We start from the raw sequence: 126787 nt of genomic DNA, 5'->3' as shown, positions 1-126787 counted from the left end.
TAGGATTTGCCCAGGCACCGAGGACACAGGCTTCATGGGCAGGAAGCCCTGGCAGGGGGAAGCAGTCCCGTAGGCTGCCACTTGTAGAGCTGAGCCCTTTGGCGCAGAATGAGGCCGAATCCCGAGTTCTCACCGACGAAAACACTGGGATACAAGCCAGCCCAGGTGGTGGCAACCAGAAAGCGTTGTCATGGAGACAGGCAATCAGGTCAGCCCAGTCACGTGGGCCCTGCAGCCGCCAGAGCCAGCCGGATCGGCGCTCAGCTAATCCAGAATCGCTGCTTAGACGGGTGACAGACAGGTAGAGATGGCTGAGGCAGGACCGGCCCAAGCTAGGCAGGGGCTTTCAAGGGAGCTGCGGCTTCTCCCATGTTCTTTGGCTAAATGAAGCTTAGCAGAGTGTGGAAAAAACCTTCGGTTTGGATTCGGGAGTCAAATCCTGGACCCAACGCTTGCTAGCTTGGTGAGTGTGGGCAGAGGCCCCCTGAGCTTCCTCAGCCCCACTCTGATTCTCTGTAAATGCTGATAACAGAACAGTAATAATACTGCTCTTTTATAACCAGGGTAATCAGGGATCTTCCCCTCCCCTTCTCCTCAGCTTCAAGAGTGGCCTCCAGCCCAGGGCACTTTCCAGGGAGCTGCTGCTCCTGCTTTGGTTGGAAGGAGGGTCCAGGCAGCAGATGAGGGCCTTCTCCAGATCACCTCGCTATAACTTTTTACCTGCCTTATGGGGATGTTGCCCAAAAAAGAGTTTTCTAGAATGCGAGGCCAGCGATAGCATTGTTATTATTATTTTCTGTTTATTGATCATCCTGGAGCAATTCAGGATGCCCGGCCAGCCCACGAGTGGAACCCACTGCCAATCGGCCTTCATGTGCCAACACCATGGTGTTCTATCTCCCGGGGGTGAAAAACGTGGGAAATCTGCCAGCCCCTGGGCAGATTAGGCAGTCTCTGCCTTCCCAAAGCCAGGGACTGGCAGACCAGGGCCGTCCTAGTCTTTCATAAGGGATCCCTCCTCTTCCCATTTAGCATCCGTGGAAGACCTCATCCTCATTTACCTGTTCACCTGCCGGGACCGGCCTGTACAGTGGAAAGCATGCTGAATTTGGAGCCAAAGGACCTGGATCTGAATCTGGCTCTGCCACGTAATAACAACAATAGTGGTTATGTTATTATTATATTAATAGCTGACACACACATTGTTCCTACTATGTGCCAGCCACTGTGCTAAGTGATTTACAATTATGATCTCATTTGATTCTCACAACCACCCCAGGAGGTGGGTGCTGTTATTTACAGATGAGGAAACTGAGGCAAACAGAGGTCAAATGACTTTTGCAGGGTTACCCAGCTAGGCTGAATTCAGCTGAGGCTGAATCTGAACTCAGGTCTTCCTGACTCCAGAACCATGCACTGGGGCACCATCTAGCTGTCTACTTCTTGGGTGAACATGGTAGTCTCCTTCTACTCTCTGGCCTCAGTTTCTTCATCTGTAAAATGAGGATGTCAGATTGGGTGAGCTGGAAGCTTCCTTCCTAGATCTAAAGCTACAATGCTATAGAAAGTTAACTATCACAAGGACTGTTGAGATCACCGGGCCTCAGCCCCTCATCTTCCAGACCAAGACACTGGGGAGCGAGGGCCATTACTTGGTCTCCCCTCTTCATATTATAGACCGTGGGGGAGATGGTTGGAGGGATGTGGCCAGTGCTGTGCTGGCTGAGACAAAGGACTGCGGCCTGGATGACTGAGCCCACCCAGATGGAAGAAGGAATTCCTGGTAGCCCAGAGGGACAACTCTGTCCACAGCTTCACTGCTCAACACTTTAGCCAATGACTGGAAGGCAAAGAAGGCCTGTAGTAGCTCGGGTTCACCAATGACGCCAGGCTGGGCCCAATGTCGAGGGTTCACAGCCTCGAGATTCAAAGAGATCTCCCCTGGCTGCAGAGGTGAACTGATTCTAATATGGCGAAATGTGACCCGTCAGTGAACCAAGAGACATTGATTAAGGGGCCATGATCTGCCAGCCCTTCTGCTAGGCATGAAAAGTCTGTCCTCCAGAAGCTTGCCTTCTAACAGGGGAGGTGGACACCCATAAAGAGAGATGGAGGAATGAGGATGGTGGGTTAGTGGGGAATGACAGAGGGAACCCCCAAAACATCCATAAAACATTCTTAAATGTAGAGAAGACACAAATAGAGTAGTTTTGTTACAACTTTATTCAATTTTGTTTTTGCTGATTTTCAGTTGTGTCCAACTCTTTGTGACCCTGTTTGGAGTTTTCTTGGCAAAGATACTTGAGTGGTTTGCCATTTCTTCTGTAGCTCATTTGACAGATGAGAAAACTGAAGCAAAGAGAGTGAAGTGACTTGCCCAAGGTCACACAGCTAGGGTCTGAGGCCATATTTGAACTCGGGAAGATGAATCCTTCTGACTCCAGGACCAGAACCCTATTCACTGAGCCACCAAGCTGCCCTTTTATCTAATTAGATCTCTCTATATAAACATGTTTCTTTTTAAATTTTAATTTTTTGAACGAGTCTTTAGTGTCATGCTTTGTTTTTGCACGATAACAATAATAGCTGACATTTATATAGCACCTACTAAGCATTTTCCAATTATTGTCTTATTTGATCCTTACCACAACCCTGGGAGGTGGGTGCTGTTATTACCCCCACTTTACAGATGAGGAAGCTGAAGCAAACAGAGGTTAAGTGATGTGCCCAGGGTCACACAGCTAGGATGTGTCTGAGGCCAACTTTGAACTTGGGATTTCTCCCTGCATCCTCTCCCTTGCCCCCTCTCAGAGAGTCCACTCTTGTTAAAAAGAAATCTTAAAAGAGGAAGAAAGAAAAATAGTGTTCTTCAAAACTGAACCAACGTCTCAAAAATAGGATGATACTACATATAGTACTCCACCCACATAGACACCCACTTCTGTAGAAGAGTTGGGTGAGGGGCTTTTTAGATCTCCTTCAGGGCCAAATTTGGTCACTATAGTCCTACAGCACTCAGGTTCAGTGGCTTTGAGTTGGCTGGTCTTTCCCCTGACATGGTTCTAGATTGCTCTAGACATTGCTTTCCTGGTTGCTCCGTGTATGTCTTTCCTTAACTCTCTATTATTTGTCATTTCTAAGCATTCTGCCCATGTCTCCCAAGTTGTTTAGCCATTCCCCAGTCAATGGGCCTCTACTTTGTTTCCAGTTCTCTGCTACCACAAAAAGGGGCTTCCATAAGTACTTTGGATGACATGGGGGCCTTTCTTTTTGTCACTGACTTCCATTTTCTTTGCATATTTCCACTTATTTTCTAGGATGGTTAGACCAATTCATAGTTCCACCAACAATGCATTAGTGCATCCTTCTCGAATTCGTGAATGAATGAGTGAATAAAGCATCTGTCAAGCGCTGACCATGTACAAAGCATTGTGGTAAATGCTGGAGACACATTAGAGACAGCCTGTGCTCTTGAGGTTTGCTCACCCTCTCGTGGGGTGACACATGTGGAAGGCTGCAGCTGCTGGTCAGATGGAAAGGTCCCATGATTCTTAGGAGGCATCAGCAAAGCAGGCGCTAATCTTTCTTCTTTAGAATCATTGCACTCACCGAACATCAGGTTTTGATGTTGAACCATTCAACAGTGCCAAGAAATTTGGAGAAAAGGATTTTCTGTCCTGGGTCTTCAATATATGTGACTGGAGCATCTGCGCAGAGGCGGCTTCCCAGGATGACGGCTGCCGACGCTAGGCTGGAGGCGCTGCTATTCACAGGCTCTTGGGTTCCAGGTGCGGACTGCCTCTGTCAGCTTCCGAGGCACGGGGGACAGCCAACACAAAGACGCAGAAATGGAAAATGGCGTGCTAAGGGTGAGGAATTTCAGGGAGTCCGGTCTGGCTGGACCGTGGAGTGTGTGTAGAGAGGCAACATGTAATGAGGCAGAAGATGGAGGCTAAGGCTAGGCTGCAAAGCTCTTCAAACGCCAGATGATCCGAGGGAGAACAAGGAAGCTGGCAGTTGATTGAGTAACAGGGTGACGGGGTCTCTCCTCAGAGCCCTGCTCGTGTTGTTGCAGTGACCTTTAATTCTTGGACGCTCCTGTTAGCTGAGCACGAACAGTGGAAGGCTCTACTGTGACGGAAACGTCCTGAGTCTGGTACCAGTGATGGCCCACGCCAGCTAAGAGTGGACAGCGCCAGCAGGCTGGTCGTTGGCTGAGGAACTCTCTGGCCGTGGAGACCTCTAAGGTCGACTCCTCCCTCTCCCTCGTCTCCCGAATCCATCAAAGTCTGACGACATCTCCAAGGTTGGGTCTCTTTCCACAAACTCTCTTGTAGTCCCTCCTCCCTCCTCATACAGCCAACCCCTTATCCCTTCTCTTCTGGACATCTTTTTCTCCTGTTTCCTGTAATGATTTCCCTGCTTCTAATCTCATCCCTCCTCCACATGGCTGACAGATTGACCGTCCTAAAACACAATGACTGAAAAACTTTCTTACTCAAAAATTTTCTGTGACTCCCTTTTGTATCATAAAAAATGGCTATTATGGCTTTTGAAGCCACCACAATCTAAATTCTACCGACTTTTCCAGTTACATGGGCACTCCCTGTACCCAGTGAAAAGGAAAGGGGGGGGGCGGGGATTTCATGCCTTGAATTTGCTTCTGTTACTACGGCTCAACTAAATTTGGATTGTGTGCTTTCTGGGGACTCACTTCTTCTTTGAGCAGAGATGACCGGGATGGGCTTTCTCTCACATGTTGGAACCTAATATCGTGTGGGAACCTCAGGGTGAGGGGAGACGTGTTGCTCTAGTTTGTCCTTTGCTTTCGAAGCAGACCATTGACCACGTGGGTGATGTCTTGACTCCCGTGTGAACTGGATTTAAGTAAGGCAGAGCTGCATGAAGTCGCCAGCCTCAGTCCATCTTCCAGAGCCATCAAAGTCCCGTAGCGAGACAAAAGTCAAGATGACCAGTGATGGCCAGGCGGATGACCTTGGTGTCTTCGACATCTGACTAAGCTCTGAGCGCCCCACAGCGCCTGCTTCGGCCACTCGTCCGCCCATTCCACCGGAGGGAGCCTTCACATGCTTGGGGTAGCCACCCCCCAACTCACCAGTGGGCTTGAAGCCAGTCAGTTACCCTCAGCCAGGTTCAGCCATCTGCCCAGACAGTTTTACCGGGGTGTGGCTGCTGCCCATGCTCCACCTTCTTGGAGCCACAGAGTGGGGTGAGAGATAGACATCAAGATGAGTGGCCCGCTCCCCAGAGGTGCTGGTCCTTTTGAGCTCCCGCACACCCCCCAGCCCTGTTACACACGCCGCTGAGGGACAGCTTGCATGTGCTTTGTTATTTTCCTGCTGTCTCCTCCATTTGACTGACAGCTCCTTGCGGGGCAAGGACCACATTTTCTCCTTTCCTCAGAACTTAGTGCAGAGCTCAGCACATAGTAGGCACTTCACAAATGCTGGTTGACTGACATTGGCTAAAGGGTATCCTCGACACAAATACAAGGAAGGCATCTGGAGGCTTTCACAAAGGATTTTCTGTAGTAGGCCATATCTTCACAAGTACGTGATGGATTTGAAGGCAGAGAAAATGTGAGATCTCATCATGTACCTTGATGTCACGCCTCGCTGATTAAAAAATATGATAATAATTGCCTGCTGGAGCAGAGCCGAGTAGAAAAGCTTTCTTCCCATGTGCATGAATCATGCAAGATTCCAGCCGCAGAAATAATACCCTTGAACAGCCATCTGATTACTGACACCAGCCGCAGCACGACCCACGCAGCTCTGGGTTTTCAGCTCTCGGGAAGGATGCTCTGAGCCACGGCCAAGTGGAAAGAGGGTGCTCTAGGCTTCGAGATGCTCAAGGCCAGAGGTTTCTGGTGGTGAGCAATACTGTGCCCAATGCACCCAGCCCCAGAAGGCTGCCGGGGCCCCTCCAGATCTCTGGCCAGCCCAAGCACCTCAATCCAGGAGAAGCAAGAAGGAAGAAGGCTCGTTGTCCAGACCATGATGTGCTGTTGGTCGGGCGGTCCACTGAACAAGCGTGTCCCTGCATCCAGGGGTGTGCCGGTAACTGTTTCACAGCCGGCTCTCCAAAACACCCCCAAACGCCCAACCTGTGTGTGTGCGCCCACAGTACGCTTTTCAGTGCATTACTTGGTGTTATTAACATTTTCTCCGTCACTTTCTCAAGCGTTATTAATCAACAAGACAATAGGCCAAGCTCAGATTTGTAACATTTGCTGATTTCCAGGCTGTGAATGCTCATGCTGAAAATTTAACAATCAGCTCCCGAGTGCCAGCTGGAGCTGGTCCCATCACACTGTCACGCCCCCTCCTCTGTATCTCAAGGACAAGCCCCTCCAGTGGGCATCGAGATGGCACAGAACTGGACAGGAGGAAGGAAGCAGAGGAGCCTGCCCAGTTCTCAGGCTGATTCCCGACACAAGAGGCCAACTTTTCAGCACAAATGTTCTCCTGGGGATGCCCCATGGGTGTGAAACCTGAAACAATGCAAAGGTGAAGATAATAATAATAATAACAGTCGCCAGCATTTATAGAAGGCTTTAAGGTTGGCAAAGTACTTTTCAAAATATCACGTCATTTGATCCTTATAACAATATTAGTAGCCTCCATTTGCAGATAAGGAAACTAAAGGGACTTGCCCAGGTTCACACAGCTAGGAAGTGTCTGAGGCTGGATTTGAACTCGGGTCTTCCTGATTCCAGACCCAGCGTTCTATCCACTGGTCCACGTATAATATCAGGTCATTTCTCAAGAGGTCTGTGGCCCCAGGAATGCACCTTCTCTGTACAAAGGAGGAAGAAACTGAGCTGGGGATGTCCAGACTGGACTTTTCTCTAAACGGTCCGTGAGTTTCTTTTCTTTAACCCTTGGGGCCCCATTGCCTGCTTCCCCTCCACTGAGAGGCTGCTTTGAGATGTCTGGGTGTGGGGACCAAAGCTGGGAAGAAACTTACTCGCAGCAAGGGAAAAAAGTCAGAACAGGAATAAAGCAGCTGGGTTCTAATCCATGTGTGGAACAAAATCTGCATGACCCTGGACAAGTCACCTCCCCCCGCAGCTACCCATACATTCTCTCACTTCTGTGAGGAGGGCATTGGGCTCAACGTTTCTCTACAACCCTGCCAGATCTATTCTGTAATCCCGTGATTGAGCAGGGAGGGAGGGCCCCATGCCAACAGAAGAAGAGTGAGGACTGAATGAGGGATAAAGACAAGGAACTTAATTCAACATCAGTCCGTCGATAAATGTTTATTAAGTGCCTGCTATGAGCCAGGTACTGTGCAAAGCACTGGGACGCACAAAGGGGCAAAGGCTTGTCCCTGCCCTTGAGGTGCTTATTGTCCGTTTCATTCCTGCTGTGTCCAAGGCCCTATGCCAGGTGTTGGCGTAGAGAAAGAGGCCTGGACCTGGGATTACACTGGGATAACACCGAGCACAGTGCCTGGCACATAGTAGGGACTTAACAAATGTTTATCCATGGATTTCTTGGTCAGTCGATTGGATAGACGCTGGGGTACAAAGACAAAAATGAATCAGTTCCTGCCCCCAAGGAGCTTACGTTCAGGTGAGTCCTCCGGCTGACTAGACTTCCAGACATAGGGGGAAAGAATCAGCTGTTTTCTCTCTTTTCCCAATTTTTTTTTTTTAGGCAATTGGGGTTAAGTGACTTGCCCAGGCTCACACAGCTAGTTAAGTGTCTGAGGCCAGATGTGAACTCAGGTCCACCTGAATCCAGGGCCGGTGCTCTATCCATTGCACCACCTAGCTGCCCCTTCTTTTCCCAATTGCCCCCCCAACTCCCTCTTGCTAAAGAGGCTCTTTTTCTTTCCCTTTCTCTCATCTCCTTCCCCACCATCTGCCTGTTTGCCCCCCGTCTGTCTTCTCTCCTGTCTCTTTCTCCATCTACCCCTATTTCTTACCCCTCATTGGCTTTTCTCTCCCCGCGTCTGCTCCCATCTGCTCAGGCTCTCCAGGCATCTGTACCTTCAGACCGAGTCACAAAAGTGGTATCTAACAGGGTCAGAGATTTTTTAGGTGGAGCCAGAACCCTATCCTGTGTTGCAGACTGAACTCTCTCTGCCACGCATGGCCTCGGTGACTCAGTTAGACGAGATTCTTCCCACTTGTTGTCCAACGGCTAGTGATGTACATATATAATGTCAGGGCTCTTAAGCAACTTTCTCTGGCTATGTCCACAAGCCTTTCCACAGAGGGCTTTCTCAATACCTGCATTCTTGTTGAGGGGTGAGATGTGGTGCTGTGGGAAGAGGCTGTATTTGGAGCCAAGAACCAGGGTTTAGAACCATGACTCAACCCCCTTCTACTGTGTGACCTTTACCTGGCTGAGCCTCCCCTTCTTTATCTGGAAAGAGCTTGGACTCATCTCCAAATTCCTTCTCCCTCTAAATCGAGGGTCCTGGGCATGGCCATAGGCTTTCTTTTCTCTTCCAAAACCCTGGTATTCTCAAAGCTCTGATCAGAGACATTCTGGCTCAACTTGGAATGCTGGGCCATCTGGCATTCCCAGCTCTGCTTAAAAAACAACAGAACTTTCTCCACATTCTCCCAATTTTAGATTATACAAACACACACAGCAAAGTCCAGGTTCAATTTTGTCCTGTGGCTTGGAGTTTTGCATGTTTTTCTGGTTTTGCTGATTATAATTATTTATGACTTTTTTAAACATGCTTCAACTCCAAGTCCTGTGAACAACTGAATAACGCACTGTGCTAATAAAGTGGCTATGAATGCCTGTTGGGGCCACCATGCCCAGATGGCATTTACTAACTGATAAAAGAAAAGGTCACCAGAGAAAGTTCATTTCAGCGGAGATCACCGGCCTCGGTCATGCGGCAGGCAGATGGATCTTCATTTAGAGGGTGGTAGTTACTCTGCTCAGGGTTCTATGGTTCCCCGGGGTTTCCACCCTGCATTGCTTTGGACAAGGCTTCCCACGATGCTTTGTACTCATCATTCTTTACCAGTCAGTTCTGCTGCCTTAGGACGCTGCCCTTGGTATGACCAGCCTGCAGCCTCAATAGCTGCACTTGTCCTTCACCCACACATAGGCTGGCCACTGGGGGCTCCCACCCATTTAGCTCACACCCACCTGATCCTTTTAAGTTTTTGCTTTCTTTATTTTTCTTTTCTATTAGGGACTTAAAACAATTTTAATCATACATGAACATTTCAGAATATGAAGGTTAGATAGGAAATAGGAACCTGTGAACTTATGGTATGTACAATGTTTTTCTTCTTTAAAAAGTAGACATAAATTTAATATAGTAGTAACTAAACTGCCCTGTTTGCGTACAATTTTGCATGCAGAGGCCTTTTCAGGAACTTCCTTACCATTTACACTTCTCTGGGCCCCCCAGAGTTCAGTGATACTCTGTGGCACTCTTAAAACTTAAAAGTTCGTGGGTCCCCACTGATGTGCTCACTTTTACGAGTCAGATAATAGACACAACTAGCTCAAAGTAAAAGTACTTATGAAGTTGGCATAGTAAGCATAGTAGCTACACAAAATTCCTCCCATAAATCTAGAACAGCAAAGATACACATACAGCATCAGTGGGAATAGAGGGCACAAATCTAGAGAACATTGGTAGTGAGGTCCGTACATAGGGAGCACATAGGGCCAAAACAAGGCAAGCCTCTAGAACTGCTGTGCACCAATGTCTTTTCTTTTCTTGTGATGCCTTCATTAAGCTCTCCCCAGGTACAGCTTCTCTACTGGAGGCCTGACTTCCCACTACTAAGGCTAACTCTTAAATCCATAGTTATCTCTCTTCTCTTCTATCAGGGTTTACTCTCCATGGAACTTCCTCCCTCACTTCTCTCTTCCTCTTCCTCTTCTCTTTCTCCTCCTCCTCCTCCTTCTTCTCTCTCTCTCTCTCACTCTCTCTCTCTCTCTGTCTCTCTCTGTCTCTCTCTCTGTCTCTCTCTCTCTCTGTCTCTCCCCCTCCCTCCTCTCTGTCTCTATCTCTGTGTCTGTGTCTGTCTGTCTCTTTCCATCTTTGTCTCTGTCTCTGTGTTTCCCTCCCTCCCTCCTCTCTGTCTCTGTCTCTGTCTCTGTGTCTCTCTATGTCTGTCTATCTGTCTGTCTCTTTCTCACTTCCTCCCGTCCCCCTACTCTGCTCCCATGCAATGCGTCCTGGTGGCAGAGTAGGTATGATGCAAGATACTATGATCAATGGGGGAGAGAAAGACAGAGCAAATCTCTTCCTCCCCTGCTGCCTTCTGCTCCAGAGTGAGCTACGCCCCACAGAGCTGTTTCCTGCCTCTCCAGGTCTCTAGGGATGGCAAGCTTCCCTTTCCAAAGGCCACCAGGGGTGTGGCCAGTCTTCAGCCAGCCAATGCCGAGCTGCCCTTCCCCATCCACCGGAGGAAACCTCCTTACACTGTGCAGAGGGATAATGAGGTACACACACCTTCTCCTGGGACTTCCTTTAACACACTAATGCCTCTCTCTCTTGTTTGCCCCTTTCTGTGATTACATCCGCTGGGATGCAGGCGGGGAACTGCTGCAATCACACCATGAACTTCTTGTTTTCATTTGGGTATTTTAAGATATCCTATCAATGCTTCTTTCTTTCTCTCTCTCTCTCTTTCTCTCTCTCTTTCTTTCTTTCTTTCTTTCTTTCTCTCTTCTCTCTCTCTTTCTTTCTTTCTTTCTTTCTTTCTTTCTCTCTTTCTTTCTTTCTTTCTCTCTCTCTCTTTCTTTCTCTCTTTCTTTCTTTCGCTCTCTCTCTCTCTCTTTCTCTCTCTCTTTCTTTCTCTCTCTCTTTCTTTCTTTCTTTCTTTCTTTCTTTCTTTCTTTCTTTCTTTCTTTCTTTCTTTCTTTCTTTCTTTCTTTCTTTCTTTCTTTCTTCATGTAAAGGAATACCCATAGAAGACCTATCACATTCAAGCAGAACAATTCAACACTTTAGCCACATCTGAAAATGTCCGTCTCATCCTGCTTCCGTCCTCCATCACCTCCTGCCAAGGCACAGATGGCAGGTTTCACCATCGCTCCTCTGCTGTCACGATCAGCTCTTGCATTGATCTGAGCTCTGCAGTCTTTCCAAGCTAGTGTCCTTTATGTAACTTGCTCCCGAGATTTCATGAATTTCACTCTGTATCAATCAATAATAACAGCCGGCATTTACACAGAACTTCAAGGTTTGCAAGATAATATGTTATCTCATTTGATCCTCACAACAAGCCTTGAAGATAGGTGTGATTACTCCCATTTTATTTTATTTTATTATTTATTTTTAGGCAATTGGAGTTAAGTGACTTGCCCAGGGTCACACAGTGTTAAGTGTTTGGGAGTGTGTGTGTATGTGTTTTTTTAGGCTATTACCCCCATTTTAAAGCTGAGGAAACCGAGGCAGAGGTAAAGTGACTTGGCCAGAATCACACAGCTAGGAAGTGTCTGGGACTGGATTTGAACTCCAAACCCAATCCTTTATCCACTATCCTGCCTTGCTGCCTAAATTCATACAAGTTTTTTTCCCAAACCACTATGAATCTGTCACATTTACTATTATTAATAATGATAGCCAACATTTATATAGCACCTACGGTGTGCCAGGCACTGTGCCGAGTGCTTTACATCATTTGATCCTCATAGCTTCCCTGAGAGATGGGTGCTATTTTTATCCCAATTTTTACAGTTGAGGAAACTGAGGCAAACGCAGTCACTTGCTCAAGGTCACAGAGCTAGCAAGTGTCTGAGGCTGGATCTGAATTCAGGGGTTCCTGACTCTATGCCCAGCTCCATCCACTCTGTCCCTCTCCTACAGTAATATAGAAATGTTACGCTCATTTACTGCAATTTGCTCAGCTGTCCCCCAACTGATGGGAACCCACTTTGTTTCCAGTTCGCTGCTATAACTAATTTCCTGCACAAACATCCTCCTCCCTTCTTGTCTTGGGCCTCTCTGGGGATGTGAACCCAGGAATGGGCAGATGCGTGCCTTCTTAATGACTTTGGGGGACAGCTCTATCCCTTCCTATGAGTCACACTTACCTGCCTGTCAGCTCCGTTCTTCTGAAGGGCATGCAGGGGGCTCTTGGCTTGTCCAACGTGCGTTGCTTTCATGAGTGACTTGGAGCAATTTTTCACGTGGTGGTTGATGGTTTGGGTTTCTTTCTGAGAGAATTGCCACTGACCACCTATCTACGATGAAATGACCAATTCCTTAAAATGTCTCTATAGCTCTCTAAGACATGGATCTTAGGTCTCAGCCCTATATCAGAAAAATGTGCTATGAAGTATTTTCCCCAATTAATAGTTTATTTCTAATTCTTTTTTATTTAAAACATTTTCCATTTTCTTACTATGAACTTTACAAATATCAGCAAACATGGCTACCCCCCTGTGAAATTGAGGGCCATGACTTGCTGGTTACGCTCCACGGAAGCCGCCGCGACTGGTGACCTTCCCCCTCCTTGGTGGTCTTTCCTCGGCCCATTACTCTGGGGTTACTTGCCTTCTCAATAGGGGAATGAGGCTCCCCAGGGCTTCAAGTCCATCTGGGCCTCAGATTTCCAAGGAATAATTCTATTTTTGGCTCTAGTCTCAGGGTTCTGCCCAGCCAGGGGGAGTAGCATGTTAAAAGAGGTACCCAGAGTACAGACATGAACGAAGTAGTTTTATTCCTACACATAAAAGGGAGTTCTAAGCAAAAGAGAATCATAGGCTGATTCTTTCTTCTTAGGAAGGCACCCCCCACCCCCACCCCCACCCCTCTCCAGCTCCCTCTTATTTTTGCCTTCTCTGTTAGAAGAATATTAGAAGTATTGCCTTCTCTAGTAGAACGGAAGCTCTTGAGGACAGGTTCTGTCTTTCTGCTTGAATCTGTACGTGCCTGGCACACAGTAAGTGCTTAATAAATGCTTGCTGATGACTTGATTAGAGCAGAATCCAATAACTTAGCCCTAGGAGACCAATCACTTGGGAGTGATGTTCAAGCCTCCCTGGGACATTGTGGGGGCTGCTCCTCTTTTATCTTGCCAGAGCCTCCCCCTCGGCCCTTTCCTGCTCTTGCCTCCAAAGCTGACCTAGTAGCTGTCAGCTTGGTGCCTGGGGGTCCAGGAAAGGTTAGCCTCACAAGGCCCTGTGCTGGAGGAAAGCAGACACGGAGGAGAGGCGGCCCCAGCCCAGATGCAGGCTTCGCCAGGAGGACGTGAAGTCACTGCCTGAAGTATGACTCCCTCGCCACCTTGAACCTGGCTTGCAGAGAGCTCACAGAGCCACCCTTCCGCTTCGAGGCCAGCAGGATGAAGGGAACTGCAGGGTCCAGGATCACCCCTTCAGTATAGCCTCAGAATTCTGGCTTGGCAGCCAGAAGACTTTACATCCCCACACAGTACCCACCTCTGAGTCATTATGACTGCCGAGAAGCGGTCAGAGGATAGCTTCCCTTGCTCTGAAGTGTGTGGGGGGAGGGGACGAGGGCCCCTCCATCACCCATTCTCGGAAACACTCCCACCCCTCCTGCTTCCATTGGATTGCCAGGAATACCCTAAGGGGTGGGGGGAACACTACATGCAGGATTAATAAAAAAGGTGACTTCATATGAAGTCATAAATCGCCACTAAGTATGGCTTGGGCTTTTAAAAATCTTACTTTCTCATTTCAGATTTACCGTGGTAATTCCAGCATTGCTGCCTGCTGATACTCCCTTCTGAGCTTTCTTCTGCTCTTTCCTGTAAGGCAGCATAGGGCAGGAAGACCTAAATTCAAATCCAGATTCAGACCCTTACTAGCTATGTGGCCCTGGCCAAGTCACTCTGCCTGCCTCGGTTTTCCCAACCGTAAAATGCAGATCATAAAAGGACCGATCTCCCAGGGTTAATGAGAAGATTAAAGGAGATAATAATTTTAAATGCTCACACAGTGCCTGGCACATCGCAGACACTTAGCAAATGTTTGTCTCTTTCCCCTTCTATTTTGGATTGCTCATTAATGCTATTTTCTTTCTCTTCTCTATGAAATAAATCACTACCACTGTCCCTGCACCCCACCTCAACTTTCCTGACCTCCCTTGACCCAAAAAGTAAAAGGCCCTTCTTTGTAACAGACAGGATTAGGCGCGCAAAACAAAATCACACATTGACTGGAAGTAAGATAAATGTATTGACTGATTATGGTCCCATCCCTGACTTTCTGGACTTCAGAACCAGGCCTTTTCTAGTGCCGTCCCATCCTGGAACTTCCCTCCTTGCTCACCCTGGCTGGCAACGCCATCTCTGTGGTTCACTCATCCTGGACTATCCCTGTGCGAAGCCAGCCTCTCCGTTTGGTGAAGGAGCCCGGGCTGGTCTGCCTTCCTTCCCCTCCCAGCCCTGTTCCTGACATTGTAGATTTCAAAATCATGCCCTGGGCGGCGGGCACCTTCACTTCTTTCTCCTCTCTCCAACACTTCTGCCATTAGAGCAGAAGCTTCATGCGGAAGGGGCTGTCTTTTTTTTTTTTTTGCTTGTATTTAAATCCCCAGTGCTCAGCACAGGACCTGGCATACAGTAGGTATTTAATAAATACTTGTCTCCTTTCTTTTCTCCTGCAATAAACCTCAAAACTTTATACATCTTTTTTTTTTCTTGTCTTGTCTTTTTTTTGTTAAGTGACTGGCCCAGGGTCACACAGCTAGTAAGTGTCAAGTGCCTGAGGCCTGATTTGAACTCGGGTCCTCCTGACTCCAAGGCCGGTGCTCTATCCACTGCGCCACCTAGCTGCCACTATAAGTCTTTTCTTTTAAAAAATGTTTGACATGTACAGGATGTTGGAGAAGGACCAGCCCCTCTGATGGGAGGGCTGCTGAGGTCTGGTCAGGGCTGCTCACCCACCTTTGGTGTCCACCTTTCACCCATCTCTCACCTATGGCTCCAAGAAGCTGAAGCATGCACGGAAGCCTCACACTGATAAAACTGTCTCGGTTAGAAGGGCTAACCCTGATTGAAAGCAACTGACTGGCCACCAGCCCATCAGTGAGCTAGGGGGATGTCTACTCCAAGCATGTGAAGACTTTGCCCTGTGGAATGGGTGGACGAGGACAGTTTGTTCTGATGGCCATGAAGGCGGCTGAAGCGGGTGCCGCAGAGCGGTTGGAGCTTGGTGAGACATCAAAGACGCCAACGTTGCCCGCTGCATCCCCAGTCATCATTGGTCATCCTGACCCTTGTCTCACCAGTGAACGTTGATGACTCTGGAAGAGACAGTGAGGGTGACGACTTTATGCAGCCCTGCCTCCCTTAAATCCAATTCATGTACAAGCCAAGACATCACCCATGACGTCACCGGTCCTCTTCAAAAATGAAGGACAAACATGCATGTCCTCTATTTTTGGAACCACTCACACAACATAAATATGTGGATGCTTCCACAGAACAGAAAGCAGCCAGCCCTCCTTCGGCACAGATAGGTATGTGATCTGGATCTGGCCCAGCCCATTTCCCAGTATAACCCACGGTTACCAGGTGAGGCTAGCGTCTGATAATGTAGATTTTTAAATGGCCTGAGTTTGTGCTAATTTTGTTCTCAGAACGTGGTTATGAAATAGCTCCTGCTTATGACCCTACTTAGAGAGCAAAACTCTAACGCTGGGCTAGGGAGTGAGACCCCAGAACCACCTGGGACAGCGTGGCTTCCAGGGCTGTCCCATGCTTTTCTGTGGATATGATGGGGCTTTGCCTGTGCCCAGATCACATAAGATGGAGCCTCTCCTGTGGGAGATGCAACATCTGCTTCTACGAGAAGACATTTTGAATTCCCCCCAACAGCCAGCTTAGTACATGGTGCCCGTGACTTGGGTGAACACATCTTGACCCCCTGGATGCCACCAGAAAGACAGACTTGTCCACTGGTACTTTTACAGGTAAAGTCAGTTCTGGTTATGCAGCCGATGCAAAGAGGCTGCTCCCTCCCCCGCACCTCCCCCAGATGCTTCTATCTTAGGTGATCTAGGTATTCACAAAATCTGGCTGCACTGAGGTCAAAGGCACACCAGGAAACACAAGGACAGGGTCAACTCCAGATGTTGATGAAAAACAATATTAAATCCATCATTTTGAAACGGAGACAACTAGAAATGGGGACCAGTGGCATTCAGTTATAGTGAGACAAGAGACAGGGGGAAGAGGTTGTAAGGATTGCCTCCTATCTGGTCTCAGCATTCCATCTATAGGGATCACATACCCACGACTAATTAGGTAGGTAAGTGGCACAGCAAATAGAGTGCCAGGCCTAGAGTCAGGAAGACCTGAGTTTAAATCCAGCCTCAAATACTTACTCGCTCTGTGACCCTGGCCAAGTCACTTAACCCTGTTTGTCTCAGTTTCCTTATCTGTAAAACGAGGTAGAGAAAGAAATGGCAAGGCGCTCCAGTATCTTTGCCAAGAAAATCCCAAATGGGGTCACAAAGAGTCAGACTTGACTGACAACAACACCCATGACCCCACACACACAGAGTTACATACTGCTTCAGTTGTCTGTGGAGAGGTCTTCTCTCCTGCACTTGAAGATGGGAACCCCAGATGGCACTACCACCAGCTGCTGCAGTACCTCCATGGGATGCCTGCCATCCTCTCCCAACTCCTCACCTCATTTTCTCTCTGGACCGTCCCTCAGAACTCCCTCTTTCCCTCCAGCCCTCATCTTACATTAGCTTCCTCTTTTCCTAAACCTCCCTCACTTAAATCTAATTCACTTGCACATTATGGTGTCACCTCCTTGACGTCATGGTCCTCTTTGAGAACGAAGGGCCAACAACAATGACAAAGAAGCAGGAAAGGACTTCCAGCCACCGTGTTTTTGTGGCCAGCCAGAGATTGCCAAAGGCTGTTACCCAAGCTAGCCGGGACTTCCGCCATTGTGGGGAAGGGAGGAGGGGTGTGGCTTCATCCTCTTACCTACAAGAGGGGTGTTAGGGAGAAGCTCCTGGGATTATTTATTAATTCAATGGGTATTGAAATGGAAATTTATTAGATTCTTCTTTGATTTTCCTAATTTCTATGTTTGTGCTTGGTTGAGGTTTTTTGATTTCTTGCTTTTTTTCTTTTTTTAATTGCATGCCCAAGTAGCTCACTGATCTCTCTTTTGTTAATGAAGCTATTTAGAAATATACCTTTCCCCCCTCAGAACTATTTTGCCTAGATTTCAAAATTTGTCTCATTATTGTTTTTTTTTGATGAAATCATCTATTGTTTCCATAATTTGATCATAGAATCTAGTATTAATTTATTTAAGTCTGAATCCTTTCTTCAAAGGCCCTTTAGTCATTATAATTTTTACTGAGTCTATTAACTGTTTGAGGTACACATAACTGAGTACATAAGTGGTCTTTTCTGAGCACAACATTCTTAGGCAGCTCAGTTTTGCCTCACATTGAAGACCCTCCTGGCCTCATATGCAGGTGGCTATTATCGGAGGGAGGAGGAAGTTGATAATGGGCAGTTTCTCATAACTACCCTGAGGATGACACACATTCAGTATCCTCAGAAGGTGGTTCTTATTTCAGAGTGGTCAGTCTGCCCGGCTGAGATACTAATAATTATTCTGAGGATGACTTCTTAAAGAGGTTACTCTTCTCATGGGGGTAGGGGATGGCGAAAAGAGAGAAAAAATGTCGAACATTGTTCATGCAAACTACATGTGCTCACACGGGATTATACTTCAAAGAAAACTATGAGCTCTTAATGTGCCCACAAAAAGGACGTCAAAACCACTATTTAAAAACACAAGTGTCTCTTCTGCTGCTTAAAGGAGTCTCCCCCAAATGCGGGATTCTCTTCCAGTTTCAGCATTCAGGGGCTTGGCTCCTGATTTCTCCTCACTCTGACAAGTAGAAATTCGTATTTTTGCAACACCTTGAGTTTGTTGGCTTCCTAATTGCCAAAGCCAATGGCCTTTTCTTGGTCTCCATGCTTCGTGATAACTGCACTGTTAGCAGAGCCAAGTCATGTCAGCAAGCATTTATTAAGCACCTGCCAGGTATTGTGCTAAGTTCTGGAGATACAAAGAGAGCCAAACACAGTCACTGTCCTCAGGGAGCTCCTATTCTATTGGGGGAGAAAACATGCAAACAACTACGGTACAAATAAGACATATAAAGGACAAACTGGAGATAGTTAACAGAGGGAAGGGACCAGAATGAAAGGAGGCTGGGAAAGGCTTCCTGCAGCTGGAACTGGAAGGAATGAGGATGCTGATGGGAAGAGTCCCAGGCATGGGGGACAGTCAGAGAAAATGTTGGGAGTAGAGCGTCCCAGTGCCGTGCAAAGAACCTGGGTCTTCACAACAACGTTTTCCCTTGGTTTTTCTCCTGCTTGTCTCACATTTTCTGGATTCTCATCTGTGTCTTACTTACCAAACCTGGGTGTCCCCCAAGGATCTGCCTGGACTCTCTTCTCTTGCCACTCTCTATGATCTCATTAGCCCCACTTTAGACGAATGGATCCCAAAGCCATGTGGAGCCTGGGAGCCTGGGAGTGGCACCAGGTCTTCTTTAGTGGCATTCTCCCTTTGGGCTGGCTCCCTCACCCAACCTATATTCATGGGCAGCAAGCCAGAAAAGTTTATTAAACAGAAAAGAAAGTAACAAGAACTCCAACATACCGTTCTACCCAGAAGCCTGGGACCCACTCTCCCACCAATGCCACAGTGTCTGTGGGGGACAGTGGGCAGAGACTTACAAAACCATAGCACAGAGGCGCAGGAGTGGGGCCACACGTGAGTCCGGGCATATCCCAACTCTGGACTGCAGGCATCCGTGACCCTGGTCTCCCTTGGGGACAGTCGTCTGTGCCACAAGCCAAGGAGGGGAGAAGCCGAGCCCAGCTTTGCTTAGGAGGTCTTCTAATGAGTATTTGTCCTCTGCAGGGCTGTTTTTCCAGTCCCAATCAGAAAGAGGCACCACTTCTCATGAATTCTCAGCCCCAAGCCTAAATAACTAATTGCTGCCTAGAAATCTCCACCTGGATGCTATATAGACGTGGCAAATTCAACAAGTCCAAAACAGACCTCATTATTGTCTCCTCCCTCTTCCCAACTTCCTCATTAGACTGGGAGCTCCTTGAGGGCAGGGCTGCCTTTTGCCTTTCTGAACACAGTGCTTGGCACAGAGTAGGCACTTTAATAAATGCTTGTTGACTGATTTGCTGGTTTCTATGGCACCAGCATCCTCCCGGAGGCATCCTTGACTCTCCAATCTTTTGCCAAGTCTTCTGATCCTGCCTCCAGAATCTCCATCTTTCACATCAAGGCCCTTCTTCCTGTCCCCGTCGTCATCCCTCCAGCTCAGGCTCTTATCCGTCACTTTTGTCCCTCCAAAATGGCGGCCTGGACTTGTGCCTCCCCATATGGCTGCCAAAGGGATACTTCAGAAGCACAGGTCACTCCCCTGCTCAGGAAACCGTTGCTGGCTTCCTATCATTCTAGAACCAAACACATTTGCATTTAAAGAAAGACCTTTACAATTTGGCTCCAGCCTCTCTTCTTACTCCGTTATCCCTCATGTCCCCCCTCCCTCAACATTCAAGCCGAATTGATCTACTTGTTGACCCCTCCCACTTCCAAACCTTTGCACAGGCTGTGACCCTCCTCACTTCCACCTCTTGGAAGGGTGGAGGGAGAGGGGAAGAGAAAGAAGAGCTAGGACCACACCTGGAGTGGAAAGGATGGTGATGGGCAAAGGAGGACAGAGAAGGGTCTGAACTGCTCACCTCCAATCTTGCTTCCATTTTCTCTTCCAAGTAGAATGCTCTTTAGCCTGGGAATACCAAGGCATCCTGGAGTTTCAGAGTCTGGGTGATGCCCTGAGGAGCAAGAAGTAACCTCTGGGACCCCCAAACCAGCAGGAAACTGGGGCAAGCACTCAGGTAGCAGCCATAATAGCTGAACTTGAATGTGATGGGACCACTGAGCTAAGTTGAGCCTACTTTCTCCAGAGAACACGGTGGTGCATTCAGGGGAGAGATATGGACAAGGAGGGATGTTGTGTGTTTGCTCTTGCTTGATTTTCGAAGTAAATATCCTTTCATAAGAGCTACCCCATGGTCAGTAGTGAAGTGGAAGTGAGGCGCTAGTCACAGGCCCCCAGTATCGGGCAGAACACAGTCAGGCTGGGTCCAATCCCATGGCAGTGGAGAAGAGAGATTCCCCAGCCCTGGGATTCTAGAGTTCCCAGAGGGATAGATGGAGCCAGCTTAGCTACAGGAAAGGGAGATGGAGCACACACATGCTCTGAAACTATGTACATAGGAGAGACACCCAGTGCACATAGAAGATGATCTCTGTGTACACATACTGTGTGTGTATAAGACATACAGTGTAAGTGAAGACACTGAGGAGGGGAGGGGTGTCAGAAGATGGGATTTGGGCTGAGTCTGGAAGGAAGCAGGAGGCAGAGGGGAGGAGACAGAACGTTCTAGGCACAGGACAGCCGATACAAGGGATGGAGTTTGGAGATAAGTGCCCCACAGCATCACTGGATGGTAGGGGACAGTTAAAGACCCTCAGAAATACGGAAAGGTGTCTCTGCGAGTGGCAAGGAGAGACTTAGATGGATTGTGAAGGGAGAAACAAGATTTGGCACCTGCTTGAGTGGGTGGGGGGAAGTTTGGGCGCAGAGGGGAGGATGCCATTGAGGCTTCTAGCCCAGGTGATGTGCAACCCAGGCTGTTCATGTCCTTGACAGATGGACGAAAATGGAAAAGACAGGAAGGTTCTGCGGCAGGAGGGAGGGAGATAAAGAGTTTTGTTTTGGCTGCATTGAGTTTGAGATGCCAACAGGGACACCCAGTCTGAGATGTCCAAGGGGCAGCTGGTGATCTGAGATGACAGGTGAGGGCTGGACAAATAGATCTGGGAATCTTCAGGAAAAACATGAACCCATGGGAGATGATGAAATCACCAAGGGCAATAGCTTTCAATTGCCTCATTTTGCATCCCTAGCACTTAGCACATTGCCTGGAACACAGCAGGTGCTCAATAAATGTTGACTGATTGATGGATAAACCTACCTAGGACAGAACTTCTAGGATTTCAGATCCACAGTGTCAAAGGTTGCAAAGAGGTGTGGAAGCATATTAGAAACCTGCTTTCTAGTCCAACTGAAGTTGTTGAGAAATTAATAAATATTTTTCTAGTTTCAAGTGCTTTCTGGGCTTTTTCTTCAGGAAAGCATACAAAAGGTTAAGAATAAAAGCTAAGATCTGCCATTATGGGTGGAAACCAAACTTGGAACAAAAAATGTCTCTAGTCTAGTTACTATCACTGCCTTGCCTATCCCCTGAAGAAATGAGAGATTATGGCTCAGATTCCTTAAGAACCTAGCCAACAGCTCACAAATGTTCAGATTCCTTAAGAGTCTGGCTAATATGGCGGATCCTTAATAAATCTTGTCTTTGGCTGGGGTACTGATTAGAGGGTGGAGAACCCCTTGATCCCTTGAGGGGAGCTATTAAGAAGGAACTGAGGGTTTTAGAACACCAAGTGACTGCTTTTCTATTAGGTGGAATAGAATGGTTGGTAGGGTAGAATGCTATTCCCAAATTGTATTTTATCATATTGTGACATTTTCCTTGTTCAAATTTCCTATAAATGTTACTCCAAATTATCTTCATTAGAGAGATGTCCAAGAGCATGGCGGGGGGGGGGAGAGGGGACGGGGGGGATTCATCAGTTTGGATGTTTCTCTCTCCAAGCCAGAAATGCTTCAATTTAGAATAATGTTAAATGAACTATTACTTTAAATCAAATAAGCAAAAACCGTTAAAGAGAAAAGGACAGTGTAGAACTGAACTGGTTCACCCAAAGGGATCAAGATGAGGAAGGGGGAAGAATGTAGACAGTGCAGGGTGATAGCAGGGGAGAATTGAGGGTTGGAGGAATTGGAGGTCATAGTTATGACCCAAAACAGTATTAGGGATCATAAGACAGAGGGAAAGATGAAATGATAAAAGATCATGACCACATAGAGGAATTTCAGAATTTGTGAACATGGGAGTGGAACACTTGTGGGTGGTGGCAAGATCTGTGTGTCTGAGGTGGTCATAGAAAATGAGTCATTTGAGGAACTGGGATGTGATGTATCTGAGGAAATGCCACTAAATATGGGCAGGAGTTGGGGAGGAGAGAAAGACTGTAAGCCAGGCATTAAATTCATGGAGGAAGAGAGGAGAATGTCCTGGGAATTGGTAGATAACAGCCACCAACAACTGGATTGGGTGACAAATGTGAATTGAATGAACCTCACTGGGGGAGTGGTAGCTGAGAGATGGTGGTAGGGGGATAGTATGAAGGGGTGGTGGGAAGCAAGGAGGATTCCAACTCCCCTCCCATGACTCGGGCAAGTCACAGAGTAGGAGTGATGGTGTCATTGGTCCTGGGAAGGGTGGCTGGGGCTCTGTGTCATGAGAAGGGAGCCAGGTCTCAATAAGAGCCAGAAGATGGAAGGAATAAGAAAGGAAAAGATGTTAAGATGAAAGCATGTCTGTTACCCATGGACCAGGAATTCCGGAGAGCACAGAGGAAGGGGTGGGGAGATTTCGAGGGGCATGTTTGGGGCCAGGTTGAGGGGGACAGGAGTGAGGGAGCAGGCAGTGGAGAATGGGAAATGGGATTTGTAGATGGCAGCTGGGGGTTCAGAGTCCTCGGGATGGGGAAGAATATGATGGGATAGGAGGAATGAGTCCAGGAAGAGCAGCAGCAGCTGGAAAGCAGTCTGTTGAGGGAGGCAGGGGATTAGACCATTTAAGGCCCTCCCTCAAGATCCAGCCTCAAGGTAGGTGGCTTTGGCTGTGAGGTCCAGGAGGTGGGAGCTGGTAGAAGTTTGACCTAGCAGCAGTCACCTGAACAAAAGGCAGGAGCTGACAGTTCTAGGTGGGTCTGGTTTGGGAACAACTTCCAGAGCTCTGGAGAAGGCATTGAGTCTGGGAAGCCAGAGAATGGGAGGTGGGTGGCCTGGATCTGGGCTGACTCAGTATCATCAGAAGAGACCTGTGCCTGGAATGTGCCATCCACTCCCAGTGGGCCCAGGGACCCATAGGCTGACCCAGAAGTCTGGTGCTCCTGGGCTCCGGCAGCCTCAGCTCACCGGTGGCTCTGATCTTGCCCAGCCAGGCTGTGAGGTCCTGCATGCCAGGACCTGGGCCTTCCCAAGAGCAGAGGTCAAGAGCACCGGGCTACCGTGGCCTCACTGTCCTCCAGTGGGGGATGTCGCAGAAGAAGCCTGGCTTTGCAGGACACGGGGTGACAGGGAGGAAGCCTGTTTGCACTCTGAGCATCCCACCCTCCAGCTCACTTCCTATTCCCTCTCTGCCGTCTCCTAGCACTCACTCTAATTACAGGCTTTGAAAGCCGATCTTGGGAGGAGCTGCACCGGCTGGGAGCAGCCGTTGCCTTGACACCGCTGTGTGGGGGCACGAGGCAGTTGCTCCAAGCTGGTCCTGGGAGGGGCACCCCCTGCCCTTCCCCCAGTGGGGACAAAGGCCTCCAGAGAGCAGGTGGTTGTCTCTCATGTTCACCTCACCCAGGGACAATGCCGCCTCGGTGTGCCCAGCCCTGTGCTGGCCATGCTTCAGAAGCTCAGAGCTGAGGCCGCAGCAGCCCCGGCAAGACTTCATCCCAAGGAGCCATGCTCCCAGCCCAGTGACCACCCCAAGGGTCCTGCATCCGGCCCCTCAGCCGCTACCCACTGGGGACATTCTCCTTCCAGTTTACGGTCTGATTTCCAGTCCTTTCCACCCCAACTCTCAGCCTCACACTAGGGACCTCCCTCAGCCACTAAACTCCCAGTTCCTCAACTGACTCATTTTCTATGAGCTCCTTCTCCACCCCTCAGCCACACGCAGAGCTGGTCGGAGCCTTGATCTTTCCACCACCCACATGTGTTCCGCTTAGAAGTTCACAAACTCTGAAATTCCTTTATCTGGTCATAATAGTTCATTATTTCATCTTTCCCTCTGCCTTACGACCCCTAATCCTGTTTTCGGCCCTCATTGCAGTCACGTCTGACTCTTTGTGGCCTCATCTGGGGTTTTTCTTGGCAAAGATTTTCTTGGTAAAGATGGAGTGGTTTGTCCTTTCCTTCTCCAGCTCATTTTACAGATGAGGAAATTGAAGTAAACAGGGTGAAGTGACTTGTCCAGGGTCACACAGCTAGCGTCTGAGGCTGGATTTGAACTCAGGAAGATGTCTTCTGCTCTGCCCTACGGTGCCACCTAGCTGCTCACCTGGCACATAGCAGGCACTTAATAAATGCTTGTTGACCAGGGAGACCATGGGTTAGGATGCCTGCTCCGATAGCCCAAGCCCAGCACCGATCACCTCACTCCACCGCTCCCAAGGCTTGCAGAGGGACCCCGACTAGGCACGGGATCCAGTCCAAACTCCTACAATCCTCTTTGTTGAGCTTTGCTACGTGGGTACCTCCAAGGTTTGCCCACACTGCTGGTCACTCCTATTCTCTACTTGCCTCAAGGTCCAACATGAGCACCGCCTCCAGGGAGACCTCCTGGATCACTACCATTCCCTGACTTCGGCACCAGACAAATGCTCCAGGTTTGGGGGACATTCCTAAATATGGCAGCAAAGGACATCTCCTCCACACCTGATTAAGGATTTGCAATTGAATGGAAAAAGAGGAGGCACAGAGCAGATTTCCTATAGAATGCAAGCTCCCAGAGGGTAGGGATCATTTTTGTTTCTGTTTCCCAAGAGCCTGGTGCAGAGTGCTTCAGAAGAGTCACTATGGATTTCTGGCCTCAGACTCCGAACAGCTGGGTTCAAGTCCAGGCTTCATCACTACCACCTCCCCGGGCCTCAGTTTCATTAAGTGTATAATGAAGGAAGAAAACAGCCATTCTGCCTATCTCTCAGCAAAGGGTCGAATAAGACTTGGTTTTTAAAGAGCTTTGTAAACCTTCAAGTCAGCAATCACCTAGAGAAAGGGGGAGGCTGCTCTTTTCTCCAGAAAAGGCCAGAGACATTATTTCTCTCTCTCACACTCACTCTGTCTCCCTGCCAGACTGTCAGTCCTTGGAAGGCCTAGTGTCTTCCTTCTGCCCCTGCCGAGAATTCCCCAGCACCCCCACCCTACATCCTAGCTGAGGCTACCAAGGAATTCAGTGCCTGGCATTCTTTGGGTGGGGCTGGACAGGTCCTCTAGCATGGGAAAGGGGAGTGCTGCACACCCCAGGGCCCAAACGAGGGACCCTCCCTGAGGGATGCCAGCTCCTCTGGCTTGTCACTCTTTCCCAAGGAAGATGTGTTTTCCCTCATTTTGCATCTTACAGAATGAGACATTTGCAAACAGCCTTCCTTCCCCCATAAGCCCTGCTGCCCACCCCTCCCCGCCCCTGGCCAGGAATTTGACATTACTCCTCTGTCCCTTCAAGTGCAGTCCCAACCTCACAACCCTTAGGGACTCCAGACAGGCACCTTGGGCGGGGGTTGGGGGGGGAGGTTGAAGAGTGAGTGAATGTGTCTGTGGCTCCCAGCTGCCTCCTGGATTCTGCTGCCTTTTAAAACAGACGCCCACCCCATCTCCCATTTATGAAACGATTGTAGGTGAGGAGGAAACCGAAGACACCCCAAAAATTCAAGGACCCAAGGTGCTGACACTCCTATTTATTAATACTTCGTGCCAATATAATCCAAACAGCAGAGCCGCCTCCCCCTTCCTTTGCCTCTGACAATTGCACTCCCCAAGAGACACACACTGGAGTTCGCGCGTGTGTGAGTGCGGGTGGTACAGTGGAGTCTGAGTCGCTTCTGCAGCTGCAATGCGAGCCCAGCTCTGAGATCTCTTCTCTGGAAAAGGGGAGAGCGGCCCTCCCACTAGGGACCGGAGCCAACGCCCCGGGTGCAAGAAGAAAAGCTCTTTCTGAACCACAAAGAGCATCCCAGAAATGAGAGCGTCACCATAGTGAATAACCCGATGCTCTGCACCAGGATACATGCAAATGTATGCAAAGAGACATCAGCCAATAAATAGCCTCCACTGGCCGAAGGAGAAAGGGGGATTTATTGGCAAAGAATACTGCCTTATTCCAGAGCCAAGGCATGTCCAAGCCGGGGAAGGCCTGAGGCCAGCAAGACGCCCCCCCCACCAACTTCATTGGTGAGGAAATTGGGGCAGGGGGTGGGGGGGAGAGGAAGCGGCTGCCCAAGAAAAGGCTAGAACAAGAACTTGAGCCTCTGCCCCCACCCCCACCCCAAGCTGTGGCCACCGGCGTCATCTCTGGGAAAGATTTCTGATAGGAATGGAAGGAGGCCTCCGAAGCCTGCTCCTCCTGGGGGAGGGACAAACGGAAAATCAGATTCTCTTAGCACTTCACTACCTGGCTGGGGCCCCTTTGAATACTGACTCAGTGTATGTTGGGGGGAGGGAACAGAGAGACCCCAGCCATTTAGCCTAACTTTGTGTGGGAAGGCAGCATCCCGAGGAAAAGCCTCTACCATACCTCCGTCAGGTCACTCTGTCCAGCCTCCAAGCAAAGGCCTCCCTCTCCTACGTGGAGTACCACGTGCCAGAACCAACCAGCCCACTTGTGGCAACTTTTAAATTGCTGGGCATTTTCTCCTCCCATCAAGCTGTCACATCCACGTTGTCCCTAGCTCTGCCTGGTCTAATCCCTCTCACATGGCAGCCCCTTATCACATCCCACTTCTCAGGGCTCAAGACCCTCGATTCTCACATAGCTTGGCCTTCAGGCCACTCTCCATCCTGGCTTCCCTCCTCTACACACCCTCCAGCCTGCGAAGGTCCACTGAATACAGTGCTGGACCAGCACACAATACTCCTGGAGTAGTCTGCAACATGATGCTTCTGGCCATGCATCCCCAGGGCCTCCTGTGGCCACAGCTGTGCCTGGACACTGAGGCAGGAAACCACAGGAATGTCAAATGAGGTTGAGCAATACTGAGCCCTGGGTCAAAAAGCACTAGCATTCAAGGCTGCCTGCAAGGTCTGAGCTCATCCTACTGTTAGCAGACTGTGGCCAGAGACGGGCTGCTCTCTCCCCATCCCAATCCCCCACACCCCTTGCAGGCCAACACAGACTTTACAGCCCAAGGCCTGGTTTGCTTTCATCTCTCTCTCTCTCTCTCACTCTCTCACACACACACACCACACACACACACACACACACACACACACACACACACGCACACTCTCCCTCTCTCTCTCTACCCGCCCCCCCACCTTAGCTTTTTCTTAGCCCGGGCCAGCCCTTGGTTCACCCAGGACACTTTTTCCACTCACCCTACAACCTGAGCCATGCAAGGTCTCAGGGTTGAAGGCTGCCAGCCCTAATCCAGAGTCCAGTAGACCTTGGAAGCAGCAGGGAGCGGGGCTCCCAGGGAACCAGAAGCAGCCTTTAGGAGAGTCACAGAGTATGGGGGCTAATGTTGAGGCTAGAAGGACCTTCTCACCATCTCGGCTAGATGAGGAAGCCGCTGCTCCAGGAGGGCAGTGGCCTGCCTAAGGGATCAACGAAGGCACTGTGGGACATGGAGACATTTGGGACGCTGGGCACAGCCTGGAACAGAACCGGTACCTTCCTGAGTTAGGCCCACCACTCTTCTGTCCTCCACCATCTGACACTGGGGACAGGAGGGGGAAGGAAGGGGCCTCGCCGTGGGCAGTGCAAGCCTCGGGTCAGCACGTCCACCTGGGCAGGCACCTCTCCTCACTGTCTGCCTCCTGTCTCCTTTAGAGGCCAGGGTCTCCCTCCCCTACCGCTCTCCCAGAAGAAAAAGCATCAAGATTAGCGGCACCTTAAAAAGAAGTGTGTGTTGGGGGAGGGGGACACCTGGTTCCTAGCTCTTGGTATTTCTGTATAAGGAGCTGACATTTACAGCTCAGTCTCCCAACCCACTGAAGTTTAAAAATAGACACTAATAATACTTAATCATCCTTTTCTGCTGGAGACAGGGATGCTGTGAAGAGCAGTCCTGAGCAACCACTTGGCACCTGGCTGGGAAGGCCAACCCCAGGTGGAGCGAGGACCCTCAGGCTCAGTCCCACGTGGCCACCAGTACTCCTCAGGGCCCTGCACCCAGCCTGGAAGGGGCATCAAGCAACTGACAGACAGAAGATGCCAGGCTGGCTAAACCCTAGAGTACCTTCACTTTCCCTGGGGCTGATCGAGGCAGCAGCTAGGATATCTAGGATGTCAGGTGGGGTGGACCTGGCCAGGCCCACCTGGAAAGGCACCAAGTTAGGACCCCGTGGTTGGGTTCCAGGCTAGCCCACCAGTCTATCTGAGCCAGAAAGGAGCTGTCTTTCTCCATGGCCTTATTACAGGGTGGAGACAGAGCCTGGGTTCTCAAGGGCACAGCTCTGGCAAATGCTGACCTGGGAAGGTCAGGAACAGCTCCAGCCACAAGCTGCTTGTCAGTCCTTCCAAGACCACGGGGTCGGGGAGGCAAGTGTGGTCTACACTGGCTAAGTGGTTGGTGCAGCATGCCAGCACTAACGGGGTCTTGCAAAGTGCAAGTGTCTGGTAAACAACTGTGGACTTGAGGGGTGTCCCTAGAAACCAGCCTCACCCTCTACCGTTTTCCACAGGGAAACGGTTGAGGGAGAGGGAGTGCAGACCGAGGATCCTGCGATTCTCTCCTCTCCCTCTCTGTGCACAGCAGCCTGGCTTCCAAGGTGGACCTCACAGGGGTGGCAGTGTGTCTTGCATGAAGCGCTCCCTTGGGCCCCAAGATGGGCGAGGAAGGGATGACAACTCTCAGAAGGGGAGGAGCAGACACAGTCAGTCAGCGTGGGATGGAGCATCTGTGAATCAGCCATTCCTTGTGAGGCCCACGTCTTTGAGCAGAACGAGGGAAATGGAAGGAGAGAACAAGGAAGCAGTCCACACCAGTCATAGCCAAGGGCTAGAGGGCCTTCTTCCCCACCGGCTGCCTCCAAGGTACCAAGTGACCAACAGAGAAGGGAAGAACATGGCTCTGGGTCTGCCCACTGAGAGGCTTCAGAACCAAGGACAGGGTGAGATCAGCCAAGGCAGCCAGCAGGGCCTCTGCACACTACCGGCCAAGCTCGGAGAGCTCCTCCTGACTTCCCTGGAACCTCCCCCCAGCTGACATTCATCTTCATGACACATGCCCCTGGATAATGGCACGGAGGGGGTGAGCTCCTCGCTGTTGGAGAGGAGCCGTCCAATCCCTCCCAGGCCTTTCTTCTGGGGCACTGCAGGCAGGGACATCCAGACTGGGTACTGGGGACCACGAGAGCTCAAGAACAGACCTGGGAGGCAAGACCAGACCCTCTGCCTCCCTACAGCCTGGCCAGGCCCTCTCGCCCTGGAGTCCATCTCCACAACGAAGCCAAGCTTGGGTCAAAATGACCCTGGGAACTGCTGCTGGCAAGCCCGCAGCAAGCGAGAACCGTCAGCAGAAGCCAGGGGTCTTCCCAACAGAAGACGCCGACCCAAACCCAGGGCAGCCACGGGGTCTTGGATCCTGGCTCAGAGGTCACAGAAATCACCCGCATCACTGGGCAGAGGAAGAAACAGGCTCAGGCTGGGAAGGGAGCAGTCCACAGGGAGCTCGAGCATCGGAAGCCTCCAAGTAAACTGGAGCCTTTGGAGGAGGAGGAGGAGCTCGTGGGCCTCCCTCCCTGGAGGCGGGATGGCCGCTGGTCGGGGACACAGGACGAGAGATTCGTAAAGGCTGGACTACGTGACTTCTGACTCCTTTCCAATTCTGTGATGCACGACTCCAACCCACCCATTTCACAGAAAAGGAAAGTGAGGCATAATGGAAGGGAGCAAGTCGTGTCAAGATCTCCAGGCTAAGCCAGGTGGGTAACAGATGTCTCAGGCCATTCCTAAAAAGCCCCCAGGGCCCTGTTCTTCCTGGGACACCGCCCCCCCCCCAGCTTTACACTCCGAGAAAATCCCTGGTCTCCCCCAGGGCCATTTTACAAACAAGCCCTTGGTAAGGCTGGATTCCTGCCCCCTCTAGCGTGGGACACCGTCTCCCTCCTCAAACCTTAAGCTGTGCACCTGGTGACTTCCCGTCCGAGGTGGCTGAAGGCACTTGGAGGGTTGGCAAAGCCACTAGAAAGGCTTTTCTTTTACATCCTCTTCTTGAAAATAAAACTACTGCAAAGTAACACTGCCCAGGAAGGGTCTGTCCTCACATTCAGCCCAGTCAAGCTCATGGGGCACTGACCAGGAGACCTGGCTTGCCCTGGCATGCAGGGCTGGTAACAGAGGGGACCAGAGGGCCCGGCCTGCCCAGGTGGCCAGTGCTGACCCTGGGGGGGGGGGTTGCTGAGGAGGCGGGGAAGGCAGGTGGGAGGCTCCCCTTTCCTGCTCCTCCTCTGCCCCAGGAGGGGAGGGCTGGGCCTGTACGTGGGCCAACCTGCTTGTCTTTCGCTGTTTGGCCTGTGAACACTTGCCCAGGACTGACCCGGTGCGAGGAGGGCAGGCAGCTTTACAGAACGCTTTCTTTGGTAATAACTGGTAACTGTTTGGGACATTTCTCTCCTGAGAATTCAGGGGACCCTTGACCTAACTGTATAGGATGGAACCCAGTTTTCACAGCTCTGGGAGGGGGGCACTGGACATGAGACCCCTGGGAAAGGGTTAGTAACACTGAAGAAAACAGCCCAGCCTGGCCTCCATGTCCTACTGTGGCCCCTCATTTCCTAAGGAATTCTGTGGTGGGGAGGCAGGAGAGCAGGGGGAGGGAGTGCCCACACCGCAGGACCTCTCGGAGTCCCAAGCTGCTGTCCAGAGTGCCATTCTGGAGCCCCACGAAGGCAGAGACTGAGGCTCCCGCACTCGGGTCCTACTGGGCATGTGCTGCCTCAGGAATGCAGTCGTTGAGAAGCTCCTGGGGGTCCCTGAGAAAGACCACCAGGACAGTGATATTGTCACGGGAGCCCCGCTCACGGGCAGCCGCCACCAGCTCCTCCGCGATCCGCAGAACACTGCCCTCACTCTGGACCAAAAGGTCACGCACCAGGCCGGCGACCTCATCGTGCGGGACGGAGTCGAAGAAGCCGTCACAGGCCAGGAGAAGGTAGTCTTCCGTGCCCGTGAGCTCATGGGAGGCCACATCAGCCTCGCCAGACACGTAAGGCTTCTGGAAGGCATCCCCTAGAACAAGGAAGCAGATGATCACCAAAACCCAGACTGAAGATGCCTTCTCCACCCCTGCCTGCCCGTAGGCCAAAGGGATGCCTCATCCTTGGTCCGTCCCTCAGGCCTCGAGGCCGGCTGTGTGCTAGTCTTCCCGAGTGAGGGCTGCTTCCACGTAACTGTGGCTGCCTCTCCTTGGGGCCTGGCACATATGAAGTGTCAACGTGTTTAGCCTTGATGGCCAGCATGGCCAGGACAGGAGCTGGGGCTTCTCTGTTCCAAGGAGGGGGCCCATCGAGGAACCATTTGGTCCAGTTCTCGGTCCGGCCTCGGGCTCTGCCTAAAAGCCTCCACCGTGCTGACTGGGAATTCTGGCCCAAACCTCCCCGACCTTCACTCACCCCCTAGGATCATTCCTATCCCTTGAGCTACCACAATCTGAAAAGGGGATGTGGCTTGAGCAGGGGAGCCTGGCCGGGACCCCTCACGTCTCATAAGTACCCCTCATCAGCACACTGGCTTTTAGGGAGTACCCTAATAATGACTCCAACCCAGTCAGCCTTAAAACTAGGGGGTGAGAGTGACTCGCTGACCCTGTGTCCTAGTCAAGGCGACCTGTGGGTGTCACGTGGGGACCTCGGAGCCTGAGGGCCTCAAGAATAGGGCATCCTGGTAGAGGATGCAAAGGAAGAGAGGTCTGGCTTTGGGCCTGAAGGAGGGAGGCCAGGACAGGCAGATGGCACCACACAAGGCCAGGGAAGACAACATGAAGCCCCCAGGAATCCAACGCAGGGCCCCCTCTGGGGACAGGCTGAGGGGGCAGGGGAGTGACAGATGAACATCTGTGCGGGCAAAGGCCGATCCAGCCCAGACCTGGGCTCCGCAGCCCTCCACTGCCAGCCAGGGGTCACTGGGGACCGCTCCCTCAGGCCTCCTCCACAGAGCTGTGTCTACACAGCCAGCCTTTGAGGGAGGCAAAATGGGAAACAAAACGGAAAACACGATCCTAAAGGCACGGGCTCAGAGAAGGCAACCTTGCGCTCCTTGGGGGAGCGGGGGCAAGGCAGCCGAGGCACACCACACCCCATCAAACATGGCAAGGACCGTCACATAAAAGCGAGATCAGACTGGCTCTGCTCAGCCTCAGCAGGCAGGAGGAGGAGCAGAAGTGGGGACTCCATCCACACAATCAAAGCTGTCCCAAAGGTGAATGGGGTGCCGTGGGAGGTAGTGAGGTTGCTGTCACTGCAGGTCTTCAAGGGGGCAAGAGGACCACCATCTAGGAACAGCATGGAGGTGATTCACCCTTCAGATCCGCCCACTAATCTGTGGTGCCTAACATCTGAAGGGCCATCGTGGGATGGAGTGATCTATGGGGAGAGGCCGGGCAGCCCCCTGGGCCTGCTCTGGAGGAAACTCCTGTACCAAGCGGGGCCTGGCCTGCCTGGCCCTGGGGACCTGCCCTGGCCCCTCTGCATCTCCAGGCCTCCAGAGGCCCCACCACAAGAGATGTCCTCCGGAAGCCAGTCCTGAACACCTGGCCTGCCCAGTCTGCAACCACGGAGGCCAGGCACGGCCAGCAGAGACAGGGAACCTGTTCTGACCTGTCCCTGACCACTGCTGACGGTGGCCCTAGGGCTCTCCCTGCTGCCCCCCACTTCATCGATGCCAAGCCACTGAAGGCCTCCTTACCGATAGCTCTGGAAACAGCCAGGGTGCCGTTGACTCTCCAGCAGTCCATGTAGGACACAAAGCCGCCCAGGGCCTCTATGCGCTCCTTCTCATCCTAGAAGAAAACAGAGGAGCTGGGTGCCCTGGCTGACGAGCTGCCAGATGAGGGGCTCTACTAGCCTGCAGCCACAGCCAACCTCCACAGGCTCCAGGGATGCTGCCGCCATCTCTCCAGCACTTTCCACAGGCCATCCCAGGGGCAGCACCACCTTGAAGGCTCTCTCTGGGGTCACCTGGGCAGCCCCTCGCACTATCTTCAGGACAGACAAGCCCAAGCCTGAGCTGAAGCAGGGCATCTCTAACAAGCGGTCAGCCCAACCTGAAGCCTTCAGGCTCTGGCCTTTAGCTCCGGGCACTGGGAAGTGCTCCCTCCAGAGGGTGCCCATCTGCCTCCATTTCCCCAGTGGGCCCTTCCTAACCGCCAGCTCCCATGCTATCCTGTGAGTCACTTGGAGCCGCCCCACTGGGGCCTGGGGAGGCTGCCTCCAGCCCAGGGTGCCATGGCGCCAGCCCACAACAGTTCCAGAGTCTTAGCTGCTCTCCGGACAGTCCCACTGTTGGCTCAGCTCAGGTGTGGGACAGCAGGGTCACTCCTGGCCTGGGTCTGCCCCCACGCCGGCTCAGGTCAAGGCAACAGAAAACTGGGCCTTAGGCCCAAGACCAAGAGAGCACTGGCTGCCTATTACAGAACGCGAGAAGCTGAGATCACCCAAGCTGGAGATGTCCTCAGGCCTGCCTGGGCCAGTCCTAATGCTGCCCCTTGCTAGTGCCCATGGCCCCTCTGTACCTCGCGAGCCTCCTGCCTCTGCCACTGGGAGCACCCTGGTGTCACCGGCTGTAACCCTCTCAGCCCTCACCCAATCCCGGGGCCAAACCAGGGCCTGGCTAAACTTCTGGGCACAGTGGGCAGCTGGGGAAAGCAAGGGCAATCAGAATTCCTGTTTTCATAGCACTCTAAAGTTTACCAATGACCTGTGAGGTAGGTAATTCCAGTATGTCATTCCCACTTTACAGAGGAGTAAACTGAGGACTGCAGTCATGCCCTTGGCAGTCAGGGCTGTCACCTAGGGCAGTTTCTCTTTGGGGACTCTCCTCCAGGTCCTTACCTCACGCTCGGGCTTGTGAGGCTCCATCAGCACCAGGGCCTGCCCCTGCTGCACCAGCATGACCTGGGAGTCTCCCAGCCAGGCCACGTGGATGGTGCGTCCCACAAGGAACGCACAGACCCCTGTGGTGCCGCTGTGAAGCTTCTACAAGACGACAGAGAGGACAGGAAGTCAATGTTGGGAAAGCCAATGTGTAGGATTCCCACCGAGTACAAGGAAGACTAGCAGAAGCATTATCTTCTGCACAGCATCCTCTCTGTCCCTCTTCAGACCCCCTATGGTGCCCCCAGCCCTGCCTCCAGAGCTGAATCACTTCACAAAAATAATGGTGACCTCTCCCCAAGAGTATCCTCCTCTGCCATCGCTCAGATATTCTCTCATGTGAAGCACTCTCCCTCTCTGGCTTCAGCAGACCCCGGCCCACAGGCAACGCTGGCACCCTTGGTTCCACCCCATCCTGTCTGCCTCCAGTAGACTGCCCCTGTCATCAGCCTCCCTCAGTCTCCCCACCAGATCTAACCATTCCAGCTACATTCCTGGAGAAAGTCTCTCCTCCATACGATGGGCTCAGAAGGCTCTGGAGACAGCTGCTGTACCTTGGCCCTGCAAGCTCTTCAAAGCCATCCTTGCAGGGTGGGCATCTCCACCTTTTTGTCCTGCCCTCCTCTGGTCAATGACCCTCCTAAAATGGGGTTCCCAGAAGCAAGCCTGATGCTCAGGATGGGGTCTGACCACAGCAGAGGGCCGCAGGACCATCCCTTTCCTGGGTCTGGACAATGGGCTTGTATGGATGTAAACCAATAAGGCATGGGCCTTCCTGGAGACCCTATAAACACCAGCCTTTTCACTGATCCCAGCCAGCCCAAATCTGCAATGACCCAGGCAGCTCAATCTCAGAGCCAGGTATAAGACAGTGTGGTTTAGCGGGTGGGGAGGCAAGAAGCCCTGGGTTCCAACCCTACTTGCAGCCCTTACTAGTAGCAGGATTAGTAAGTCAGTCACTTCCCTCTCTGAGCCTCTGTCTCCTCCCTGTCAGGTAAGACTAATACCAGCAGCAATCTAGGGAGCCATGGGAGTTTACTGAGTCGGGGGGGAGGTGGCATGTGTTTGTGTGTGAGAGAGACGTGGTCAGACCTGCGCTACAGGAAAATCCCTTTGGTGGCTGAATGGAGGATAGATTAGAGTGGGAAGAGACTGGGGGCAGCAGACCCTCTAGCAGCTACTGCAACAGTCCAGGTGTGAGGTGATGAGGACCTGCCCCAAGGACGTGGCAGTGTCAGAGGAGGGAAGGAGATATTCTGCAGAGGTGAAATGGACCAGAGATGTTACAAAGGTGAAAGGGACAAGAGAAGCTGCAGAGGTGAAAGGGACAGGCCTTGGCACCAGCTTGGATAGGTGTATGGGGGGCAGGGGGAGGTGAGAGATGGTGAGGGATCCAGGATGACTACAGGGTTGGGAGCCTGAGGATGCCTTCTATGGTAAAAGGGAAGGGGGGGGAGGGGAAGGGAAGGGGAATGGTTTGGGGGAAAGATGATGAGTTCAGTTTTTGACATGCTGAGTGTAAAGTGTCTCCTGGGCATCCAGATGGAGGTGTCTGAGAGGCAGTTGGAGATGCAAGACTGGAGGTCAGCATAGAGACTGGGGCAGAACAGATAAATTTGGGAATTGTAAACATAGAGATGGTCATTAAATCCACAGGAGCTGATGAAATCACCCAGTAAAGTAGCACAGACAGAGAAGAAAAGAGGGCTCAGGACAAAGCCCTGAGGGACCCCTACGGTGACAGGGCATGATCTGGAGGAGGAGACAAAGAAGGAGACAGAGAAGGAGCCAAGGTCAGGGAGGGAGGAGGAGAACCAGGAGAGCCAGAGTCCTGAAAACCTAGAGAGAAGAGAGGATCCAGGAGGAGAGAGTGATGGACAGTGTCCAAGGCTGCAGAAAGTCTGAGATTGGAGATGGAGAGAGGCCACTGGATTTGGCAGCTGACAGAACACTGGTCACTTTGGAGAGAGCAGCTGACCTTCTAGAAGGAGAGAGGGACAGGGCTACACCTGTGATTTGGGTGGCATGAGACACTCCCAGAGGAGACTCCGTTTACCTAGGTAGGTCCGCTCCTTCTCTGCACCTGGAGCACCTCAGGATTGCCAGGAGCACAGAGAGCTAGTGACTGATGGTGTCAGAGCCCAGGGCCCCTTGGCTCTTGGGCCACTATACTGAGGGGCCTGTATGCCAGGGGACAAATGAGATCACAGACCTTCAACAAATCTCCCAGAGTGAGTGAGCTCCCTGAAAGCCTACTCTTCCTCGCCGTTGGCTCAGACAGAAATGGTCTGGGCACAAAGCACCACCCTGTTCTCCTTCCTTTGCAGCAAGGATGACAAACCAGCTGCTTCTTATTACTGAGTCACAGTACAGGGCCTCAGCTCATCCTTGGGCCCCCTGCCAGGAGGGATGAGGCCTGCATCTGGCCTGACGGCTCTCACCTCCCGCCTGGCTTTCCGGAGGAACATCTCATCGGTCTGCTTGAACCCTGCCCTGAGGGCCTCTGCGGGATCTCTGGTCACCTCTGGATGCCGGGCAACATTAACGTGCAAATGGACTGCAGCGTAGTTGGCGGCATCGACTCCTCCATGACCATCAAAAACAGCAAAGTAGGCTCGATCCACTTGGTCCTGGGAAAACAGACCCATAGGCAGAGATCTGCTGAGTGACCCTTCCCAGCCTTGCCCATCAGTGCAAGGAAGCACTCCTTGCTAGTGGCCCTGGGGCGCAGGGCTGCATTCAGCACAGAAGGGGTGGTCCAGGGGCCTGGACACGCACCCTCATGGCTGCTCCAGGCCTTCTCTTCAAGCCCCATACCTTCCCTCAGCAGACAGTGTCTATAAAATCGAATTGTTCTATCCTAGGCCTTACGACACAGACCAGCAAACAGCTGCCTTTCCTGTTGTCAAACCTCCCATCTCTGGGAAGTGGGGCCGGCAGTCAGGGGTCCTGAGTGTGATCCTGGCTCCACCACTGACTCGCTGGGTGGCCTGGCCCCCAACCTCTTCATCAATAAAATGACAGAGTTGGGCTAGACTGTTTCTAAGGCTCCTTCCAGATCTAAAATCCCACCGCTCTGTGACTTTCAGGAAGGTCCTGCCTGGAAGAATAGATTCTTGTCATGTGGCTGTGTACTCAGGAAGGACTTTGAGTTCTATGATGTGAACCCTAGCAATGGCAGCCCTTTCTTTCTGTTCTCCCTGTCCTGGGAGGAACCAGTTTTAGAAAGGCCTCTTTGAGGGAGCCTCCATTCCTTGGTGGACATGCTGCCCATCACTCAGAGATCTCAGAGAAGGGCACTCGGTCAGCAGGAAAGAAGCACAGAGGTCAGGGGGGCCGTGTTCTGGCCCAGCACCCGTCACGCACTCTCCTTGAAACCTGCCCATGGCCAATATCTCCCCCAGCCTCATTTTCTCTCTCAGTAAAATGAGTAGGTTGGCCTAGACCAAACTGGAAGGTGGTGCAAGAGTAACGCTCTCCATTCTAGGATCTGAGGCCCTCCTGGCTCTGACATTCTCTGCTCCAGGTTCTAAGGCCCCTTCTCACTCTGATGTTCTATGGTAAAATGATTAAGAATAATGTTAGAACGTGCCAAGCACCCTTTCTGGAGCAGCTGGGTGGTGCAGTGGATAGAGCGCCAGGCCCGGAGTCAAGAAGATGATCTTCTTGAATTCAAATCCCGCCCCAGACCCTGTGACCCTGGGCGAGTCACTTAACCCCATTTGCCTCAGTTTGCTCATCTGTAAAATGAGCGGAGAAGGACATGGCAAACCACTCCAGCATCTTTGTCAAGAAAACCCCAAATGGGGCCACAAAGAGTTGGACACGACTGTAATGACTGAACAAAGCAGCACCCTTTCAGAAGTTAGAGAGATGGACTTTGGCTCCCTAGGCCCCAGATGATCAGTCTATGCTGACACCGTGTGTATGTTTCCACACAGTGATTCCTCGATGGAAATCAGGCTTGGCAACCACTTGGGAGGAATGTTGTTCAGGAGACCCTTACACTGAGTGGGAGGCTGGCCCAGATGGACTCTGCTGCCCGTCCCAGATCTAAGATTCTGATTCTAGTCTATGGTCACCACAGACTCCCTGGGCATAATCCCCATTCCTCACCAAACCCCCCCTACAGCTCAGTTTACCCTATAAAACTTCCCAATGGGCAAGGCCAGCCTTAACTGTGCAGAGCTGGCCCCTGCTTCTGCCAGTGCCTGACAACCGTCCCCCCTTCCTCCCCTCCAAGGGCTTAAGGCTGTGAAGGGAGCTGGAACCAAGATGCTTACACAGAAACCAAAGAGCTGGTTGAAGGTGGGAAGGGAAACGTGGCGGTCCTCCATCTTGCGGCGGGTATTTCGGATGGCATGGATGGAGGTCAGCCAGGAACGAGAAGCGCATCTGGAAGGGGCTGGCATCTGCTTCTGCCATCGGCTACAAACTTCCCAAAGCTTACTGAAGAAACACCGCCGCAGGCTCTCTGCATCCAGCACTGGGTAGAGGAGACAAAGGGAAGGTCACGGCCCTGGTGCCTCTGTGCCCGGGCCGTGAGCGCCACAGGCTCTGCCATCAGCCCGTCAGACAGGGAAGCCGATGGAGCCACGGGCCTGTGGCAGGCTGTGCCGGCTCAGCTCGGGCAGCGGGCATCTGGTGGGGGCCTCAGAGCTCGGACCTCTGGGCTTCCTTTGTCTTTTCTACGAAGCAAGAAAACTAGGCTGCCCCTTCTCCAAGGCCTGCTCTAGCTTTCTAGTGCTATGATCCAGATTAATTCCCCCATTTAATTCAATTTCCAACTCCAAGTCCTGTGACTGTCCTAGGGAACATTATCAAGTGCCCGTGTGTGCAGAGACCCAAGCGAAGTCTCCCTGAGGGCTCAGGCCTTGTGCCTGACAAGTCTCAGACTGAACAGGGGAGAGTCAGAATGTGAACAACGAGTGATACAGTAACAGCCGCACCGTGCAACGATCACTACGACAGACTCGGCTCTTCTCAGCCATACAACGATCCAAGAAACTTCCAAAGGACTCATGATGGAGAATGCTATCCACATCGAGAGAAAGAGCGGTGGAATCTGAGTGCAGATCAAAGCGGACTATTTGACTTTTTTCTTTCTTCCTCGTTGTTTTCCCCTTTTGTTCTGATTCTTCTTTCAAACATGACTAACGTGGAAATAGGTTTAACATGATAATACATGTATAGTTTATATCAGATTGTATGCTGTCTTGGGGGGAGAAAAATTTGGAACTCAGAATCTTATAAAAGTGAATGTTGAAAATTATCTTGACATGTAATTGGAAAAAATAAAATACTATTAAGTTGAGGGGAAAAGTGAGTGCTAGGAGGCAAAGCGTGAAGAATAGGGAGAGATGCTCTTTGCTGGGTAACGGGGGCACCTTGGCTGCACGTGCAGGAAGGGTGGTGGCAGCATCCTAGGGTTCAGAGGTCAAAGGGGACCAGCAGGGGTCCTCCAGCCCAAGCCCTTCCCCTGAAGCACAAGAAAACAGAGGTCTGGGGTGGGGCAGGGGCGTGGTCTGGGTCACACAGGGTCACACAGGGAAGAGATCAGGGGTCAGGGCTGGTGCTTTTGCTCTAAGGCCTGTTCTGCCACACCTAGGGCAGGAAAGAGCCCAGTTCTGTGGGCACAGAGGGAGTATAAAGAGAGAAATAAAACTGGAAAGCTGGGCTAAGGAATGTTCTCACTGCCAACACGTACATCACTTTACACACACACACACACACACACATACACACACACACACACACACACACACACACACACCACACACACACCCCCGTGATCTCATCAGAGACTCACAACAATCCCTTGGGGGGAGGGTACAACAGGTACCACTATACCCATTTTACTGATGAGGACATCGAGGCTTGGAGATGGACTGTCTGGCCTGGGATCTGATTCCACGTCCAGTGATCCACCTGCCAGCCCACGCAAACTCCCAGAGGGGATTCTCTTCCACATCTGGGCTGGAATGCATGGTGTCTCGGGTCTCTGCCAACTCCATGGTTCTGTGACTCTGCTCTGGGCTCCAGGCACCCATCTGTCAAAGGGAACAGTGGCCGGTGGTTTCCCTGGGCAGGCCGTTCCAAAGGGCTCGGCCAGCCTTGGTGCACCAGCCTCAGCGTGCCAGCCTCAGCGTGAGCTGGCAATGGCAGCTCTGAGAGCCAGGTCCAGAACTTCAGGGGGACATCAGGCGACCACTGCGACCCCAACGTGGGAGCTGAGGACCAGACGTGGTCCCAAAAGGCTGAAGGGGCAGTAGGAGAGGCAAGGTGGTGGTCGCAAGCTGTCATCAAGAATGAAAAGGCCAGCCTGAGCCAAGCATCCACAACCAGGATATTTCTCCGAGGCATGAGCTTGGGGTTTCCGGGGTAGCCGCAGCCTGGGGTCAGTCCCCCCGTGGTAAGTGTTTTGTCTCCTTAGGTCTTGGAACATTTACTCAGCATGAGAATGGCGGTGCTGGGTCCTTGGACGGGCTGAGGGAGAGGGCAAAGCCAGGGAAAGGAGGAGCAGTCCCAGCCAAGCTCTCCCATGAGCCGGGGGTCAAGGTGGTGGCCGAGGAGGGGCATGCACATGTCCCGGTCACGTGGAAGAACAAAACAAACATCCACCAGGAAGTGTGGGGCGTCCACCACGGGGCAACGTGGCTGGGAGCTCCACCTGGCTCCAGCCTAGAATCCAGGAAGACCTCAGCAGGCTAGAAGGGGGCCTGAATCCATTCAGGTGACCCGAGCCGGCGGACTGCAAGTCCTAACCTCGTGCCCCAAAGTCCCCTCCAGCAGCAGAAGACGCCAGGAGGCATGATGAGAAGCTAACTTCCATGTTCCTGAGGGGAGTCAGCCCGAGAGACAGGCACCAGGCTCTCTGGGTGGGCCCTGCCACAGCGGAGGACTGGACGGGACGAGGCCTAGGACTCTGCTGTGTGGTGACAGATGGAGAAGGGACCAGGGGTGAGAAGCTGTCATGGAAAAGAGCCAAGCCTCTGCTCGGCCTGCCCTGAGGGAAGGGAGGTGTCAGCCTCAGCCAGATAGAAAGAAAAATGTCCTCATAAAGGGTACCTCAGAGATACAGAGGCCTGGTCCCTGGAAGCTCCTAGCAGAGGTGACTCACGCTGGTCAGGGACACCATGGGGAACTCCGGGATCTTTGTCCCCAAGCCTTCCCGTCTCCCAGACATCCCTGTTTTTGTCCCAGGTGCTGCCTCCTGCCTCCAGCCTGGTCTCTCCGCTCACGCGCCTGCCCTCATCTCCTCTCACTTGGGTTACTGCAAAGTCCTCCTGATGCGCCTCCAGTCCATCCTACACGCACCGCCGGTCACTTTCCTCATGTCCGGTTCTGACCAGGTGACTCCCTTATCTGACCAACCTGAGCGGGTGCCTCCCGCCTCCAGAATCAAATGTTGACTTGGCTTCCAAAGCCCTTCACAACCTGGCCCGACTGACCGTCCTTACAGCCCCTTGCCGTCTCTGGGATCCGGCCTAACTCCGGTGGGATCCTCCCCATCGCCCCCTCGTCCATCTCCACACGCCTGTCCAGACTGCCTTCTAACTATCTCAGCTGCAGATGTCTCCATCAAGCCTTTCCTGATTCCCCCGCTGCAAGTGCCCTCCTTCCTAAACGACACTGGATTTTGCAAACTTGCTTTGTAAATACTTGTGTTTCTTTAGACTTCAGCTGTTGATGTTTTCATAGGTACTTGTGCTCCCATCAGGAAGCGAATCATAAGGATAGTGTCTGGACCCTGGCATGCAGCAGGCATCTAATAAATGCTTGTTGACTGCGTGCTTGCAGGATGTGAAGAGAGGAGGAAGAAAGTGTTGCCCCCAGCAGTCGGAAGGCGAAGTTCTCCCACACCGAGACCCTAGAGGAGGAAGACTCGATTACCCTGGAGGGGTGCCTGGGGGGGTGACCCTGCGGGACACCCACACAACCCGCAGGGGTGGGGAACCTGCGGCCTCGAGGCCACGTGTGGCCCTCTAGGTTCTCGGGGGCGGCCATTTGACTGTCCAAATTTCACAGAACAAATCCTTTTATTAAGGGGGTTTCTGTGAAGTTTGGATTCAGTCACAGGGCCCTGCTCAAGGCAGCCAAAACCAAGCGTAGCCCTGGGGACAGCACTGCCGGCTCCTCAGAAAACCATGGGCAGGATGTCTCCCAGATCCAGGGGGCTCCTCGACCCCCCTCTCCTGCTGTGAATTACTGGGGTCTCATCCTCAGCGACAGACAGAAACTCAGAATTAGGTCGTTCCTCGGCAGCAGAGAAGTCCCTGGAGGACAGCTATCCTTTCTGTCCAGATGCAGATGCGTAGGGAGCTCCCTGCTGAACGACCAGAGAACGTAAGGTCCTCGGGGGCAGGCAGGGACGAGGCCAGCTCACAGGAGGTGTTTAATAAAGGCTTGCTTGCTTGACTACAGTGGCCCTGCTAACACCTGTCCCTTCCCAGCAGAGGGGCTGTGCCAGGGTTCAGGGGCGGGCTGTGCCCGTCCTAGGTAGAGGCCTTGCAGGGTCCTGGGTCACCAGCATGACCTTGTAGAGGCACTCAGCGGCCTTACCTTCCACCAGCAGGGGGCCGTGAGGAGAGGAGGGACCAAGGCTTTCCCGGGCAGAAGAGATGGGGGCCTGGGGGTCGGGGCCTCTGCTGAGCCCACAATCAGGGCTGTTTTCTCAGGTGCTCTGTGTGTCCTCCCACCCCCTCAGCTCCGCCAGCTAATACAAGTCAGCACACTTGGGGCGCGTGCCCTGCTATCACGTCTGGAACAAAAATTCAGAACTTTGGCCACTTAGAAAAATTTGGGAAAGAATGTGATCACACCCGACCAGGGGAATTATAAGGAAAAGCAGGGACAATCCAGCCCGAGGCCCCGGATGAGGGGGCCGCTGCCAGGGGCCAGTCTGCATGACCCCTGGGAGGCGGGCAAGGTGGCCAAGCCTCCAGGGCAAAGCGGTCGAGAGGAGACACTGGACAAGAACGTAATAAGGAAATGGTTATGGCATTCTATGCCAACAATATGGTTATCATGATGCCCCAGAATGGACATACCAGCTGCCAGACATTCAATCCAGTCTAGTCCAATAAGGCTTCATTAAGCACCTACTACGTGCTGACAGATTTCACAGGCACCGGAGACACAAAGACAAGAAAAACCAGCCCACGGCCTCAAGGGGCCTACACTTTACTGCTGGAAAAAACACTCAGTATCCCGACCACATGGGATTTAGCCAACAATAAAACTGTCCACCAGGCCACTGCCTTTGGCTCCCTGGGAGCACATGCTGCCCTGAACTCCACCCTTGCCAGTCCAGCCAGACTCGATCCTGGGCCCAGTGTGACCTCTGGTCACACCTGCTCCTCTGTCTGAAGGTTAGAACCGTGATGCTGCAATATCTCGGGACCGCCCAAGATTCATGCAGGCACAAACACAAGATGGTGGGGGAGAAGTGAGGGCCCACTGTCGTACAATGTGAGTGACGACTGCATCTCAGCTGCCCAGTGACAGCCAGGGGGAGAGAGGCCGGCATGGGCCGTGACGTCATCTGGGAGCGCGGAAGAGAGCGACTGACCGACGTGGGACGTGACGTCGTCTGGGAGCGCGGAAGAGAGCGACTGACCAACGTGGGCCATGACGGCGTCTGGGAGCGCGGAAGAGAGCGACTGACCGACGTGGGACGTGATGTCATCTGGGAGTGGGTCAGAGCGGGACTGACCGAAGTGGCACGTGATGTTATCTGGGACTGGGTCAGAGCGGGAACTGACCGGTGTGGGACAGGGATGGAGAAGGTGAGGAATGTCTGCCTGCAGACACACACACTCTACTACCAAGACAGCCACTCCAACCAAGAGTTCAAATGAAAGGGAAGGGCTGAGAAAGCTGCCTCTGGACCTCCCCTGAGCCAGGGCCCACAGAGAGAAGCTACAGAGGGGAAAGAATCCCGGGAGGGGGACCCAAAGTTCTCAAAGAGCCCATGGCCTCAGATGTCTAAGCACAGACGCACCAAGGGCGGCTCCCAAGCAAAGTGGGAATTCTGACATCACAGAGATCACTAAAGCTTGACAGGACTCGACCCGGGATTAGAATATGGCTCGGGAGGTGTCGGTGCAGGACGCCGGGGGTGTCCGCAAGGCCAAAACTATTTCAGGATACTAATACATTTCAATATCTAATATGGTAAACATCAACAGATGTAAATAAAAGCTCTAGGAGGGAGAGTCCTCAATAATTTTTAAGAGAGTAAAGGGTCCTGATGCCAAAAAGTTTCAGAACTGCTGCCTTACACAATGGAACAGGCTGGGGGAGGGGGAGGGGTGCTGAATAGCCTGGACATTAAGATATCTTCCTACGAGAAAATCCAAGAACTGCCGCGTGGGTGAGGACCAGCGGAGGCAGAAGCTTGAGTGACGAGGTCCTCGGACTTCAGATGTCGATCTTAGCATTCTCTTACATATGACAGGAGACGGCCCTGCAGGCCGCAAGACAAGGTGCGCTAGAAGCAGGCCAGGTGCCTGGCAGGGATCACACCCACGGGGACCCAGCCCAACGTGATGGGCAGCTTCCAACGTCCCCCATCTCTCTGCTGGAGGCTCCTAACGTGGGACACAAGGTCCTGGCTCACCTAAATGATCATGGCATTCTTCAAAATATGGAGGAAAACAGCAATTCCAGCCCTGCCTCTCACCCAAGGAGGACCTGTGTGCTCAAGTGTACGGAGGACAGGAGACAGGCTGCACCCAGAACTCCCAGGGGAACACAGGCCCTCCTCCAAAGCAGGGTCCAGTCAGATGGGCCTGAGGCATGGGGAGGGGGTCACGAAGCCTCATGGGGGAGGCGGAGCAGGTCTGGTTCCTAACCAGCATGCCTCACTGCCTCTAATTATTAGCTGCTGCTGTTCGTTATTTCCTAATCATCCTGCATTAAGCTTGCATTGTACAGAGCTGTTGTCTTCCCTGTTAGATTGTAAGCTCCTTGAGGGTAGGGACAGTCTTCTGCCTCCTTTGGTATCCCCAGAGCTGAGCACAGTGCCTGGCACACAGTAGGCACCTAATAAATGCTGACTGATCGAGAAAATTGGTGGGGCAACGTGAACCTCCCATGGCAGAATTTGTAATTTGAAGGAGAAAAGAGTCAGGAAAAGTTCAACAAGAGCCTGATTGTGAGAGAACCCGTTTCAAAAGGTTCAGAGGGACGACAGGAACCTCAGCCCTGAGGCTTCACAGGGGAAGCCGTCCCAAGAGGGATACAGAATGCTCAGAAATGAGTCTGAAGACGAGTGGTTCTGAGAGGTGGGAACAGCTGCCGTGGGCCCTGCAAATGCTCGCTCGGTGGCCTCCTCCGAGCCTCTTCCTCTTGAGCAGCTGCCACAGAAATCATCATTCCCGCTTGTAGACGAGGACACTGAGGTTCAGAGTGGAGGCTCAGTCGTCCACGGATGCCTAGACTGCTGTGCTGTTGCTCAGGGAATCAGATCTTTAAAGCCCCCCCAGAGGATGGAAGCCAGGCCAGGCGAGAGAGGACAGACACAAAAGTGTGTGTCAGGGATGCCCGAGCCCAGGAAGAGCTGGGCCTGGCCAGGATCGTGACACACAGGAGGAGCCGGCTCCGGGGCATTCTTAGCTTTAACGGCACAAGAAGATGAGCCAAGACCCAAGTTCAGAAGGAGGATGGCGAGCAAGTGCGGGAATGCAGCGCCACTCCCTGCTTCCTTGGCCTCTGTCCTCTGGGTGGAGAGAAAGAACAACAGTGGCTTCCAAGGAAGTGAAGGCCAGGAAGAGGAGGGAGGCAGGAAGAAGCCCCAGCTCCCCGGGATCAACACCCGTCACCAGGCCCAGGAGCTGACCACAGACAGCCTGTGGGGAAGGTGAGTAGTGCCACCGGCCTGGGGCAGGCTGGCACCAAACCCTCGAGCACGCTCCCCCAGGGACAGCCCACGAACCGCCAGCCAAGCGGGTGGGGATCAACCCCGGACAGTGCGCCAAAGCTGGCCAGGGGCCCCCTAGACCCAGACCCAGCCTCCCAGGTGGCCGGCCTGGCCATTCCACCAACGCGGGGAGTGAAGGCTCCTCTGACACAGTGCAGGGGCTGGGGCCCTGAGGGGTTAGGCAGGGGGCCCAGGGTCACGCGGTGCCAGGATGCATCAAAGGTGGGATTGGAACCCAGGGCTTCTTGGCTCCAAGGCTAGCTTTCTAGTCCCTACCACTCACTACACCCCATCATCAAATGCTTTAATATTATCCTTACTTTACTGGTGAAGAAACCGAGGCTCAGAGAGTGACTTGACCAGGGTCACCCAGATAGCAAGCGTGAGATTCAAACCCAGTTCTTCCTTACACCAAGTCCAGGCTAACTCGCTTTTTTTCTCTGGCAGGGATCCACAAGATGGCGGGTGGGAATGCCGCAGATAGAGTGCATCTGAACGCAGTTGAGCACCTGACAAAATGATAAGCTCCTGGAAATGTTAGAGATGTGGCCTCAGAACTGGCCGGCCAACCCAAAGCCTGGGTGCTGGTGACAATTCTCCAGAAGGAGCTCTCCAGGGGAGGGCCCTGGGACCCATCCTCGGCGCTGCCGCTTTTTAAAACGTAGCCAATTACTTGGGAGAAGGAAGAGATGGTATGGCTGTGGGGATGGCAGATTGTACATGGCTGACGCTCCGGGGGTCTCGCCCCGGCTGTGACGCCAAGCCAGACCGACCAAGAGGAGACGCTGCGTGAGCTCTGGGCGGCCCAGCTCGGGAAGGAGCTCGCTAAGCTACGAAGCAGGCAGGAGAGGGAAGGGCCCGGATGCAGCTCCTGATCCGGAGATGCTCGGCCTTGGGGGACGAGCCTCGGCAGGGACGTGACCACCGCCTGCTGACTGACCAGAGGGCAGCAGGGGAGGATAATGAGCCTGGGGGCTCTGCGAATCCTAACGAACTACGGAAGCATGGGCAGTATCCTCCGCGCTGTGCGAGAGCTGCAGACAGCGAGCGCGAGCTTGGTGTGAGCAAAGGCTTTCTATGGGGGTGCTGCCCTCCACTAGAGCACAGGCCGGATGACCGTGCCTCAGGGAGCCTGCACACCAGCAGGCTCTAAGCTTTTTCCATCTGTAAAATGGGACAGTCCTAGACTTATCTGCCCCCAAGACCAGAGCAAAGATACTCACAGGAGATGCCGACTCCATCTTCCTCTTCTTCCTCCTCTTGCTCCACTTTCTCTGGCTTGGGCAATTGCCTGAAGGCAGACAGGTCAGCCTGCATGAGCTGGGTAACGGCCTCGTGGGTCAGCGAGCACGCCAGCGGCAACAGCGCGTTCCTGGAAAGGAAGGAGCAGGAAACGTGATGTGGGAAGGGAGGCAGACGCACAGACAGCAATGATCCCCGCTACCTGCCTGGAGCACGGCCCACGGCTCAAAGGTCCCAGCCCTGGTCAGGGCCCTCAGGATTGTAACGTGCTTGCCACACCGCAGCCCTGTCAGGTAGGTGGCTGGGCATGATCCTACCCATTATATTGCTGGGTGACAGGACCTGCCTGCAAAGTTCCAGTACAGCTGGCTAGCTGCATCTAGAAAAGGAAATGGTGAGCCCCGAGATCCCAGCTGGCTTCAAGAACAGGACTGTCAGGTTCACCCGGAGGGGCCGCACTGTGGATACCTCTCATCTGCACCCCCTTCTCTGCTCGGACATGGCCCTCGTTGCCTCCTGCCCGCTCCACAGCAATCGCTGCCGGCAGCTTTGCCCACGCCAGCTCGTCCTCACTCAACTGCCAACGTGCTCTTCCTCTAGTTCAGGGCTGACCCGCGCCACTCCCCTCATTCGACAGACTCCTGGGGCTCCCCATTACCATAAGGATCAGATACAAAACCCTCTGTCTGTCACGCAAAGCCCTTCGCCACCCGGCTCTGGCCTACTTTTCCAAGCCGGTCATGCATTACCACCACGCCAAGGTCCAGGCAACCTGAGCTCCCACGAGCCTTACTGCTCCATCTCCAGGCCTTTGCTCAGGCTGCTGCCCCTGCCTGGGAGGCCATCCCTCCTCACTTCTGGCTTCCTTCAAAGCTCAACTCACCACCACATCCTCTAGGAGGCCGCTCCTGATCCCACCACTATGCAGACTTCCCCACTGAGACTGCCAGGTATGTAGGCGTTCGGCATCTGCTCATGCTGTGTGCACACGCTGCTTCCCCCGGCAGAGGAACACCTTCCGGAGGGCAGGGGCGGCTCTCTTCTGTCTTTGTGCTCCCCGTGCCTAACACTGCACTTGCACATAGTAGGTGCTTCTTCAGATCTCTGCTGATTGGCTCTGTTTCCTTTTCATCACAGTGTGCAGACTGGTAGGCTGGCCAGGATCCTCACAAAGCATCTGACCATGGTTCTCATGTGGCTCTTGTGAGGCAGACTGCCAGAGGGCAGATTTAGGCCTGTCTAATCACAAGGGACTGCAGAGGACACTGGGTCCTAGGGGAGGCTGAGGGACTTGGCCAGGGCCATCTCCTGGCTCCAGGTCTGTGTTCTACCCGGAGCTCCTGGAGAGGGATGAGTGCATGGCCAGGCCCAAAGAGCGGTCACTTGTGAGTCATAAGGTCACAGACTTGGAGCTGGAGGGACTTCAGAGGTCAAGTCTAAACCTCCACACAGATGAGAGATGAGACTGAGCTGTGCACAATGAGGGCAGCGCCACGAGGACAGAATCGCAAACCAAGTCTGGACAAACAGATGGCGCCCATGTGTGCGGGGCGGCCTTGGGGCGGTGGGCCGGGGGCCTCCCTGCAGCAGAGGCTGAAGGACCACCCGGCAGACGTGCTGGGGAGGCCGGCCTGTCTGGGAAACGTCTGAGCCGGCACACGAAGTCGTCACTCTGAATTCTCCATTGTTTGCCCATGGACTCCTGGACTTGGAATCGGCAGATATGGAACTGACTCGGTCCGACTCAGGGCCAGCACGGCCCTTCGGAGGCCACCCGGCCCAGCTCAGGCCTGAGCACACACCCAAGGCCTCCTGACGGGGCCTCTCTACTTCTCAATGGTTCTCACTGTGACAACATTTTCCCTTACATCCCGTCCCAGGCTGCCCTGCTACGACCTGCACCCGCTGCTCCGGTCTGATCCCTCTTCCATCTGACAAGTCGTGGGCAAGTAGCAGGAAGCTCTCCCCTAAGCTACCTCCTCTCAAGTCCAAACAAAGCCCCTGCTCCTCTGACAGATTCTCCCGTGGCAGGAATCCCAAGCCCTTCTCCACCTGGTCCCCCTGCTCTGGAAGCTCATCAGCCCAGGATGTCTCTCCTCAAATGAGAAGCCCAGAACTGAACACGGCAGTCCTGGTTGACCAGGCAGAAGCTCTGAAATGCACCCTTGTCGAGGCCTACATTTCTCCATGACTTTGCCCAACGCTCTGCTAAAATCCAGACAAAAAGCCTGAGCCATACCATTATATGAAAAGCAAATGAAGACTGGTGCAGCTAGGTGGCACCATAATGGATAGAGCACCGGCCCTGGAGTCAGGAGGACCTGAGTTCAAATATGACCTCAGACACTTGATACTAGCTGTGTGACCCTGGGAAAGTCCCTTATTCCCAAGTGCCCCACCAAAAAAAAAAGAAAGAAAGAGAGAAAAGAAGAGCAAATGATGTTCATTTGGCATGGCCTGTTTTTGATGAAACTATCTGCGCCAGTCCCTTATGATCACCACACTTCCTTTTCTTTCTTAAAAAAAACGATTTCATCGATGTCTTCTAAACATCCTGGTCATTCCAGTACACACCGCCCCACACTGAGCCCTACCCCACAAGAAAGTAGAACACGTAGCAAAACCAACCAATACAGCCAGCATCTGACAAACGACGTGACATTCCACCCCCCGCGTCCTCCGGGGAGGCCGCATGGCGGCTACAGCGCAGGGCCTGGAGCCAGCCCCAGAAGCTGAGGAGCCGGGTGAGCCAGGCAAGCCATTCTGCCTCGGTCTGCCTCAGTGTCCTCAACTGTAAAATGGGAATCAGAAAAGAAAGAATCTCTCTCCCACGGTGGACGTGAGGCTTGAGACAATGTTTGTAAAGCGCTTGGCATATAGTAGCTACTTAGTAAATCTCTCCCTCCCTCCTTCCCTTCCTTCCTTCTTCTCTCTCTCTTCCCCTCCTTCTCTTCCTTCCTTCTTCCCCCCTTCCCCTCCTTCCTTCCTTCCCTCCCTCCCTTCTCTCTCTCCCTCTCTCCTCCTCTTCCTCCTTCCTTCCCTCCCTCCCTCCCTTCTCTCTCTCTCTTCCCCTCCTTCCTTCCTTCTCTCCCTCCTTTTTTCCCCCTTTCTCTCTCTTCCCTTCCTTCCTTCCCTCTCTCCCTCCTTCCCTTCCTTCTTTCCCTCCCTTTTCTCTCTCCCCCTCTCCTCCTCTTCCTCCTTCCTTCCCTCCCTCCCTTCTCTCTCCCCCTCCTTCCTTCCCTCTCTCCCTCCTTCTTTCCCCCTTTCTCTCTCTCTTCCCTTCCTTCCTTCCCTCTCTCCCTCCTTCCCTTCCTTCTTTCCCTCCCTTCTCTCTCTTCCCCTCTCCTCCTCTTCCTCCTTCCTTCCCTCTCTCCCTTCTTTCCCTCCCTTCTCTCTCTCTCTTCCCTCCTTCCTTCCCTCTCTCCCTCCTTCTTTCCCCCTTTCTCTCTCTTCCCTTCCTTCCTTCCCTCTCTCCCTCCTTCTTTCCCCCTTTCTCTCTTCCCTTCCTTCCCTCTCTCCCTCCTTCCCTTCCTTCTTTCCCTCCCTTCTCTCTCTCCCCCTCTCCTCCTCTTCCTCCTTCCTTCCCTCTCTCCCTTCTTTCCCTCCCTTCTCTCTCTCTCTTCCCCTCCTTCCTTCCCTCTCTCCCTCCTTCCCTTCCTTCTCCTCCCTTCTCTCTCTTCCCCTCCTTCCTTCCCTCTCTCCCTCTCTACTCAGAAGAGGGAAGTTATCTGGTTTTGTCCTTGGTCTCAGTGTGGCCACCCTTCAGGGCTGTCTCTGTTGATGAGCCGCAGTCACTGTGCACATTCTTCTCCAGGCTCTGCTCACTTCACTGCATCAGGTCAGACAAGTCTTCCCAGGTTTCTCACATGAGTATTCCATTCCCGGACCACAATTTGTTCAGACATTCCCAACTCAAGGAACCCTCACTCCTGACGCAGAAAGGACCGCCATGCGTGTCTGACACTTCGCTGTCTGCCTGTGACCCCCTCTGGGCCACCCCACTTCCTCTTCTAGGTGCACATTTGATCCCCCCCCCCATAACACAGTCTAGAACATTGTTAGCCATCCCCAAGTGAAGGTCACTGGGTTGATGTTTGCAGATTCCACTCTCTTTTCTTCCCTCTTCTGGAAACTGGGACATCTCCCCTTTCATAAGCCTCTGTAACTTTCGTGCCCAAGGATGGAGTTCACCTGGCCCAGGTCACCTGAACTCCCCCACGAGAACCAGGGGCTCTCCTAAGATCTCAGGTGGTGCCAGCTCTGTCCTGGCCATCTGCCTTGGGCCTCTCACAAAGCCTGACATCAAGCTAAGAGAGAGACACACAGCTATGCAGACACGGGAAAGGCCTCGAACACCAACAAATGCCGTACAGATGCAAGATGCTGCCCGACAGTCGACTTCATTTTAGTAACTCAGGTAGTCATTGCACAGCTGTGTTCAAATGGTCCTCTCTGGACCAGAATGCAGAAGGAGAAGTGGATTCTCAGATGTGACAAAGGGGAAACTTATTTTGCTTGACTTTGTTAGGAGGAGTCGTCTCCCTACCCCAAGAATGCCCCAAAAAGGGGGGGAAAGAGGACGACTGAAGCATGTTTCAATGCACAGAAAAGAACAGAAGGAAGGCCATGAGGAGCCCCAGACAAGAGAACAGTGTCTATAAGTTACATGATGCATTTGTAACGTTCTTAAGAAGACAATGAGCGACAGAGGAGATTGGGAGGCTTGTATACCGTCCTCTTCTTCCTTTCTACGATGTTCACAGAAGAACTCCTCGGCTTAGTTGGTACTTGTTAATATCAGAATTTCAAAAAGTCAAACATTTTCAATTAAAATGGGAAGCATATGTAAATGAGACAAATAAAGACAACCACCAACCCTGGGAAAAAGGAAAAACCAAACCATCCTCTCCCAAACATCACTAACCCCATTCAGGCTTTAGGACTTCCCCAAGGAGCTGCAAAGCCCTGCTCCTGACTATGGAACCAAGATAACCCTGGCGCAGAACGTCCTCCGGGAAAATGAAGAGTTCTGGGAGAGGCCCGAGGGTGAGATGGCACAGGAGAGAAAGGGATGACCACCATCGACGGGAGGCAGCAGGGAGCAAAGATGGCGGATAACATGTGACTCGTGAAAGAAATGAGCATTTCTCTCTTGTATTTAATAACTAATTACTGAATCAGAACCAAGGTTTTTCCCCTTTTCTACTTCCTCATCCAGAAACCCAGCAGTGTGGGAAATGTCTCAAAGATGTACTCAGGCGAAGATCTAATCAGACAGTAAAAGCAAGTCTAAGTTTGGGCTAATGGCTACATTCCTGCTCACTGGGTTTACTCAGACAGGTCTGAAAAAAGGCTAATTCTCCCTTTTGTCAGACAGGTGACACAGAAATGGATAAATCTCTATAACCAAGATTTGGGCAATCCACGTACCCCAAGACCCTCATGGTAACAGCCCAGCCTCTCACTCTAAAATTCATTTTCTCATTAATTGTTAACCCATCAGAGCTGACTGCCACTCCCAGAAACACTGCTTTTCCAAGAGTATATAAATTGTGAGCCCATTGCCATGAGATCTTTGGCAATCGTGGGGGCCACTGACCTCCTTTTGTTAATAAACGTGCCGGCATTACGAATAAAATGATTAAATTACCCAGAAACTATGTCTCTCAAACTTTTTAAACGTCACACCTGGCCACCTTCCAAAGCAGACCCTGAGGACCACAAGCGGCTCCGTGGAAGAATATAAACTCCATGAGAGTGGGGGGAGGGGGAAGGAAGGGACTGGTCCTGTCCTTGGTCAGCCTAGGGGAGGGGGGCAGGGAGGAGACACAAGAGCCCATTGACATTTCTGAACCTCTGAGAGACAGCCCCAGCCTGATCTTGGTACTGGAGAGAGAAAGAGAAAGAAAGCTCAGTTCTCGGCCCGGCCTCTCCCTGCCCCGTGCTGATGTTCAGAAGGGACAGCTTGGCAGCCAAGTGGGTTTCATCAGGAACCCTTGGAGACACGAAAGTCCTCCAAGGCGGCTGCTCCCCTGGGGGCACACTCTCACACTGAATCAAGACGCAAGCGAGGCCACACCGTCCCTTGGGGATGGGGGATTCTTGGTACCCCTCAGGGAGGAAGGGAGGCCCCAGAGGTCATCCCAGGGGGCCGGGCTTTGCTTGGGCAGCGTCCTGTTTGGAAGGCCCAGACAATGGCTGGCAGGGGGCCACTCACTTCCCGTTTCCTCACGCCCTGCCCTTACTTACATCCTGCCACTGAGAACTGCTCGGGAGTGACACGGGCTTGGTGGGTTGCTGGAAAATTTCCGGGGGGGGACAGCTAGCCGGAGATGTGGAGGAAGGCTGTGTGCATACGGTTAGCTCATCCCCCAGCTGCCTGTGGGAAAGGCCAGATGTTTCTAAGTGGCCAAGGCCAGTCGCTGGCTGGGCCCCTCAACGGAGAACACCGGCTCCCATCTGCTCAACAAGTTACAGGATACACAGAACTTTTATGGACTAATTTCTCTGGTCCTCCCAACGGCCCCATAAAGGAGATGGTAAAAGCTCAACTATCCCCATTTCACAGATGAGGAAACTGAGGTCCAGAGACAGAATCATGCACTCCGAGCCCAGAGCCCCTCCCCGTGCTCAGCTGGTCTCTGCTCTGAGCCGGCAGGGAAGGGGAAGGAAGTGCACTCCTACCTGCTGCTAAGGAGGCCCAGGGCCAGCTCAATCAGGTCCCCCTCTACTTCGTCCTGGCTCAGAGGAGCTCCTGGCACCTTCCACGGCAATGCGGCCTCCGGGCTCAGGGGCTCTGGAAATTCCCGCAGGAAAGAATCCAAGAACTTCTGGGCGGCCTCGGTGCTGGGGGCCAGTGGCCCCCTCTCCTTTGGGGCGGCTGAGGTCATCATGTGAGCATTGCTGGTGCTTCTCAAGGGAAGTCTGCTCTCTGGGGAGAAACAAGGAAGGCCTTGCCAGTTACAGGCACCGCCTCTGCCCGCTCTCCTCCAGCCCACCACCCACGCCCGGGAGCACCTCTCCTCGGCTCCCTCTGAGGCACTGCAGGCTGACCAGAGCGCCGCCTTCACTCCCTACACTGAGCCTTTCGTCGGGCAGCCAGGAATGCACTGGCAACTGGGGCTAACTCATACTGTATCCGGTCCGACCGATGGCCCCAGATTGTGCCCACACCAGAGAGGCTGAGTTGGGCTGCCCCATCTTTGATCACATGTTAAGGATTTACATTTTGAGAGCACAGCTCAGTGCCCGGCCCATAGTAAGTCCTCAATAAATTTGGACCGCCTGACATATATTAGCCAAGGCCTAACGTTCTAGCCAACCCCCCCAGCTCTTCTGGCTCCTGACTGCCACCCACTGGGTTAGCTGGCCCTCCAGCCTGGTCCCCGGCAGCTGTGGGATAGGCCGTCTCCACAAATCAGAGAGCATGGCCTCACCGGGATTCCCAGGCATTCTCCTCAAGGCCCTCCTTCAAGGGGGTGCTGCAGCATCAAGCATGCTCTCGCCAGTTCTGATGCCCCCTGACCCAACCTCAGCTCTCCAGCTTCTCCGCAAGAAGGAAGGCAGGGGAGACAAAGACACGGTTCGCTGATGTCTGGGCACCCTGCAAACAAAGTCCCCATGTCCTACATCCCTGGCTGGCTATGTCCTTGCCCCCAGCCTCTCTCCTCTTGGCCTCCTTTCCCTCTGGAATCCGGCTCCCGCCTTCATCACTCAGCTGACCCCCTCTAGGTGGGGGGATGCTACTGCTCCTCCCTCCCTTCCTTCCTTCTCAGAATCCTTTGCTGGTTCACCCTTCACATCCTGGCCCCTAAATGCCTCCTTTGCTCCCCTGGTGCCCTCGTCAGCTCCCACGGGTTTCACGACCAACTTTCTGCAGATGACTTACAGATTTATAGGCCCCCCCTGCCCCATCATCGTCTGCCTTTTGGGCACCTCTACCTAGAAGTCCCACAGGCACAGGAAACTCCGAGTGTCTGGGATTGTGCCCCTCAAAAACTCCCCCCTGCCCCCCAAGCTTATTCCTTTGGCCCCATCCCCCACGCCTTACTTTCCCAGGCACCCACAGACCCGACCTCTGTCCAATCTTGCAGAGTTTCTCCAGGACTCCACACGGCACACAGCCCCAGCATGAAGGGAGGCTTCCTCCAATCCGACCTCTGAAAAGTCAACCGCTCCAGAGGCTTCCACAGCGTCCAGCTGCCTCCAGGACAGCCCACAAACCTCTCCTCTGGACACTGAGAGCACTTCACAAAGGGCCCCGGCCCCATGGCCTCTGGTCCGGCCAAACCAGCCTCGCTGCTCCTAGTACAGGTAGTTTGTGTCGGCCTGGAAGGCCCCCCAGAATGCCTCCCTGCTGCCTTTCAGAATCCCAAGTTTTCTTCAAGCCTCAGCTTAAGAGCCATACTGGGCCTGATCTAGAACAATTACTAGTATGGGTTTTGTATAGACCTTGACACTGCCCACTGCTTCTCCTCAAGGGCAGCCCAGGAGCCTTTTTCTCTCTGTAACCCCCAGGCCCAGCACACAGTAGGTGCCCATTTAACAAATACTGACTGCCCACCTGACTGAGCCAGGAGGTCTTGAAGTCCCGCTGGCTCTCTGGTATCCATCACCAAGGATCCCTTTAATCACATCTGAGAATCCAGGTGGCTGAGCCCAGGGTCTGCAGGCTCTCCTCCCATTACTCTCTCTGCCCTCGGTAAAGCCTTCTCTGGGGACAAGGATCAGCTCCCGGGGATTTCACTTGTGCACCCCCAGAGCCAAGCAAAGTGTCTGGTACCCAGCAGGGTGCAAGGAGCGCCCACTAACACATCCTTACTCGTGGCGGGTTTTAGCGCCCCGTTGACCACTTCCGTCCTGCCCTCTACAATCGGAGAAAATGGAACCCCAAGAGTGACTTGGTGCAGTCAGCAGCCCCACCCCCTCCGTCCTGGGCGAGAAGGGGGGGGGCGTGGTGGCAGTGGGTCGGTGCAGGATTGCCACACCCTTGGGCACACTCTGAAGAAGAAGAGCTGGGGAGCCGAGTGTGAATCCTGAGGAGCTCTCAGTCACATTAAGTCCCAATCTGTCCCCCCACCCCCCGTGGCCCCAGCTCGGTCGCCCTGCTTTCTCTTGAGCGCAAGGGCCTTCACCCGCATCCCTCATGTGGCTGCTCTGAGTTCTAGAGCCCTCCCAAGTCCCCATAGCTCTCAGAGCCTCGAAGGGGTCTGGATCCCCCTTGTTGACTTCCCTGCCTCCAACTGAATCAGTCCTGCACATGCTCATGGAATCCTATTCCTAACACAGAGCTCTGACCAGCCGCCCACAGCTCAGAACCTTTCACTGGATAAAAGAGGCAAAGGCAACTTCAGGGGCAGCGGGGTGGTGCAGTGAATACAGCACTGACCCCGGAGTCAGGAGGACTTGAGTTCAAATCTAACCTCACACACTTGACACTTCCTAGCTGTGTGACCCTGGGCAAGTCACTTAACCCCAGGGCCTAGCCAAAAACAAACAAACAAAACCAAAAAGCAAAATAAAACAAAACAAAGGCAACTTCAACCTGGAGGAAGTCTCTGCACAGAAGGGGCCCAGCACTCTGTCCTGGGCCATGGGCAGTAAACCATGCCTGGAGGGCACGCCAGGCTGGGAGAGGTGGCAGACGGAGCCAGGATCCCCAAAGGCCAAGGGCCAAAATGCCAGAGGGGCCAGGAGAGTTTTGTGAGCAGCTTCACAAGGACCGAGCGGGAGACACTAGGCCACACCCGGCTTTGAGCTGAACAGCTCCTGGCGGAAGCTTAAAACGGCAGCCAGCCAACCAAAAAGCCGAGGAGAGAGCGTCGCTGTGCCGTGAGAAACGACAGAGAGGACTTAGGGGGAGCACAGAGCCGTGCAAGCCGTGACCGAGCCCCGGCTTTCACCTCTGCAGCATCTCTGGAATACGCCCCACCCTGGCCCAGCCCCTCATCCCCTCACACCAAGACTACCCTAACAACGTGCTGGGGGGTCTGCCTCCAGAGGGATCTTCTAAAGCTCAGCTCTGACCATGGCCCTCCTACTCCATAAACTGCAGTGGCTCCCTATGGTCTCCGGGAGCAAATACCACACAGCCCTTCCTAACCTGCTCCTTCTTCCCTTTCCAGCCTCCTCACACCTCGCTCCCCATCAAGAACACTCCCATCCAGCGATGACGCTGGCCTCCTGGCAGCTCCAGCCTCTCTCCCACAGTGCCCCAGGCTGAGAGCGTGCTCCCTCCTCCTCAAGACCTCCCTGCTTCCCGAGGCCCAGCTAAAACGCCCCCTCCTGCAGGACGGAGGCCTCCTCCAATCCCTCGTGACTCGGGCATCTTCCCTCCCCGCCCCGTCCATTATTTCCTATTTATTCTGGACACAGACAGCGTGGTCGTACACAGCCGTCTGCTGGTGTTCCCCTGTCAGACTGGAAGATCCTTGGGGGCTCTTCTTTGAATTTTCTTCTCTTGGCATGGGACCTGGCACACAGTAGGTGATTTGCCCGTTGCCTATCTGTGGGAACTGCTGCAGACCACAGAGCTGCCAATCAGAAGACTCACAACAGTGAGGATGACGGCGCCAATGAAAACGACTCTACGATGGCTAAGATGACCGCTGGCCAGCCTCGACCCCCTGGCGAAGCGGCCCAGGGGGGCGGGGTGTAGACTTTCGAAAAGGCCAGTCCTGTCTCTCTAGGCTGTCCTGAGCAGAGCTGGGCCTGCCCTGCCCACATCACAGTGGCCACTGGTGCTCACTTTAACATCACACTTTGGGACCAGGACCCCCAGAACGGGAACAGAGCGTTGAGGGGCCTTGGAATCCTGCCCCTGCAAGCAATGGACATATCCGGCCTGAAAGAGGATGCGACTGGATGGCGCTGGCCCTGAAAGGCCTGACAAGACCTGTTTTAGCTTGATCTAAGAAAAAAACCTTCAAAATGACACCTGTTCAAAGAAGGAGCAGGGCCCTTGCTGGGGCCATGGACGCCCCTTCCCTGCAAGGCCCGAGGGCCACTCCTCAGAGAGGGATTGGGAGGCCCATGAAATCCTTTCTGGGGGCAGGGAGACATTGCCCTTCTGGCTCCCCACAGAATCAAGTCCATCCAGCCCTTTGTGATCTCCAGCCCCATCCTCCCTTTCCTGCCCTCACGAGGTTACTGGGGACCCTCCCTGGGTACCACTTTGGGCTGTCTGCCCCGCTGGTGCTCAGGGCTCCCCACTGGCATGCCCCTTCCTTTTCTCCGGCATCTCCCTAGGGACTCCTCCCTGTCCGAGGTCCAGTTCAAACACCACCCCTTACCCTAAGAACCTGAGGGCCTGCAGTGATCAAGACTCCTCAGTGGCTCCCCAGTGCCTTCAGGATGGCACTTAGAGCCCTCCACAGCCTGGCTCCCAGCCACCCTCTGGTGGGGGCAGTGAAGAGCAGCACCCTTTCTGCTGCCTCCCGGAGCTCTTTGGGCAGGTTCTTGAACCCAGGTCTTCCTGACTCCAAGGTCAGCTCTCTGATCACTAGGCCACACGGCCTCTCAATCAGGCTTCACCCACTATCCTTTCCAGCCAAACAGCGCCCAGCTCTTCCTTGAGCTCCCCACACAGGCTGCCCCTCTGCACCCTGGAATCCTTAGCTGCCTTCCAGATTCAAGCCAGGTGCTACCTCCTCCAGGAAGCCTTCCATGATCTTCCTCACTATTTGCTATTGCTTTCTCTCTGCTCAAATTATCTGCTATTTACTAACTGGGTAAGTGTGGCCTCCCCCCAGCAGAACATGCGCCCGCCCCCCCCCCCGGGAGCCTAGGCCAGAGTCTCCTCAACAGGAGCTCAGGACAAATCAGGGGCTCTCAACTGGGGTGTAACGGGCCCCTTCGGCAGTCCAATGAAAACTAGGGATCCCTCCTCAAAATTATGTTTTTAAATGCATATGGTAAGGATTCCACTAAAATTAGCTATACTGAAATACAACTACGAAAATAATTTTAAAACTAGGCCACAAACCCCAAGCTAAGAATTCCAGACAGTAACCTGGGTGAGAGGGACACTCTACTGAATAAAAGAATCCGGCCATGCTGAAACAGGAGCCAGGGCCTGGGCCTCAGATGCTCCCAGAGGGCAGGCCCTGTCAGCATGTACCCTAGGCAGCTGGGACAGGAGAGAAGAGCTGGGGGCGGGGGAGGCCTTGTTTGCGTTAAGTAGAGAATGTTGGAGTGATATGGATGAGGCCTCACAGGTAGGACATCTCCGTGTTAGCCAGGGACCGGGGACCCCGGTCAAGAAGGAGCCTGGGCTCAAGGGAAGCTTCCGGCTCTTACTATTTCTTCTAGTGATGGGGGGGGGGCGGTGGCGGCGCGTGGAGATCATGACGAGGAAGAGAAATGGAGACTCACATTTAAAGCGAGCTTTAAGGAGTGTGAGCCACTTCCTGGCAGTCTGCCCAGAGGCCTCAAAAGAAGAGATGGAAAGAAAGGACAAGAAGGGAGAGATCAAAGATGCTCATGAGACTAGGATCTCTCTTGGGGGGGGGGACAAGGAGGGGTGGGAGAAGCTGGGCTGAGGGGAGGGGGGACATGGAAGGGTAGCAGAAGCTGGGCTGGGGGGAGAGGGAGGGAGGACAAGGAGGGGTGGGAGAAGCTGGGCTGGGAGGAGGGGGGACATGGAGAGGTGGGAGAAGCTGGGCTGGGGGGAGGGAGGACAAGGAGGGGTGGGAGAAGCTAGGTTGGGAGGAGGGGGGACATGGAGGGGTGGGAGAAGCTGGGCTCTGGGGGGAGGGAAAGAACTCAGGGCAGCAGCTGGCCAGTGGTACACTGGGATGAAAAGGGGAGGAGACCTTTCTGAAAGCCCCCTGGTAGCCAGTGGGCCCTCTTGGGATTTTGCCCAAACCTGGACTCTCCCTGGCCACTCTGCTGTCCCCTGCAGTCCACTCCTCTGCTCTGGGAGCATTCCTCCAGCCTGCCTCAATCTCTGGACCTCCTGGGCCTCACTTTGTCCCTGGTGACAAGCAGAACCAGGCCCAGCTTTCCTTCCCATTCACCGGAGAACAGAAGGCCTTTCATCTGAAGGCTCCAATGTGGGCCATGTCCAGAATGCCCGTCTAACAAAAGAAAGCTGTGGTCCTCTGAGTAGCACCCACAGAAGCCAGTCACTGAATGGCTGAGGCCTGGCTCGCTGACCCCTGATCAAACCTTCCTTCCACAATGGGGGCTCACAATGACCCAGTCATTCGGTCTTCCTGCATATGGAGACTTCTGGCCCAGCCCAAGCCTTGATTTCCTCCCCTGAAAAAGGAAGGGCCTGGCCTCTCTTGGTGTGACCCTGACACCAAACCCTCAACCCAGGAGTCCACCTTGGAAGCAAGACCTTTCAGAGGAGTTTGCCAGGAGCTTCATAAAATGTGCCCCTGTCCAAATCCCAGGGCGAAATTGGGCCAGGGGAGACAGGTGAGGGCAGGGGCCTGAGCCAGCCAACAGCCCCAGGGCCCGGCCTGCTCCCTCCTAGTGACAGTGGGAGCAGAATCATTTCACAAAACGTCACCTCTGAGATCGAACAAGGAGAAGGGACAGTGCTGACACCACGATTAATCACAGATTTACAGATGAGAAAACCGAGCTTCCCGGAGGCCAGGTGTCTGGCCCAAGGGCACGCAAGTCTGGCCAGAGGTGACCAGTCTGTCTTCCTCTCTGCTGGGCCATGGACCTGCTGGTCTCTCTGCCTCAGCCCAGCCTAGCCTCTCCTCAGCCTGCCCCACCCTCAGTGCCAGGGCCTAGCTCAGACGCCGTCGGTTGCAGAAAAAGCTCCCAATGTTTCAATAGAGCATCCATAAAGTGAGGGCATCGGGCTGGGTGGTCTCCAAGGCACAAAGCCTACCACTTTCCCTGTCACACATTTCTGGCATCCCAGGGAATGCCCACCACAGAGCCCAGCAGGGCATCACCACTTTTAGGATGAAGAATGTATTATTAGTTTATGACTGGCTGAGGGGGGAAGATTACTATGGAACCCAGGGTGTTTGTGGAAGTGGATGCCTTGAGGACATGAGGGACCGTAACAAGCGGGATCACAGCAGAGCCAAAGGTGTGGAAGGAGGAAAATAAAGGCAAGCTCAGAGGGACAGAGTGCTGGCTGGGTGGGCACAACAGAGGCCAGGTTAGAAAGAGCGATGGGACGGACAACACCGGTGCAAGGCCTCGAATGCCGGGCACAGCTGAGGTTTTCTATCCTAAGTGGCTTGAACAATCAGAGCAGTACATGAGGAAGCTACGATGCCATCTGCCTGCCCGGAGAGGTGGCAGCGGGCAGCGAGGACTTGGACACCTCTATGGTTCCCAGCTTGGGAAAGCAAGAGAATGGGACGCCCATGGGCAGAGACCCCTAGCTCAGGAAGCAGATCTGGCTTAGGAAAGACAGAACTCAACAAACCAGGGGCCTGTTAACCCCATACTGGGTATGAAGGTCTTGGCGCTGTATGCGGTGGGCACATGCCCGTGTTGGCTTTGAACAAGCTGGTGACACGCACAGGCTGCAGATTACCCGTACTCCCCACACCTGTGCATAGGCCTCCATTCTGGGAGCACCCTTGGACTTCAAAGGGATGACCGAGGCATGAGGCGAGGCATTAGGCACCTCTGGCGGCTCTTTGCTTCCTATACCCGATGCCCATCGGGGCAATAAAACTGTGGAGATGCTTTCAGGGATGGAGACCCCCTCACGGCCTGGCACCATAACCTCCCCACATCCTCCACTCCATCCAGACCCGTCTGTTTGTTCTCTGCACAGCTCCTATCTCTCCCTTTGGCCTCTCACAGCTTCCTTCAAGGCTTAGCCCAAGGACATCATCCTGGTCTACAAGGCCTTCCCCAGTGCTATCACTTGGTAGAGCCAAGATGCGTCCTGTCCCCATGCCTGGAAAGCATTCTCCCCTTCCTCTCACCTTGCAGAAAAAAGCCTTAGCTTTCTTCAGAGCGAGAAGACAAATCACTAGGACTACAGAGGACTCCCTGCTTATTTCCCATCTCCCAAACGGCTTTGCACCTACTTTTCTACTGTTTTGTACTTAACTTCTCTGTGTACATGGTGTTGTCTGCAATAAAATGGAAGCTTCTTGAAGGTGGGAGTGTGGGGGTGGGAGTGTGGGAGTGTGTGTGTGTGTGTGTGTGTGTGTGTGTGTGCGCGCGCGCGCGCGCGCACGCCCAGCTCCTAAGCACAATGCCTGGCCTGTGGTACATGCTAAGTAAATGCTGCCAAATCTATAAAATATGAACACACAGAATAAAAAAGAAATTCAGGAGGGGACACAAACAACTTTGTTACTATCTCGTCAACTTTAATATGCCCTTTAAAATGGGAGAAGTTCACGGTTTTGTACCCAATTCTCTTAAAAATTCACTGCTGATTATGCATGCTGATTTCATTTCATTCATAATAAAAAAGAGATTGGAAAAGAATGGCCTCGACACTCCTTGTCCTCGGGAAGCTTAGAGTCTAAAAAGGAGAGCAAACAGAAAGACGAGTATGACAAGAGACAGAAAGCACTCCATGTATGAGGGAGGCGGCCAAGACAGAAGCCGAGGGCAGTGCTTGACTGGGGGAGCCTGGGCTGTGGGGCTACAAAACCAGGGGCGCAAGCCCAGCTCTGCCACCAACTGCACTGGGCAAGGAGCCTCCCCTCCCCTGGGCTGTTTCCTTTAAAAAAGGAAGGGGGGGGTCAGACTCAGGGTGTAACCCAGTAAATTTCTTATTTAAAACCCCTGTTTTAAAACGTATCTAGCAAAGCCGAGACAGTGGCCTTAAGGCTGACCCTTCTGAACCCTGTGGCTCTGGGGCCTAACTCGGCAAGGATACTTCTCCCCAAGGGGCCTCCCTGATCTGGGGGTGGCTCAGGCATTCTGAGCTCACCGAGGCTGGTACCAAGGGTGAGCCCTGCCAGCAGCTGTGGCCACCAGGCTGCCCAGGGAGGGAGAGGGCACAGGGACCCTGAGAGCCTCACTACCTCTCGCGGTAGACAGGATGGAGGGAAGTCTCCCCCGAAGGGGGACACTTCTCTTGCATGAAACTGCAAACCATCCCCCTCCCTCTTTTTACTCCTAGCCTAAACTCTTCCTCTTCCCCCTTCTCCTTCCCCCTTCCCCCCCTTCACTGCCCCATTTCTACCCTGGGGGGGGCCATCCCTGCAGCTTTTGCCCTCCCCCTCCCCCCTTCACTGCCCCATTTCTACCCTGGGGGGGCCATCCCTGCAGCTTTTGCCGTCCCCCTCCCCCCTCTCCATCACTCCATCATCCACCCGGCTCCCCTCCCCCCAGACTCAGCCGCTGGACCTCAGAGATGACCTCACCCCACCCCCTTCCTTGACTGCTGCAAGAGCTTCGCCCCCCCCCCGCCCTCCCAGCACACCGGGACTTCCTGCTCCCTCCAAACTCCCCACCCCAGCCCGACTCCGAGGCGGCCAGTTCGCACACGGGCTAAAGGTGGGGGATGTGGGGGGGGGCATGCCCCAGGGCTCCGGGGTGAGGGCAGACGCGGGGTCCCCGAGGCCCCAACCAGGCCATGGGAGCCCAGGAAGCGTTCACGTTGCCCGGGGAACGTGGGGACAAGCGACGGAAACTGAGGCAGGGGGAGGGTGCTCGGAGCACGGGCCAGCGCCTCAGTTGACACGCCCAGCGCACGTGCGCCTCGCCCCCGCCCCGCCCCCGGCCCCATTGAGCAAATGAGGACACTGAGGCTGGCGGCAGCGCAAGGACCCCCGGGCCAACCCCGAGGCCCCCCCGGGAGCGCCCGCCGGCCCCGGGTAGGCAGCGCCGGGGGCCCCGCGGCACCCCTCCCGCCCCAAGGTTCTACCCAGGACCCCCGCCCTCACGCCGCCCACCTCACCTGGTTCGGGGCCGCGCCCGTGCCCGCGCTCCCGCACTCTCGGGGTCCGCGCTCGCCGCCAGGACTGGCCGGGCGCACGCGCACGCGCACACCTGGGCTCAGCTCGCTGGCCCCGCCCCTGCCCCGCCCACTTCCCCGTAGGCTCCTGCTCTTTTACTTCCCGTTTCCAGGGGAGAAACATAGGCGCAGGCGCAGACCAGTGAGGGGGCGGGGCCCAGAGCCACAAGGGGCGGGGCCTGGAGGGGGCGGGGCCTGAGGGTGTTGCCTGCGCTGCCCTCCTGGGCTGCTCTCCACGTGCAAGGGGCTGGGGCTCCTCCGCAGCCTGGCTCTGGCGGCGGGTATGCAGGCCGAAGAAGGGCGATGACACCCAGGACCCCCTCCCCTTCATGAGCCTCCCCCCACTGCCGTATATTTATAATGTGTATCTATACACCATCTATCTTCTATACGTCCCTCTGTGTGTATGTGCGCTGTGCCCCCAGGCAGAATGTGCGCTCCTCGAGGCCAAGGGCTGTCCTGCCCGGTCCGGGTAGCCAGGGAGCACAGCGGGTGAGAGGGCTGGACCTGGGCGCAGGAAGACCCGAGTTTGGCCGTGTGACCCTGGGCAAATCACCTAACTCCTAGGGTTGTCCTGAGGGTCAAGCGAGGTGACCTACGTAAGGCTCTTTGCAAACCTTAAGGCTGTGAGCTCTAAACGCTAGTTATGTCTGTGATCTATGGCGGTGCAGTCCCAGTACTTATCGCAGTGACTGGCTCACGCCTGGGGGGCACAGAGGCAGCTTCAGGCTTGATCTCAGGCTCGACTTCCAAACCTGGTTAGAGTTGCCCCAAAGTGGCCGGTCGGGAGATAATGGGACCCTCCTCACCAGTGGTCTTTCCAGGACGGCTGGAGGACCACTTGTCAGCTTTGGTTCAGGTGGAACTATGAGGCTTCCGAGGGCCCTGTCACCGCAGGGACCCAGAAGGTGGAGTGCGGTGCCCGTATACCTAGCAGGCGCCCAGCTGGCTGATGGGTGGCTCTCTCCCGTCTTTAACTCACAAACAGGTCTGCTAGTTCCCACTGCACCAAACTCCAGCTCTAAACTGGATTGTGGCCTCGGGGCTGGCTGACTCAGGGATTCTGCTAATAATCCCCGGGAGAGCCAGGATCAGGATCAGAATCCAGGCCGGCTGAGCATAGTGGGGGACGATAGTATGTTGGTGGAGGGAGGAGTGCTCCCACCAATAGAAGCACAGACAGGCCTCCAGATGTCCTGGCCTCCTAAAGAGCCTCCCACTAGAGATCTCAAGTCCAGACTGGATCGTCGCCTTGGTACACATTTCTACTGGCTTTAGACCTTACTAAGTACTGCCCCACCAGTCCTGGGAGGTAGAGAGTGAAGGATCGTCCCCGTATCAGAGAGAAAGAAACAGAGGCTCGGAGGGCCCAGGTGACTCGCTCAGGGTCACCCTTAGAGGTGGGAAGTGTCAGAGTAAGATGGCCCTCTGCTTAGTCAGCCAGCCCAGCATGGACTCTTTGGGCAGCCCCAGGGCTCCTGCAGTGGCCTGAGACTGGGGGCTGGCAGAGCCCTGATTTCATGCCCACTCTGCCCACACTCACAGATTCAGTGGGTGGCCGACCACGATCCCACAGGAACTTGGGGGCTTCCTAGGGTCAAAGATTCAGAGCTGGAAAGGACCTGGGGGTCCATGCATTTAGCCAATCAGGCAACTATTAAGCTCCTACTGTGTCCCACCCAGGCAGGAGGTTAAGTGAGGTAGTGGGAGGCTGATAATAATCACATTTGGAGTTAGAGCGCCACCTGCTGTATAGTCTCGACTTGGGAATTCTTCTGATCCATCTCCAAGCGTGTGTGTGTGCGTGTGTGTGCGCGTGTATGTGTGTGTGTGTGAATGTGTCTGTGTCTCTGTACGTGGTTTGTGGGTCACAGAATCACTCTGCTGGAAGGGACCCCTGAGGTCAAGTCCAACTGATACCTGGGCAGAATTCACTTAAGGATAACCATGCCCCACCTAATGGTCATTCAGCCTCCTCCTGAAGACCTCCAGGGAAAGGGAACTCACCCCCTTCGACTGCTAGGAGGCTCTTTCTGCCATGAAGCCTAAATCTGCCTTTCTGTTCCTTCTACTCATTCCTTCTATTTCAGCAAAGTGCAAAGAGCTCTAGGTTTGGTCTCAGGAAGACCTGAATTCGAATTCTGCTTTCACCTATTCACCAGGTGTGTTACACACCTGCTGGGCAAGTCACTGTGTCTCAGCTTCCTTATCTGCAAAATGGGCACAACAGAAGCATCTATCTCATAAGGTCTTTGGAAGGACTAAATCTGATAAAAGTGCTTTGTAAACTTTAAAGTGATATGTAATTGTCAGCTTTTTAAAAATTGCTAATCCCCCTGTTCCACATGAGACCTAAGCATCTCCTCCCCATAGTCACTTTTTCTCTTGGTTAGAGGTCATAACCTGGAGCCAGGATAAGACTGGCCTTCCCACTCCAAATCTGGGGATCTTCCCACTAAAAGCAAAGGAAAAAGCAGGAGAGAAAATAAGGTTGGAGCTGGGAGTGAAGGCCTCGGGGCTGACTGGGCCACAGAGCAGGAATTCGGTCATTTCTCCTGGCCTTCACAGGAAATGGGAACAAAGACCAGGAAGTGACCAGTTCACCCAAATTAGAGCCTCTCATCCGCTTTACGGGACAACCTCGCCCACAGAATCACAGAACGGTCCATTCAGAAGGGATCTAGTCCAATCTCCCTTTACAAGTGAGGAAACTGAGGTGCAGGGCGGAGGGGGGGGTCCCAGACCTGAGATGAGAAGCTGGGACTCCTGCCAGCCAGTCCAGTGGGCAGCCCAGCACACCAGGCAGTGACCCCCCCCAAGGGGTGGTCACTGGACAGGAGGTGACTCGGCCAAGGTCAGAGCACACAGCAGAAGCCGGACCAGAAAAGGGCCTGCTCTTTCCATCACATCCTGCTGCCTCGCTCTCCCAGGCTCTGTGGGCCTGCGTGGGCTGTTTCTATTCCTGGGGGGTGGTTTGGGAATCGTGTAGGCTTAGGGACAACTTAACTTGTCAGGATCTAAAGCTTGAAGAATCCTCAGAACGCTGCAGTCTGAGAGACCAGAGAGGGGCGGTCCCCTGCCCTCAGTGTACAGCCAGAAAGGGAGAACATCTCTGGCTGAATGCACCCTAGGGCCAGGAGGGACCCAGGGACCCAGGCTGGCCAGGCCACACCTGCCGGCGGCCTGAGATGCTCAGGGAAGATGGATGGAGAGGGGGAGGAGAACGAGGCTCCAAGGACTGCTCCTGACGCCAAGACAATCGACGCCAAAGGAATGCTCTGCCCTCGCCTCCCCAGCCTGCCTGTGCTGCACGTGGCCCATCAGGCAGGGCCTCTGCTGGGCTCCAGACTCCTGGGGCGGGAGCAGCCCACGCACACAGGGGGCTCTGGAGGGCTGGGCCTCCCTGGCGACCCTGGGTGGCATTATCCTCACTTTGCAGAGGAGGAAACTCAGGCCCCCAGAGGCAGTGACTGAGTTAGCCTCCTCTACTCTGCTCTCAGCCCAGGCCCAGGCCCAGGCCCAGCTCTCCCAGATGGCCAGGCAGCTCACCTCTCATCCCAGGCCCCTTTATGTGTGGTCTTCCCCCATCAGAATGGAAGCCCCTTGAGGGCACACAGCAAACACTTAACAAGTGCTTTATCTCTATCTAGTACCTATCTCCTCCTCGGCCTCCAACTACAGGCCAAAGTGCTCCAGGCTCGTGGCCCTGCTGGGGGGGGGGGGGACAGGCCTGGGGCGACCCCACCCACCTTCTCTTTGTCTCCCTCCTCCTGGGAGCAGACCAGCAGAGCTCCTGGACCCCGCCCCTCAGCCCTGGTCCTGCATATAGGGTCCCAGGACACCTTGTGTCAGATGGAGTGCCCACAGATGGATGCTGCCCTCTCTGAAAGACTCCGCAGGCCCAAGGCAGTCTGGTGCAGGCTGGGCCCTAAGGTCCCCCTTCAATGGTGCCTTGTAAGGTCAGGCAGGTCCTGGCCCAGGGGGCACAGGCTCCTGGGCCGCCAAACGGCAACAAAGATGCTGAAACAAAGCTTTAATGGCGCAGCCCCCCAGGCCGTCACACAAAGTAGGCGGCCAGGGCTGCCATCTTGTCCTTGGGCCGCCGGGGGTTGAGCCTCCCTGCGGGGCGCCGGCCCCTGGCCCGCCCTCGGCCCTGCCTCTTCCCCGGCCCGCTGCGGTGCATGGGGTGGCATGGGGCCGCGTGCTTCAGCTCCACCAGCTCCTGGAAGACCGGGTCGCAGAAGACGCAGCCCGTGTGCTGGGTCTCGTCGCCGGGCAGTGGCGACTTGGCCTTGTTGAAGTCGACGTCCACCAGGGCGGCCTCACAGGCCTCGCAGGTGTCCGCCGAGACACGCACTCGGTGGGCGTTCTCGAAGAAGTGGACCACCACGCTACACTTGTTACAGGCCATCTTCCACTTGGGGCCCGAAGTGGGGTCCAGCACCAGCACGCCGCTCTCACATTCCACGCACTGGCCGATGCCCAGCATGCTGAGCGAGTGCTGGCAGGAGGGATGTGTGCACTCATTGCAGCCCATGCCTGCAGAAGGAGGCAAGCAGGAGAGGAGAAGGCCGTGAGAGGAGGAGGCTGGGGGGGGGAAGGCTGTGAGAGGAGGAGGCTGTGAGAGAAGGGGAGGAGGCCTTGAGGGGAGGAGGCTGGGGGGGGGAGGCTGTGAGAGGAGGAGGCAGAGAGAGGAGGCCAACAGCAGGCACCTAACCGACCACAAGTTTGGGTCATGGTGAGTCCCGGTGGCCTCCCACCCCTCAGGGATGAAGCTGTTCCAGCCAAGACAAAGAATGGATCCATGCTGGAAAGCTGGCAGAGCCCTTGTTTCCAGGTGAAATGGAGAACAAATGGAATTGTACCCAGGAGCACAAAGTGCTCCTCTCCACTTTCCTCCTGGTCAGGCCCCCTTCAACAAATAAGAGGCCCAGCCCCCCAGGCTGCAGCCAAACCTGCTTTTCTCTGCCCGATCGGCTGATGCTGGAGCAGCTGAACCCAGGGAAAGCCCCTCCCCGCTGGCTGCATCTCCATCCCCCTGGTCCTTGGCTTAGCTGCCAGACACCCCCTCTATTCCTTCCCCAACGTCCAGCTGCCCTCGTGCTCTCTCTGAAGGTGGACCTCACCACTGTCACACATCCCTGCTCCCCCAAAGCTCCAGCCATTCTCTAAGTCCCTCTCCTCCTGCCCACCCTCATTCTACATGCCTTCTCTTCCCATGCTCCTTGCAGCTTCACCTCCCACCCCCCTACCTTTGTCCAGGTTGTCCTGCTGCCTGGAATGCCCTTCCTTCTCCCCTCTGCCTTTAGGGATCTCTCATTTCCTTCAGCACTCCGCTCTAGCCCCCCTCCCCCTCTGGGAAGGCTTCCATGACCTGCCCCCTGCCAAGTGGCCAGGGCCCTCCCTCTGCCCCAAAGCTCCCTGGTGCCACACCTGTGGTCTTGGCCCATTAGATGGTTCTGTTTGTCTTGATACCCCCAAGGCCTGGCACAATGCTCAGGCCACGCTCACTTGCTGACTGAATGACTGACTGAGCCTCGCTCTGACCCAGCAAACACCTCCTGCTAGCCTGGAACGCTCCACTCGGACCATTCGGTGAGTTCCAAGCTCAGCTTCCTGCCTCCCAGCCAGCTCCAGGAGTGCCTCGGCTTCCCCCACCAGGGCCTGGTGTGGTCCCAGGTGCAGAATCGACGCTTACGGAATGTTGGCTGAACCCTCAGAACGGAAGCCTGTGTTGCTGTCAAAAGGGCCCCTGCTCTCCCAGCTATGCATCCAGTGAGCAAATGGAGGCTCAGCGTGGCCAGTCTGACGACTCGCCCATAATTTGTCAGAGCCTTGCTCTGAACCCCACACCTTCTGATCTCAAGTGTAGGTAGGGTTCTCCCTGTTCCAGCATGCAGATTTTAATTAGCAGGATAATGCACTTTGTGGGCCTCCTCCTCTTCCCCCTCCCCAAAACAAGCCATCTGGTTGAGCAGAGCTCTAAGCTCCTCTCACACACAGCCCTACGACAGAGCCCTCTCTAAACACACTGCACACACTACGTGCTACGTAAATGTTAGCTGTTATCATGACAACAGCGTCCCTGGTCAAACATCCCCACTGTGTGCCTCTCTCCAGCCTGGGAACCCTTGTACCCCCAGGCCTTTCTGTCCTCCGACTCCCCACGGAGAAGCATCCAGTCTGCCATCCCAGCCCATCCACGTGCGTTTCCGACGCTCATCTTGTGCTTCACCACCCATCACCCTTCAAGGCCAGCCCAAGTCTTCCCTGACCTCTGACCCGGCACCCGTTCCTACACAGAGCTCACTTGAGGAAAGCCAAGCCTATCCAGCACAGGGCCTGGCACAAAGGCCCACCCGTGGGGGCAGCCAGTGAGGCCCCCTCCTCCTGGCCACACACTGTACCTTTCTTCATGTCCCTGAAGGGCGGGTGGTTGTAACAGTACGGGCACAGAGGGTAGCTCTTGCCCCGGGACCCCGAGGACCAAAGGACAAGCTCAAAGTCGTCCAGCGGGCACCGAAGCTCCTTGTAGAGTTTGATGGTGCCATTCTGGGGAAGGGTATAGGTCTCGTCACAGTGAGAACAGTGCAGCCGGCTGGGCTTGGCCTACGAGGAACAGGCACAGAAAGCAGAGGGTGAGGGGCCCACCTGAAGAAGGAACTTCTCTGCCTTTCCCCTGGCATTAACTCATTGTCCGGGCCCCAGGCTACAATGGCAGCTGGGCCTGAAGCTGCTGGGCCTGGCTAGTCCTCAGGACAGACCACTGAAGGAAGCAGGCTCCTCCCAGCCCTAGAGCTCCGTAAACACTGTCTCTCCGTCCTGGAGCTTGGCTGGGAGGGATCGTTTTCACAAGGGTAGAGGCAAACAGCAGGCGGGCCAAGCTCCGTCTCCCTGCCTGGCTGTGGCCCAGGCAGCCAGGCCTGGAGACTCTCACCTGGATGTACTTCATGAAACGATGGCACTTCCCACATCGCGACAGAGGTTTGCCGGTGGCAGCAAGTGGCGAGAAAGACACTTCCATCAATTCGTCCATGCCTGAAGGAGGAGGAAGACAAGCGTGATCATCGATGCCCCCTGCCGGTGTCCTACACTCAGGACGCCACGAAATGTTTCACGGCGAGGCAGGGCTGCCGAGGCGAGCGAGACCAGACGCCAGACGACACCCCACGGAACTGGTACCAGGGGGAAGAGCCATTAGAATGGAGCCTGGGGGGCCAGGGAGCTGAAGAGCAGAACGCAGGGCAGGCCACGTCAACCACTGGTCCAGCTAGAGCCCCGCCGGACCAGACAGGCTGCTGGGGGTGCACCGGCTTTGTAAGCTCATCTGTTCGTTCATTCAGTGAACACATACTAAGCACCTACGGTATGCATTGTCCTGGGGGTGGCAAAGAGGAAGGAGACCTGGTGCCCGCCTCATGGAGCTCATGGTCTAGAGGATGGCACAGGCAGCCCCAGGACACAAGAAAATACAAGCAGTACTTGAGACGGAGGCGGCCGATGCAGCAGAAAAGCCAGCCTCTCTGCCTGGCCGTCAGGAGGCCTGTGAGTCCAGGCTCCAGCACTGACCCCAAGTGACTTCACCTCCTGTATAAAATGGGGCCCCTAGAACCTAACCCCATCTGACCTGATAGAAAGGTTGGGATGACTCATGGGGGCGGAGGGAGAAGGGCCCGTGAGCTGGGCACTGCCCCGCAGCAAGGGCTGTAAGAAGCCGAAGACTGGCAAGCCATTCATTACTCGGAAAAGATGCTCCAGATCGCTAATAACGAGAGAAGAGCAGAGGTTTCATTCTGCACTCAGCAAACTGGCCAAGTGGATGACAGATGGGAGGAGCTGCCAAGCTGTCCAATCATCTGCAAACGATTCTGAGTTTTGGGAGAGGAAAGCCACTGACCCGTCCAGAGCCTCTGCCTCTCGCGCAGCCCCAGGGCCCCACGCTCACCAGGCCGCCCACGGCGGTGCCTTCTGAAGTAGCCAAGAGCGAGCAGCAGGCAGCCCGCCGTGGGCGGCCAGAATCAACAGAAGGACACCAGTCATTTCTGGGGACCAGTCACGGCAACCCCTTGGCTGGACCCAGCAGCCCACTAGTTAACCCTTCTGCTGGTTCTGCTGACACCAAATATCACGTCCTAAGAAACGGGAAGCATTCAGCACGAGCTCGCACGGGGCGAAGCCAGCAGAGCCGTCAGACAGATGCCAGGCCAGGGGACAGCGGGGCTGGCTGGCGCCTTGGTGACTGAGCCTGGCCACAGCTACCGCCATCTCTGCAGCCTCTGCGGGGCTCTCTGCGGGGACGGCTGCTCAGACAAGACCAGCGGGAAGCTGGCAGGCTTTGCCCTTTGTTGTGGCTGCCATGGGTTAGGGGGAAGGGCACTGCCAGAAAAAGAAAGGCATCAACAAAACTAAATGGTAGGAATTGGTGACATACGAGGGCACCAGGCATTCCGGGCTCAGGAGAAGGTCCAAGCGAAGGGAAGGGTGGACAGGAGTGGCACAAACGTGGGGCCAAGATGGGCAATAGCCCAGACAGGTGGCATCTGAGAGATGCTGAAGAGATCACAGGCTCTGAGAACCAGAGGGGCCTGCGAGGGGCAGAAGCAGAACCCCGGCGTTCTGCTCTCAGGCCTCTGTGCTTTCCAGGAGCCCACGCTACCTGCTTGGTGGCCAAGTGGAAGCAGGGACAAGTGAGAAGGAATCAGCTAAATGTCCACTCCTGGGGGGCAGGGACCATCGCTCCCAGGACAGTGCCGAGCCCACAGTAGGTGCTTAATAAAACGCTTGCTGATTAATGATCCAGAGACGGCTGCCGACTAAACTGCTTTTATAGAAACGTGGGCAGGCATCTTGCAAAGGTTTCTCTTCTCCTCCTGCCAAGCTCTGAGTCCACACTCGTGACCCAAGGAAAGCAGGTGAGGGGAGGCCTCCAGTTACCTGACAGGAGGCAGTCTGAGCACACCGAGCTCAGCACACGATGGTGCCAGTGCTCAAGACTCAGTGGGAGGCTGACGATGCGCAGGAGGCCCTCTGCCCACTCAGAACAAACCCTTCTCTTGGGGATTTTCTGGAGCTTATGCTCTCCTGAACTTTCTTCACGTTCTGAGGCTCAGTCGTCCACCCTAGCATGTAACATGTGTATGCCCCCTAAGCATCTGGGACTGCACAGCGGGCCCAGAGTGCCAATGCTCCAAAGTTCTGGCCTGTGAGACTGGCTGGCACACGCCCCATGGGCAGGAGGCCTGAGGTCCACCTGGCGGGCCACGGGGCAGGGTGAGCAGAAACAGGTGTAGGCACGGAACAATTAAGACACGTCACGCCTGGGCTCTAGGCCTCCCTGTGGGACTTAGGAGGGTCTCACGAACCTGGCGGCCTCTCTCAAAGGCGGGCATCAGAGAGGATGCTCCAGCTGCCCTCCCAGCTCTCCACGCACAGAAGACTCTTCACGCGGGAAGCCCACGCCAGCGCTGGATTCCTCTCCCGGGAAGAAGCCTCTGCCCCTTTCCCTGCCTGCCCGCCTGGCTCCTCTCAGAACCCTCCTTTGGGAATGTGTCCAGGCCAGCTAGGCCTCCGTTCCCATCCAGGCTGACCCTGCCCCCATTAGAATACGAGCTCCCTGCGGGCAGGGGCTATCTTTCTTTCTGCTTATGAATGTACCCCTAGTGCCTGGCACACAGTTAAGTGCCTACTAAATGCTTTGAATGTGCCTGACTTCCCTCCATCACTAATATTCAATATTCCACGTGCTTTAAAGCCCCGGGTTGTTTATAAAACAGATCTGTGTCGTTCTCTGCTGAAGCCCCTCCATTGTCTGAATGTGGCCTGCAGTTGTCCTGAGCCACAGAGTGAGGACGAGCTCAGCAATCAGCAAAGCTTGGCAGGACAGCCTGAAGGCCCCCCAGTGGGGAGGAGGCTCGAGGCAGAAAGGGGCCATAGCCTGCTTCTCTGGGACACGAAGCCTTCAGGAGGCAGGGGCGACCATGGAAGAGATACTATGGGCCCTGTGTAAGCCACGGATGTCTCTGGGCCTCAATTCCTTCAAAGGGCAGTTTCCTTCAAAGGGCAGTAACTGCAGGACTCCCAGGCCTGAGAGCTGGCACGCTCCTGGGCCGTGACCCAGACCAGGGAGGGAAGGTATGCTGACGAGACCCTGGCTTCACCCCGGTCTTGGAGTATCACTCCCCAGGGGGAAGGAGGCAATTCTGTTGCAACCATTGCCACAAGAGGGAGGGCCTGGGGCCAGGAGCCTCCCTGGGCTCTAGGCAGCTGTCTCTGAGGGGGTTTCTTCACCTGGGAGGCCCCGTCCCTAACCTCAGGTCAGGGCACTTTCTCCTGGCTGACATGGGGAAAGAATGATGGGCTGTGAACAGCGCTGGGAGACCTGGGTTCCCCCGGCTCTGACACCACCCAACGATGGGCCAGTCACTTCCCCGCCCGACGCCCGGGTTCCTCATCTGTAAGATGGGAAGGCACTGGAGACAAGCGAAGAGGCCGCTCCCTGCCCTGTGCCCAGTGGGGCTCAGAAGGGGGGGCGGGGCGGGGCCTCACCCGCGATGGAGTCCACGAAGTAGTGAAACTTCCTCTTGAAGATGTTCAGGGTGTGCTCCAACACCTGGTGGTAGTCGGCTTTGCCCAAGGCGATCAGGCTGAGCTGCTTCTCCACGGCGCTTCGGATAGTCGGGAGCACCAGCTCGGCATCTGGCCAAGACCCAGAGGAGAGGGCGGGCGGTCAGCAGCCACCTGGCCCGGCCCCCCAAACGAGCCTCCCCCCTCACTGACCGGGACCCCGGCCGACAAGTTATCTCCACTCTCTGAGCCAGCTGCACTGAAGGGCATCAGAAAAGCAAGGCCCCCCGGGGTACTGTGGAGGCCACCCTCACTGACTGGGGCCCTGGCCTCTGGAAGGAACCTTCTGTGGCCACAGTTCGGGCAGCATCGCTGGGGTGCCGGGGGGGGGGCTGGAAGGGACCTCAGAGATCATCCGGCTGACCCCCTCCTTGACAAGAGTCCCCTCCACGAGGTGCTGCCACAAGCGGTCACCCAGGCGGTGCCTCAAGTACTCCGCTGAGGGGCCGCGACGACCCCCAGAAGCCCTCTTCCCTCACGAGCAGAAACTGTTCCCTACGCAGGCCTCTTTACGCCCAGCACCAGCTGATTCTGGTTCCGTCCTCTGAGGCCAAGCAGAGCCACCCTGACCAATCCTCACCCCCATGACAACCCTTCCAACACAAGAGCTGTCTCCGGTCTCTCCTCAGCCTTCTCAGTCCAGAGCGCAATGAGGAGAAGGCGACAGCGAGAAGAAGCCAGGCCCTGCAGGGAGAGACCCCCGGCCAGCTGTCAGCGATAAAAGCAGCTCTGAAGTCACGGTCATGCCTCTCCTCCTGGACAACAGACACTCACTTCTCTCTGGGCCTCCATCTGACCCATCCTTCCCCGGCCCCTTTGCTGGGCTCCCCCTCCAGATCACACCCCGAACTGGGGCTCGTCCGCAAGGCTCCGTCCTAAGCCTCCAGCCACTTCTCTTCCCTCTCTCCTCTCTCTCCCTCGGTAACCCGGTCAGGGCCCGTGGGGTTAACTGCCCTTGGCAGGCAGGGAGCTTCAGTTCCACATCACTACCGCCGTTGCACGTGTCCAACTGTACATCCTGAGATGCCTTCGCCTCGATAAACACATCCTCTTTCCCCGCAACGCTCCCCTCTGTCTGTCCCAGGCCCTGCTCTCCTCCACCCTCCCAGGACTCTAACCCTGGCATCGTGCTGGACGCCTCCCTCTCCCTCTCCCTCTCCCCACGTGGCCAAACTGTGGCCGAACCAATTCATTTCTGCTTTCACAATCTCTCGCTGCCAATGCAGACGCCTCCACACAGGCCCCTATCACCTCTTACCTCTCCCCGCTCATGTCCATCCCACCCCTGCCAAAATAACCTTCCTTCAGTGAAGATCTGTCCACACGAGCTGCTCAATCAGCCCCCATGGCTCCCTGCGGCCTCCATGATCAAATACAGACTCTTCTTTAAAGCCCTACAGGACCTGGCCTCAACCTCCCTTTCCAGCCTTTTCCTTCCCCATCCTGTGGTCCGGCCAAGCTGGACATGCCATCCCCCATCTCCATCTGCGCTTGTCTCCTGCCTGCCTGAAACGTGCCACCTCCGGGCCCCCGCCTCGCTGCCTCCCTCTGCTAAGAGGCGGCCCAGACGGCAAGTCCTGCCAGGAGCCCTCGCTGACCCGCCACACCGCCAGGCCGGTGCCTGCCCCTGGATGCTGTGTATCTGCACTCATCCCTTTCTGTATGTGCCACAACAGATACTGGCTTCTCTCCGTGTCCCCAGCTCAGGCTTGGCACCAAGGAACGAGTGACCGACTGCCTCCACCTGCCACCTACTTCCCCACAGTCGGTCGTCCTGCCCCATCTCGAGGTGGCAAATCAAGACACATCAACCAGCACTGATTTGGCACCTGGTGTGTATGGGCCACACACCACACTAAGGCAGGGGAGACAAAGAACGGAGAAAAGAGCCCCCTCCTAGCTGGGGAGACAGTGCACAAATGCCCGAGGGACAGGCCCCAGACGGAGGAGCTAGAGACTGCGGGGCATGGGAAAGTCGGAAAGGCTTCCTGCGCAAGGCAGGGCTTGGGCCGAGAGCTGAAGGAAGCCGGTGAGCCAGAGGGGGATGATGAGGGAGGGCAGCCCAGGCCTGCGGCTGAGCCACGGAGCCTTAGGGGACAAACAGCCGGGAGACCTGGGCTGAGGGCATTTACAGTGCATGGAGGTGCGCCCTGGTGTGAGAGGTGGCAGGAGGCACGGGCAGGCCTTGCACGTGGACACTGAATGCTATACACATTCCTGCAGAACATCGCTCCTGGGAGCCCCGAGCAGAGGGACGTCCCGTGCCGGAGACATGCTGAGCGAAGGCCCATGCGTTCATCACACTCTCAGGGCCCTCCCAGCTCTGACAATCTAGGCCGTGAGCGCTCCGGTTCAACCTTCAACGTTCCCAGGCCACCCCCAGCCCAGAAAGGCCGTGTTCCATGTTCTAAGACTCCTCCCAGGTCTGAGGCTCTGATCTCTACAGTCCGGGGCCCTCTTGGTTCTGACATGCCACGTTCTAACGTCTATCAAAACTCTTAACAAGTGCACTCTGTCCTGAGGCAGCCCTGACGCTCCCTGTTCCTGGGCCCTTCCCCTCGGACGCTCTGCTCCCACCTATTTTGTAGTAGCCGTGCACCAGGACGATGCCCAGGTTGGTGGGCCGCAGGCGGCGCCCGTTCTCCACGGTCACGTAATTCCGCTGGCAGATGTTGTTGATGTGCACGGGGATGCTGGCGTCCGTGCCTAAAACACACGGGAGACGTGCCTCGGTGGCGCCCCCCTCCTAGGACAGGCCGCCAAGGCACAGGACACGAAGCATCAGCTGGGCTGCCAGCCGCGGGACAAGAACAGGGACCACAATGATTTGTCTCGGGTCTCGGGGCTGGTGGGAGGAGACCACGTGGTGATGGCAGGCCCCATCCCTGGCCCTGCTCACCCCAGGCCTTGCACCTCGCTCCCCGCCGCCTGTGCGGCTTCCAGTGGTTCTCGGGCTGTCACCTGCTCGGGTCCTCTTCTGATCCCACCCAGCCTTACACACAGATCACAGTGCCCTCTGTATCTGGGGCCCAGGCATCGCAGAAGCTAGGAGGGCCTCAGGGACCAGGATGGGCACTCACTGGATCTCTCCCCTCCCCAAAGACCCCTTCTCCTTGCCCCTGACTCTTTCCACAGGAAAGGGTTCGGCCTGGCAAGCAGGAAGGATAGGGAGAGCTGCCCACCGCCTACCTGGGCCCAGAGCGCCCTGTGCAGATGGCAGGCACCTACCGATCCCGTGCTTCTCCATCAGAGTGATCAGCTCGGCCTCGGTGAGGTAGTCAGGAGGACTCGTCTGCTTCTCCAGCATCTTCACTTCACTGAGGACAAAGGTGTCCCCCTTCTGGCAGCTGGGCAGGCTCTCCTCGGGGGGGATGCTCTGCCAAGGCATGATCTCGGTGAAGCCTGGAGAAGGAAGCAGGTACCCCCGATCAGCCCTGTCTGAAGACAAGACGGCATGGCCTGCCTTGGGTTAGGAAGGAGCTCCCCATGGCTGAAGGGGCGTAGAAGGGGGTGGATGACTGTACGTTGGCAATGCTGCCGGGGGTGGGCTTCCCCCCGGCTCCGGAAAGGTCCCCTCCAAGACTATGACCTTCGACTTGTCTAAAGTGGAGGAGAGGACACAGGCATCTGAGGAATGAGTACCTGCCCCCTGGCCAGGCTGCTGTCTGCCCGTTAGACTGTGGGCTCCTTGTGGTCAGGGCCAGGGCTCAGGACAGTGCCTGGCACACAGCAGGCACCTGGTAAATGTCTGTTAACCACCTCTGAGGAGCCCTCCTCTATCAGGTGCATGTTGGTGCTGTCTGCCCCCTTGGACTGCTCAGAAAGCCAGCCCACAGGGGGCTCCAGATGGAGGCTGATGGCTCAGAAGGTGGCCCCCCAGGGACCATCACCCTTGTCTCAGTCTCCCGGCATCCCCATCCCCTGGCTCAGGGTTCATGCCTTCCCCATCAGCAATAGGTCAGTGCCACCTTTGGGCAAGGCCCCATCCTAGGGACCAGGAGTGAAAGGTGGGTCTCCCCCAAACCCTGCTGCCAAGCTGGGAAGGCTCCAGGATGAAGCTGAGAGTGAGGAGGCACCAGCAGCAATGTGGGGTGACCTGTGGCAGGCGCAGGCACCCCGCTTCCCGGCCTGGATCCCAGCTCCCATTCCACGGGAGGGGGAAGGCCTGGCGGGGTACTCTCCTCTCACCTGAGGAGGTGAGCATCTTCCCTGAGCAGGTAAAACGCTCCGTCCCAATCTGGAAAGAGATGGTGTTCTGGAGGTATTTGCAATCATAGCTGACGGTGGCGATGAAGTGTCTGGTGATGTATTCATAGAGTCTCCAGGCATCACCCCCTGAAATGAGCCACGTGCCAGGTTACAGTCAGTGCCAGGCAAGGTGTGGGCCATGCCACTCCCCTGCTCGGTAAACTCCAGGGGCTCCCCAGGAGGCTGGCATAAAAGCCCGCTCTGCCACCTCACTCCTCGGACACCCACGCCTGGGCCAGCCAAAGCACCCTCCTGCTGTTCCCTGAAAACAGCTCCGCCTCCTGCAGCCCCCAGGCCTGAGGTGTTCTCCGTGAAAATCCTGGCTACTTGTGAACCTTACACCAGTGTAGATGGGGCCTTTAGCAATGCAGCATGCTAAAATCTACTCCTTGGAGCTTTGTGTCCTTCCAGGGCAGGGGAAACTGAGACTCGGACAAAGGCAGTAATTTTCCCAAACTACCAGGTTAGTGAGTCAGGATTCAAACCCCATGTCCCGCCTTCCACAGCCAAGGCTTGTCACTCTGCACCTTGGACAATCCTCACAGAATCTGCGGTTTCCAGACCCTTCTCAAATGTCCTGTGATGTCCCCGCTGCTACCAGTGCCTCGTTCCCTGACACTCTTCACGTTGCCCTCTCTGGCGGCTCCCGTAGCCTTCAGACGGCAGGGTCAGTAAGGCGGAGAGCTCGGAGGGGCAAGGGCTGGCAATGCCCCCCTTTCCCACTCACAGCCATAAAGGGAAGGGTGTGGCCCAGGGGACGTCTCTGACGGCTCCTGGAAGCAGCATGTGCCTCTGTCCTTACCAGCCCTCCTGATTTCCACAGCAGACAAGGGACCCACACCTACCTAACTCTGCCTCTGTGGCAGACCTCATGGGAGTGATTGGGGGGTGGTCCCCTGCGTCATGGCCCTTCCGTGGCCGATTGACGCCATCTGCCAATAGCTGCTTCACCTGAGGGAGAGGAGAGAAAGGCACAGAGCTGGGAGGGAGGCTCATCGAGTCCCCCACAGACATCTATCCGGGCTCAGGTCTTGTACTGCACACAGGGTGCTAACAGCAGTTTACAGTCCTGTAAGAGATGGCTGGCAGATATAGATGGACCATGCAGAATAGAACAATCTGGTATATAGGAGCAGCCCAGAGAGCTCTGCGAGGGAAGGCCTGAGAAAGGAAAAATCCCCTGCCTCAGGGAGGGACTGGAGGGGCCAGAGAAGGCTTCCTGAAAGAGGTGGACTTTTCGCTGGGACGTGGAGGAGGGGGAGGAGGTGAGCAGGCAGACGGGGACGTGAGAGTTGACTGAATGCACAGAGGGTGACAGTGGGGGGCGGGGCGCCAGCCTAGCAAGGCTGGGGCACAGAGAAGGGGAGGAAGATGAGACAACGTCTGAGAAGTGGGCCGGTGCCCAAATGTGGAAGGCCTCGAATGCTGGGCTGAGGAGACGGGACTTTTATAGGAGAGGCAGCAGGGAACCAGCAGGGATTTCTGAGCAGGGGATGTCGAAAGGAAGATTCTTGAGCAGCCGATCTGTGCAGATGGGGATGGGGCAGGTGGAGATGGCGCAGAAGACTGGCTGGGGGCAGGCGGACGAGTGAAGGTGCGAGCCTCGCTCATCTTCACACACCAGATGCTCTGGCCAAAGCGGACTCTGGCCCTCCCACTTACATGCTTTTGCGGCGGCCCCAAAGGCTCCCCCCCAGAGCCTTCTCTGGGCTCCCCCCTCGTCCCGTGGCCTTGGATTGACCGCTTCGGCACCGATGTGCTGCAAACAACTCCCTGTGGCCCCTTTAGAAGGAAAGCCCCTGGAGGGTGGGGGCTGATTTTTGTCCTGCTTTTGTGCGCCCAAGGCTTAGCCCAGGGCATCGGCACAGCCAACATCTGCCACATTTCTGTGGCACCGAGTTCATTCTCTCTAAAGCCCCATAACAAGCCACGCTTAGCCAAGCACAATCCCTTCACGGGACAGCAGACAGGCTGTGGAGCCTGACAGTCACCCAGCACCCAGCAGAGCTGCCCACGCAGCAGGACGATAACTGGGGCCGAGCCGCCCGGCCCCGTCTGTGGCCGCTCCATGGCGTTCTCTCAGTTGAGGAAGATGTGTCTGAGAAGGTGGCTTCAGCCGGTCTGGGCCACTTGTTGCAGGGGTGACTGGTCTGCGGGCACAGGGCCTCCATCCCAAGTACTTGCCTCCCATTCCTACCCTGCCCAGGCCAACATCTTGCCTGCAAAATCTCCAGGCCAGAGGAGGAGGGGTCTGGACAGCATGACAGGTTAGTGGCTGGGAGACACTACCTACAGTGAGCATCCATCACCCCCCACTCCTCCTAGGGCACTAACCACTTTCCGGCCAGCTCCAGGCACAACCAGAGCTTGTCCCTCGACAGGCTTCGTCCGGGCTCTAGGCCACACAGCACAGAGCAGTGTGCTTCCTCCCAGACTCAGCGTGAGGGGCAGCTCTTGGCCCCAGAAGCGGTCTGGGGGAGCTCCCCCTCCCACTCACCGTCTGAGCCCAGTAAGGGTGATTGGCCTGTTGCTTCAGAGACCCCTTCAGATCAAAGTTTTCTGGGTAATGTGTAGTCTCCGTCCGAGGGTAACTGATGTAGCCCTGGGTATAAAGTCTCTCTGCTATCTGCATGGCATGCTGGGGCCCCATTCCTACAACAGAAGGGATCATACGGTCATCGATTTCGAGACAGAAGGGCCCTTAGAAGCCATCAATTAAAACCCCCTTGTTGCCAGAGGAGGAAACTGAGGTATAGAGGGGGAAGAGCCTCACCTGGGGTCTGAGGCCAAATCCAGCACGTTACTCAGCACACCATACTGACCCAAAGGAGCCATCAGCCAGTGAGGTGGCCGATGCCCAAAGACACCTCCCTGCAAGGCTGGCCTTCCTGGGCTGCCCTCCCGCAAATGCAGGGGGCTGGTACACCCAAGGACAAGGTCAGTGATGTGCACAGAAGGAGGATTTACACCCAGAGCCTCTGGCTCTGAGTCTGGGCTGTCAAAGACCACAGCCTCAGCTTTCTCCCACCACTGAGTAAAAGCTCCCCACAGGACAACATGCCCTTTGGCTCACTTTGAAGAGATGCCAAGCTTCCATGACCCAGTGATCTGGCTAGGACCGGAAGACCCTCCCAATTTCCTCACCTACCCAGTGAAGAGCTGGCCACTCGGAGCATCTCCACTGTGTTCAGGGCCAGCGGCCTCTGCTTGGCCTTCTCCTTCCGGCTCGTCCCTTCCACCTGGAAGAGAGGACAAACCCTGTGCGCCTGTCAAGACGGCGAGGGAAGCCCACCCCGGCCTCACTGGCCCCGGGGGGCCCTCCACACAACCTACACCTGAGCCCAGCTCTCCAGCTGCCAGGGCCAGGCCATCTGCACAAAGGACCTCAGAGGGTCCCCTTCGATGTGGCACAGCAGCACGAGAGCTGCACTTCTGGCTGAGTGACGGGTCACCACCCTTCACGGCCCTAGTGACTCAGAGGTGCCAGCCTGCACTGGAAGACGGAGCTGCCTCACATAAATCACGGGCTGGGTGATCTGCCAGGCCCCTCTCCCTCTGGACCCTTCCCAGCAGATCCCTCTCACTGGCCTGGCTGCTGGCAGGCCACGTTCCAGGCCTCAGGATGGAGGTCTTCCAGCTCAACATATCTACAGTTCTACAAATGCACAATCCTCACTTGCCGGCACCCCGACGGACAACAGAAGGACATCGGGGGTAAGTGAGCAGGGGAGTCCATTGTCTGCTAATGGGGACTTGCAAATGACAAAGGGCAGAGAAGCCACCCCCAGGACATGTGGGGAAGCCCTCTGCACCCGCACGCAGCTCCTCTCTGGACAAGATTCACGGAGGAGGCAAAGGCGCTGCGGCTGGGATCTGCACCAGTGGGACGCGTGTTCCTAGGCTGAGACGCCACAGAAGGAAGGAAACGTGAGTCTAGTGATGGGTGGCAGCTGTGATGGACATTCCGATTTGACGCTCCTGCAGCGAGCAGGGACTGAGGAGGGGGTGCGGCAGCCTCAGAGTGGGTGTGTGTGAGACAGAGAGAGAGTGTGAGTGTGTGTGTGTGTGTGTGTGTGTATGTGAGAGAGAGAGAGAGCACATCTGAGTGTGTGAGACCATGAGTGTGAGAGCATGCAGGAGTGAGAGTGTATATAAGTGTGTTTGTGTGTGTGTGTGCACGCGCGCGTGCGCTCACCAGTAATCACTTGCTAGCCTGTGTGACCTCTCTATGGAGACTAAAACCCCAGAGCACCCAGGTGTTTGGCAAAGAGCTCTTAAGCTCCTGCTACGTACCAGACGTGGAGGCTGACCGTACGGAGGGAGAGAGGGGAGAATGCTGGCTTGCACGTGGGCAGGGGAGGGTGTGCAGGGGTGCGACCAGCTGTGATGGTGTGTTTGCACCTGCGCAAATGGGCGTGAGAAAGCCTCCGTGGGGATCTGTGTGAGCTGCTGGGGGGTGGGGAGGCCCAGCCGGCCACTTGCTAGCTCTGTGTTCCCTATTCTGAGCCTCAGCCCCCAGTGGCCTTCACTTCCCCGGCAGACACTGTCTCTGTCCCTTGTATTTGACTGTTCTCTCCCTCATTAGACAGGAGCTTCTGGGGAGCAGGCACCGTTTTCCCTTATTCTCTACATCCCCAGCACTTGGCACGGGGCTCACCCACCGTCTGCCCGCTGGGGCTGTCCACCACAAAGGGCATCTAACTGCATGCCGGGATGAGGACCAGGGCGAAGCTGGCAGCACGCTCTGTAGACCGAGACCCTCCCAGGCCCACTCTCTGGCCTAACACACGACACACCCATGTCCCCACCTTGGCTTCCTTCTCCATCCTGGTAATGTTCAGGAACATCTGCGCGATCTCCCGGTCAAACACTCTCACGCGGTCCCAGTCCAAAAGGACCGAAGTGTCCTTGTCAGAGCTAATCTGCAGCAAAGAGGTGACACTAGAGTCATGGTGGCCAAGCCTGTCCCTGAAGAAGAGGTTACACAAAGAGTCTCCCCCCCTACTCTGCAGAGGTGAGGACCACAGGTGCAGAACACTGCATACACTGTCACAGGCAGGAGAGGGCCAGGTGAGCTTTGCCAAGCTGCTTCTCTTCTCCTTCTCCTTCTTCGTTCTAAGGGGTGGCTCACCCAAGAGCGGAAGAAGGAGAGTTGCACAAATGAAGGGGATAGAAAAAAAAAGACAGCAGTCAAACTATGAAATTCAACCCAAAAAGGCAAGAGAAAAAACAAGAGAAACCCATTTCGAAGGTGCCTGTGCCAAGCACACGAGCTCAGGGAGCCCTGTGCTGCCGCGGGCAGCCTTGCCCACACGTGGCCAGCGCTCACACTGCTCAGGCCACAACTCCGGCCTCAGCGCTCCGAGATCTCCGGGGAGAGGGCCTGGCTGGCTGGCCCAGCCTCAGGCTCGGCCCTGACCTTGCTGGGCCTCAGTGCCTTCTCAGCAGCCAGCACAGCCCCCTCGGCCCTCCGTGCTTCCTCTCTCCGGCCGTCCTAGTCCGTATGTTCTCAGAAACCTCCCTGCTGGGCTGCACCAGGCCACTGGTTTGGCGGAGTCCAGTCCATGACTGGCCCTCTCACAAACAGGACACCGTCTCTGATGCCGTTTCCCACACACAGACGATCACTGGTGATGACCTGAACGTTTTACGGTCACCTGTCTCTCCGCGACCCACCCCATTTTAATTCTTCTACAACAAGATTCCCAGCCCTGTCACATCATGGAAGACCATTGGTGTTTAAAGTGCAGCTTTGTGTCAGGGAGCACCTGAGGACCGGTGCGAGCCGGGCACGATTTCCCCAATACACTCCGTCTCCTATGCCTCACTGTCTGTCTTCTGTGTCTGTCCGGGAAAGGCATCCAGATGGGCCGCCTCCACGGGCTGCCCACTAGGCTGCAGGCCATGGCTGGGCAGTCTGTCCTCTGTGGACAGTTAGGCCAACACCTCAGGAGCGGCTGTGCAGTTCACCGAGTTGGCCTTGTGGCATTTTGGAGCTTGCTGCAACCAGCACTATGACAACAACAACAATAGTAATAGTAATAAAAATAATTAGTAATAATATAGCACCTACTACATGCCAGGCACTGTGTGAAATGCTTTACATTTTTTATCTCATTAGATCCTCCCAACACCTCTGGCAGGCAGATGCTATCATTATCTCCGCTTCACAGATGAGGAAACTGAGGCACAGGGTAAAGCGACTTGCCCAGGGTCACACGTCTAATAAGTGTCTGAGGCCACATTTGAACTCGGGTCTTCCAGACTCCAGGCCAGCGCTCTGTGCACTGTGGCGCCCCATAGCTGCCCACGTTCTCCATCCTGTGATCCAATGAAGCCCACTCTCCAGATGAAGAAAACTGTCTGCCTTGCGCGGCTGTCTACGCACACGTTCCTCTCCTCCATAAGAAGGTTAATGACTTGAGGGAGGAACGGTTTTGTATTCCCCAGTGGCTAGTGAAGGGCCTGGCAGAGGATAAGTGCTGATCGATTGGAAACAGAGCCCCAAGAAGAGAAGGGCCTGGCCTAGATTTAGAGTCAGAGGTCCTGGGTTCAAGTCTCAGTCAGACTACTTGATATGTAGCTCAGGGATACCACTGAGCCTTTCTGCACTTGCCTGGCCACATACAACCTGCTGACCCCTCAGGACCCGTCTGGTTCCGAGGCTGAGAGCCGTCCTGCTGACCCATCCTCTTCCAATGGGGACTCAGATGGCCATCCCAGGGGAGGAGTCGGCCGGAGATTAACGGGTCTGGGCCGGGTGAGGATGAGGGGCTTGCCCGCCTGCACAACAATCTAAAGAAAGCCCAGTTCAGAGGCAGTGCTCTGTTTCCCAGTCTTCCCTCCAGCTCACCAGGGGATGGATGCAGGGGCCACCACAGCTCATGAAGACGTCTCTGGACGCAGCATGGAGCGAGAGAGGCGCACCCTACAGGAAGTCCAAGCACCCACCACTGCCACCCGAGTGCTGCTGGTAGGCGAGATCCCCTGCCTCTCCAAGGGGGCTGGACTAGCTGATCTGAAGCCCCACACTCTCACGCAGGGTCCTCAGACAGAGCCCCACCTGCCCGAGGGGAAGGAGCTCGACCTCAACACTCTGGGCCCGCTCAGTCTAGGGACCCACGACGGCGCCCAGGGCCCCAGTCATACTGTGGGCCTCGACCACTTTCCAATCAAATTCCAGACGAGTTTCTTGGCCGCTCCCTTCCTGGTTTCCTTTCTTCAATGAGGATTTCTAAATGAGGGAGTTTCAGCTGCCTCCTCATTCCTCTCAGGATTTCTCCTGCCCTGTCCATTCCTCATTTTATTCCTGCAGGGTGTTATTCCTTTCATCACATCACGTGGAATTTGCTTTGTTTCCCACATTACTGTGGCTTCAGCGTCCCCTTCCTCTGAGATGACACAGGGTGATTTCACCATTGATTTTTCACCATATTGTGTGGGGATATAGTTTGCTCACCATTTTTAGTGATGCGTCATTTCCTTGCGAGAATGCCTGGGCATGTGCCTTTGAGGCATTTCTACTGCTGTCTTTGAAGGGATCCTGAGGAGGCAGGTCAGCTCCCTCTGCCACCTTCCACAGTCCTGGCTGTGGAAGAGCCACGTGAGCTAACATGGACACACGTTTTTCATGACTTCAATGAGTGGGGGAGGGGCTGAAGGGAAGAAGAGAATTTGGAAGTCAAAATTTTTTAAAAATGAACGCTAAAAACAAATGAATGAATGAATAATTAAGCAAGCAAAAAAAGAAAAAGAGCCATGTGAGGCTCAAGGGGAAAAATGAGCACTTCTTGAGGATCCCTCCCTTGGGAAAGAGATGGACCAGACATCCCCTAAGGCCCCCTCCAATTCTGGGGTTCCAGAGTTCTATCAGTGTGGCCAGCCAGGTGAGTGAGGCAAGAGGCAGCAGGAGATTGGTTAGAGCGCTGGCCTTGGCCTCAACAGACCGAATTCACTGCTTGTCCCTCCCATCCTCAGCCCCTTCCCCTTCAAAGTCAGGCTAAGGGGCTAACAGCATGGCCAGCTCCAGCCTTCCTGCGCCCCCTCCCCAACAGCTAAGGTCGCAGGAAAGCCAAATTCACTCGGTCCTCACGTCTAGAGACCTGGGTACAAATCCTGATCCAGTCACCAAAGCTCTTTAGCCCTCAGTTTCCCCACCTGGAAAACAGGCTAAAGGTCTCTGTGCCACCTTCCTGACCCAGCCGCCAGGAGAAGAGCATGGGGTGAAAGTGAGGGGCTGCAGCCGCAGGAGCTCCCATGCCCTGGTTATTGAGGAGGGAGGGCCAGGCCTCAGGGCAGCAGCCCCGCGGACACCCCAGTGGGGGCTTCTGGGGGGCCGAGAGTCCCAAGGGACACAAGACGGTTGTTTGTCCTTCATTCTGAAAAGGACCAATGACATCACGGGTGACGTCCCAACTCACACGCTGGATTTCATGAGGCACAGCTGCACACAGCCCTCAGCCTCACTGTGTCGTCCAGCAGCAGGACAGAGTCAGGACGGAGTCAGGATGACTGTGGATGGCTTGAGACGCACTGGATGGCCTTGGCATCTTCTGTGTCTGACCAAGCTCCAAGCACTCCACGGCGCCTGCTGCAGCCGCCTTCAGGGACATTGGAACAAATTGTCCTCACCCGCCCATTCTGCCGGGGAAGTCTTCACACGCTTGAGGTAGACACCCCAACTCACCGAACAGTGCGAGGTCCATCACTCACCCTCAGCTTGGCTCAGTCTGTCTGCCGAGATGGCTGCATGTGCTCCAGCTTCTTGGAGCCACAGGCAAGAGCTGTTATGGACGGCACAGAGGGCAGGAAGACGGCACAGAGACGGGCAGACACACCAAACATCCTGAACTGTCTTGGCATGACCACGGCAGCTCTAATTATGAAGAACTGGCCCTCAGGAGCCGAGGCTCGAGGCCCTACCTCACTAAAGCTGCCGACGGGCTCAGAAGGACCCAGAGCCACAGGGGCCCCCCACATGCTTGTGCCACCTGGCTCAGAGCCAGGGCGAGGGAGGAGTAGCTAAGGCAGAGGACAATCACAAGAGGTCTCATCTCTAGCACAGCAGCACCCTCCCCCACCAACTGTGTTGCTCCCCTGGACAGTATCCACACCAAGGGGACTTCCAAGCTCTGGGAAAGGCCTCCACTGACAGGGAGCTCACTGCCTCCAGGACCAGGCCACTCTATATTAAACAACATGCATTGGGAGGAAGTTTTCATAGACCAGGTCAAACTCTTCCCAGTCCAGCCCACCTCAGATTAGGGCTGGTCTTTCTTCTATGTGACAACAATTCAAACACTCTCTTTTGCAGACTAAAAGTTCCACATTCTTTCATAAGTAACTCTCGCATGGAATGGTTTCTAGCATCCTTCCCACCCTGGTCATCCTCCTTGGAACAACCAGGGCCTCCAACTGAGTAAGATGCAACCTTGCCTGGGTGGTCTGCCCTGGGCAGAGGACCATAGGATGGCCTGGCCTTTTTCTGAACGCCAGACTTTTCCTCAGGCCGTATCCTCTGGCATGAGGGTCTCCCCAGATAATTTCATCCAACCTCCTGGATGGCTCGTCCCAGCCAATTTCTGGAAGCCATGGCCCAGCCCCTGAGTCTGAGTAGGGCACATTCCAGGCATGCCAACCCCGAACAGCCCCAGCTAGCACTGAGCAGCACGCAACTGAAGATGCAGTCATTGGGGGTCACTAGTTCAACACTCGCACACAGAACCTAGCAAGAAGAACAGGAGTGAACACACAGACAAGGGGGGCGGCACACAGGACAAACCTTGGCCTGGAGAACCCAGTACAGCTCTGGCTTGAACGACTGGATCTTGTCATGTCTCTCCACACAGAAGCCCAGGGTGGGCGTCTGACATGGCCCAAAGGAGATCAGCGAGCTGTCCAAATTGCCATACTTCCCCTGGAAATATTTGGTCTGAAATCTACAGAGAGAAAGAGAGAAGCCCCCAGGACCCCAGGGCTCAAGCCCCAGCTCGGCCACCCCTCCGAACAATCCCCCGGGGCTCCACAGAGACAGGGCTCTGGCCGACAAAAGAGACCAGGGCCTCGGGCCTCAACAGGTGGGTGCCCACACAGAACGTCCCCAGGCCATCAGCCACCCCAGCAGCTCCAAGGAGCCACGGTCACGGCCGTGGGGAGAAGGAAAGGGACAGTGGGGGTCTAGGTACTCCTGCTGGAGAAGAGTTGGGGGTGATGAGAAGGGCCTTAAGAGAAGTATAATGGTAGTACTAAGTATAATGACAATGGCGGTCCACATTTACATCAGGCTGCCCACAGCACTCCCATGTCTATTCTTACTGCTGTTTCACAGATGAGGACACTGAGGCTCAGAGTGGCTGCACAAGGCCACGTGGCCACCAAGGGGGGGAGCCTCAAGCCCTGGCCCTCAGAGCCTGTCTGGGAGGGAAAGGAGGGATCCGTGGGCTGCAGGCTAAGCTGGGGGAACTTCCTGGCCGGGCCGAGTCTGGAAGGAAATGAGGACCATGGGCTGAGGAGGCCTCCCAGGTGCCCTTAAGGGGACTACAGGCTGACGATGAAAAAGAGTCTGAAATGCGTCACCCAAGCACAGCCTCCGTGCCAGACACCACAACAAAGGGGAGGAGAACTGTCCAAGGTCCCCCTCTGGCCCTTCACGCCACAAAGTCCTGTCTAAAAACTGGCTTCTCTGTCTGTGGGCACTCGGGGGGAAAGGAGAGGCTGCCGTGACAGAAGGAAACCAAAGGACTCCAGGCCCTCCCCCCGGGGTCAGCCACGTGAGGCTGGAAGCCAGGCCGGGCCAGAGGAAGGTGACCTCTGGCTGGAGCGGGCCTCACTCATCTCCGGACCCCCATGGCCGCCCACTAGCTCTCGGCCAGGCACCTGGTGAAAGCGCAGCCGATCCGGAGGTCGAGCTCCTGCCGAGCATCCACGGAGAGGGCCTCGTTATGGTCGGGCTCACCCAGGCGGCCCATAGCGTTGCAGATGTCCGTGTCCGTGATGGAGCTGAAGCGTGCTCTGAACACTGTCTTCTCAGTGCCCCGAGGCTTGTTCATGACCGGCAGGACGGCGTCGAGGACCTAGCAGATGGAGACAGGGACAGCAGGGCACCCCGGGTCATCAAGAGGTAGGAGGAGGCAACTCCCTCAGAAAAGCAAAGGCAGGCTGGGAACGAGAAAGAGGATTTGGGCAGATCTGTGGGGGAAGAGCGAAAGGGAGGAAGGAGCATTTGTCAAGCGCGAACTGTGTGCCAGGCATGCGTGAAGTGCCTTTCACAAATATGACCTCACTGGATCCTCACAACCCTTGTGGGAAAGGGCTATCGTGACTCCCCATTTCACAGTGGAGGAAACTGAGGCAGGCATGTGTGAAATGACTTGCCCAAGGTCACAGAGCTAGGAAGTGTCTGAGGCTGGATTTGAACTCTGGTCTCCCCGACTTCAGGCCCGGCTCTCTGTCCACTGGGTTGCTTACTTCACAGTCCTTAGAAAACCTTAGAACAGTTCCAATTATTCCCAGACCATTTCCTCTGGGCCAAATGCAGCAAGTTGTCAAAATAAAGCAGGTAGAACCAGATAGGCTCCTGCAGGATGGGATCATCCCCAGGGAGAACAACTCTCCTCGGCCTGCAGACAGACGAGTGAGCCATCTTCCCCATGCACAGGCCTAACCCGCTGATGCCCCTGCTCAGAAACCCTTCCCCGGCTCCCTCCTTCCTCTAAGGTGACACAGAGCTACTCGGCTTCCCATCATGTCAGACCCTCCAGCCTCTGGGCACAACCAGCCTGGTCAGCCTTCTTCCCCAGGGCTCCCCTGCACACAGTCCCCCCCCGCAATGGCCTCTCACATGTGCTGTCAATCAGGTCTGGAACATATTCCCACGTTCCCATTTCATCTGTATCCAATGAAATCCTTCTCCTCCCTCGAGGCCAAGTTCAGGGGCCACCTCCTCCAGGAAGCCAGAAGTGATTGCTCCCTCCGTACATTTTTTCTAGGACTTTTTCTGGGCTCCTCCTGCGTACAAACCACAGCCTGCCTATCCACGTACTCGTCTCCCCTCCCCTTAGACTGGAAGACCACCTAGGGAACAGACTCTGTTATCAATGTGATTAGCCTGCTCTGTGTCAGGCATGACATAAAGCTCCGAGGAGACAGAAAAAACAGAGTTGTGGCCCCCGAGGAAATGACATTCTAATGGGACACGCAAGAACATCCAACAACATACAAGGCAGAGACCCGGCGGCCTCAGCGGAGCAGGCCCTGGCACTGCAGAAGGCAGGCATGGGGCCGAGTCCTGGAGGAAGCCCAGCACACTAACAGGTGAGGAGGCGAGTGCTGCAGGCCTTGGGAGGGCACGCAGTGTGGAAGCTGCCTGGGAAGACAGGAAGGAGGCTGGTGGTGAAGAGCTCTCAACACCCAACCAAGGGCTCAAGGCTGGTCCTGGAGACGCGGCGAGACATGAGAGTTTACTGTGTAAGGCGATCCCATGGTCGGATCCACACGTTGGTGGAGATGAAATGGCACGGCCATTCTGGGAAGCCACTTGGAGTTATGCAAATGAAGAGACTCCCTACACCACAGAAAGGCTGCTGACAAGAAGAAAGGCCCCACAAACACCAAAATAGCTAGGGCAGCATTTTTTGTGTTAGCAAAGAATTGTAGTAGAAGCCCACTGACCAGGGAATGAATAAACAAATTGTGGTCCATGAATGGAATGGAATATTCCTGCACTAGAACAGATGATGGATACAGAGGAGCCAGAGCAGAACCCAAGAAACAATGTGCACTGCCTTTAGCAATGCACACAGAGAAACAAGCACAAAAAAACCCAACAGTGATTGTGGCCAAACTGTGGAGAACAAGCCGGCTCCAAAGGAGGGACAGCAGGAGGAGACCCTCCGACCCCAGCTCCCTGCAGAGGGGGAGGGCCCCAAGGGCTGGGCACTGCATGGATTTTCAGACTTTTCCAATGATCAGTTATGTTGATTTTGCCCTTTTTTTAATTAGTCTTTAAACAATATTTTTATCATACAGGATGGCTCTCTGGGAGGAGCAGTGGAGGGATTCTGGGGGAAACTGGTGTAAAAAACAAAATCTATCAATAAAAACTTATTTTCCTAAAAAAAAAAAAAGACACCCCAGAGCACTGGTCCTGGAGTCAGGAGGACCCCAGTTCAAATTTGGCCTCAGACCCATAACACTCACTGGCTGTGAAACTCTGGGCAAGTCACTTAACCCCAACTGCCTCACAAAAAAAAAAGACACCGCAGGTCACTTAGGAGAGAGGACAGTTTTGGCTGCATGATGGGGATTAGGAGAGAGGGGAAGGAGGCAGAGTAGAGGCACTGAGGGCTGAGGGTCTTTTCCCCTCCATGGGAGCCAGGGCCCTGTAGGTGAGTAACAGGCGGGCACTGACCAGAATCACAGCCTCTGGGAGGTCTAACAAACGGAACTCTGACTCCCTCTAAATCGCACCCACCAACTCTCCGGGTTGAGGACAAATACGTCAGCACGTGTGGGCCTGGAGCCCCTCTCTCTGCCTTATTGGGGAAAAGTTTTACAGGGTTCACCAACAAGCAAAAATCACCCTCATTCCAGCCTGGAAGAAGCGCTGGCATTTTGACTGGTCTGGAGGCAACTCAGAGAGGCCGTGTCCTGAGGGCTGCAGCTGCCCCTCCCCTGAGGGGCCCTGAGCCACGGGACCCAGGCTCGGGGACACTCACCTCAAAGCAGATATTCTCCCCTTCTTTATCACAGTCCAGCCAGAGCACAATGCAGTCACAGCCTCTCCCTTCCACCTACCAAGTAAACCGGACGTCACTGAGATTTCTCTGAAACCAAAGACACTTTCCCGACCTCTACCCTGGGCTGGCTTTGGCTCCAGCTCTGCTCACAGGGATGGCTTGGGGTTGGGATGGTTGTAATCATCCTTTCACAGCTCTGAGAAGGGGGCAACATGCCTGGCCCAAGCTTCCCCTGCACGCGGCGCCCTGCCAGGGGTTCCTGCCTCCCTGAGAATGGGCCCGAGAGCCACCAGTCCTGGCAGGGATCTCAAATCCATATCATCCATCAAGGATCCAGGCCCAGCTCTGCTACCACTATTCTCTGAGCCTCAGTTTCCTCATCTGTAAAATGGAGAGCGTGAGGTACTCCCTGCCTCATGGTGTCAAAACGGGAGCTCCTATGATTCTAGTAACCAACTGTCAAAGAGCAACTGCGTCCTGAGCTGGAGGCAGGCCCCCTAGGAAGATACCACTGTGGGGGAGGGGACAGAGAGGAAGGGGTAACCCTGAGAGGAGCCGGGTGGGAGGTGGCAAGGATGTAACCCCAGGGCAGTGCCAAGGCTGGGGGGAGGTGCCCAGGACTGAAGGGGCCTTCAGAGGACATCCTGGCCCTTCCCCACAAAGCCAAGAAGAAGCCCTGACAAGTGGGCACCAGCCACCCCATCCCATCCTGGAGGATCCTTATTATTAACAGTAAATAACAGTTTGTTACTGTTCAGTCCTTTCAGTCTCGTCTGACTCTCCATGACCCCACGTGGGGTTTTCTTGGCAGAGCTAATGGAGCGATTCACAATTTATTTCTCCAGCTCATTTTACAGATGAGGAAACTGAGGCAAACAGAGTGAAGTGACTTGGCCAAGGTCACACAGCTTGTCAGCCTCTAAGGCCAGATTTGAACTCAGGTCTTTCTGACTCCAAGCCAGGTGCTCTATCCACACTGCACTACCTGGCTGCCTGAATAACACTTAGGTGGTGCTTCAGGGTTTGCCAAGGGCCCTTCAGGGAGGACAGGCTTCCATCTAAAAAGCAGAAACAGGCCTCAGCAGCTTTCACCCAGAGGCTGAGCAAAGCAAGCACCTTCCCTTCATTTCTCTACATGACAGCCCTTAAATTGGCTGGAAAGTAGAGAAAGAAGCCAAGCTTGGGGGCCATGAAGCCTTCCAGAAGGGAGCTGGGCTTCCACGGACAACAAGCTCCCCCTCACTGGAGGTCTGCAGACAGAGCCTCGGCTACGGAGCCAGGGCATCCCACGGAGGAGCGGTGAGACTGGCTTTGTCTGTCAGGGGGCTCCTGCTCCTGAGGGAGGGGATGAGATGCCTTGAGTGTGGATGAAGGATTCCTCACCAGGCACAGCAGAGCAGGGTGGGCCAGCCTGGGACCTCAGCCAGAGGGCCGACACCCCACTAGGCTACCAAGCACAAAGAGGGGCAGTGTGTGGACCGGTGGTAAGAGCACCAAGCTTGCAATTAGGAAACCTGCACTCAGAACCCAGCTCTGACATGCCCATCAATGTCCTGTTTATAAAGTGGAGCCCTGATATCTGTCCTCCCTCCCTGCCAGGACCACCATGGTGAAATCACCCCTCCCGATAATGACGGCCCTTCAACCACCACGTACCTGGAGGAACTTCACCATACTCAGCTTCGGGTTGGCCTCCTTCTTCTCAGTGGGGGCTTTGCTAAAGAGCTCCGCCGGGTCCACTCTGTCCCAGTGGTTATACTTCCCTGAAAGCCAAAATGTTGCTAAGTGAGATGCCCTTTGGGAGCATGACTGCCTCTGCCAGGCCACCTGAGAAAGACAAAGGCCAGGAGGCTGGGTCCGACGGTGCAGCCGACAGGCGCTCACCAATCAGTGCAGGCTGGGGGAGAGGAATAGAGATCCTGGCTCTATCACAAGCTGGCCAGGGACCTTGGCGACTCACTTCATCTCTTCCAGCCTTGGAACAATAACAAAATAAAACTGGCACCTGGATAAAAGTCCTCTGGAGAAGTTAAAGCGCCACTTAAACATGAGCTGTTATTATCATGGTTTAGTCTAATCCCCTAACCCTAGAAGGGCACAACCTAGGCTCCTTGGAGGGGAAGCGACTTGTCCAAAGTCACAAAGCGATTTAGAACGATCAGAGAATGTCAGAGCTAGAAGCCCTGAGTTCAAATCCAGCCTCAGACACTTTCTACCCTGGTGACCCTGGGCAAATCTCTTAACCTCTGTCTGCCTCAGTTTCCTCAACTGTAAAATGGGGATAAAAACAATCTCTACCTCCTAGGGTTGTTGTGAGGATCAAATGAGGTAATATGTGTAAAGCGCTTTGCAAACCTTAAAGTGCTATACAAATGTGAGCTAAGAACAATAACGATAATTTAGTCCAAACATCACCAACAGAGACTTAACCCAAGCTTAAAGAGATGAGGCAGATCCTTGGTAACCAACACATAGGGGCACAGATGAGCCCAGAGCCTGGAAGAAGGAGTCCCGGCCCGGGGGCTGGGGTCTTTGCTGGGTCCTCTTGGACCCCTGAGTGCCTCAGGCCTTCGCTGGGAATAACGGCTGCAGCCAGCATCCCACAAGAGAATGGGCACACAAGGGCTTCCTTTTCCTCAGAAACACTTCTGTCATTGTCACGCCTGCACTGTCTCTGAGCCAGCCTCCTCCCTGCGTGGCTAAGCCTCCCATCCAGAGCACCGGCCCTAGAGTCTCCCCATCCCTCACCCCAATGACTGCACAAATACCAAGCTTTCCTTGACCATGTCAGGGTCCGGGTAGAATCCTAGAGACACACTCGGCTACCCTGCCGATGGGGAAGGGTCAATGAGAGAAATCCATAGGTTACAGCCCCAAGGCAAACAGAAGTCTGGAGGGAGTTATGACTTTGACTTCTTCAGGTAAGAAAGAGGGTCTGCACGATACCATTCCCAGGCATTAAACAAGCTCCTTTAGTGTTCAGATTCACTAAGGCTGCCCCCCGACCTGGGGCGCCAAACTGGGCCCGGGGCAGGCAGGGCCCATCTCGGGCACCACAGGCCACAGCAGGTACTTAATAAGGGACAGACACCCAATCAGTCCTGCCGGCATGCCCCTCTAAACTGCAAGGTGAGGCTCTGGGGATTCCACCTCCAGGAAGCCTTTGGGGTACCCTCTTACTCATCCGGCCTGGGATCATGTCTCACTGGACTCACTCTCCGCCAGCACCAACCACAGGCCAGATATATTGGACACCAAAGCGAACTATGGCGGACGGGGCCTTACCAGTGAAATCCAAGGTCATGACATGGCCACAGACGGACGTCATCTTGAAGCGGGCAGTCTGCCCGCTAAAGGATCCTGTGTACTCATGGACTGAGCAGGCTCCATTCAGGCCCTTGCGTGAGGACATGTTCCCTGGGAGAAGGACACAGTTCCTTGAAAGGGAAGCCAGTGGCTGCCGAGGCCTGTGCACATGGTCCAGAGCCTCACTGACCCCCCTCCAGCAACAGTGTCCCAGAATCTTAGAAGCCTCGAGAGTCAGGGCAGTGGGGACCACGGGCCTTTAGTCTGGGCAGCCCAAGGACCCTCCCAGGATAACACTGCGAGGATAAACTCCTCCTCTTTGGGCAGCGTCTGCCAGGCTGCTGGCACCCGATGACAGGCCCATGGCCGCTGCAGGGACACAGGCTCCTTCACACCCACTGTCCCTGCCTATCTCAGAAGGAGCCCCATGTGGAGCCCACCGAACCCCCTCGGTGCTAAAAGCGAAGGGATGGGAGGGGAACAAAGTCCCCAAGCCTCCCCTCTGGTCCTGTGGGGGTGGCCTCAGGCTCCTGACCTAACACAGAACGTGGGAAGCTGGGGAGAGGAGGAAACAGGACAGGGAGGGAAGAGCTCAGGGCTTGGGCTGAGGAGGAGGGATAGACTAGGGAGTGGGTCTACGTGGGAGGAGCACCCCCCCAGCCCAAGAACAGGTGGGGGAGGGGTCCCACGTGGGGGAGCGCCCCCAGTGCCCCGAGAACGGCCGATGCTGAGGGTCAAGGAGGGGAAGGAGCCGCCAGCCCCCTCCAGGCGAGGTGCCCAGACCCCGCCCCGCCCCCCCTCACCTCTGGACAGGATCTTGGCGATGGACTGAGCCAGGGACGGCTTCTCGGCCACCATCAGCACCGTTTTCATCCTCCCGGGGCCGGATGCGGTTGGACAGGCCGAACAGGAAGGACAGGATGCTCTGGCTCCAACCCTGCGAGGAAGGTGGCCTTAGGCTCCCGGCTCCATCGAGACCCCAGCACGAGACCCCAGCCCGGCCCGGCAGGGGGTCAGGAGACCCCCCCCAACATCCATCGAGGCGGCTACCGAGAGCCCCCCCGAGCTCGGCCCCGGGCAGGACCTGCCCTGTCCAGACCAGACCTCAGTTTCCCCTTTTGGCAAGCGAGGGGCCTAGCCTCCAGGCCCCCCCACCCTGGGGTGTGCGCCGGCTGGCCCCCCCTATTGGAGTGAAAGCTTCTCCAGGGCGGGCAGGGGCTGCTGCTCTGACCTAGCCCAGCCCCCCCATGCACACACAGTGGGCACGTGGTCAGTGCAAGAGATGCGGGCCGTGTCACAGCCCAGCCGCCTCCAGAGGGAGGGGGGACGCTGCCCATCCCCCTTCTCCCTGGGCCCCGCCCCCTGGCCCCGCCCCGCCTTCGTCCTCACCGCTCCGCTTCCACTCCAGTCCGGCTTCGGGCTCCAGATGCAGCTCAGGGGGCGGCCATCGCCTCAGACGGGTACTTCCGGCTCACCAAGAGCACTTCCGGAACGGCTTACCGGTGTCCCCATTGAGGCGGTCCTAGGTGCCTCGCTACTGCGCATGCTCACGGGGGCCGGGTCCCGGTGCACTCCAGCCTCGCTATGGGCGGAAGGAGGGGGAGACGGAAGCGCATGCGCAGCAGAGCTGCCCGACCTCAGGCTTGGAGCTGCGTGTGTGTGCAATGTCAGATCGGTTTGGGAGAGAGAGCGTTATTGTCCCCATTTTACAAGTGGTGACAGTCTTGGTCCTTTATGAAGTGTCAAGTCGGATTTCAATCAATCCGCTTATCACGGGCTTTATTAAGCAACGACTGCGTACCATGCACTATAGGAAGACCAAAAAAGCAGACCCTACCCTCGAGGTCACATTCTAAGGGAGAGATAAAACCCCCTCCCAGCCCAGGCTGCCCCCAGTGTGACCCCCCATCTCACACATTACTGCTCTCCCTTCTGGTGGCTCGGGACTGCCACATCTCCCAACACACAGCGTGCCTTCACCCCCTCCCCGAGCCCAGCCACCGCCCTCCAGGACCCCCACTGACTATCAGTGACCCCATTTCTGCTGCCTTCTTGACTGTACACTCTGGCCTCCGTTCCTCTGCCCCTTCCAAACCTACTAACACTGTCTCTCTCTCTGTCTAGGTTGCTGTCTCCCTTTATCTCTGTCTAGTCTCTGTCTCTCTGTCTAGGTCTGTCTCTATCTCTCTGTCTGTCTAGGTCTCTGTCTCTTTGTCTAAGTCTGGGTCTATCTGTCTCTCTGTGTTTCTGTCTCTGGCTAGGTCTCTATCTCTCTGTCTACTCTATGTCTGTCTAGTCTCTGTCTCTGTCTAGTCTCTGTCTCTCTGCCTATGTCTCTGTCTAGTCTCTGTCTAGTCTCTGTCTATCTAGGTGTCTGTCTAGTCTCTGTCTCTCTGTCTAGGTCTCTGTCTAGTTTCTGTCTCTGTCTACATCTCTGTCTAGTCTCTGTCTATGTCTCTGTCTAGTCTCTGTCTATGTCTCTGTCTAGTCTCTGTCTCTCTGTCTATGTCTCTGTCTAGTCTCTGTCTCTCTGTCCAGGTCTCTGTCTAGTCTCTGTCTCTCTATCTAGGTCTTTGTCTCAGTGGCCACTCAGCAGCAGCATGGAAGCTTTAATCCATCCCTTTTTACTGTACTGGGCTTGTTTACCCCTCTGGAGGCAGCCTGGTCCTCCACTCCTGGGGCTCACCATATTGGTGTCAGACTTGATGTGGACACCTGATTGCTTTAAACCCACTGAAGCTCAAAAACTCCTAAGGGAGAGTGCCCCACCAGGACTACAGGCATGGGTTACCCCTCCTGGAACCAATGAGCTCTTAATATTTCCACCATCCAACAATGATCAACTGTGAAAGACTTAGCTACTCTGACCAATACAATGATCCTACAGAGTCTCATCACCTCCCACCTAGACTATTGTCATAGCCTACAGGTAGGCCTCTACCTGTAGTCTGCCTGCCTCTGGCCTCTCCCTACTCCAGCCCATCTTCTATTCCTGTCAAAGTGATTGTCCTGAAGAGCAGGTCTGACCATGTCATCCCCTTAATTCACTCCCTATGGCCTTCAGGATCAGATACAAAATGCTCTGGTTGGCCTTCAAAGCCCTTCCTAACCTTGTCCTACCTTTCCTGTCTTCTTACACCTTTACTCACTGCCCTACATATTCTGTAATCCAGGGACACCACCCTCCATTCCTTGAACAAGACATTCTGTCTCCAGACTCCATACCTCTTTCACCCCATGCCAGGACTTATCTACTGCCTCACCTCTGCCTCCTGGCTTCCCCATCCCCTGAAGCAAATGCCTTCTTTCCTTGTATTACCTACAATTCCTCCTGTCTGCTGCTTGTTTGTACAGAGTTGTTTGCATATTGTCTCCCCCATTAAACTGTGAGCTCCTTGAGGACAGGGACTGTTTTTCCTGTTCTTTTGTGGACCCCTCCCCAAACCATTTTGAATCCCCATCACCTGAGAAAGGCCTAAAACCTGGACTGGCCAATCAGGAGAGACATTTGAGAGCACTCTGGGCTTAACCTACCATAATGCCTTGCGTGCTCTGGCATAACAGGTGTGCTTTGCTTTACTTCCTGAATGAAACCAAAATGCCCCTTCCTGTGTCAGCAACTACAAGTCTGGATGAAACTGATCAGGAGAGTTCTTTTGTTTATGACTGCCAAGGACAAGGTGCCTTGACCTTGAACGTTATCTTGAATAATGGGACTTTTATGTTTTCTTATGTCATGTTAATGATAAAAGAAACACAGACATCCTGGATCTAAAATTTCAATCGACACCTTGATATTCTCTTATCTTATTGTATTTACAACCTCACCCTATTAAGAAATTCCTTTCTCATATTATGGTTAACACATCAGGAGACTATAATTTTAGATGACACAGGCATCCTGAGCCAGGGAGGGAAGGTGGGAGAGAATTGCTCTGAAGATGTAAGATCCCCTTTGTTTGTCCATCCTTGGGCTCATTTTCTTTCTTTCTTTCCTTTTTTTTTTTGGTGAGGCAGGGGTTAAGTGACTTGCCAGGGTCACATAGCTGGTAAGTGTCAAGTGCCTGAGGCCAGATTTGAACTTAGGTCCTCCTGACTCAAAGGCTGGAGCTCTATCCATTGTGCCACCTAGCTGCCCCATTGGGGTCATTTTCTACAATAAACTGTCATGCATATCTCTGCATGCATGTTCCGCAAGCTTTGAGAGAAATAAACATGCACATGCAGCCTAATTTTGTTTGTCTTTCTTAGAACAAACACTGTAAAGGTCAACACTTTGTTTTCCCTGCACTGACACTATCTGGCACATAGTAGGTCCTTGTTCTTCTGCCCAAAGGGCTATAAAACTGTGCTTTTGACCCAGCGATACCACTACTAAGTCTGTTTCCTAAAGAGATCATAAAAATTGGAAAAGGACCCACACATACAAAAATATCCATAGCAGCTCTTTTTGTGGTGGCAAAGAACTGGAAATGGAGGGGATGCCCATCAACTGGGGAATGGCTGAACAAGTTGTGGTAAATGATTGTGATAGAATAGTATTGGGCTGTAGGAAATGACAAAGGGGGATGGTTTTAGGAAAAACCTGGGACAACTTACATGAGCTGATACAAAGTGACATGAGCAGAACCAGGAGAACATTGTACACAGTAACAGCAACATTGTAACAATGATCGACTGTGAGAAACTTAGCTACTCTGCCCAATACAATGGTCCAGCACAATTCCAAATGATCCATGGTGAAAAATGTAGCCACCTCCAGAGACAGAACTGATGAATGTAGACTGAAGCAGATTTTTTTTCTCTTTATTTTTCTTGTCATTTGTTTGTTAGGTTTGGTGGTCGTTGTTGCAACACTGCTAATATGAAAATATTTTGCATGGCTTCACATGATCATTGTTTGCCTTCTCAATAGGTAGGAGAGGGGGCAGTGAGAGGGAATTTGGAACTGAAATTTAAAATTAAAATTAAAAATATTAAAAATACATGTTTGCTCCCCTTCATGACTGGGGTCTCTCCCCAGAAGGGATTCACAGGGTTCCTTTTAGAAAGATGCTCAATGTACAATGCACAGGAATAGCAGGGCTATTTATTGACACAAGAGAAATGCACATAGAAGATTCATCAATGTGCATTAATACTTCAAATATAAAATAACCCATAATTCTTACGAGGCTTTCCCATAAGACCAATACTTCCAATGTTAGACTACAGAATGTTGCAGGCTGCTGAACAGGTCAATTTCACTTTCACCTCAGACCTACAGTGTCTGAGTAATTCGCTTGCATTCTTATCATCTGGCAAACCAGCTGATGATTCAGGCTCAGCCTCCTCAGGTGGTCATCTCCTCCAATAAATTATTTTGGAGACTACCTCCTGCTGAGCAACCAGGAGCCAGCCACCTGACCTCTCAAATTCACAAGGTTGCTGCCTAGGCTCCCAGGATCACTGTTCAGTCACCTGTGCCCTGCGGGGAAAAACGTGGAGCAGAAGAGGCAGCCAGAGCCTGGGGTTCAGCCTCCAGCTCACCTCGGCCACCACTGGGCTGGCTGTCATGGGCTGCTGCTGGTGGCAGGTAGGGATCCCCTCTGCCCTAACTGCAAGTCCAAAGGGAAGCTCTGAGTGGGGCCACACACTTGACACAACAAAAGTGAGATCAGCAGTGGCAGTTGATGCTCCTTTTAGGCATCATGAGTGGGTGGTTCTTCCTCAAAGAGGAAATGACAGATTTAGAGCTGTAAGAGACCTGTGAGGTCAGCAATGTCACCAAAGAGCTCCATGGGACAGTCAGACCTCAGCCAAACTTGCCCCTGCCCCCGTTCTCAAAGACTCTGCTCCTCCCACGTCCCACACCCCTCCAATCACCCACACATATACTTGACTGATGAGGAAACTGAGGCCCAGTAAAGTGAAGTGAGGAGCACATTTAGGGTTAGGGGAAAGCCTGAGCCCCAGAGGTGCCGAATCTGCCCTTCTGAAGCCAGGCGCCAACGAAGGGCAGCATTTTCCACTGGGAGCTTTATTCATTCTTGAGTTCAGAGTGATAAAGGGGTGTCATTGTGGGGCGCTGCTGGGAGAATCCAAACTCTTGCTCTCATGGTCACTGTTTGGATCCTCCTGAGGCCTCTGCACTGGCCGGAACTTGAGCAGCACAGGTGGGCTGAAGACAGAGGCGTTCCCCACTGTCGGAGCTGAACCCTCAGGATCGATGGTCGGACCCAAGGCTGAAGACCTGCTCAGATGAGGGCTACCATTTAGCATGGGGCCCAGGTCCAGAGGGCTGGACTGGGGTAGCAGGTGGAGTGCTTAGGCTGCCTCATGTAGTAGGAAGCATCCTATTACTGAAAGGCTTCAGCTGACCCCTAGAGAGAGCCCCCTGGGATGCAGGAAGGGAGGGCCAGAGGGAGCCTTCCACCTAAGGAGCTGAGACTCTAAATTCTAGGAAATACATGGCTCTGGGGCCTGCCCAGCATTACACACAGGCCTCGGCTGCTCTCACCAGAAGAAGCCTCTCCTTGGCTTGGCCCTACAACCTGAGATGGGCTTACCAGGGAAAACTGGGGCATTGGAGCTTGTGGGCAGGGTTTCCAGAGAGCCGAGAAGAATGAAAACCACCAGGGTTAAGCACCAAAGGAGTCAGATCAACCACTCTGTTGAAAGACCAGAGACAAAGGAACTGGAAGAAGACTCAAGGACCCCAGCTGAGTGTGAGACCCTCCCTCCTTTTTTCCTTCCCTATCCTGCCTCTGCCATTGGCTGTGGCCTTGGGCAAGGCCCTTTTCTTCACTGGGTTAGTTTCCCCATAGGTCAAACAAGGGGATTAGACTAGATGATAAAGTCTGCTTTAACTTCTGACATCCCCTGCTCTCAGGCCCCTCCCAGCCCTGACGTCCCTGCTCTCAGGGCCCTCCCAGCCCTGACATCCCCGCTCTCAGGGCCCTCCCAGCCCTGACGTCCCCTGCTCTGAGGCCCCTCCCAGCTCTGAGGCCTAGAAGTTCCTCAGAAGCAGTGCTTGGTCCTGTGTTGTCCCCCACTGGCCCTTGGCCATTTCCAGGGTGCAGGGCTCCCGCCTGCCTCTACCTCTTCGGGGCTGCTGACAGTCCTGTCCAGTTTAGTTTCATGACCTTCACTTCAGAGTCTGGACCAGCCAATGTCTCTGTCTGTTGGAAACAAAGAGATTTCCTGCCCTTTATGGTCCTTCTAGCCCTATTTATTGACTGACTGTATTGTTCCACATAAGAGCTTTGCCTAATTAGTTCCATTGAGCAAGAAAGGAATCAAGGAGAGATGAAAGGGAGGTGAAGCAAAGCTCATGCAGAAAGGGGTGGCTTAAGGCATGCCCCGCTGAACCAGCTGGACACAGAGCCTCAGGCCACTGACTTGCTTCTCCTCTGGCTCTCCGCTTTAGTTTCATCTGAGAAAGTGGAGTGATGGCTCCATGGTCTCTCATGTCCCTTATGACTCTGTGGTCCTGAGCTGGGACACTCCTAAGCCAATGCTGACACCCTCTCCTGCTGGGACCAGATGCTGACCTTGCCCCAGTGCACAGCCCAGCAAGTACCCCTAAAAGGGACATGCCCCTGGGCAAGTCACTTGGATGCCCCTGGTTCTTTGGCCCTTTCCTGCGGCCAACAGTTGGGGTGAAGTAAGGGAACCAGGGGATTTCCAAGATGGAAGGAACACCGGAGGCCAACTAGGCCAACCTGCACTGGAGCAGAAATCCTGTCAAGTTCCTACTCAAGTGACTCTCCACAGGAAGAGCTCCAGTGACAGGAAACTCATTACCTTCCAAGGCAGCCCATTCCACCTTCAGAGAGCTCTAGTAATTTTTTTCTCATGGCAAACCTAAATCTGTGGCTCTACAATTTCTTTGCTCCTATTGCTGTCCCTTCAGGACCGAGATCAACAATTCTAATATTTCTTCCATGTAACAGCCTTTCAGGAGTCTCCCTTAAACTTTTTCGTCTCCAGATTAAATATCCCCAAACTTCTTACTATCCTGAATGCTTTCCTCTGGACACACTGCATTTTCTCAGAGTCCCTCTTAAAATGTGGTGCCCAGAAATGAACATCACCTTCCACGATGCAATCTGACCAAGTCAGAAGAGAGAGGGGCCATCACCACCCTCGGCCTGGACATGATACTCTACTGAGAAAGCTCAGGCTCACATTTGGGCTCTTCCGTCGGGACTAACTCACAGCATGCTTTTAAACCACTAAGACTCCCACCCACATCTTCAGTTGGCCTGGTCATATTTGTGCAGTTGATTTTTTGGACCCAAGTGCAGGACTTTTGCATTTACGCCTTATCACATGTAATCTTATTTGGCCCACTGCTCCAGACTGCCAAGATCCTTATGGATTCTGATTTTGCCCCCGGCAAAGAATAAAAGCAGAAAACAATGGAAACAAACCTGCTCATCCGAGAGAGGAGGGAAAGGACCAAAGACTCTGGGCATGTATGTGACTGGAATGGCCGACCGGGTAGAAATGGTCGTGGTAACTGGTGATCGGGACAAGATGCTGCCCGCCGTGGAAGGGGAATGATCTAGTCTATAGGTCCCCCTCTTCTTTTTCTTCTGCTTTGCGTCTGTGACAGACAACCACTTGAGTAAGCATTTTGTAGCCTGAAAGAGAGGCCCAGAGCTAATCTTCAGCTTCAGCCCTTGGGCCCTTATACACTTACAGGCTGGAGGGAATAACAGAGCTGGAGGGAATCTCTGAGGTCACAGAATCTCAGAGTTGGAAAGGACCTCAAGAGTTCTAAAGCCAGTCTGACTATACTTGAGAAGAAATCTTCAACCAGTGGTTTTCCGCCCTGTACCTGAAGACTTCTGGGGAAGGGGAACTCACTACCCTCCCAAGGCTAACTTTGGAATAGCTCCCACTGTGAAGGAGTTCACCCTTAAGATTTGCCTAGGTTTGCCTCTGAAACTTCTGCTGACTGCTCGTGGTTCTGCCCTCAAGAATAACCCCTCCTCCATTATTTACCTGTGTCCCCTGTACACCCAAAGGATCACAGAATCTCAGCTTGGAAGGAACCCTGGAGGCTCTAGTCGGGCTCAGCCTCTGCTCTGAAGACTTCAATTGCATAGAAATCCACATCGATCTAGGAAGAGCTTAATCCTTTGGGGGCAGCCCTGAAAGTTTTTCCCTTTCATCTAGGCATACTCTGTTTCACTGTAGCTTCTGCCCACTGCCTCTAGTTTTTGCCACAGGGGTTAATGCCTTTCCCATCTGACAGCCCTTCAAATACCTGGAGGTGGTGGTCCTTTCGTCTTTGTGAATAATTTCTAATGCAGGGTAGGGGGCGAGACATTTGTCGCCTTTCGGCACACAGTGCTCATCTAAATGATGTTTGGACAGGTCTTCCATTGCATAGACTTGGGTTCAAATCCTGACCCTACCATTTAACCTCTCTCAAGAGTCTCAGCTTGCTTACCTGGGATTCATAGGAAGAGCTTGTGCAAGGATTTTGAAGAAAACATTTTGTAAATCTTGCAAAGTGGCAGCAAAGTGAATTAGGATTACCAGACGCGGAGGAAGTCTCAATTTCTATAACCCTGGGAACACAGGCTAATGATTGAATCAAATGGACTGATTTTTCCAGGATTTTAACGACTTGGGACCCTGGCTTTTCATCCCACCCATCAACTTGCAGGGCAGCCCTCCTCCATCAGTGTCCACCTGGTAAGGAGCATCTCCCAAAAAGCTAGCTTGCATCCAACCAGCTTTCTTATCCTGGGTCAGTGGTCATCTCTGGGGCAATCTTGCATGTTCTGACCCTACTCTCAGGAAGATCTATCTCTTCACTGCAGATCAGCAGATATGACAATCCGCCCTGGGGCAACAATCCTAGTCACTGTTCAAGGTGCTGTCTCTCAAAAAGCCTTCCTTGTAATTGTGTGGGGAGTTTCTGCTCCAGACAGGGCTCAACCAATTCAGCAGCATTTATTAAGCATTACGACATCCCAGGAATAGTGCTAAGTGCTGGGAATACTGCTCAATAAATTCCAGGGGCTCCAAATCACCTCCAGGATTAAATATAAAATCCTGCTTGCCATTCAAAGCTCTTCATAACCTGCCCCGCTGTGCCTTTCTAGTCTTCTCATACTTCATATCCTACAGCACAGTCTGTACCCATTGACACGCCTCCTGGCTGTTCCATGAACAAGACACTCCATCTCCTGACTCCATGAATTTTCACAGGTTATCCACCCTTCCTGGAATGTAATCCCTCCTCATCTCTGCCTCCTGGCTTCCTTTTAGTCCCAGCTAAAATCCCACCTTCTATGGGAAGCTTATTTCAGTGTCCCTTAATTATATGGCCTTGCCTCTGCTTAATATTTTTTAATTCATCTCGAATACAGTTTCTGTGTACATGGTTTTCATGTTGTCTCTCACATCAGACTGTGAACTCCTTCAAAGTAGGGACTGTCTTTTACTTTTTTTTATATCTCCCTTACTAAGAGCAAGGCCTGGTACATAGTAGGCACTTAATAAATGTTTATTGGCTGATAGAAAAAAAAGTTCTTGCCCTCAAGAAGCTCTCATTCTAATGATGGAGATAGGTACATTAATAGGTACATAAAAGATTCATACAAAGTGAATGGAAGGTAACCCTAGAAGTCACTAGCAGCTGTTGAGGGCGGGACAGACAGATTAAGAAAAAAACCTCCTTCCAAAAATGGCTTTTGAGCTAATCTTCAAGTAAACGGGGATTCTAAGAAGCCAAGATGAGAAGAGAGAGCACCCCGGCCAAGGAGATGGACTGCCAGGACAAAAGCACAGAGACAGGACAGAGAGCATCCTCAGTAAGGAACAGGGATGGCTGGAGCAGAGCAGGTGAATGAGCTGTGGAAGAAGACTGGAAGGCTCAAGCTGGTGTTTCCCAGACTTGGGGGTGCTCCACAACTGATTTTTATGGGTTTGCTAAACTTCTCCTACCAACCATCCAGACCTCTTAAAACCCAGGCTTAAAATCACCTCCTTTCATCCTGCTCTCCCAAGCCCTGGCTCCTGCCTTCTCCTAGACTAGTGCCCCAGGCCCTCTATGGAGCCACCTGGCTCAAACTACCCGATGGGAAGAAGTGTCCAAGGTAGAAAGTGTAGACACTCGGCAGCCTGCAGTACAGTTTGGGAAGCACTGGCCGAGACAAGGACACAGAGTAGGAAAGGAATACATCACGGTGAGAGAACTCCACATGTCTTCCCCCCATTTACATGGGGTGCTTTCTTCACAGATGCTCCCTAAGGCAGGGGGCGGATTACCACCTCAGATTTCCAAAGTAACAATCTGACCTGTGGAGGGTGAAATCACCTGTCCAAGGGCACTTATACTTCAGGGGGGCTGGGGGAGCTTCAGTGTGGACTCTTTTCCCAGGGATGTAGATCTTAGCCCATCCAGATATGCCCATCCTGCAGCAGCTAGGGGGAGGCAGTACACAGAGCCCTGGACCTTTGTGGAGTCCAGATGGTCCAAGTTCAAATTTAACCTCAGACACTAACTGGGCGACCCTTGGTAAGTCACCTCTCTTCTGCCTGCCTCAGTTTCCTCAACTGTAAAACGGAGATAATAACAGCACCTGCCTTCCAGGGTTGTTGTTATAAAGCACTGAGCACAGGGCCTGAGACCCAGGAGGCGCTTAATAAATGCTTTTTCCCTTCTTGGCCACGTCTTCCCATAAGTTCTCCACTGGGGGTCTGCCCTACTTGTTAGGAGGCTTCCTTGCCTTGACCTGGGTAGTCATGCAGTCCATGAGACATCCATCACTATTCCTCCACCTTTCCATTTGACTGGCCCAACTCCTTTTGGACATCTTTTCTGATGCTTCTTGGGCACTTGGGTTCTCCACTGGTGCACATCTCTCTATCACCCTTGAGGTGGGGAGGCGGAATTCACAATCTTCCTTCTCCAGAGATTCTAGTATTCCATGAGTCACAGCCCCAGGGCATCACCAGAAGAAACTGGTGTTAGAGAGCTGGAAGATCATGGTGTCACTGAAAATACTGCAAGTGGGAAGTTTCCCAGAGGCAACTGCAGCCCAGATATTGATCTTTAAGACCAGTGTCCCTGCCCACTTTTACTCCATTTCATAGATGATTTCTTTCTTGAACTGTGCTACCGATGCTTTGCTACATCATTGTCCCTTCCCAGTGATATCCCCACCCCCATAGGGCCTTCCTTTGTGACAAAGTAGAGGTAAGGAGGGTAACTAGAACAAAAGAGAACACACACACAAAAGAGAACACACACACACAACGACCTTGTCAAACTGAGAAGGCTTTGTTCTGTCGCCAAGCCGGATTCACCATCGGCTCCCCTCTGGAGTCATGCCTGACCACAGCAGTGATCTCACTTCTAACGTTATTCAAGGCTCTCTTTTACATTACTGTAGCCACCGTGTAGCTGTTCTCCGAGATCTACGTCCTTCAAACAAGCATCCCCAGGTTCTACAACACTCTTCAGTCACCATTTTTCACAGTGTAATCATCTTCCACCATGATGCCATCCCCCAACCAATGGACACCCACTGTTTTTAAGCTCTGGCTTCCACAAGAAGTGGTACAAGTTTTTTCTTTTCTTTCTTTTTTCTTTTGAGCAATGGGGTTAAGTGACTTGCCCAGGGTTGTACAGCTAATAAGTATCTGAGACCAGATTTGAACTCAACTCCTCCTGACTCCAGGGCTGCTGCTCTATCCACTGTGCCACTTAGCTGCCCCAAGTATTTCTCTAGGTATGGAAGCTTTCCTCTGTTTTGGACCTCCTTGGAGCCAGGTAGCTAGTAGCAGTACCTCTATGTCAGAACGTATTTATGGTCTAGTAAATTTTCCAATATAGTTCTTTTTTTTTTCCTAAGCAATGGGGTTAAGTGACTTGCCCAAGGTCACACAGCTAGTGAGTGTTTTGTGTCTGAGACCAGATTTGAACTCAAGTCCTCCTGAGTCCAGGGCCAGTGCTCTATCCACTGTACCACTTAGCTGTCCCCTCCAATATAGTTCTGAATTGCTTCCACAAGGGTTGAAACAATTCACAGCTCCACCAATGGTGAATTAGCTCCATGTATAATATCCATGTTCTCTGACATTCTACAGCCTGGCAAGGAATCCTTGGAGTGACTTTTAGCCTCTAAAAAAATATTCCTTCACCTCTGTTCTAGTCTATATTAAATTCTTCTCATGATCTTTCACTAGTGGGGTCCCAAATTTATTGGAATCCCAGGATCCCAAATTTAACCTGCTCAGAAATACACTATCAAACCAATTCTTGGAAAATCAATCATACCAACCATCCAAATGTGGCTTACAGAGTACTTTCTGTTCACATTCATGGAATCACTGAGGGGTATCCAGGAGGGGTCATTTAGTCCAAGCTGTACCTCAACAGTAATCCATCCCCTTCTATAGCATCCTTAGCTTGACTAGGATCACAGCAAAGTCAACATGAATACCCACTTTTTTCTGAGTCTGGACCCAGACTTATAGTCATAGGTATCCCTATCTTAAAGAAGTTATCAATTTTTTCATCTGTAAAATGAAGGGCTGGAATAGATGCCTGCTTTCTCTCCTAGTTCTACAATTTACAATCCCGTGATCCTTCTTCAAAAACGTAGGTCATCTACTGTTGCTGGCCATCTCCATGCTCCTATTCAAAGGTGACATTATAGTGATTGCTTCCAACTCTAGGGCACAGCCAAGTCCCTTCAATGAGACTGCCCAAAGTCAGAAGTTTGGCTTAAGAATCCAGATGGGAAAAAAATAAAATTCAAATCTCTAGAGGATATCTGGAGAGCTGATATGATGACATTAAGAGAGGCTGCAGGGGCAGCTAGGTGGCGCAGTGGATAGAGCACTGGCCCCGAAGTCAGAAGGACCTGAGTTCAAATCCGACCTCAGATCCAACACTTGACACTTACTAGCTGTGTGACCTTGGGCAAGTCACTTAACCCCACTTGCCTAAAAACCAAAAAAAAAAAAGAGAGAGAGAGAGAGGCTGCATAGAATTGCAAAGATGAGAATTCTGGGAAGCCTATTTTAGAAAGGACAAATTGTAGGTGTTGCCTAGAGGAGGGCAATCACAACAGTGAGAGGCCTTGAAATTACCAGTAACTGACATTGATAAACACAAAAAACAAAAAAAAAACTCTTTAAAGTTTGCAAAGCACTTAAGGTGTATTAATTAGCTCAGCTAAACCTTAGAAGGGTTCCGATGATGCCTTCTGAAGCACAGGGGAAGGACATGGGGCTATTTATCTTTGAGGCATTACAGCTCCATTTAAGAACCTGATCAGCCTTGCTCTGCTTGGCCCCAGAGGGCTAAACCAGGAGCAGTGGGGGGAAGTTACACTGGGACAGACCAATCCCATCACTCTAACGCTAACATCCTGACAACGGGGGCTGTCCGAAAGTGGGATGAGGTGGGCAGGGAGGAGGGGTCGTGGTGAGTCCCCCTCACTAGCGGTATTCAAAGAAAGCTACAGAAGTACTTGTCGGGTTCAGCGCTGGGGCAAAAGTCGGACTAGTTGGCCTCCAAGTACTTTCCAAACGTGAGAGCTCACTCCCTAGGAAATTCCTTCGCCCCTATTCCCACTGGTGGTACGGTCCCCCTGGAGTACCAGGCGTGGAAGGGGGGGCCCTGCAGCTAGGCCCACCCTGCCCCTCCCCCATGCTGAGGCCCTGGTGCCGTCACCTTGGGCATAGTTGTTTAATTTCTGCATCTTCTTCTTCAGATGATCCAGCCTCTGCTGAAGCTCCGAGGCGCCCACGTTATTGTAGTGATTGAGGTCCCCCTGGAGGGCTTGGAAGAACCTGCCCTGGGACAGCGTGGAGGAGAGGGAAGGGATGAGCTGGGAGACCAGGGAGGGGGCGGGGCCGGGGCTGATGCTGGGGCGGACCCCAGGGCCCCGACTCCCAGTCCTGGGGGGAAGGGGCCGGGGCTTATGGTGGGAGGAGGGAAAGGAGGGGCCGCCGCTCCCCCCCACTGACCCCACCGTGAGGAAGGAGATGAGGCCGTGACGCTCGCGCTCCTCCTGCTTCCACTTGCGCACCACGCGCTCCCCCAGCGCCGGGTTGCGGTCCATGCTTCGGAAGAGACGGCGCAGGGAGCGCTCAGTGTACGACACCGCCTGCCGCTCGAAAGCTTCCTCCGAGATGAGCTCGCAGAACGTGAAGGTCAAGGGGTGCTCCCAGTCAAACTCGTCCAAGACCTCCATCCCCGCCCTGCAGCGACACGCATGCGCGCCGCCGGCCAGGGACTCAGGGACGGGGCGGACCCGAGGGCCGGGGCCGGCGCCGGGGGGCGGGGCGGGACCGGGGGGCGGAGCCGCTGGCCAGAGACGGGGCGGAGGAGGAGGGCGTGGGACGGACCCGGGGGGCGGAGGCGGAGGGGGCAGGGGCGGGGCGGGGCCGAAAGTAGGGGGCGGGGGCAACAGCGAGAAGGAGCGGGGTCCCAGGGGCAGGGGCGAGAGGACGGCGGACGCCGGGGCCGGGCCCAACGGCGGGGGCAGCATGGAGAAGGGGCGGGACCGGCAGGGAGTCACGGGCCGGAGCCGAACTGAGGGCCGGGGCGAGGGCGGCGGGGACGAGGCCGAGGATGAGGCCGAGGACAGAGGGGTGGAGCGGCCGCCGCAGGGCCGGGGCTGCGCGCAGCGGGGGCGAGAAGAAGGCCAGCAGCCCCGTGGACAGCGGCAAGGGCGGCCGCAGTAGGGCGGGCGACGGGTCCCGGCGGCAGCGCGGGGACGGCGGGGGCGAGGGCAGCAGGGGCGGGGCCGCCAGGAAGGGCGAGGACAACAGGGCCGAGGGCCGGCCGAACAGGCCGGAGGAAGACAAGGCCTGCGACAGCGCCAGCGGCGAGGCCGGGGAGCCGGCGAGCCGGGGGCGGGGCAGGCCCGAAGGACTGCGAGGACGGGGACAGCGAGGAGGGGGCAAAGGTCAGCGAGGAGGAGGAGGGGCTGGCCGAGGTGGAGTCGAGGGCCGGCACCACGATCGTGGGAACCAGAGTCTGCACCGAGGAGCAGGAGGAGAGGGGGCGGCCGCAGGAGGGCGGGGCGGGCCGAGGGAAGGCGTCCAGGTCGAAGGACAGGGAGGAGGGGGACAGGGCGGCCGGGGCGAAGTTCATCGTGGAGGGGGACCGGGCGGCCGGCAGAAAAGTCACGGCCGTGGAAGACGAGTGCCGGGAGGCGAGGACGAGGGCACGAAGGCCAGTGAGGGGAGAAGGTGGCCGGGGTGAAGACTGGGGAGGGGGAGGGGAGGGGACGGGGAGAAGCTAGGGAACCCGGGAGAGGGGGAGGAGAGGGAAGGGGAGGGGAGCCCCTGCGTGGGGGAGGAGGGCGGGAAGGAGAGGAAGGGCGGGGCCACCATGAGGAGGGACGGAGGGGGCGGGGCTGTCTCCTAGCGGAGAGCTCTGGAGGGAGGGGAAGAGGCGGGGCTTCTGGAGAGCAATTCGTTCTTGGAGGGGGAGGGAGGACGGGCGGGGTGGGTGTGAGGGGGAGAGAGCTCAAGGGAGAACGGGCAAGGGGCGGAGCCTCTCCCCGGGAGAGGTGGGGCTCTCATGGAGGGAGGGGAGAGCGCGAGAGAAGAAAGAACAGAGGAAGGGCGGGGCTTCTGGGGAAGGGCGGGGCCTCTGGGGGGAGGGGAGGGAAGAAGGGGGAACGGGGCGGGGCCTTTCTTATTCAAGGTTGGGAAGGGAAGGAGGAGCAGGGGGCGGGGCTCTTCCTATGGGCGCAGAGAACAGAGGAAGGGGGCGGGGCCACTTCTCCGAGTACCGCACGCACCGGCTTGGGCACCCACTGCAGCTGGGGAGGCCCGTGTTTCCACGGAGACTGTCACAGCCTGAATCTCCCACTGGTCTGGGCCCCAGAAGTGCCCCTCAGGACTCCGGCCAATCCCGTTCGGGTCTCTGCTCACGTGGTGGCGCAGGCCCAATCAGAGCGCGCGGCGGCCACGAGATAATGCCTCGGAGTCCTAGCCAAGTTCCCGCCCCTCCAAGGTGGACCTTAGGAAGAGGGGGCGGGGCTCCCCGGAAGATTTCCAATTAAGGTCGTTTCCACCCTGTGCGGGATGGATGTGGACCCAGGACCGAGCGGCTCCGTGCGCCCCGGTGGAAGCCTTCCTGGAGCTTACAGCTAGCTCTCAGGATCGAAACGGAGCGGCGAGGGGTCCAAGTTGTCACTGTCAATGAGCCAATGAGGTCCGAGGGGGCAGGGCAGCCCGGGTCACCCACATGATGAGCCGCCAAGCTGGGCCGCGCTGCGGGCCCTTTGCTTCGAGACCAGCCCCGGATCCCTCCTCCTCCTCCCCCGACGGTGCCACAATCATCCCCCCTCAATCCCTGCAGCCTACAGACAAACCCCGTCCTCACCCTCCTGAAAAAGATGCCCGCCGGCTCCCTGACCCTGCCGGTGCCTTCCCTGGCCATCCCCTTCCATCAGGCTGTGCGACCATGGTTCTCACGGGCTTAGACTGGAAGCTCCTGGAGGGCAGGCATGTCGGGTGCCTTTATTTGTATCCGCAGCGCTGGGCACAGTGCCTGGTACATAGCGGGCTCTTAGGAGATGCTTGTTAACCTGTTCACCCATTCTCCCCAGCCATCTTCCAATAAACATCTCCTCTTCTTTTCACAACCAAATCCTGCCCCTTCTCTCACGATTCTCAAGCCTTGGAAGTGGTGGTTCTGAAACTTCTCTGTCCGAAGTGACCAGTGGTCTCTTCATTGCCAAATCCGACGGCCTTTTTCTCACTCCTCATCGGTCTTGACCTTTCTGCAGCCTTAGACACTGGTGATACCCCTCTCCTCCATCCTCTTTTCTCTCTAGGTTTTTGTGACACTGCTGTCTCCTGATCCTTTTTCTACCTGTCTGTGACCCCTCCTTTCTATCCACCTTAAAGGCTCCTTGTCTGGATCTTCAGTGGAGTCATATCCACCAGCCGAGTAGTGTGAGACAGAGCTCCACCTTGGGCTCTCGTCTTAAGTGGCTACTGTGTGCCAGGCACTGGGTGAAATCATCTTTACACTGATGATGCCCAGATCTATATCTAGCCTTCTCTCTCCTGGGCTCTATTACCCAAAAACCAACTGCCTCTTAGATATTTTATTTTTGTTTTGTTTTTGGTCTAGGCAGCAGGGTTAAGTGACTTGTCCAGGGTCACACAGCTAGTAAGTGTTATGTGTCTGAGGCCATATTTGAACTCAGGTCCTCTTGAATCCAGGGCCGGTGCTCTATCCACTGTGTCACCTAGCTGCCCCCTCTTAGATGTTTTGGACTGAATACTCCGTAGACATCTCAGACTGTTCATCCAAACGAGAGCTCATCGACTTTTCCCCCACACCCATCTTTCATCAGAGCTGATACTTTCTGTCCATCACTATCTTGCCAGTTATGTAGATTCGTAACATAGTCCCTCGCAACTGCCCACTCTCCCTCATCCCATATGTCCAGTCAGTTACCGAGTCTGAACTATTTTATCTACACCTCTCACATATTCCTCTCCTTTTCAGTTACACAGGAATAGTGAACATTCACCACTATGTAGAAATTATGTAGGCAAAAACCCAGCCTTTATCATTATGCACAAGCATAGATTCAGGTGAGTAACCTGGGCATGGAGCTGAGAGGGCTTTTAGTGGAGAAGGGAGTGGTTACAGTGACCCAACCTCTGTGACCCAGCCAAAGGTTATTGACCCCAAATAAACAGTAACTATGGCATGGTCACCCCAAGAACTATCAGAGACATAGGAATCTGAAGCCTGCCTCCTGCTTGGTGATGGACCAAAGGTGCAAAATGAGGCATTCCTTTTCAGGCATGGCCAGTGTGTGATTGGTTTTGTTTGACTAAACTTATTGGTTACAAGGGAACATTTTTAGGTGGGGAGGAAGGCAGGGAAGAGTGATAGAGATGGAAAAAAAAGAAAAGAAAAGCAAGAAAAGAGTATTAACAAAATATTTTAAAACACCCAGGAAAAAGGCCGAGGGAAGTTGGTAAGGGGACACAAGTGAGGGCAGCTACCATGCTAAATTTAATATACAGTTTTAAAAGTTGTGGGCAATAGAGATTCCACGGTTTGGTTGTGGAAAAATTTTATTTCATTTTATTCCCTTTACATTTTTTGGTTAATCAGTATTATTTTATATTTATTAATCATTATAAATTATTATCACCTGACCAAAACCAGTCCCATGGGATATAAAAATTTACTTAGAGCCTTTAGCATTCCTTAGATAAGAAGGCAGAGGAGAAATCTCAACTGTCACTGACTCCTTGGAGACAAGTAAATCCTCCTCAATCATGCTATTTGAGAAACCTCTAAAGGGAGTTTGAGCTGAAACCTGACTCAGTTTCCCTATAGAATTTGTTTCCATATGGGGATATGTAAGATTATGACAACTTAACTAAGTTTGTTCAGCTTTTATGACATTGAAGGAAGTATTGGCTTATGGCTCTGTCCTCTAGCTTTTATGACCTAAGAGAAATGTAGAAGATTGCAGAAGGTAAAAGGATTATTTCTCTGTTACTCAGACGGAATTTTGCCCAGAAGAAGCCGTGTCAGAATCCCCACAATTGTTTCTGGTTTCTTTGAAGCCTGAAGCTATGCTTGTGCATAATAATAAAATCTGGGTTTTTACCTCCATAATTTCTATATACTGGTGAATATATATTTGGCAGCAGCTACCCCCCACGTGAACTCAGGAGATATTTCTCCCATTGCAGTTTCATAGACAGCCCTTTTTTCTGTCTTTTGTTATTTATAGAAATGTTCAAGTTTGTTGATATTTTTCAAGTTCGTGATAAGAAAAAGAGCACTGGGGAAGGGAAGTGAGGGGGTAGACTTGATTGGGGCCTCCCAAATTTTCTTGGTTCATGGCACCCTTAGTGTCTCAGTGATTTTTTTCACTGACCACTAGGCTAAATGAAATACCTCATGGTTCATATTGCTGTGTTTGCCTTGAAGATTTCAGTATCCCGAGGTGCCCCTGGCCACAGCTGGAGAGGCAGAGAACTCAGTGTTCTCTAAAATCCTTTCTGGCTCTGTAGCTCCTGTGCTTCTGGGAGGGCCAGGTATGGGTGTGGGAGATTGTCCAGGTAGAGCCTGAGGGACTCTGGGCCTGTTGAGGGGACATAGAATTGTCCAGTTTCATTGGCGAACAGAGGAGTGGCATGAGGTAGAAAAGCAGATGTCAGCAGGGGGAGGGCCCCGAATGCCAGACCAAACTTTACTCAGAAGCCACTGAGGACCCTAGAGGGGAAGATCAATATGACCTAAGCCACATGGAAGGAAGCCCAGTCTGGAAGATGACTGGGTGAGGTTTGGATGGAAGTGGACATGGCAGAGGCTGTGAGGAGGCTCTTCCAACAGTCCTGGCACCTGAGTGAGTGCCGTGTCAGAGAGGAGAGCATAGATTCTGATGAATGAGAAAGACTTGGTAGACAATGGCGTCATCTAGAGGCCCTTCCACTTTTGCCTTTCCCCTGTACCTTTCTTTATTTGCTCTTGGCCTTGGAAAATGCAAGGTGTCTGCTTTCAACACATGGTCCCTGGTGCCTACTTGTCTGTCACCAGGGAGCAGTACAGGCACCCTATCTGAGGGCAGAGGGTGGTCCACAGCATGCCCTGTCCCATCCAGCACAATTCCTATAGGGCGACTTGGGGATACCCCCCCAAAATGCAGAGAGGTAATTTGCCAGTATGGAACCTGTTTGTGTAAGCTGGCTTGACAGTTCGTTATCAGGCTGTTAATCTAGGTCTCAATTCCTAATTCCACTTTGGACTTCTCTCCTCACCTCAGATAAAATGTTCTGGGATTTTCTGAAGTTGTCCTGGGGATAGCAGTAGTAAATTTATGCAGACTGGAATTAAGTCCATGCCAGTGTCCAGAGAGAGGTTTCAGTTGGGGCTTCTCTCAAGCCTGCCCCTGTACCTAGAATACCCTCCTCCTCATTGCCACATGTCATGCTCCTCGGCTTCTCTCCAGGCTCAGTTCAGAAGCCTCCCACGCTGGGCAGCCTTTTCTGCCCCTCTCCTCCATTTTCCATGTGCCATGGTTGTAGGTGGATTGGTTATGGTTACTGCCCCGACACCCCCATTGACTCTGAGCTCCTTGAAGGCAGCTACACAGTCTTACAGGACGTGTCCTAGGAACCCATGAAAAGCCTGAAGCCTTGAGGAAGACACAGTCCTTTCCATCAAATGTGCCCCATTACATCTATAGAAGTTGTCCATGTTCTGCACAGTTGTTCATGTGCTAGACCACAAAGAAGACACAATAAAAAACGGGTGGAGAGATTTTTCTATTGCACATTTGTGGATGGTGAGGCAATAAAATATGAAATAAATAAAGGTGCAGTGAAGCAAATGGCCTTAGAGAAAAGGCCCAAGTAGAAACCAAAAAAAAGAGCTAAGTAATCACACAAGTGACTACAGTCAAAGGGCAGCATTGTTGGTCATGTGGTGGGACCTGGGGTTTGGAAGAGTCCAAGTCAAGGTATGGGTGAAGTCCTGGTCCTGGTAGATGCTTAAAAGAGGAGGAAAGTGTGGAAGAGAGGCCTGGAAGTGCCCAGATTCGCATGAGGTGCCTGCTTGGGAATGGGGACATGCCCTATGCCTGGGAATGAGATCCAGACCCTACAAGGGAAGGAGCCCTTTCTGCTCAGTAACATTAGACTGGTACAAGATGCATCAGACCCTCCCTTCACTTCCTCCAAAGCAACTGTGGTTTTAGATTTCAGGAAAACCACTCAATGAAAATGTCACTTACAACACAGCTATCTTCAGGGTAACAGAGAAATTTAGATTACATTAGAAATTCAGATTAAATTAAATTCAGGTTAATTTAGCATGAGATAGTGGAAAGAACTCTGGACTTGGAATCAGGACCTGGGTTTGTAACTTTGGCTGTGAGTAAATCACTTAATCTCTCTGGGTCTTGGTTTCATCATCTGCAAAAGCTGATTGATTAAAAACAGAAAAAGAGAACAAGAACAGAGCAGACCTTAATGCAATCAGAAATTTAAAAAGGTGAGGGGGGATGATGATTTAGTCAGAGAGCTGCTTATTGGAAGACTGAGAACATTGATAAACAATTACTAAGTCTCATCAAGAAAAGAAGAGAACAAATCCTAATCAGAACTAGAAAAGATAAAGAAGAGATTACCATTTGGGGGGGGGAAGGGGAGAAAAAGGAAAATTATCAGAGAATACTAGTGATAGAGTAGAGAAATAGAAAGCTGGTCATGGGTTCAAATCCTCCCAGTGATGCTTGTGTGGGTCTGAAGACCTGGGTTTGAAAATCCCATTTCTGACACCTGATGGGCATCAATGTGACCCTTTGTGCAAGTCATGAAATCTTCCCTAGCCTCAACTTCCTCTTCTCTAATATGGACCTCAGAATATCTATATGCTCCCCAAAACCACGGATTCAAAAGAAACAGGTTCACTTACAGAAGTATAAAACAGCTGTATTAACAGAAGACTAAATAGAAGCTATCAGTGATACTATCTCAGGAAAGAACGCGGAATTGGCTGGAAAAAAACTACAAATGGAAAAACTCCTGGTTCCAATGTCTTTATGAGCATTCTGTCAAACTTTTAAAGAAAAATTAATACCTACGCTACACAAACTAGGACCAAAAATTGAGAAAGAACACACTTTTCCAAAGTCTTTTCATGAGACAAGTTAAATGAAGTTAAGCATTTATTTATTAAGCACTGACTATGTGTCAGGCACTGTGGTAAGCACTGGAGATGAAACAAAAAAGGCAAAAGCCAGTTCCTGCCTTCAAGGAGCTCCCAATCTAATGGGGGAGATGACAAGAAATCCACAAGGTACCTGAGATAATCCACACAGGGAAGGTGCTAGCATTAAGAGGAATCAGGACAGGCTTCATGCAGAAAGTGGAATTTTAGCTCAGAGCTGAAGGAAATCAGGGAAGACGGGAAATGGAGAGTTCCAAGTATAGGAGACAACCAGGGAAAGTTCAGCACTGGGAGATAAGACAGGCATGTGGGAGGAACAGCAAGGAAGCTTTCGTTACTGGATGCTAGGTTATATGATGAGGGGGAAGAAAGGTGTACTTAAATCAGAGTAGACCCAAGAAAAGATAACTACAAGAAGAAAAAGAAAACTACAAATTATGTCAGTTCAAAAAGCTGAAATAAAATCCTGGCAAAAAAGAACACAATTTATCCCCAAAATCATTCACTATGATCAGTTTGGAATTCTATTAGGGATATGAGGATAGTTCAAAATTAGGAAAACAATATAATCAGTCATATTAGAAATAAAAACATCCCAAATCATGACTGCTGCAATAGATACAGAAAAAGCCTTTGATAGTACAAAATTAATTTATTCTAAAAATCTACAAGTATAGGCATAGAAGTATTTTAAATATACTTTAAAAAAATAAAATAGCTCTCTACAACCAAAATCCAGCATTACATGCAATGGACAAATACAACAAGCTTTTCTAATAAATACAGGAGTAAAGCAAGGACGCCTCCTTTCTCCGCTATTATTTTATATAGGTCTAGAAATTATAGAAATAGCAGTAAATCAAGAGAAAGAAATTAAAGGCATAACAATAGGCAAAAAGGAGACAAAACTGTCCCTACTTACTGTTGACAGGATGACTTGCTTACAAATTAAGTAATCCTGAATTAATCTGAATTAATTTAATCCTAAATCCTAAAGAATTAGCATAATAATAATAATCATAATCTCAGCAAAGCTGAAGTAACAAAATAATTTTGCAAACATCAACAGTATTTCTTTATAATAATAACAAAATTCAGCAGGCAATAATGGGAAAGTGAAGTCCCCTTCAGAAGGGCGACATGCACAAAATATTCCAGAGCCAATCTGCCTTAGGCACACTTCAAGCTGGGTATAATGGGGGAACTGTCCAATGAGGACCCATGCCAAGGTTTGTCCTTCCTTGTGAGTCGCACACAGCATACTTCACAGTCCCTGCCTGGTTCTAACCCAACACCTGGAGGCTTGGTGAGACAACTTCTGGCCATGAATAACTGTGCAGGGGGTGAGTCAGATTTCTGTTTGTGGAGTCAAAAGGACTGGTGATTCAGAAACAGAATTGAATTTCCATAGAAAAGGACTGATATATCATCCCTCTTTTAGCCTTCTTATGCATTTTTCCTCTTGGTGGCAAAATTGGTGGTTAATGGTCAACATCAGTGTGGCAGAAGGTCTCCAGGAGAGTGCCTCAGGGATGACCCAAAGATGCAATAAAGCTGAGAGAGATAGCTAGTATGATATATGATGGAGTCAGTGTCCAAAAGGATCTGGACAGACTACAGCACTGACCTGAATTTAGTAACATGATGGATAATAATACCTAGCATTTATATACCTCTCTAAAGTCTGCAAAAGTTTTTATGTCATTTGATGCTCACAACAGCCCTTTGAGCAACGTGCTATTATTATTCCCTTTTTACAGATAAGTACACTGAGGCTGAGGGAAATTGAGTGACTTGCCTAGCGTCACACAGCTAAGTTAGTGTCTAAGGCAGGATTTGAACTTGGGTCCAGTGCTCTAATCCTAGCTCCATTTAGATGAAATTCAATAGGAAGAAATGTGAAGTCTTGCACTTGGGTACCAAAAAAATCATGAGTATAAGATGGAAGAGCCATGGTTAGAAAGTAGTTATAAGTAAAGATCTAGGGTTTCAGTGGAAACGTGTAGGCTCAATACAAGTCAGTAGAACAATGCATGGGGGTGGGGGGGAGTGCAGGAGGGGGGAGAACCCAAAACGAGCAATGAGCTCTCTGGCTCTGTTAAGAGAGGCTTAGGTTTCAGGACCAGGGAAGAGAGAGTCTTACTGGCCTCTGGCCTCCTCAGACCATATATAAAGCATTGTGTTTGTTCTAGGCATCGCCGTTTAAGAAGCCATTGATAAGGCAGGACCTTATAGAGGAGAGCAACCAGGAAGCTGGGGTGCCCTGGCCATGTCATATGGGAATCAGTGAAAGAACCTGGCTATGCTCAGCCCGGAGAAGAGAAAATTTGAGAGGGGCAGACACAAAGGCTGTCTTATTGGAAAGGCTGTCAGGTCGGGGAGAAAGCAGGCTTGTTTTGTTTAGCTCCAGAGACACAACCAGGCAGAATGGAGGGTAGTTGCCAAGAGAGACATTTAGGTTCAATGTCAGAAATGAAGCTTTTTAACAACGAGAGCTTCCCCAAAGTGGGGTAGCTAGGTGGCGCCATAGTGCACAGAGTGCTGAGCCTGGAGTCAGGAAACTTCATTTTCAGTTCAAATCCAGCCTCAGACACTTACTGGTTGCATGACCCTGGGCAAGTCATTTGACCCTATTGCCCTCAGTTTCCTCATCTGTAAAATGAGCTGGAGAAGGAAATGGCAAACCCCTCCAGTATCTTTGCCAAGAGAACCCTAGATGGGATCATGGAGAGTTGGACATGACCTAAAAATGACTGAACAAAGGGGAATAAGTTGCCTTGAAAGAGTGGCCCATTCCTCTTCTTTGGAAGCCTTCAAGCAGAGGCTGAACAACGATTTCTTGGGTATGTCGTGGTGGAGATTCCTTTCATGCAATGATTGGATGAGATGCTCACTGAGGATCTCAACAAACTAATACTCAATCATACCCAAAACATAAATTACTTAGGAGAAAACTCCTTTAATACAGACTGCTGGGGAAACTGGAAAGCAGGCTGGCAGAAATTAAGCTTATGCCAGTATCTCATACCATGTTCCACAAATTAAAAACGGATGTATGACCTGAATATTTAATATCATACCATCAAAAAAATTCAAAGAGAAACAGATCATATACCTTTCACAACTGTGGGGAGGAGATGAATTATTAACCAAAAAAAGGTACAGAAGCAACTACAAAAGACAAAATAGATCATTTCGATTTCTAGATTTAAGGCACTATTCATCAAAACCCCAAAAGGCTATTTTATAGAATTTTATAAAGTCATAATGAAAGTCATGTAGAAAAGTGAGAAGGCAAGAATGTTAAGTAAAATGCTGAATAAAGAAAATTGGCTTAAGTAGACTAGGACAATGATGACTATGATCATTTTTTAAATAACATAAATTTAAAATGATTAGATTAAAATATAATAAAATTAAAATATAACTTAATAGATAACATCAATAATTTAATTAAATATAATTTTATGAATATAATTAAATTAAACATATTATCAAACTAAAATATATCACATCATATTGTATATTATATGTAATTAAATTAAAAATAAGATTAAAATTAATTTTTAAAACCTTCCTATAGTGGAAAAAGAAAAGATATATCAAGGAATGGAAAAGAAAATCCAGAAAGAGAACAAGATCACCAAATGAAAGGATGTCTGTAAAATTCGTTCGTGGCTATATTAATGTCAGCAAGTATTGTTAGGTAAAAATGTGGTGTCTGATAAACCTGTGCCTAAAAACCACTGGGAAGTGGAATCATGCTGCATTATAAAACTGCTCTTATAGATGGCAAAGGCAATAACCTGGTGTAGATCCATACATCACAATAAGCTTGACTGGACCAATTTAAACAGAAAACTCAGGCACTTTTCTATTTTTTAATGAGGACCAATATTTTTGATGATTACTGCTTTGTGGTGTAGTTTGAAAGCTTTTTCCCCCCTTCTCACTGATTGTCTTTATTTGTCTTGAAATCCACGATCATCTCTTTTGCCAGGTGAATGTTACTTTTTCTAGCTTCATAAAATAATCCATTGGCTATTTGATTGGTATGGCTTTGAGTAAGCAAGTTGAGTTAGTATTCTGTATTGTCATTTGCATTATATTTTCAGGGCTCAACTGCTTTCGTAGGTTTGTCCTTATTTCCATAAAGAACATTTTGCAGCTGGGTTCATGCAATCCCTGTGTACGTGCTGGCCGGTGAACTCCCAAGTATGTGCTATTTGATTGGGTAGTGATTTTGAATGGAATTCCTTTTTCTGTATCTTCTTGTTTTTGTGTTTGGTTGGTAGTATACAACAAAGCCAATGAGTGATATGGGTTTATTTCTGTCCTGCTACTTTGCTGAAGTTATTAGTCATTTCAATTAATTTTTAGTTGAATGTCACATTATCGGCAAAAGTAGATAGTCTTGTTTCCTCTTCATCTATGCTTGTTCTCTCGATTTATTTTCTTGTTTTCTTGTTATCACTAGCATCTCTACTGCTATATCCAATAATAGTGGTGACTCCTCACGGATGGACTCAAGAAGCAGGTGCAAACACATGTTTATGGATGTGGCGAACATGCGAATTTGTTTTGGTTGACCATGTGTATTTTTTACAAGAGTTTTGTTTTTTCTTTTTATTTCCATTGAGGGAGAAGGATAACAGGTAGAGGGGAGTTAAGGGTACTATAGCCCCTGCCCACCGTACACACACACACACACACACACACACACACACAAGAAAGAAGGAAAGAAAGAAAAGAGTCATTGAAACATTATATTTAAATACACAGAAGAGAACAAAAGGCAGGCCAGAAAGAATCAGAGGCAAGTCGGACAGCTTGGAAAAATCAAATGAGATCGTAGTTGATAAGTGCTTTACAAACCTTAAAGCACTGTATAAACATCAGCTATTATTACTATTATTAATAATAATTATTATTGATAACAACATTGATAACAATTTATAAGAAATATTATATCATTATAAATTATTTTAAACATTATTGTAAAAATATTTAGCTTTTATAAGTTATGTCATAGAATTTATATTTATTATTTGATAAATGATATATCATAAACACATGATTTATTATAGATATTATAAATTCTGACTTCATTATGTATTTCAAAGGAAATGTGAGGTACACATGAAAATTCATTATTTTATGTATAATCCCATTTTTCTGTTCTTTTATATTTATGGAGAGGCTTATATATTTAAAGTTAAGAATAAAAATTAAATTGGAAAATGTGCAGTGGTGATAATGGACATACTTGCTTTATCACCTGATTTATTGGAAAAACTTTCAGTGTTTCTCCATCACAGATAATGATAATTCTTGGTTTTAGATAAATACTCATTATCATCTAAAGAAAAGATCCATTTGTTCCAGTGGTTTTTATGTTATTAACAGAAAAATGTATTTTTTGCCACCTTTTCTCTAACTGTTGACATAATCATGTGATGTTTTATTGTTTTCATTATTAATATAGTCTGTTGTGGTTGTAGTTTTCTTAATATTGAACCAATTCTGCATAACTGGTATAAATCCAATTTGGTCATAGTGTGCATACTTTTTAATATGTTGCTTTAGCCCCTTTGCCAATACTTTTTCAATATTTTTGAGTGTTCAGTAACTTGAGTTAATAATGAATCAATGTTCATTAATTATATAGAATGATGTCTAGAGATTTCTTTCTCTGCTTTGTCTCTCCCCCCCCCTTTTTCTTCTTTTTTGATGTAAGGCTATATTGTTATCATAGTAGGAGTTTGGTAGAATCCTTTCTTTTCTTATTTTTGCAAACGGTTTGGTAGTACAAATTCGTTGTAGTTTTGGAAGGAACAGTTTTTTGACTGTTCAGCAAACTTTATTGGAAATCCTCCTCGCCCTATGATTTTTTTTTCATTAGGAGTTCATTTATCATTTAATTTCTTTTCCTGAGATTAAGTTATTAAAATTCTCCATTTCTTATCATCCAATCTGAGCATTTCATATTTTTATAAGTATTCATCTGTTTAAGTGATCGATTATGTTGGCACATAATTAGGCAACATCTTTCTAATTGAGTCCTTTATTTCCTCTTCATTTATTGTTAATTCTCCTTTTCCATTTTTTATATTGGTCATTTGTGTTTTAAAATTTTTCTTACTCCTCAGCCTAAGCACACAAACAACAGGCATTTCGATATACACGGCAAGGCAGAACACAAAAAGATGACTGTAAATAAAACCGTGTATCTCCATTTCATACTGTTTGTTGTATTTTTGAAAGTATATAATAGATTTCCGCGCATTATTTCCAAAACCATTTTGCTTGTTTCTGTTTCCTTTTGGACTTCCTTCTCCTCTTTTCTCTGCATTAAAAAAAAAGTTTCAATGATCCTCTTTTTCGGTATCGTTATTGCTAACGGTCTCTCTCTCTCTCTTCCCAACACCGCCCCCACCTTAAAAATGGGGGGGGGGCGCGCGCGGGGAAGAAGCAAAGCCTTGTGACAAACGAGCAGAGTTGAGCAAAAGGAATCCACCCAGTGGCCAGTCCAGAAATGTTTGTTTTTCTTCCCCTTGAAGCCGTCCGCTCTGTCGGGGGCGGGGGCGGGAGGTGGAAGCATACTTCATCACCCAGCCTTCAGAGTTAACGGCTGCTTGCTCATTTGGTCGCAGATCCTGTCTCTCAAAGTCGTTTTTTTTTTTTTCTGTACCAGTTCACTGTCTTTGTAGATTGTCCTCCTGGTTCTGCCGACTTTACTCTTCGTTGGTTCACATTTTCCTGGAGTCTCTGAAATTGAATCTTTTGTTCTTTCTTATGGCACAATCTAGTCCTTTACACTGGGACGCCCCACTATGTTCAGTCATTCCCCAGTGACAGGCACCCTCCCTTAGATTCTGATTCTTTGTTTTTGTTCTTCCTTTTTCTTTCTGTTTCTTTTCATTTTCCCTTTCAATATCAAGGAAGGTCTTTCGATTTGGACTCTTCCCTCCCTCTTAATTACTTCTCCCTATCTCAGCTTCTTTCTTGGCTGAGTTTGTTTCATTTCTGCATCAAACTCTTGGGTCCTTATCTGTTCAACTCTCCTGTCTATTTCAGATAAGGGGAGAGTCTCCTAACCATGTTTGTACCCTTTCCTGCCAGTTTCGAGATCCCTTTCTTCCTCGGTGTCATCCTTTTCCTTCCCTCTCTTAATGCCACTCAAAAAAGATAAAAACACCCCCAATTCCCTTGGCCCTATTTAATTTCCTCTGGGATCCTTCAACACATTAGAATTCTGAAGGGGCCCTGGTCTCTCCTCCCCCATTAGAATGTCAACACGAAGTAAGCTTATTTATTGTGAGAGTTTTGTTTGGGGATTTTTAAAAATTATTCTAGGGGAGAGGACAGTGTCAGTCAGGAAGCAGCACCTACTATGTGCCAGGCATTGTGTTAAGTATTGGGGATACAAAGAAAGGTTAAAAAAAAAAAGACAAGTCCCTGCTTGGGAGGCATGCTCAGACAGCTATGGACAAACAGGTTATGGCCAGGAGAATCAGAGATAGTTACTGGAGTCACTAGCATTAAGAAGGATAGGGAAAGGCTACTTGCAGAAGGTGAGGCTTTAGCTGAGGCCTGCTCTCCCAGGCAAGGGGGACCCCTCCATTGTAGTGTTTCATGTGAAGAACAGCAAGGAGGCTGGGGGATCAGGAGGGTGAGGGGGTAGTCAGGCTTGAGAAGAGTAGAAAGGGAGGAGGGGACTGGTTATGAAGGGCTTGGAAGGCCGACCAGAGCAATTTGTATTTGCTCCTGGAGGCACTAGGGAGCCACTGGAGATTACTGAGTGGTGGGGGCAGGGGGAAGGGGGGTTGACCAAGGAAAATCCCTTTGGTGGCTGAATGGAGGATGGATTGGAGTAGGGAGAGATTCAAGGCAGGCAGACCCCCCCAGCAGCCATTGCTGGTGTCCAGGTGTGAAGGGAGGAGAGGCTGCACCAGGGTGGGGCCAGGGTCAGGGGGAGAAGGGCTTGTATTTGGGAAAGGCTGCAGAGGTGAAATGGACAAGCCTTGGTACCATATTGTATTGGGGAGGGGAGAGGGGAGAGATAGTGAGGGAACCAGAATGACTCCTAGGTTGGAAGCCTG

General features: G+C 53.0%; 3 protein-coding genes across 11 annotated transcripts; all 3 read right to left on the bottom strand.

The window, feature by feature from the left end:
- Positions 1 to 25643: 25643 nt before the first annotated feature.
- On the bottom strand, positions 25644 to 64129 carry PPM1F (protein phosphatase, Mg2+/Mn2+ dependent 1F). Of its 6 annotated transcripts, none has more exons than XR_013486516.1 (9): positions 54613 to 54885; positions 53861 to 54107; positions 47158 to 47306; positions 38295 to 38497; positions 36453 to 36641; positions 33970 to 34113; positions 32825 to 32918; positions 27295 to 31150; positions 25644 to 26908 (listed from the first exon to the last, which is right to left on the bottom strand). XR_013486516.1 is itself a non-coding variant. In XM_078154484.1 (9 exons), exons 1-9 carry the CDS (start codon positions 54626 to 54628, stop codon positions 30859 to 30861), a joined length of 1215 nt encoding a protein of 404 aa, XP_078010610.1. In that variant the 5' UTR covers positions 54629 to 54887; the 3' UTR covers positions 25644 to 30858. The 6 variants fall into 6 exon arrangements, 4 of the variants coding, with proteins under 4 accessions (XP_078010610.1, XP_020852067.1, XP_078010612.1 ...); XR_013486517.1 differs by having other exon boundaries at positions 25644 to 26323; XM_078154484.1 differs by having other exon boundaries at positions 25644 to 30894; positions 31014 to 31150; positions 54613 to 54887.
- A 3971-nt stretch (positions 64130 to 68100) lies between these two features.
- On the bottom strand, positions 68101 to 97491 carry TOP3B (DNA topoisomerase III beta). 4 transcript variants are annotated; one of them, XM_020996417.2, is made up of 18 exons: positions 97385 to 97491; positions 96799 to 96932; positions 95975 to 96106; positions 94346 to 94452; positions 92669 to 92743; positions 89829 to 90025; positions 88735 to 88891; positions 83762 to 83875; positions 82102 to 82192; positions 81451 to 81605; positions 79799 to 79904; positions 78894 to 79040; positions 77934 to 78107; positions 77283 to 77411; positions 74628 to 74777; positions 71020 to 71120; positions 70490 to 70691; positions 68101 to 68621 (listed from the first exon to the last, which is right to left on the bottom strand). In XM_020996417.2, the coding sequence occupies exons 2-18, from the start codon at positions 96866 to 96868 to the stop codon at positions 68140 to 68142; spliced, it is 2589 nt and encodes an 862-aa protein (XP_020852076.1). In that variant the 5' UTR covers positions 96869 to 96932; positions 97385 to 97491; the 3' UTR covers positions 68101 to 68139. The 4 variants fall into 4 exon arrangements, with proteins under 4 accessions (XP_020852076.1, XP_020852077.1, XP_020852079.1 ...); XM_020996418.2 differs by lacking the exon at positions 74628 to 74777; XM_020996420.2 differs by lacking the exons at positions 92669 to 92743; positions 94346 to 94452; positions 95975 to 96106; positions 96799 to 96932; positions 97385 to 97491 and adding an exon at positions 90793 to 90882.
- Positions 97492 to 100785: 3294 nt separating this feature from the next.
- LOC110215282 (uncharacterized) lies at positions 100786 to 112835 on the bottom strand. Its single transcript, XM_020996640.2, has 7 exons — positions 112768 to 112835; positions 110986 to 111214; positions 110685 to 110808; positions 104410 to 104585; positions 103076 to 103155; positions 102544 to 102645; positions 100786 to 102227 (listed from the first exon to the last, which is right to left on the bottom strand). Exons 2-7 carry the CDS (start codon positions 111205 to 111207, stop codon positions 102050 to 102052), a joined length of 882 nt encoding a protein of 293 aa, XP_020852299.1. The 5' UTR covers positions 111208 to 111214; positions 112768 to 112835; the 3' UTR covers positions 100786 to 102049.
- Positions 112836 to 126787: the final 13952 nt, after the last annotated feature.

The sequence above is a fragment of the Phascolarctos cinereus genome, unplaced genomic scaffold (assembly GCF_003287225.1).
Source record: "Phascolarctos cinereus isolate Bilbo 61053 unplaced genomic scaffold, phaCin_HiC Scaffold_4;HRSCAF=312, whole genome shotgun sequence".
Taxonomy (NCBI): Eukaryota; Metazoa; Chordata; class Mammalia; order Diprotodontia; family Phascolarctidae; genus Phascolarctos; species Phascolarctos cinereus.
This window is presented reverse-complemented; position numbering and strand designations above follow the sequence as displayed.

Excerpts from the sequence above, each read along its gene's own strand:
- PPM1F (XM_020996408.2), bottom strand. Across the intron at positions 38,498-47,157 it reads AGATGGAGTCGGCATCTCCT|TGCTGGATGCAGAGAGCCTG; the intron begins GTGAGTATCTTT and ends TCCTCTACCCAG. Across the intron at positions 32,919-33,969 it reads CTCACAAGCCCGAGCGTGAG|GATGAGAAGGAGCGCATAGA; the intron begins GTAAGGACCTGG and ends GTTTTCTTCTAG.
- LOC110215282 (XM_020996640.2), bottom strand. The coding sequence starts at position 111,207 with ATGGAGGTCTTGGACGAGTTTGACTGGGAGCACCCCTTGACCTTCACG. Across the intron at positions 103,156-104,409 it reads CTCCTCTCTCGGATGAGCAG|ACAGAGACATTGGCTGGTCC; the intron begins GTTTGTTTCCAT and ends TGTTTCCAACAG. Across the intron at positions 102,228-102,543 it reads CAATGCCCCAGTTTTCCCTG|GTCTTCAGCCTTGGGTCCGA; the intron begins GTAAGCCCATCT and ends TCATCTGAGCAG.
- TOP3B (XM_020996417.2), bottom strand. The coding sequence starts at position 96,868 with ATGAAAACGGTGCTGATGGTGGCCGAGAAGCCGTCCCTGGCTCAGTCC. Across the intron at positions 96,107-96,798 it reads CGCCAAGATCCTGTCCAGAG|GGAACATGTCCTCACGCAAG; the intron begins GTGAGGGGGGGC and ends TCCTTCTCCCAG. Across the intron at positions 88,892-89,828 it reads ATCGGCTGCGCTTTCACCAG|ATTTCAGACCAAATATTTCC; the intron begins GTGCCTGGCCGA and ends TTCTCTCTGTAG.